At 43.1% G+C, this 143631-nt stretch overlaps 4 protein-coding genes and 2 pseudogenes across 17 annotated transcripts; 3 read left to right on the top strand and 3 right to left on the bottom strand.

Annotated features, from left to right (window-relative positions):
* Positions 1 to 28922: 28922 nt before the first annotated feature.
* HIF1AN (hypoxia inducible factor 1 subunit alpha inhibitor) lies at positions 28923 to 39456 on the bottom strand. Its single transcript, XM_065923122.1, has 8 exons — positions 39246 to 39456; positions 38730 to 38980; positions 35905 to 36053; positions 33239 to 33384; positions 32407 to 32513; positions 31938 to 32001; positions 31603 to 31713; positions 28923 to 30752 (listed from the first exon to the last, which is right to left on the bottom strand). The coding sequence occupies exons 1-8, from the start codon at positions 39420 to 39422 to the stop codon at positions 30708 to 30710; spliced, it is 1050 nt and encodes a 349-aa protein (XP_065779194.1). The 5' UTR covers positions 39423 to 39456; the 3' UTR covers positions 28923 to 30707.
* Positions 39457 to 41344: 1888 nt separating this feature from the next.
* Positions 41345 to 46808, top strand: NDUFB8 (NADH:ubiquinone oxidoreductase subunit B8). The gene is made up of 5 exons (XM_065923123.1): positions 41345 to 41503; positions 41765 to 41891; positions 43393 to 43492; positions 44091 to 44246; positions 46622 to 46808. Exons 1-5 carry the CDS (start codon positions 41419 to 41421, stop codon positions 46712 to 46714), a joined length of 561 nt encoding a protein of 186 aa, XP_065779195.1. The 5' UTR covers positions 41345 to 41418; the 3' UTR covers positions 46715 to 46808.
* A 3227-nt stretch (positions 46809 to 50035) lies between these two features.
* SEC31B (SEC31 homolog B, COPII coat complex component) lies at positions 50036 to 110908 on the top strand. 14 transcript variants are annotated; one of them, XR_010661550.1, is made up of 27 exons: positions 50036 to 50115; positions 52775 to 52861; positions 53222 to 53345; positions 59127 to 59322; positions 59531 to 59626; positions 60590 to 60733; positions 61087 to 61229; positions 62082 to 62181; positions 62300 to 62461; positions 63008 to 63142; positions 66081 to 66311; positions 68100 to 68174; positions 68436 to 68534; positions 69972 to 70071; positions 70570 to 70748; positions 71014 to 71140; positions 71497 to 71642; positions 72321 to 72494; positions 72974 to 73135; positions 76440 to 76617; positions 77003 to 77311; positions 77539 to 77597; positions 77922 to 78068; positions 78358 to 78474; positions 78930 to 79001; positions 81513 to 83463; positions 84928 to 85049. XR_010661550.1 is itself a non-coding variant. In XM_065923116.1 (26 exons), exons 2-26 carry the CDS (start codon positions 52783 to 52785, stop codon positions 81570 to 81572), a joined length of 3414 nt encoding a protein of 1137 aa, XP_065779188.1. In that variant the 5' UTR covers positions 50036 to 50115; positions 52775 to 52782; the 3' UTR covers positions 81573 to 83992. The 14 variants fall into 14 exon arrangements, 13 of the variants coding, with proteins under 13 accessions (XP_065779188.1, XP_065779186.1, XP_065779185.1 ...); XM_065923116.1 differs by lacking the exon at positions 84928 to 85049 and having other exon boundaries at positions 81513 to 83992; XM_065923114.1 differs by lacking the exons at positions 81513 to 83463; positions 84928 to 85049 and adding an exon at positions 79236 to 80536 and having other exon boundaries at positions 60593 to 60733.
* Positions 73724 to 74434, top strand: LOC136160053 (small ribosomal subunit protein eS8 pseudogene; annotated as a pseudogene).
* WNT8B (Wnt family member 8B) lies at positions 84444 to 88614 on the bottom strand. The gene is made up of 6 exons (XM_065920842.1): positions 88604 to 88614; positions 88469 to 88502; positions 87558 to 87696; positions 86568 to 86693; positions 85250 to 85392; positions 84444 to 85038 (listed from the first exon to the last, which is right to left on the bottom strand). The coding sequence occupies exons 1-6, from the start codon at positions 88612 to 88614 to the stop codon at positions 84493 to 84495; spliced, it is 999 nt and encodes a 332-aa protein (XP_065776914.1). The 3' UTR covers positions 84444 to 84492.
* LOC136160052 (tigger transposable element-derived protein 1-like) lies at positions 88072 to 90746 on the bottom strand (annotated as a pseudogene).
* Positions 110909 to 143631: the final 32723 nt, after the last annotated feature.

Genomic DNA, 143631 nt, shown 5'->3' with positions numbered 1-143631 from the left:
CTCTCAAGAAGGAGCTGCTGATTCCCTGCCCCTCCAGTCAGTACCATCCATCTGGTACAGAGAAGGACCCAAACATGGATGAGGATCCCAGCTTGAAGGAGCTTCTGGTCCAGCAGACACAGAGGAAGGAATAGAGGCAACTATGATAGATACAGTCTATGATGGGAAACATGAGAGGAGGGCAGAAGCAGAGGTCATCTGGAAAGACTGTATTTGGACAGCCTCAGCATGGACCTTGGTGAATCTCTCCATCCATATGTCTGCTCATTCAGAGATATACAACCCTCAGCTTCATCTTTACTCTTCAAACTACTACAACTTACCTTCCAACCACTACTCTGATGATATGCTTTCCTCAGGGTACATCACAGGAACCCCTTACCCTCTTCCATAGACTCTGCCACTTTTAATGTTGATGCTTTGTCTGTGACAATGAGCTGTGTTGGCTGTTCCTTGGGGGTCTCTTTCCTCCCTTGGCTTTCCTGACATCAGCATCTCTTTCTTTCTTCTGCCTCTCTGAGATCTCTTCTGTCTCGCTCCCAAGTTCCATCACAGTTCCATCCATAGCCATCTTTATTGCTCTTTCTCCGGGTCTCTGCCCATCCCAATCTAGCCTGTAATAGCTAAAAACAACAGCTAATCTTCACCAAGGGTTGCCACATCCCAGTTCTATCCATACTATCTCACTACATTAGTACAATAACTCCAAGAGGCAGGCACTACCATTGTCCCCATTCTACAGAGGAGGGAATTGAGGCACAGAGAGGTTAGGTCACTTTTTAGGAACATAGCTAGCAAGTGGTATGTCAAGATTATTCTAAAGTGCGAATTTTAATTATGCCACACACTGTCCTAAAATCCTTAAAGGCCCCCCTACCTCCTTAATACTCAAACTCAAATTCATCCCCCTGCCCTCCACCACCACTTGTACTGCACAGCATGTGGGATCTTAGTTCCCCGACCAAAGATTGAACTTGTGTCTCTGCGTTGGAAGCGTGGAGTCTTAACCACTGGACAATTAGAGAAGTCCTCAAAAACTCAAATTCTTTATCACAGCAGTGCAGAGCTTCAGATCTGAGTCATGCCTACCTCTCCTATGTCAACTTTGTCTTTGGGTTTTAGTACATGCTGTTCTTTCAACTAGAAACTCCCCTTTGCCTACATGTTCCCCTTCCTTTTTTTTTTTTTTTTTTTTTTTTTGCCTACTTACACTTCTCAAAGCCCAGAAACTGTCTCATACACAGAAGCCTTCCTTCATTGTGTGAGTGCCCTGTCCTGCCCAGCTCAGGGAGGTGACTTGGCAAACACTATAATGGGGTGCCCGATCCCCTTCAGTGAAGGACTTACCCCAGTTGCTGGGAGCGCTTGCAGACAGTCCTCAGCTTTCTGTTACCATGGGGGAATAGCCTCAGTTGAGGAGAGCTGCCCAGCCTAAGGTCACACCCACTTCCGGGACTACTTGTATTCCATGACCCATGAGTAGAAAAGGTAGAAAAGGGTAGAAAATCTGGCCCCAACTTGGGGAAAAGTTCAAGGGCCATTCTATTCCCAGAGTGGCCCAAAGGGTTGGCCTCTGCCCAGTCCTTCCTTCCTCTCCCTCCAAAAGTTGTGACCCCAAGAGCTTCCTGATAACACTCTGTGTATTAATCTCTATCTCTGAATCTGCTTCCTGGAGAAGCCCTCAGTTCTCACGTCTCCCCAGTTAGACTCCCTGAGGATTCAGTGGTCCAGGGTGGGTGCACTACTGGAGAAAGGCAACAGTCTTCATGAACCCCAGCACTGCAGCTCTTTAAATGCAGGGCAATAAGTGGCAAAACCCTCTGTCTCCATTGATCTACCTGGTCATGGCTTCTTTTTTTTATTTTTTTTTCATTGATTTTTATTAGTTGGAGGCTAATTACTTTACAATATTGTAGTGGTTTTTGCCATACATTGACATGAATCAGCCATGGATTTACTTGTGTTCCCCATCCTGAACCCCCCTCCCACCTCCCTCCCCATCCCATCCCTTGGTCATGGTTTCTTAACCAGATAATTCATCTCCAGGTGGCCCTGGATTTCCTGACCTCAGGCAAGGCATTAATTTGGTGACTCTTGCTGTCTTCCAGTACTCACCTGACCCTCAGCCACTGGGAACCCCCAAATCATACTGTGAGGCCAGCATTGATTTCAGAAGGCAGAGGGTGGGGATGTATGGCAGGGAGGCTGCAATCCCATGTCACGCACTCTAACCACTCTGAAAACAAGCTATTCATATTTCTCAGTCAAGGTAACGAGGACACCCAAAACACCAGCATCCCGATACCTCATATCCTTGAATTGCTAACTCCAAATCCTAAACTCTTGATCCACAAATTAAAGAAACAGCACAGTGTCTTGGAAAAGGCACAGCTTTTGAATCAACTAAATCTGAGTTCCAACTCCTGAATCTTCCCCGTACGGGTGATGAGGCCTCTTGCGAGTCACATCAGCCACCTAACAACTCAAAGCCTTGTTCAGGAAAACACGTGTGGTGACAGTTCCATATCACAAGGTTTTTTTTGTTTGTTTGTTTTAATTGAGACACCACATATAAGACCCTCAGCATACTGAGTTGCAGATAATTATCTTCCTCTATACTTGAGAATTGTGAATTCCTAGAGTCAGAAGCATAATAAAGTGAGAAGCAGAACTCTCACTTTTATAGTACTGACTATGTGTCAGGGTTCCAAATAGGAAAAGGAGTACATCAAGGCTGTATATTGTCACCCTGCTTATTTAACTTATATGCAGAGTACATCATGAGAAATGCTGGGCTGGAAGAAGCACAAGCTGGAATCAAGATTGCCGGGAGAAATATCAATAACCTCAGATATGTAGATGACACCACCCTTACGGCAGAAAGTGAAGAAGAACTAAAAAGCCTCTTGATGAAAGTGAAAGAGGAGAGTGAAAAAGTTGACTTAAAGCTCAACATCCAGAAAACTAAGATCATGGCATCTGGTCCCATCACTTCATGGGAAATAGGTGGGGAAACAGTGGAAGCAATGTAGGACTTTATTTTTTGGGGCTCCAAAATCACTGCAGATGGTGATTGCAGCCATGAAATTAAAATACGCTTACTCCTTGGAAGGAAAGTTATGACCAACCTAGATAGCATATTAAAAAGCAGAGACATTACTTTGCCAACAGAGGTCCATCTAGTCAAGACTATGGTTTTACCAGTGGTCATGTATGGATGTGAGAGTTGGACTGTGAAGAAAGCTGAGTGCCGAAAAATTGATGCTTTTGAACTGTGGTATTGGAGAAGGCTCTTGACAGTCCCTTGGACTGCAAGGAGATCCAACCAGTCCATCCTGAAGGAGATCAGTCCTGGGTATTCATTGGAAGGACTGATGCTGAAGCTGAAACTCCAATACTTTGGCCACCTCACGTGAAGAGTTGACTCATTGGAAAAGACCCTGATTCTGGGAGGGATTGGGGGCAGGAGAAGAAGGGGACAACAGAGGATGAGATGGCTGGATGGCATCACCGACTCGATGGACATGGGTTTGGATAGACTCCGGGAGTTGGTGATAGATAGGGAGGCCTGGTGTGCTGTGATTCATGGGGTCACAAAGAGTCGGACATGACTGAGTGACTGAACTGAACTGAACTGATATGTCAGGGACTGTTCTAAGCACCCTTCTCATATCAAATCAATCCTCTCAACAGTCCTGTGAAGCAGGTGTTAATACCATTATTAATCTCATCTTGTAGATGGGGAAATGTGGCTCAGAGAAGCTAAGAAATTTGCTTGAGGTCACACAGCTAGGAAGAGGTGGAGCCAGAATTACAACCCAGGCAGTCAGGCTCCAGATCTCTGCCCTAAGGGTGGAAGGAACACACTCTACACACAGTAGTCTCCCAAAGAAGCTTGTTGATGTTGAGAAGGAAGAGGAGGAGCAAGGGCAGTGGAGGAGGGGAGGAAGGAAGGGTCAGTGTCTGGGCAGATAACGAGCAAGGTTGAGGGAACACATCAAGGGCCATAACCCAATAAAAATGCTAAGGTCTCTTTGTTAAAAGTGGAACTGAGAATATGAAAGGTCAAGGGGATGAACCAAGAGCCTGCAGGAGCCTGGACTCTGACCAGAGCAGAGAAGAAAGCACAAGACATGGTGGAAGAATTTCTTGATGATGTTATCAACATAGTTGGAGGTCAGTGTGCACATATACAAGGGGAGGCACTTGAGGCATGAGGAGAAAGCAGAGGGGGAGGACATGGGGAAAAGGAAAGGAGAAGAAAAGAAAAGAGACAGAGAGGGAGAAAAAGAGAGACAGAGGGCAGAGATAGGAGAGAAGGTAGGGGAGAGGGAGAGAGTGGGCACGAGAGGGTAGAGGGACAGAGAGAATTTCTCCCAAAAAAAGAAAATTACATAGTTTCAGGAACAAGGAAGTATCTAACAAGTGATAAACATAAACATGAGGGTCAGAGTCTGATTGTATTTCCAACTGTCTGCTGCCCAGTTTGTTTATCTCTCTGTCCATCTCTGTCTATCCATCCATTCTTGTACCCATTTCTTTTTGCTTTTAAATTTGTCTAACTAGCCATATATCTACATGCCTGAGGTTTGACTACCTGTCTGTCTTTTGTCCATCTGCCCCTTTGTTTTTCTGCCTGTTTTTGATCTAACTATTTGTCTACCAATTTGTCAGTTGATTTGTGTAGCAATTAGGATGCTTTGGGCTGCAAGTGACAGATGGCCCTACCAAAAGTGGCTTAGATGATTAAAAAAAAAATATTATCTCAGATAGCAAGAAGTTTGGGAGCAGGGAGATTCCTAAATTGGTTAATGTGACTCTAGGGGCATCGTCTGGCACCCAGATTTTCACAGCTATCCTCCGCCATCTCTGGCACATCGGCTTTTGACTCAGGAGAAGCCTCAGGGTTTCAAAAAGGCTGCAGCAACTCAACACATTACATCTTCACACAGCAAAGTCCAAAATCCAGGAGAGAAGAGGGCACATCTCTTCTGTGGGTCTTTGTATAAGTTTGAGGTAAAATTTCCCCAAAGTTTCCTTAACAGACTTCCTCCCACATTTCAATGGTCAGACTTGTATCATATGTCCATTTCTTAATCAATCTCCAGCAAGGGGAATAGAATTATCATGAGTTTCCTGGACCACTTAAGAGTCACCTCTGGGGCAAGGGAGAGATTCAACCTTTCCCAAAGCACTTGGTCTCCAAGCACCAAACAAAAGAGTGGGCTCCACTAGGAAGGAGGGAGGATGGAATATGGGGCATGGCTATTGGGGAGGCCCATTCTATATGCTGAGCTATATATCCATCTTCTCTGTGCAATCACCTGTCCATCTAGCTGTGTATCGATTGGTCTGCCTGTTTGTTGATCTGTCAGTCCCTCCTGGAGACTGCCTGCCTATCCATGTCAGCCTGTGTGTCTATCTGTACACCTGTTTATCTGTGTCTCTATTTGTCTTTTGATCTGTCTATAAATAAATCTATTAATGAGTTTGTGTGTTTACTCAGTATGCCTGTCTCTGTCCATCCATCCATCTTGAATTTCTGTTCACTTCTGCCCTTCTCTCCCTCACCTGTCCCATATTTTTTAAATGGATAGCTCATTTCTCTTTTTCATCACCAGAATAACTCTTGCAACTCATCACTCTGGACAAAGCACTGACCATAGGGCCCACATCTCCTAGCAAAAGAGACAGAGGCAGGGAAAGACTGCTTGAGTTCCCACCCTCCACATTTCATGCTGTATACCATCTCCCCTCTTCCCAGGTCCTGCCCAGAGACTGGGATGCTCATGGTCTCTACCCATGACAATCAGGTCCTTCCTAAGCTATGTGATCTTCCAGAGTGACTTTGTTCATTCATTTGTTCTTAAATGAATATTTATTGAGAACCTACTATGTGCCAGGCCCTTTCTTAAGTGATGGAGCTACAGAGAGGATACTTGGTCTTACCCCTATGGGGCTTACAGTCTATGTGTAGACATGGCCATACACAGCCACACTTACACAGGCTTATACACCATAATGGATGCTCCCATTGTGTGTAGACACAGGTTCTCAAATATACATTTAAAGACAAACACAGTCATACCCAGGCCTTGCTAGCCTCTGCAAACATTTGTTGAGCCTAATATGTATGTGGCACTTGTTAGTCCTGCTCAAAAGCACATCTTATACACACACACACAAGTATACAGTTATGCATTTTACTGCCCTGGGACCCTGATAGCAGGACACAGGGAAGTGGCACAGAATTATTTCTGTCCCCACATCTAGTCTTCATCTTGAATTATCGCTTTTTGACCATCAGTATCCCCTAGTACAAAAGGGACAAGACCTGGCCCAGGGATGATCTACACCCTCTCGTTCTCTTGAACCACTCATGTTCATTTATGGTGTAAAAGTTGCTTCTGATCTGTCACTGGGAGCACATCTCTTTCCTTCCTCCCCTCTCTACCTGTCTGGTTCCCTTCATGTCTCCGCCGAGACTCCCCTGACAGTGCTCCTGCTTTTGTGTTTCCCTTCAGAGTGTGACTGTCTCTGTCTTTGTGTGGTGTCTGAGTATTAGGATAGAGTGTTTGAATTTATGTCTGAGTATACATTTGAGCTGCTGTGTATTCCTAAGTGTGTCTGCTGTGGGTCTCTGCATGTTTTTCTCCAAGAGTGTGGGTATGTATACACACACACACACACACACACACACACACACACACACACACAAGGGCGCACACTTGGCTCCCCTAATATGCTGAACGGGCCATTACGCCTCTTGCGTGTGGGGCTGGGGGTGGGTGGGGAGGGGGAACAGAGGGAGGCAGCAGGATTCTGTAAGAACATTAAATCCCAAATAAAGTAGAAAATATTTTTTAAAACTACCGACTTCCCGTTTTCTCCGAAATGGAGTGAAACGAGGCTGGTCCCGAGGCAGGGGCTCCGCGGGGCCAGCCACTGGAAAGGGGCAGCGCTTTATTTTTTATTTTTGTAATAAGAGGAACTGAATTAGAAAAAACGGGGAAGGAAGAGCAGAGTCAGATTGTTAAAGGATTCAATGAGCTGTGGCCAATGTATTCGAAAGGTGCTTAAGGCAGCAGAGCCGCTCACCAAACACACACGCGCACGCACACACGCACATACACTGTCACACACAGCCACACCAAGGCACCACATACCGCCATCACACTCACGCGACTGAGACAAAGGCACATTCAACCACACTTGCATTGGGACACACACCGAGACACACGGACACACAAATCCATCCCTGCACACCCCCACACGGCCAGTGTACACTCCAAGAGGCACCCGTTCACTGCAGGTGCCAGGACAACTAACTCAGATACACCCTGAGACACAAAATCACCTACTGCCAATGGACACATGGAATGACGCAGATACCCAAACACGCACATTCATGGTCACACAGAGACACACTCCCCACTCTTGGACCCACACAGATATTTCACTACAATTAGCAAATACATTTCAAACACCTGTATACTCCCTCCCACAACAGTTCATTGCAAACAAAGTTCACACTTACTAACACACTTGTTCTCTCACCCACACACCCACTATGGCTGATACCCACCATGACACTCAGGCCTCCGGACACACCCACACCTTCACACACAGTCACCCAACACACCCCATGTGCAATTATTAACAATGACCCCAAACATTTATAGAGAGACTTACAGTTGAGTGTGCGCTCAGGGAGGTTAAACGAACTTCCCAAAACCACATACTAACAGGCCAAGCCAGGATGAGAGCCCTGTTTAAAAATTTAAGTTGCCAACAGCAGAGAGCTGAACAAACACAAACACACAGGGTCTTGGTCTTGCTCACACGTTCTCTTGAACTCAGCTTCACGCTCATTTACGTAGCTGGTTCAATTTCACACACACACACACACACACACACACACACACACACACACACACACTCCCACCTGACAGTAACCTGCATGTGCTGTGCCCACATTTGTACACACGGTCACCCCCTTCTACCCGCCTTTCTGGTTTTCTGTTTCTCCAGCTGCTTCCGAACCTTGCCGTCCCTGGATAGCCTGAGCCCAGGTGTTTAGGGGACAGCGGTTCGGGCATGAGCCAGGCTCTTCCTCTCAGTTACACCTCTGACGGCTTCCCTCCCACCCCACCAAAAGCAACCCCAGCCCCTCCCCCAGGGCCTGGGAAAGGCAAGCTCTGGCTCCCCTCGCCCCAGTCCCCCCGCACACTCTAACCAGGGGGACATTAAAAAGTGCTGACAGGGCAGGGGAGAGGCCACCTGCCTGCTCACCAGTCGGGCCGCTTTCATCTCAGCTGCCTCCTGCCGCAGCCGCCGCCCTGGCCTTCCCTCCCCCGGGTCCCTCTTTATTAATCTGGCCTCGTCTGGCCAGCCCAGAGCTGCCTAGTCGCCCCTATGACCCCTCTCTCTCCAGCGCCAGTGGGGGAGGCTCCAGCTCCCCAACGTCCCAGGGCCGCACCAGGCGGAGGCTCCATTCCCGCATCAATCATCCAGGGGCCACCAAGAGTACCTCCAAGAGTCCAGGAAGCTCATTCTCCTCCAGATTTACGGCGGGAGATGGGGGTCTCCCATGGCCCCCACCGACACACACACACATCACACACCAAGCCTCACCTGGCCAGGCCATGCATGCCATACCCTGACAGTCCTACATTCACACTGCACAGCAACACACCCACACCCTCAACCACACCCACTGTTGTTATATTGACTGACACACAACACCCATGATGACAGTCACATGCAAGGACACCTAGGGGAGACATGCACCAATAGCCACGGGGTAACACAGCCACCTGCAGTTACCATCACTAAGAGCACACAGTCCACACATTCACACGCATGCACCCACACACAACGATACAACACACCAACATCACACACGAGGACATGCTATCACCCAGCTTATTGGTTGCCCATAATGATAATCAAATGGTACCTGGCTCAAGTGTGCGTGTTCAGTTTTTCAGTCCTGTCCCACTCTTTGTGATCCCGTGGACTGTAGCCTACCTGGCTCCTCTGTCCATGGAATTTTCCAGGCAAGAATACTGGAGTGGGTTGCCATTTCCTACGTTAGGAGATCTTCCTAATCCAGGGATCAAATCTGCATCTCTTGGCGTCTCCTGCTTTGACAGGCAGATTCTTTGGCATTCACTAACTTAATATTTATTGAATGAATAAATGATACAGTCATAGCACATTCACACACTACACTGCACACATATACCTTAGAGCTGAAATGCATATGCTGTAAAAAATGGAAACAAACTCTGCTAGTACCACCCAAGCAGCATGTAACTGAGGTCAGAAAAGCAGACAGAAGTAGATGGAATGAAAGGAACCCAGCTGGGACAGAGTAGGGCACAAGTCATTCAGTTACTTTTGCAACTGGAGACAAGTTTCTGAAACACAAATCTAATTCCAGTACTTCTCAACAGCCTGCGCTGCCCCGTCTTGTACACAGCCCCTGTCTGCCTGCCCAGCCACAGCCCTACTTCCTACGCTCAGGTCACACTGGCCTCCTTTCATTCCTCATCCCACTCAGCTCCCTCCTTCCACTGAGTTTTGTTTACGCTGCTGCCTTCACCTGGAACTCTTCTCTCCTCTGTTCTCCTAGTTTACGTTCAGCTTTTGGCTTCAGGTCACTTTCTCACTAGGTTAAATCCCTCATGCTGTGGACTGAATGTCTGTGGACCCCTCCAAATTCATATGTTGAAATCTAATCCCCACCATGATAGTATCTGGAGGTGGGGCCTTTGGGCGGCGATTGGTGCCCTTATGAGAGGGACTCCAGCAAGTTCCCTTGCCCTCCTGTAGTGTGCGGACCCAGTGAGAAGACAGTCATCTATGAACAGGAGGGGGCCCTCAACAGAAACTAATCCTGTTGGTGTCTTGATATTGGACTCCCCAGCCTCTGAAACATGTAAGAAATAAATTTCTGTTGTTTATAAGCTCCTCATTCTATGTGTTTTGTTCTAAAAGTTCCAAAGGACTGACATGCCACTTATAAGCCCTCCTTATTAAATTGCTGATCTCTCCATTATGGTGCTCTTCACAGATACAGTTTTTCAGTTTCCACCACTGGACTGAAGGCCCTATGAGAGTAGAGTCTGCTTTTGCTTTCACTGACTTCCAGGACTGCTACCTAATAGTCCTGAGGGCCTACTCTGTACCCAACGCATAGCAGGTGCTCAATAAACACCTAAATGACTGAATGACAAACACAAAGTACATAAAAGAACACTAGAGGACAGCTTGGCTAGTTAATAAGTCCTAGAATGCCAGAACTGGGAAGATCATGGGGAAATCCTGAGTGCTTGCTCTTGCTGTGTGACTCTGGGCAAGTCTCTTCATCTCTCTGGGCCTCATTTCCTCACCCGCAAATGAAGACATCAGAATGTGCTCTGTGGAGCTCAAGGGGCTTAGGAACACCCAAGCTGCTGTGGGCAAGGATGGGAGCGAAGGTGAGCAAACTTCAGCCACAGCACTTCTGCTTTTATCTGTGTGTGTGTGTGTGTATTTAGAATTGAAGTTTCTAAAATTTAAAATAGTCTTTGAAATCCCTGAACTAGGTGATCTCTAGCTGCCTTCTGGAATATTACAATACAACAGAAGCAGAATAGTTCCAAAACAGGAAGATGCCAGAGCACATGCTGCTTTTTATCTGCAAAGTTATCTAAGTGGACCCCCATCTGCAAAATCGACAGAGGAAGTAGCAATAAGAATTGAATGAGCCCAATTGGTGGAGGATTCCTCGAGGAGAGGAGTTTTCAACATCTTTTGCTGATTCCTAAGTCTGGTGACAGACTCAGAGACCAGGGAGTTGGTGGGGGAGGGATCAGGGAACCATTTCTCAGAAGGGACTGTGATCAAAGCAACATACAAAAAAAAGGCAAGTCCTGCCTGAATAGGACCAGCAGAAGACAGTGGGGGAGGGGGAGAAGGGCACAGGGTGGTCCACAAGCTTTCTGAAAAGCCCGCATGCACTGCGGATGGCAGACAGGAAAGAACTCTCAGTCCAGTCCCCTTAGAGGAGCTGGACTTTATCCTGGAGAAGGGAAGGCTGAGGGCACAGGAGGTGAGAGCCGCTGAGTCCGGAGGGCAGGGTGGAGAAGCCAGATAAATCAAGAAAGCCACAGGACATGGGCTGTTTTTCTCTGTGTTTCTTGAGGCATGGAGAGAGGAAATAATAGCTTAAACTAGGGGTTAAAAGAGGAACAGAGAAAGGCCAGAGAATGGGAGCCAAGAGAAATCTACTACTTTGTACCTGTAGTGGGGGTGGTTCTTTGGGAACCCCTCAGCTCAGAGGAGTGCTCCCTCTCCTACTCCATCAGCCTCAGTGTTTCCTCTCTCATGTACACACCCTTTACAACCTGCCTCGGGAACCTCAATTTTCTTTTTCCTTGAGTTGCCAAACTTCTCCAGCCCACCAACCATCCTTCCTTTAGTGGCCCCTCTGCCTGTCTCTGGCCTCCACCCTACTGCTGTCCTTAAGTCACTTGCTCTGGAAGCAGCCAGCCCCAGGCCTCTTCTCTGGGGTATCTGGCACTGGGGATGCCCCCCTGGAAGCTTTCTACCCTCTCCTAGTTCTCCAACCTCTCTGATTCTCTCCCAGCAACTCTTCTTACCTGCAGAAGGGGTCAAGGCTCAGTCTGAAGGTTTTCAGTGCTTTCCACTCCACACTCTCTTCCCATGACCAACTTATCTACAAGCAGGACTTTAAATTCAACTAGCAACCCCATAGGAATGACCCTCAAAGGGGCCCATTTTTATATGTGTATTGAGCGTACTCAATAATGTGGATTAATGACTCCCAAATCGGTACTTCAGTCCTGACTTTGTACCAGCATCCCCAGTTCCTCACCAGATATCTCGTTCCAGATTCCCCATCACTACACACTAAATTCACTGTGACCACCTGAGTCCCAAACCAGCTCACCTCTCCCAGAATTCTCTCCAGGTCATGCACCTGCTAGGTCAGGTTCAGCCCACTCTCCATTCATGCATCTTCACACTGGGAGTTTTCCTTCAAGTGTCCCTTAGGTTGCTGCTTATTCGCACACTTCAGCCCCAAATCTAGTCCAATTCATGTCTTTCCTCCAGGGTTTGGTTCAGATTTTCTCCCTCTCACCCACTGTCTTCCCTGACTGCATGAGTGGTCTCCCTAAGTATGCCATGCTCTCACCCAGAACCCCACGGGTTTCCATTTCTCTGCTCAGTGTCCAGAGCCCTCAGTCTGACCTTCTGGGATGTGCTCCCAGCTTTCTCTGCAGCCCTAACCCTTCAGTTCCCTCCAGGAACACTTGCCTCCAACAGAGTCTAATTCTCCCCAGCCAGGCAGATCTTCAAGCTCCTCCCGACACTTGCTTGAGCAAGCTGCTCCTAGTCTCCAGAATTGCTACTCTTCTGAGGAGTTAAATACCAAGCATCCTTTCTAGCTAAGTTTCTCCTGCACATTCTCAACTGGGAAATGACTGCACACTGTTAACACTCCTGATTCCATCAAAACCCAGAAACTCTTCCTGGCCACATCAACAAAAACATCCCTGGTTGAGAACCACTGGGACGATACGGTTCTCTCACTTTTCTCCCACTACTTGATCCTCTCTAAATTACCTTTATGTTCCAAGATCTTCTTTCACTTTCCTAAAAGTCCTTAGCTTCTGGCTGGAGGCTATGAGGATTAATGACAAATAATAATAATGATGGAAGCACCCTCTTAAGTAGCACTTTCTATGTACTAGACCCTGTTTTAAGTCCTTTACATATATTAATCTATTTAATCCTCACAAAAATCTATGAGCTAGCATTATTATTATCCCTACTTTTCAGATGAAGAAAGTGAGGAAGATATTAATTTGTTCAAGGTCACTTACCTAGTAAGTAGTGATTAAAAGGCACAGCAGAAAGCATATGCTTGGGAATCAGAAAAACCAAACACTTAACTCTGACACCAACTGGCTGTGTGACCTCAGCTAAGTTACTTCCCCGCTCTGAACCTCAATTTCCTCATTTATAAAATAATAATAATAGCATCTACCTAATTCATGGATGGGTTTCCCTGGTGGCTCAGTGGTAAAGAATCCACCTGCCAATGCAGGAGATGCAGGTTCGATCCCTGTCTACAACTTGGCTCTTCCCAGTGTCTGCTCAATCTCTCCCTCTTCAACAGCTCCTTCTCCCTTGTCCTCTGTCCACAGATTTACTCCTCTCCCCCAGGCTAAGAAAGCTTTGCTGCAGCTTGTTTTTCAGACTACAGCCCATCTCCAGCCCTGTGTATATTTCTCAAAGGATAACCTACAGTGGTCTACACTTACTGTCCCATTTCTTATCCACCAACTCACTCTTTAACCCCTACTATTCTGCTGACCTCTTAATCACCAACTCTAAGGATCTTCACTGGTCTTCACCCCTACCTCCTGTATCAAATGAAGCTACTAGAGTTTGATCTGTGACTGCCCCTCCTGAGTTCTCTCCAGCTCAATGACCTCCATTCTCTGGGTTCCATTCCTGCTTCCTTGAGCAGTGTTTCTCCGGATGGGATGTATGTTCACACCTGGCCCTGGAAACCTCTTCTGTCCTCTGTCTCCTGGGTGCTCTCAACTGCTCCTCATGTCTCAACCCTCACCATCCCTGCTGTGAACCCAACCCCCAGTGTCTTTCCTCTGGTTTCCAGTCTCACCCCTCCCGCCACAGCCAGACCATTCTGTCTTCTTCACTTACTCTGCTCTGACAGTTGTCCCAGCTCTCTAACCAAGGTGGTCTTCCAAACCTCAGATGGATTCAGGCTCCCCTACAGATGCCTCACCCTCTCATCCCAGTATTTTTTATTTCCTTAATTTTCATAAAATCATTGAACAAATGTAACTAAAAATAAATTCCACCCATTTTAATGTGTAGCTCCAGCTGCCTGGCTCTAAGGAGCCCTCTATAGGCTCTCACCTACCTCTGACCTCCTAGGTGTTTACCAGCAGAACCCACAAGCCCCTACCTTACTCTACTGAGTCTCCCCTTTCCCTAGGTGACGCATGAGTTGTCTCCCACACCATGCTCTGGGATATCCAAAGGCTTAGAAAGTAGAGTGTCCTCACAAGGTCTTTCCAGGACCAAACTGAGGGAGACTGCATCAGGTGGCATTTAAGATCTCTTCCAATTCCAGTGTGAAATTCGAGGATTCTTTCTAGAATGCTCCTCTGGGAAGATCTTCAGAGCTTCTGGAAGGTGTTTTCAGTTAGCAGACATCCTCATGCTCACGAGCAGCTGACAAGAGTGCCTCCTTTTGGCGAGTTGAACCCCAAGAGAAACCAGGCAGGTCAAACATTATTTTGTATGTGAAGGTAGGGGAGAGGAAACTGACTGCCTGAGTAGAGACTGACTCCCCTCTCCTCAAGTCAGTCAGGAAATTCAGGGAAAGACTTTTCAAAATCTCATCACATAAGCTCACCTTCCCCTCCCCATTCTCTCGGTCTCTCATACACACACACACACACACAGACACACACACACACACAGAGACACAGACAGACAGACACACACACACACACACACTTAGCCAGTACATTCTGGGAGCAGAAAAGTTCTCCCAGAAGCTTAAGGAGCATTCACCTCCCCTCTTAGAACCAAAAAGAGAATAGTCAGAAGCCTGGGCTTAATGTCTCACCATAAATCACGAAGCATGACTGCCCCCGTGGGGCTTCACTGAGCATCACAGTCTCTACCATTTCATCTTCGTGACCCCATCATGATATAACAAATCTCCAGCTCCAGCTCCTCAAGAAAACGCCAACATACCCCAAACCACCCTCTCTGCTCCTTCCACCCAGTACACTTTGGTCTCATTCCCTTCAACAACACATTACATTCAGCATTACAATACACCGACACACTCCCATAGCTCTCCAACAATGCCAGTACCCCAGCTCCCCATATGGCCCTCCTTATATCAGCCTCCTCAAGTCTCAAACACCCATTCTGGGCTTAAACATTGTGTCCCTGTCCCCAGACCCATCCTCCTCCTCCCAACATCTTGGCTAAATAATCTCGACAGCAGGACTGTGTACTCTTGATCACCACACTGTCCTTGTGTGCTGAGAAACAGAACTAATGCATACTAGGTAGTCTTGTATGTTCTAGGTCAGTTTCTCAAAATGCCATGGACATCGGAATCACCTGAGGAGCTGACTAAAAAGACTTCTGGGCTTCATCCAGAACTACCAAATGACTGCTGATGGAGCCACAAATCTATATTTTCAACAAGCTCCTCTGGTGATTCCTGTACTGTTCAGAATATTGCCCTAGAAGCCTGACTCATTCAGTCCTAACAACTCTATGAACTTGGCAGTGTTATTCTACTTCAAATAGTTAAGGAACTCAAGACAAACAAAACTTAGTTTGGGTAAACTGCGAACAGTCAGTTAGCCAACCCATGGCAGGGGATTTGGGTTGGTCCATGACCCCACAGAGATGAAGCTCTTGGTGCCAAGGAACCCTCCTGCCAGAGGATCAGTTCTCTGCACCCTGGGCTCCGTGCCAGGGCAGACAAGAGGCCGCATGCACAGTAGCTCAGGCCAGAATGCTCAGCTGTAACAGGAGCCACACCTGAATTCTACGTCTGTCTTCTCGCCACACGGGAGCCCCAGGCCAGTCACACATCAGGAGAGCGGCCCCGCGGGCTCCCTGCAGTGGGGAGTGTGGGAAGGGCAGCTGTGGCCTTGCAGCCCACTGGGCTCCCGCTGTGGACTCGGGATCTCGGCATGGAGTGAGGGCGCCACGCTGTGACAGAAGTGAGGACTACATGTCCTGGAGAAGGATGCTGGGAAGGTGCTGCTGAGGTCCAAGTGTGCAGATTCCTTACTGCCACACTGCCCCGTTTCTCTACCAGCTCTCACACTGATCCCCGTCCTAGACCCCTTCTAAGTGATCCCCAATTGCCCGACTTCAGGAAATCCGGGATGATATTTGCCGGCCAATGCCTCTGGGTACCCATAGGAAGTGAGGAAAAGTAGGTCCCCATGTGTGTGTATTAGTTAAGTCGTGTCCGACTGTTTGCAACACCAGGAACTGTAGCTTGCCAGGCTCCTTTGTCTATGGAATTCTCTAGGCAAGAATACTGGAGTGGGTTGCCATTTCCTTCTCCAGGGGATCTTCCCAATCCAGGGATTGATCCCGGGTCTCCTGCACTGCAGTAATATTTTTTTTTTTACTGTCTTGAGCTACTAGGGAAGCCTCCCAAATAGCAGAAAAGTGCTCCAGATACAACCGTCTTTGCCAGGGGTCACTCCTGCCCTTCATCCCAGAACCTCAGCACCACAGAATTTCTGGAAACTTTCTGGCAGTATTCAAGCCTAATGCCACACTGGCTGCTGGTTCAAAATATTCTCTCATTTGTCACTGATCTCCTTAGGAAAATGAACCTCAGAATTGGACCCAGTATTCCAGAGGTGGCCTGACAATCTCAGAAAGCAGTGGGATAAGCATTTCCCTTTATCTGGCTGCTCCTTTTTGGTTAATGCAGTTCGTGATTGTACTTGAGGTTTTAGCAGTCACATCACACAGCTGACTCATATTGAGTTTGCAGTCAACTAAACCCCCCAGGTCTTTTCTTCATGAACCGCTGTCAAGTTTGGTCCGCGCCCCCCCCCCCCCCCAGTACTTATGTCATTGATTTTGTTTTAACCTAAGTGCAGGACTCTACATTTATCCCTGTTAAATTTAATCTTGTTGGTTCCAGCCCAGTGTTCCAGCCTGTTGAAATCATTTTGAATCCTGACTCTTTCATGCAAAGTATTAGCTGCCCCTCCTAGCTCTATCACCTGCAAACTTGAGCCTGCCGCCTTGGTCAGTAATCAATAAAAATGTCAGACAGGACACAGGCCCAGACTGAGCCCTAAAGCATACTGCTGCAGACATCTTTCTAGTCCAGGCTGATGTGGATCCAACACCAACCCTCACTGGGTCTCATTTTCACCAAGTTTCATGACCATTTGGTTCAAATGCTTCTACTGTGTCTACAGATACTGCGAGATGCTGCTGGCTGCACCGCTGGAAATTTCTCCTGTCCCAGGTCCAGCCCCACCATGGCCATGCCCTCTTTCTACGCTCCTAACCTCTAACATCATTTTCTTAACCCTAACTCTAGAGGAGTGCAGAATTCCAACAGTGCCCACTCCTGCAACTCTTAAGGTGTTAAGATGCGTCTAAGCTTCAGAATCTCCCTGGGTGTCACCAACTATTGCTATTTCCTATCTTATCACCCTGCACCTCCTCTGTGACCTTCTTCTCACACCCGAATTCTCTCTCTTCTGCTGCCTTCTCCTCTGTCTACAACTAGGCTTGCTGGCCTCCCTCACCTAAAAAGCCTTCTCCTGTCTGCCTCCTTACACTGTGATTGGCTTCAGCCTCCATCCTTCTCTTGAAAGTGCAAACACTTCCAACCTCACCTTTCATGTTTCCTGAACCTTCAACAGTCCTCCATTCCTCAGCTGAGTAATCACACTGCCCAGTGAGTGAGCAGTGATGGCAGAGATGGGTTGGGATTTGGGAGTCTGAATCGGAAGATTCACAAGCAAGCCTGACAGACCAGGTCTAGTCAGCTATGGGAGCTTCATAAAGCAGAGCCTGGGAACACTAAACCCCAAAGCAAGGCTGTGGTTAAATAACCAAGGTAAGCAGGAAGGTCACATTAACTGAGAGATGTGAGGTCAGAGCCCAGGCAGATTGGGCAAGAGAATATCTGGAAGCAGTCTGGTTATAAATAAGAGCAGCTAATGTGGAGAAGTTTGAGCCAGGGAACTTCCAGTGTATTTCCTCCGAGGCTGAAGCCAGCCGTAGGGTCACGTGGGTGGGAAAAGAAGGCCCAGCCAGGGTAGGGATGATGAGAATAGAGAGGCGGGCAGGGACTGCACTTTTCCTGAGCCCTTCCCTCAGCTATTGATCAGCTGTTAGGAACCTTGAAAAATGTCTAGTTTGGGGTTGACATGCAAAAAAGTCAGTCACACAGGTCACAGAGGTGAGATAAACCAGGTATTAGGTACCAAATGAAGAGTGATGACTGGCAAGCTGGAAGGAAAGTGCTGAAAGTGGTGGTAGCTACTCAGCTGGACCCAACTGTTGTCAAATGGGAAATGTGATTTAACTGTTGCCAGATCTTCTAATTTTCTAGAGAAACCAAGTTTTTGTTTGTTTTTCAAGTTTATCCTAAATGTTGCCAACCAACTTCAAACGCTTTCAAAACCCATGTCTGTAGCTATGATGTGACCCATGGTGGCCATTTTAACTGCTGCCAGTGCTTGGAGAATGACTGGTACCTGGAGAGGCTGAGTGGGTGGGTCTGTTATAATACTAATGCTACATGCAGTTTCCCTGGGAGGTGTCTGATACTTTTGTGTGTAGGGATACTTTTGTGTGTAGAAAATAATTATCCAGAAATTACTTTGATTTTAAGAGTCATACTCGATTTTCAAAGTTCATATTCAAAATCCTAGGTCTTGCCTAAGCTGTTAAGCTCAGCTTGCAAATCTTATTGTTTATAAAACAAGGAGTTATGTAAGGTTAATATATTTTATTTCCTTAAGTACTTCATTTATCAGACTAAAACAAACCTTCCCAAGTACTTATCATATCACCAATAAATCACACTAATACAGCAGATCTCAAATCATTTCAAATCTTCCAAAACAACAGAGACTTGGCAAGATTTCAACTTAAAATTCAAGCCTAAATAAATTATTCAACACTCTTTAGTTGGTATTATAAGGTAAACCTATCAAACTAAAAGGCAAATTCTCCCTCTTATGTTAAAGGATTTAAAAACAAACTGCATAGATTCCTTCAAGTAAACATAGTAATGCTGCAGGTTCCATGTTCTTAAACATGCCTATCCTTTATTCTAAGTTCTCCAGAGTTAAAAGATGCTTTCCTGTCAAGGAAACAACTGATACTGCCCCATATATTTTGGAGGTGGCCTTCTCAGATGGTTAAGATGGTAAAACAACCAGAAACACTGATTGGGCTACTGACTATATTCTAAAAAGGGATCCAGAAATTCCTTATTGTCTCTGAAAGCCTTATCACAGGGCCTCCATTACCTAATGAGTTGGTCCCCAGCTCATATCCCTGAGTTTGGTGTGTTTCAGTACCTACTGCATTTTCTCAGACATCTTGAACCCCACCTAGGCTGTCAGATACCTTGTTTAGGTCGTGCATTTCCTCAGCTCTGAAAACATTTAAAAGGCTTTCCATCTTGAAGATTTCTGCTTTCTTTTTATATTCTTCCTTTCTAGAAAGACCACAAGTTTTAGAGGTATTAAGATGACAGTAGGCTGAATGTAAGACTTCCCTCACAACTTTGATTTGCAGTCACAGTTCCTAAGGTTTTCCTGGCAGAACTCTGATCTCATCCATAGCTCACCGACCTGTCCCTGTCTTCCACTCCGCACAGCCTCCTCACTGACTGACTTTTCCTTCTAGCATTCAGCACCCACCTTCTTTCTTCAAACTCATTTCTCAACACCATGGTTTCTTCACCCACCCCCGCCAACGAGATGACCAAAGGACCCCTACTCCAGCTCCAATATAGCAGAGCCCTGCACTCTTCTCCCTAAATTCTTTCTCACACTCCTTAGGGCAACTGATCTCATCCTAGAAAAGGGAACTCTGATATTACTTGTTCACACCAAGGCATGGACAACTGAGTTCCTTTTACAATGCGTAAACTGGATGCTTCCAAAAGGGACAGTAGGGAACTGAGAACTTCCAGATGGATTTAGAAAAGGCAGAGGAACCAGAGATCAAATTGCCAACATCTGTTGGATCATAGAAAAAGCCAGAGTTCGAAAAAACATCTACTTCTGCTTTATTGACTACTCCAAAGCCTTTGACTGTTTGGATCACAAGCTGTGGAAAATTCTTAAACAGATGGGAATACCAGAACACCTTACCTGCCCCCTGAGAAATCTGTATGCAGGTCAAGAAGCAAGTTAGAACTGGACATGGAACAGACTGTTCCAAACTGCAAAAGGAGTACGTCAAGGCTGTATATTGTCACCCTGTTTGTTTAATCGATATGCCAAGTACATTATGTGAAATGCTGGGCTGGATAAAGCACAAGCTGGAATCAAGATTGCCAGGAGAAATATCAATAACCTCAGCAATGCAGATGACACCACCCTTATGGCAGAAAGCAAAGAGGAACTAAGCCTCTTGATGAAAGTGAGAGGAGTGGAAAAGCTGGCTTAAAACTCAACATGCAAAAAACTAAGATCATGGCATCCAGTCCCATCACTTCATGGCAAACAGATGGGGCAACAATGGAAACAGTGACAGACTTTCTTTTCTTGGCTCCAAAATTACTGCAGATGGTGACTGTAGCCATGAAGTTAAAAGACGTTTGCTCCTTGGAAGAAAAGCTATGACCAAACTAGACAGCATGTTAAAAAGCAAAGGCATTACATTGCCGACAAAGGTCCGTCTAGTCAAAGCTATGGTTTTTCCAGTAGTCACGTGTGGATGTGAGTTGGACCATAAAGAAAGCTGAGCACTGAAGAATTGATGTTTTTGAACTGTGGTACTGGAGAAAACTCTTGAAAGTCCCTTGAACTGTGAGATCAAACCAGTCAGTCCTAAGGGAAATCATTCCTGAATATTCATTGGAAGGACTGATGCTGAAGCTGAAGCTCCAATACTTTGGCCACCTGATGCAAAGAACTGACTCATCAGAAAAGACTGATGCTGGGAAAGATTGAAGGCAGGATGTGAAGGGGATGACAGAGGATGAGATGACTGGATGGCATCACCAACTTGATGGACAGGAGTTTGAGCAAACTCTGGGAGTTGGTGATGGACAGGGAAGCCTGGGATGCTGCAGTCCATGGAGTTACAAAGAGTTGGACACGACTGAGCAACTGAACTGAAAGGAAGAGAAAAGAAAGGGAATTTATATTTATTGGGCACTTACTAGGGAGGCTTCCCTGATAGCTCAGTTGGTAAAGAATCCTCCTGCAATGCAGGAGACCCTGGTTTGATTCCTGGGTCGGGAAGACTACCCACTCCAGTATTCTTGGGCTTCCCTTGTGGCTCAGCTGGTAAAGAATCTGCCTGCAATGCGGGAGACCTGGGTTCGATCCCTGGGTTGGGAAGATCCCCTGGAGAAGTGAAAGGCTACCCACTCCAGTGTTCAGGCCTGGAGAAATCCATGGATTGTATGGTCCATGGGGTTGCTGAGTCGGACATGACTGAGCGACTTTCACCAACTACTAGGGAGGTACTAATCACCGAGCTGTTTACTTGAGGTGTCTCATTAATTCCCAATAGACAGTCAAAGGGGCCTGCTAAGAAAGCAAAGTTCAGAGACAGTATAAGTAATCTGACCATCTCAGCGCTGGGAGTGGTGAAACTGATTCAAACCTAATCCATGGAACTCCAAAACTCACGACCTTTCTTAGCACACTGCTTTTCCTTCTTAAACCAAAACAAAATCCTTACCAGACAAATGTTAGCAGAGTGAAAGGACAGTGTTTTTGTGGGAAACAGCGTTGCTTTACTGTCTCCTGTTGAAAATGCGAGAGGCTGTTGTCTGTTAACTCCTGCAATTCTATGACCCACCACTCTGGGGAAGCTCCCTAAACCCTGACCCCAATCACCACCCAGGTAACAGACAGTGCTCAGTTTAGATAGCATTCTCACATATATTGTCCCATCAACAAAAGGAGGCAGTAGTCATACTAACCACTGTTAAGGAAGAGGAGACTGAAGCAGAGAGACAAGTGTGCCCCAAGTCACTCAGCCTATGAAAAGGACATCTAAGGGTCACACGTAGGTTCACAGCCCCTGAACCTTGTGTTCCTTCCACTTAGCCACACCGTGTGGTCCACAGACACCCTCCTGCCCCATTCCCTTCATTCTACAGGAATGGTAGAATGTATTGAATGGTAACCTAGAGCGTAGGTCTCTGCTTCTGTTCCTTAAGACCCCATCCTAGCCAAACCATCTTTGCCCCCATCTCTGCTTTTCACAGACTTCGTCTCTTTCACAACGTGATCTTTTCCATTTTGCTTCCCCCACCCCAATATATCTGTGATTCCACTTCACGTATTGAGAGTCAAGGTAGGATCAAAAAAGCCCAGCCCTCAAGCACTAACTACTGAGTCTTCATAATAAACCATTTTCTGAGTGCCCATACTGAATTGAGTGTTTTAAAAACATCATAAATGGGACTTCCCTGGTGGCACAGAGGCTAAGATTCCACGTTCCCAATGCAGGGGGCCCAGGTTCAATTCCTGGTTGGGGAATTAGATGCCACATGCTTCAGCTAAGACCCAGTGCAGTTAAACAAATATCTATTTTTTAAATCATGAGAGAACAGCATGGAAACATATACATTACCATACATAAAACAGACAGCAAGTGGGAATTCACTGTGTGATGCAGGGAGTTTGGCCTGGTACTCTGTAATGGCCTAGAGGGCTGGGATGGAAATGGAGGGGTGGGGGAGGGTTTGAGAAGGAGGGACATGTGTGTGCCTGTGTGGCTGATTCCTGTTGATGTGTGGCAAGGGCTGGCACAGTATTGTGGGGAAATTACCCTCCAATAAAAAAAAATCATCACAAACGCTCATAACAATGTTGCAAACCATGTGCTATTTTCAATCCCTCACAGGTGAAGTGGCAGAGACTTAAGAAATTATAGTTAGGAAGTGGACAATAGGGATTTAAGCCCAGGAGTCATATCCAACGCCTCCATTCTTGTCAAAACATCACATAAGGCCTGTGAGAACAATGACTGTACTGACTGTAAAGTGGGTGGGGTTTTGCTCCAACAAATCAAAAGCTCACTATTCAAAAACTTAGAGGGAAACTTAACAAGCCCATGTGCTGCCTCTAGATGAACACAGCAGCTTCTGTGCCAACCTCCTTGCCTCCATGCCCCTGTCACACCCACCTTACACCTGTTGTGCTGGCAGCCCACACTTCCAGTGCCTCTGATCCCCTTGGTGGCAGCAGGTCTGAGGTTTTTTATTTTCACTGACAGTGTGTTTCAAGAATTTTTAATATAATTGAAAACAACTTTCACAAGATCTTTCCCCAGCAATGGCAGTAGAGTAGATTAGAGTCCTTGTTAAAAATAAGTTGGAGATCACTAAGGGGGGCTTAGTTGCTCAGTCATGTCCGACTCTTTGCAACCCCATGGACTGTAGCCTACCAGGGTCTTCTGTCCATGGGGGGGTTCTCCAGGCAAGAACACAGGGGTGGGTTGACATGCCCCTCTCCAGGGGATCCTCCCAACCCAGGGATTGAACCCAGGTCTCCAGCATTGCAGGCGGATTCTTTACTGTCTGATCCACCAGGAAAGCCCAAGAAGGGGTAGTAAATGGTAACATGAGCAGGAAATTTATGCTCCCATCTCTGCTCTGCTCATGACCTGACAACCAGACTATCTCTGGGAGTAGAGGCAGGACCTTTGTTAGAAAGTGAGATGGGAAGAGAAGTAAAGTCTTTGAGAAACAAGGCTGGGGCCAATGACAAATAAGTCTGAGCTATGGAACATTCACCCTGCTGAGTCTTTCTTTACATACCTGATTTCATGTAACCCTGACAAGGTAGGTAATTTATACGCATATATATGAAGTTTCAGGCAGTGTCATTTGCTCAAGGTCACATAAGAGGACAGACCTAGGATTCAAAGCCAAATATGCCAAGTGTTCATTCTCAACCATGACCCTGTATTGCACCATACACTACACATTCAAGAGGAAACAGCCTAGCTCAGAAGTAGCTTGGATTTGGAGATAAGTAGTAGAGCTTTCCTGAAGGGTAGGACAGACCTCAATGACCAAAGGATTAGTTTTAAGCAAACTGAAAAAAACATAGCAACATTTTCTGTGGCCAGAGAAAAGACTGCCAAGATCCATGGCAAAAGACATCTAGATGTGACTGCAAAGTGACTACAGAATGGCCTGCAGTCCAAAGATGGCTTGGCACCTGCTAGAGGTCTTCTTCACCCACAGGGCTAGAGACCAGGGTCAGATGCAAAGGGATATGAGTGGCTCACAGTGGGGAGGAGGGGAGTAGCAGGGGGTGAAGGCAGAACCTAAGAGATCAGTGGGTATCAGTGTGGAAAAGGCTGAGCATTCCAGGCAATCCGAGCACATCTCAGGCTGACGTCCAAGTACTGGATCCAGCATCTCTTCCAGGCAGAGGGGCAGGGTGTATCTCCAAAGGCCAGAATGCAGTCTTCTGAGAAGGCAGTGATGGGGTTACAACGGAGCAAGTCAAATCCATTTGCACTCCAGGACAAAGCTGGGCTGACAACCAAAATGATTTTCAAAGGTTTCTCTGGCTAACCAGAGGGTTTTCTTCTTTTGGGGATCCACTGTCTAGCTCCTTCCTAGAAGTGATTCCTAAAATGCTTAAACATGGAAGAAGAGAGTGTTTGCTTTGGCAACTGGGAGAGAGAGAAGCCAGAGGAGAAACTTAAGCCTTTCACTTCTCCCAAACCCGGGTTGTCTTCCATGAATCAGCTTAGACTATGTGACTTCTTGCAGGAAGCCTGTGAACATCTGAGCCTGTCAGGTGCTTTTCCTCTGCAGACCTGACACCAACTGCCTGCTTGATGGCCACAATGAACTGAGCACACGTGGGTAGAGACGAGCCCTGGGTCTGGAACAGAAATGCTCCAGGGGCTCCACAAATGGTAGCTATTAAAGATCCCTGTCTCATATTTTTCTGAATTCTCTTCTGAATGCCCTCCTGCCCTAGAATAATCTTCACACACATAACTTAAATACATGAAATAACATTGCACCAAGGAAGCCTGACTTAGCTGCTGCAATGTCTCATGGTGTAAGGTTGGCAATAGCTTCTTCAGGTGTAATGGACACTCATCCAGCTGCTTTCAGCTCTCAGAGTCTAAGGGGAGCATGCACCTAACAGCTTCTCAGGCCGGCCCTGGGCTGGTGTAGAGGAAAAGTCCTGCTGACCAAGCAGAAGGCATCAAATTCTACCGTTTCCCTCTCTCTAAGGTGGGTTTAAGATACCAAGCCTCTTCTGTCTGTCTCCATAGCAACATGAGCTTCTCCAGCATAATTTATTCTTCCTTACTTTTCTTGAGAGAAGGTATCACTAAAATTGAGTTTCTGAATAAGTCATATTAAAAATACAACCACAACTACCACAGCCATTTATTAAGTGCTTGCCAGGCACTGTGCTAAAGCTTTACAATCATTGTTTCCATCAATTCATCAGCCCTGAGGTAGATATTTTCAACACCCACTCCCTCTCCCTACACATATATCATTATAGTTGAGGAAACTTGAGGCTCACAGAGGTTAACTCAATCAACAAGGTCCAGCCTGGCTGGTAGGTAGAACTAGACATCTGAACCAAGTACAACATCTGATCCACAAATCCATGCTTTTACACACTACACTCAATTGTTATGCTGTTTCTCACTGGAAGTTAAAAGATACATACTCCTTCCTAAAACATCACTTGAAGACCAGATTTAGGTGGGGAAGGCAAGGCCCAATTTTTTTTTAAACTCCTCTAACCACCTATTGTACTAAACACCTGGAGGAGTGAAGTGAGAGTCTGGTTATATAAGCTGACCACTGGGTCCCTGTCTCCTGCCACCCTGGCTTCCAGGGTCTTTCTCGTCTAAGACCTTCCACTCCTGACACATGACTACTCAATGTGCTTTCTCCCTCTCAAACACTGAAACGCAGAAGTGAGCCAAATCTGGTGACTCGGAGCATCACCAAGGATACCTGAGAGAAATAGGGGAACATTCGCAAAAGACCCACCATCCCTCAACTGCTGGACCCTAAGGCATACGGATGCATGTAGACAGAAACACAAACTTCAGTTCTTCCCTCCAGGTTTGCCAGGCTCGGCTCCACTCCTGGGGAGTCTCCTGCTCAATCTCTACTCACTGGTCCTCCACTGTCCATGACTCTGGATTCCCTCCTCTCACTCCTCACTGGAGATCTCACTAACCACAGGCCCCTGGGACTCAAGGCTGCACACGTGTGAGGCTTTGTCCCTCAGAATCACACCAAAAGTGCTCAGCAGGGCTCTGCTGAGGGCCCTAAACCCTATAAGGATTGAAAGGAGCTGGCTGAAGACTAGCAGAAAGGGCTCCCAGAGTGAGCAAAGCCAAACCAGGATGTGCAGACATGACAAAGGAATGGATGGCAAGAGAACAGAGCAGACACACAACAAACAGGTACACCGAATTACTGCAGATCAGAAAAGAAAGATGAAGGGACCCTAGAGAAAGTCAATCCAAACACCTGTAGCCAGGGACCTTCTGAGAAAGTGACTGTTTACAAAAAGGACTTTGGTGAAGGGACTGCTGGAGAGACTAGGTAGGAAGAGGATGAGTAGGAGAAACTGGGGGAGGGGGTACTCTGGAAAAGGAAGCTGGAACATCTCTTTAGAGCAGGCAATTTGAGAGAATACCAGAGAAGCAGGCTGGGACTGGGGTGTTGTGCGGTGGGGGAAGCACTAGAGGTACCAGAAAAAGGCAAGATGACACAGGCAGAAAGGCCAAGACATCTGGAAGTTCACAAGCACTTCTTAAGTGTATCCCTATATCCAACTTGTTTGGGTAAAACTGACCACTGAGGACCCCTCTCTGCAGTCCTATTGACCTCTGCACTGGATTTTGAACAGTAGAAGACCCAGAGGTAGGGAAGTTACCAAGGGGAGAGACAGTCCTATCCACAGAAGTTCCCATTCTGAGGAGACAATGAACCACCACCACCGCCATCCCTGCCTCCAATCCCTGAGGGAGCCTCTGACCTAAGGAACCACCAACATGTAAGTCACAAAACTGAGAAATAACAATTGCTGCAAATACTGTCCATGATCTTTGAAGAATCAGGAGGAGGAGAGACGAGGTGACATGGAGACATATGATCCAAGGAGGGACTCTTCACACTTTAACACTCAGCCTGTTAGTTCATCTCATCACCTGCTCACACACCAGGGCCTTCCACATAGCTACAGCCGCAATGACATGTGAGGGGGGAGGCCCAGGGTGAAGCATCCTCCCTGATGAGCCCAAGGACCAGGAGGAGCCCGGAGGCTGAGCTTTGCTCTCCACTCATCTTCTTCCTCTCTCAACAGCCTCTAATCTTGTCCTCACAGGGTGCATGACACATGGCTTCATAAGCTCTGGGTATTTCGTGTGCTTTCCTCTCCAACTAAAGAGGCTCCTAGAGGATAAAAGAGCAGATTTTCTCCACATCCTTCAGTGTTGGAATCTAACAAACTGTCACAGGTGGGGTATCTGGAGTGTTGATTACAAAAACATTTTCCACAAACAAGAAACACATGTCAGAACCATCCTGTTGCTATTCTTTGCCCTATCGCTTGCGTCTGACACTCCTTGTTGGCTCACGCCTCTAGATGTCTGTTCCTGAATCTACTGCAGCCTGGGGACTGGGCCCACCCAACCTTTGTCAAGAAATAACAGCTCAGCCTATGAAGGAAGCAATGAAAGGGTATGTGGCCCAAGAGTTTCTGGGGGACAGAGGGAGGGTATCCTCTCATTGGGTTGGCCCACTGATAAGGATCCTTCCCCTCTCTGTCTCCTAACAGATTCAGATTAATGATTGCTCATTCCTAATTGTCAAATTTCTTTTCCTTCATCCTGTGTCTAATCACCAGTGACAGAAACCATTACGCAAATGAGAGCAGACGACTTCCCCCAACTGTTCGCGTTGGTTAAAACCTTGTAATTTAGAGCTCTGATTTGTAGGAGAAGCTGGTCTCCCCCAGGCATCCTGGGCATCTGCTCAACTGATGCCCAGAACAGCCCCTCCTCCATCCCTCAACTCCAACCCCCCAACAAATATTAGACTTCACAAGAGAGTGGTTTCCTCTGTACCTGCTGGTGCAAAAATAGGAGCATGCAACATGGCTGACCTCTATACAGGCCCAAACCCCCACCTTTCCCTCTTGTCTGCCCTCATGCTGCTAGTTAGGATAAGTGTAAGCAACAGGGCAGAGACGCTTCCTCTGCAACAAGCAGAATTTGTGCCTGAACAGCCTAGTCTAGCTATGTGAAGGGAAGGGCCTCAATCTTTTCATCAGGGGAAACGCAGGCAGCAGAACATGAATCACAGTTCTCAGTGAAATTCCAGACCTAGATCTTCAACGCTCCAGATGCACACGCCTGGTGGGAGAAGTGACCGGACCTATTCAAGGACACACAAGTCATCAATGGGATCCAGAACTGCTTCCCGGTAACTCATTTCAGAACTCTTTTAAGTCCATAGTATGGCTTCCTGGCATCTTCTCCAAGAAGTGCTTGCTGGAGCCCAGAGAGCTTTTACCCTGAGCTGTATCTTCTGTATTCTTTTGGGCTAAGCCTGTCTGTAATAGATACTGCCCAGTGGGTAAGATCTGAGCAAGGCCTGTAGTTCAGAGGAGGTATGGTAGGAAAATCAACATAGTTTGCTGGAGAAGCACAGCAGGGGGTTTGTAGCCCAATAGTACTAGGATTGAATCCTGATTGCCACCAATCACTTAAACTGTAAAATGAGAATACCTACCTTGCAGGATAGCGAGGAACAAAGACAAAAGCACTTGTCACTATTAGGTGTCTTAATAGTCAGGGGTTCCTGTTGTATTACCCAAGGATCAGGACCCAACCTGTGAAGGCCCCTCCACCCCAGTCAGACATGGGTGGGCACAGCACCCAGAGAAGATCAGCTGAGAGGACCAAGCCATCACCCACATCCTTGAGGAATGAGCCAGGAAGGCTGCAGACATGCTGAGGAGAATAAAAAGAATGTGCTATATTTCAAAATGTGAGTGTGGTCAATTTATCCTTCTTCTGTCCTGTTTTCTTTGCTGTGTTCCTTTTTCCCGAAAGAGATGGAGGGATGGAGACCACTGCGGTCACATTTTCCAGCATTGGCTATATTTAAAAGAACTACACTTTAGAAGGTACCGTGTTTGAACACCCACACTGCATCAGAGAACCCCAGCATGGGGTACTAAAAATAAACACCCCACCCCAAAATACACACAGGTGCGCTCATGCACACACGCGGCATCCTCTCAGTCCATCAGTGCACTGTAACTATAAACTGAGCTCTGGGGGTGAGAGCCACAGCTCAGACACTGGAAGTAAACCTTTGGCAAAAAAAAAAAAAAAAAAAAAAACGAACCCAGAGACTTCCAACTCCTTTTTCCTTCCAAAGAGAAGGGGCGTGGAGATGGGAGTGGAGGTGACAGGACGCAGGGCCACCACACTGCCCAATTCCAAGGGCCCCACTTCCACCACACAGGTGTGAATGACGGCCCTTTGAGTTGTGCAGTGCCCGGTGGCCCAGCTGTGAGCTGCAGCCCTGAGAGGGGTTCCCACAAGTAACTATGAACAGAAAAGGAATTCCACTCCATGTTCCACCAGTTGCCCTCACTTGTGAGGGTGTTTGTGGAACATTACAGTGGGGTCTGGCAGAGGTCTGGCTTCAAGAGGCAAGGCTACATTTTTGCCCTTGCCATGAGGTGGATGACAGGTGGTGAGTTAGCTGCCTCGGCTTGACCCCACTTAGTCTACTTGAGCCAGGAAGCTCCACAGACATAGCAGAGGACTTGGCCTGGGCGGGGAGGGTCATAGGACCTGGAGGCTCTAGCCAGTCTCAGGCAGGTTGTTGCAGTGAGGCCTGACCATTATCCAATGGCTAAAAATGAGTTTAAAAGCTTTAGACCAGGTCAGGCAGTACTGCCTTGGAGCTCCCGCTGTATGTTCCATCGGACAAGGTTAAGCAGTAGAAACTTGGTAAGCAGAGAGGCAGGCCAGTGTAGACACACATGCACACACACACATCCACAAAAGGCTTGCACCCTTAGAACCTACAGAAGCCATTGCTAGAGGACTCCCCTGGCACTCAGGACAGAGAGCAAGAGCTGGTGCTGAAAGAGAGAAGTTGTCTGTAAAACTCCTGTAATGTGGAAGTTCTGCACAATCCTTGGTTCGTTTGTCCCAAGGCGCTTTTCTGTGTATGGCTTGAGCTTGAAGGTCCAAGTTGGAACCCTGCCTAATGCGCTCTCCTAGGAAGCTATTGAGGCTCTCAGAGGGATGCCTCCCCCTCCCTCTCTCTCCCATTAGAGTCCCCGTAGCACTCCTACCAGCCTAGAGCCTCACTCTGTGAAAACTGGGAGGGGGCAGACTGACCTCACAGACAGGACAGCTGTGGCCCTGTAGCCCAGATGTGGAGGCATCCGAGAGCATCTCCTCTCTCAGGCTGAGGCACTGAGGTTGCAGGAGACAGAGCCGAGAGCCAAAAGAGGCATCCTGACCCAGGAGGAGGGAGCAAGGAACAAACACATACACGTGTGTGCAGGCACACACACGCACACACACCCCGAGGTTGACAGACTAACACACAGACATGATGACAACCAGAAGCTGGGGACTCCACACACTGAATGCAGGACTTTAGGGGGCAGAGAGGGAAGGTGCTGGGGCACAGAGGCAAGGGTAAGAAGTCCCTCCGAATGGGAGTGGAGTGCCAACCACCCTGCCTTGCCCCAAACACCTGCCTCCAGGGCCATGGCAAGAGTCCAGTCCATTAAGTGCAGCGTGCAATACTAGCGCTTGGAGTCTCCTGTCCTCATCAATGAAGCGGTGTGGACGGGCTAGCAGTCACCTGGCAGGAGGCCTTGACTCCTGGCAGGCTAGTTGTATCTGCCCTTGATCATTGTGTTCAACAAGGGCCCCACCTGTGGAAAGACATGAGGAGCCAGTCAGAACTGTCTGTCCTCTAGCCCCAGAGCAGGACGGGGTGTGTCTGGAGACATCGACGTCCAGCCAAGGGCAAGGACAAGGCTTTCATTCAATCTTGTAAACCCTCTAATCAACTCTCTTCCTGGAGGTCAACCCAATATTCTTGGGCATGGTCCCCTCCTCTGGGTCCATGTTGGATTACCTTCCCTCTCACAACACCCTATACACATAAGCAGCACCAAACTGACAAACAGACGGTCAGAGGAGCTAACACTCCCCAGACACCTCAGAGTGTCTATCTGCGTGTTTCTTAAATGTGCCTTAAGAATCTTAAATGCTTCTTTATCCTGAAAGGATCACTTGCAGTTGGGGCTGGTGCTCTCCCCCCACAGGTGCTATGGATGCAGAGGCTATCCACAGGAAAGAGGTAAAGAGCATCACAAATACAAATCTCCCCCATTTATGCAATGGGCCACTGGCACACCTATGTGGGAAGCAGGTCTCAACATTACCTAGAGCAGCCTTGGCACAGCTGGGAGCATGCCAGAAGATGCTTTACTGCTCACTTTCTGTTCCAGAAGAATCCCCTCAGGGGTCCCCAGCTGGCACACAAGCCCCATGAGGAACATTACTACTAGCATGGAACAGATTACAATTGATCTGCCAGTCAACCCCAGCTCTCACCAAAAAATTAGAATTTTCTGAACACACCCATAACCTCTATGAAGAGAGAGGACAACAGATACTGAAACAGACGAGCAAGAGAGAACATGACACCAACCCTGACTTCCCCTGGTCACTCTGCCCACTGAGTCACAGGAGTGCCCCCCTGGGGTAGCCACATACCTCTTGTGGGTTCCCCAAGGCCTCTCCAAGCATCTTCTCAATGTTCCTCATGATGGCCACTTTCTGATGGGCTTTGAGAGGATATTCAATCCTCTTAGGAGTCGGGGCCCCCTGCAAAGTAAGCAGCAGCTCAGGAATGTCTTCAGCCGGCTCCAGAGTCACCCACTGTGCCAAGTACCACCCTCTCTTAGGAAACCCGTTCAACCCCAACCCTCTTCATCTCCCCAAAGACCCAGTAATCACTTCCAGGACGGCCAACCTCCCTGCCCTACCCCGAAATAATTCATCACACCTACCTCACCTCACTCCCATCTAGAACAAAAAACCATAGTCACCTTATACCAGAAGTTCACAGTGATGGTTATCCCCCCATTTAGTAATGACTCTATGTGATGCCACCTGCAAGAAAATAAACAGGTTGCTGTTTGCCACCAGTATTCAGAGGGACGGATCCTCTGAAACTAGGTAGAGTGCAGCTAGGGGATATAAGGAAGACAGTATCTTCACACTCATCCTATTAAACACACCCTGGAGCTAGAGGGAGTGTGGTGTTTGGTCTTCAAATACCACAGAGCCAAGCCTCAAGCCTCTGGGGCCTCTTTGGACCAGAGGAACTGTTATCTAGAGACAGTGTTGTCATTTCCCCCACATTAAGTATGCCCATCATCTGGATATGCCAACCTTCCTGTACATCACATTAAGTCCAATCCTGCTGCAACTCAAAAGAAGGGACATGGATAAGGCTTTCCAGGGAATGGGAAAGAAAAGCTCCCCAGAAGCCCCCAGTCCTAGCCCCATCCTCACCAGTACATTGGGATGTAAAGAACATCACCGGGGCCAACCACTGTTTCGTAACCAACCACGTTCTGGAAATTGGGAAACCTCTCGTAGTCAGGATTGTCAAAGTCCACCTGAGAGGTTCAAGAGGAAAAAAAAAAAAATCAGTCAATCACCAAATTTTTATCTGTTACTTTGGTAATCAAGAAAGATCCCTTAAAAAGTCTTGAGAATTTTTTTTTTAATCCAGCAAAAGACACAATACACATTAACCATATGCAAACTCTCTCAGAGAATGACATAAGAAGATGGGCACTGCTGAATGTTAAATGAATACTAGGTTTTTAAGGAATTAGCACTCATCTTTCAGCCAAACTTTCAGAAACTTTCTCCCAAACACATATTCTAACCAGCAAAGACTCCTACACAAGGCAGCTAAGCAGCTTTCTCCTCAAGGAAGAGGAGCTCTCTGGTTGGCCACAAAGTCAACTACATACCTCACTGAGATCCAGAAAAGACCTTAAGTGACATATCTCAATTCTATTCATCCTTCTCTTTATTAAAAAGAAGTAGCATCTGTGACAAAAGTAAGCAATCATAAAATCTAACGGAGACATACACATTTTGTTTCATGAATTTATAATCCAATCAAACAGAATAACCAGAGCCCACCAGCATCAGTGAGGGCTTTGCCCTGAACATCTGGAGACCGGCACAGGGGCCAGGAATATGTAAGCTACATTGTGAAATTGTCCTCTGAGTTTATCCAAACCTGGCATACTGCCACAGAGAAGGGGGACCAATGCCCATCTTGGACCTCAAAGGAGTTCTATACCCTCCTCGGATCACACAAGCTCACCTGGCTCTGTCTGTCACAGGGATGATGGACAGGATACGGGTAGAGGCACTCAAACTGATCCGGAGGGAACAAAATGCATCGCTTATAGCCTTTTATCTGAGCAAAGAAGTTCTGTTGCTCATCATAGTGAGCAGGTGTCACATTTCCTGTAGGAAGAAAGACATTTTCTTATTCAAGACAGTAGCTCTACTCACAGGATGGAACACAGGCTTCAATGTTACAGAGAAACCTAGTCTGCCCTCTCAGCAAAAGGTTCCAAATCAAAATCAGGGAGACTATAATCACAACTCATTCAATTAGGTGCTACACTTTTTAATAGGTGATAGGTCTAGTAGCAAACATCACTGGCTAAGGGTTCACCATCAATTAGCAGAGTAGACTTCCTTAAATGACGGCTGCTGCCCTTACTGTATACAACTGCACATCAAAATGATACAAGCATGACAAAATAATACACTCCATACAGCTATGCCCTGCTTTTCCGAAGTTCACTTTATACCACTTTGCTTTTACCAAGGACCTATATTTGCACCTATTTTGCTAACTGAAAGAAATTCAAAGAGAATTTTCATTTTTACAAAGAAAAAGGCAAAAGTATCATTCAGTGTTTGCTCTGGAGTGAGCCATTACAGAGGCAGCAAGCACGAACAACAAGAGTGGCACTGCCAACCTCCTTGCCTGGAAACTACACTCAGCATCAAGCCACCATAGCTCTGATTGTGTCTGTGAGCATCTGTGCTTTATCTCTATTTATTTTGTGCATCCGTTAGCAAGATGTGCCCTAGGATAATTGCTTGTTTTACATCATCTTGGCTTATAGGAGGTTTCAAAGGGATGGTCTGCTTTCAGACAGCTAGTGGGAACCTGTACTTGTACTCTTCTTGACAATGGCACAAATTCAAGGGAAACACAAGCAAGAGTTAGAAACAGTTGAAATGACTGGTATCAGCAATGCATACATGCTCTTCTTTGATGGAGTTAACCAGTCTTTTTAAGTTGTATATATGTACTTACTTTGGGTAGCTCTTCTGGAGCTCACCAGGGGCTTTCCTGGTGGCTTAGACAGTGAAGAATCTGCCTGCAATGCAGGAGAGGTGGGTTCAATCCCTAGATCAGGAAAATCCCTTGGAGAAGGGAATGGCTACCCACTCCAGTAATTTTACTTGAAGAATTCCATGGATAGAGGAGCCTCGTGGGCTACTGCCCATAAGGTCACAAAGAGTCGGACACAACTGAGTGACTAACACTCTCTGGAGCTCAAAGATTCTCAACCTTTGCTCCCACTTCAACACACCTGTTGGACCGCAACACTTCTTTAGATGAACACTGGAGCTGTTTATTCTCATGGGAGCCGGGGGAGCATAACAAACTCCTGAAGAGTGTTGTGTACTCCAAATAACGCAAATTATCTAAAATGCCATCTTGAATTATCTGCCCTTGTGTATGCATGCTCCTCTTTTTAACTGAGGCTGCATCTGACAGTTATAAAGAGTCCCATTGTTTCTCTGCACAGTCCCTGAGAGATCAAGGGACCTCTGCAGGGCATGGAGTTTAGAAAACATTCCCCAGTCTGCCTGAGTGGGCCAAGACAGCCACTTTACTAGGTGCAGAGTCCATGTATATTCCTAAAGAAGACTTGCTCACTCGTCTCTACCTGCTCTATCTGCTTTCTTGCCCTCTACCACAGGATAGAAGGGCAACATTCAGAGTCAAGTAAATAAGAACTGGCTCCTGGTAGGTCAACCAACAGTTGGCTTCAAAGGGGCAGGCTAAGGGTCAATTCATAAGCTGCAATACTAGAAGCTTTCATTAATACTAGCAGTAAAAGATATAAATCTGGAGAAAAGACAATCAAAGGGGAAGAAGAGACTTCAGAGCCTAGTGGTGACTGATAATGAGTAATTACTGTGCTTCCTTGTTCAACTCAATTTACTCACCATTTACAAAGTACCTCTACAATGACCCTGGCACTGAGCTAGTGACAGAATTGAGACAATGACCCTGGTTGGTAAATAGGTTTCTTTCTCCTCATTGGAGTTTAAAGGCGTCTCTTTTTAATTAAAAAAAAAAAAAAAAGAAGTATTCAAGTATTTGCTTATGTACGTGTAAAATCTTCTAGCAGGATACAGAAACAGCTAACAACATTTGGTGCCTCCAGGGAGGGAATGGAAACTGGGAGGCTGGGAAACTGTAAAGTAAGAGATTTATCACTAAATACCTATTTATACCTTTTGAATTTAACTCCAAAAATGTGTTATCTGCTCAAAAGGTAAGTTCAATTTATATTAGAAAAATACTCTCTTCTACTAGGATATATTCTCTTCTACTAGGATAAAAATCTGCACACATATCAAACAGAAAACAGCAGAATTTTAAAGAGATCTCCAGTATCTGAGTATATGTATCCACAAAGCAGCTGAGGAAGGGAAAAGGGAACTTTCTTTTTAGAGTGCCTGAAGCTAGTTTAATGATGTAACATATTAATCTCATTGAACCTTCATAGTCAATTTTAAGGTATTACTGTGTCTGTCTTACAAATTAGGAGACTGAGGTTTAAGAAAGTTACATGACTTGTTCAAAGTCATGGATCGAGTAAGTGGTGGGGAAAGGATCAGAAATCAGTTCATGTGACCCCAAGTCGTGCTGCTTTCTGAAAGATTTCTTACCTTCCATGCCAATAAGCAGCAGGTTAGAGGTCAGCTGACCCCAGCCACGCTTTCCCTGTTGCTTATTAATCCAGTTCCAGTTAAAACCCAAGAAGTCCATGACAATCTTCCTGCCGACAGTATCATTGAGTGTTTGCTGTAGATACAACCTATGTTCCCCAAAAAGAAAATCCCATTAGTGCATGTACACACTGTCTGTGGCATGGCCTCCCTACACCTGGAAATTCAAACCCAAGCCCATACCAATATTTCTAAGAAAAACAGCTGCATGAACTGTCATGAGCTCTCACAGAGCTGAATCCTCTCCTATCCTTCTTTGAGCTCTGTTCAACATCAAATTTTGTATTTTAAAGAAGTGATTCTTGGCTTTTCTGGGTTACATTATAAATCTTTTATGAATCCAAGAGGGGAGAAAAGTACCCAAGGGAGGTTCCCCATAAAAATGCACATACATTGAACTTTCATTTAATTTCATAGATTCCTCAAAGCCTACCCATAAACCCTAGAATGACGACTCAGCCTGTTCCAGAAACTCTCAGGGCCTGAGAGGTCTCCTTTGGCCTCCAACAGCCACTGTGGCAGACTGTATTCCCTCCTTGTGAGAGTTATTCTTCTGCACCTCCTTGAAATAAGGTTTGCTTACCTAACTTCTTTGGCCACCAAGTTGTCCACAGAAGTGACTGGAGCTGCTTCCAAACTTTAATTTTAAGAACCAGTACACACTACTACCACATTACTTTCCCTCTGCCAGAGCAACTGCAAAGTTTCAGAGAGCAACTGCTGGAGCAATCTGGGGCCCAAAGTGGAAAAGATGACCTAAGAGAAGAGCCTCCAGGTGACCCAAGATGGACATGTAGCATGTGTGAAAAATAAACCTTTCTTGCTTCACATTGCTGAGTCCTGGAATGAAGCCTAGTTTATCTTAACTGATTCAGCCACCTATCCGTAGCAGCCATCTGGAGCTGAAGGAAGAAACCTCACTAAACTTTCTGCAGACTCAGGGCCCCTAACATGCCTGAGGAAGGTAAGAAGTTACTTAATACATATGAAAACCCAAACACAGTTGCTCAAGTCCCCAAAGAAATATTATTTAGGAGACAAACATGAAGGAAAAAAGTAATGGTGCTAAAAACATTTCAAAAGGCTCAAAGGTATCTCAATGCCTTATGATAACCATGATGTTTTAAAGCAATCTTTTTTAAAATTTTGCTAACTTGAAAAGAGCTACCTGTGTGGGGACATGGAACCCTCAAGACTTGAATACAACCTTGGAATGCTCCCCAGAGATTATGAAGTACGTATATTCACACAAATATTTCTCAAGTAACTCTGAAAGACTGAGAAACACTTCCCAAACAGGAATCTAAACAATTCCTCTGAAACCTTAACAGTAAATGCTCAAAACAGCTCAAAGAGGATCCTAATACCCTTTACCTCAGAATCGTAACAACCTGTATCATTATACAATGGGGTTAGTTGGTGCTAAAGTCAGCTGGTAGGGAAAAATCTGCAAACAGTAAAGAAATTTTCCTTAAGTCATCCACAAAGTACAGACTACACTCCTAGCTCACATTTACGCAAAATGTTCTCACTATGGGAAACAAGAACCCTAAAATGACTGAGAAATCAGAAGACTCATATCTTATCTCATGCTCACTGTAGTGCATATGTTCACCCAACAGATTTACACTCCACCAGCATCATCTAAATCAATCTTTCTTCTCAATGTTGGTTGTGTGTATGTTTGTGTGTGCATGAGTGCACACTGTGGTAAATCTGAGGATATTAATGCATGAACGGATTCCACTGCAATAGTCTCTATAAGACATAAAGAACAAATCTATTGTAGTTCGGGTTCTAGAAACTCTTTTGGTCAAAGTTCCAACTTTATGACAATAGCTAAGAGTTAGAAAGACGAACAAAGGGAGGAGGGAGGGAGGCAGATATTTCAAATCCTTTCACTCTGCCACATACTGCTAACAGAGTCTGAAAGAGAAAGGGGGCTGGAAACTGAAGAAAAGCCCCGGGTTGGGCACCAAATGTGAGATGGAGATAGTCAGTCACCATCAAGTACTCAGTGACAGCAATTCCCCAGGAGCAAAGTTAAAGCAGGACTGAATGCTGTCTGAGAACTATATAAGATCCTCATAAAGAGAGTTAAAAGGGAGAGATAAGTCACTCTCCTATGTGTGTGGGTGTCTTGTGTTTGCTATTGTCAATATAATGCAGAACATCAATATTCTCCCTACCCTCACCTATTCAACTTTTCAGCCTGTGCTGCCCCCATTCAAATATTTTAGGACAAAGGCTGCAAACCTGCAGTCTCAGGAAATTCACTGACATTTTACACTGGCCTCTTGCAGCATTTTTAAAAACTTGAATTAGCTGCCCACATTTAAAGTTTAAAAATTTTTTAAAATAGAAATCCTGATTTCTAGCTTCTCCTGGCAGGACGTGGGGGAGGGAATCAGACTATCTGGCAACCCTGGGGTTGCACTCCAAAATGGAAACAAGAGTTAAGTAATGATTTCTCACTCTGAACAGGGCATATGCCTTCAGCTTCATCAGAGCTTTCACCCAAACCTTCACTCATTTCATTCACCTACTAGACTCTGCTGCTGCTGCTGCTAAGTCACTTCAGTCGTGTCCGACTCTGTGCTAGGCAAGTGTAATTCTCACTTTATGAAGACAACAAATTTGAGTCACACTTCAAGTCAAGTCATTCCATCATCCCTCAAGCTAGAAAATTCAGCCTCAAATAAATACAGGAAAGAAAAATGGGATGCCCTAGATTCAATGGAAAAAGCCATGATCTCAGAACTTACCTCTCTTCACCTCCTCGCTGCTGTATATCCTGCAGTTTCTCAACAAACTCATAAAATTTCATTTCTTCCCTGTTGGACCTTGGCTTAAAGTTCTGGAAATTAGCCATCTTCTTCTCATCATAGTACAAGAACTTGTGGGTGCTGGCACTGTACACGGAGAAGTCACCGTTGCCAATATTTTCTTGCAGGTATTCAAGATCCCATTTTAGTGCAGGATACACAAGATTTGTGTCAGTCAGCACCACAGGCTCCTAAATGGAAAAAACAAATCAAGATGTCCCAAGGAGCTGGTGGGTTCTTGTCCCAAGATTCCAACTATTTCCCAACTTCAAAATAACTTCTGTTAATCAGCATGAACTCCGCAAGTTCCATTTCTCCTCGCTTTCCTCTCCATCCCCGCTTAGACCCTAGTCCACAGCCCGGCCTGTCCCTTCCTTCTACCACCATTCGCCTTTGACCTCTCCTCCCAACCTGGTCCCTTCCCCCTCCCGCTTCGAAAGCGGCTCCGCCCCCTACCTCATTCTCGATAAGCTCCTCCGCCCGGGGGTCGCTTTGACTCAGACGCGGGATGGGCCGGGTCGGGAAGGTGTAACTGCGCAGTTGGGACTCATCCCAGGCGGGGCCAGGACCTTCACCCTCTTCCCGGGGTTCTCCAGAGGCCGAGGACGCGGCATCCGTTGCTGTCGCCGCCATCTCTACCGCTAGGGACGGCCCCAGCGGAAGCGGAAGCTGCGCCTATTCCGGAGAATAATACAACAGAAACCATAGAGATAGGCGGTAAGAGAGAGCGGCCCAGAGAAACTAAGAACGCCGGCCCGAGCCCTTTGGGAGTGCCTCCTAATGGTAACCGATAGCTCTACACTAGGTAGAGCTTAAGGTCTCTAAGACTAGACAATTATTTCACTAAGTAGATTGGGCTAACCAATTCACAAAATATTATTACTTATGCCTTCAGGCCTACACAATAGGCAAAGAAGAAGGCAAGTTTAGTGAGGCATTAAATTTTACCCTGACGGATGGGGGGAGACACAAACTTGACCCACCTAAGGAAGTCAGAAGGAAAAGCAGTTGTCCAATACATAGATGTTGAGCAAAGTTTGATCTGAAGCCCTCTGCAAAAAAATATATGGCAACTTGAATTCTTCTGAAATCAAAGGCGTTTTTGTTTTGTTTTGTTTTTTTTGCTTGGCACCATTTGATTTCTCCATCTCACCTACTTAAAAGGCATTTTTGCCTTAGTCCAACTCTTGTTTCTCGACTGAATTAGATCAGGGTTTGCTATTGATCGAGTGCAGATGTCACCCCCCCATTCTGAACATCAATTAGTTGCTCATTTGCAAGAGGGCAAGTTGCTGTAAAGTAATTCTCCCCCAAATTTCATATACTGAAGAGTATTTATCAGTTTTTATTGCTCTGATATATATTTGGGAATGTCTATAATAATGGATTCTACTCCAAAACAGTGATCACTCTAAAAGTTCCTGGAAATGTGCATGCATATACTGTAAATTATGCAAATCATACTTGTGTAAATAAAAACATTCATATGCGAACAATAATGCCCCTCCCATTCTTTTGTTGGGCTGTAAAGTGAAGTCGCTCAGTCGTGCCGGTCTCTTTGTGACCCCGTGGACTGTAGCCTACCAGGCTCCTCTGTCCATGGGATTTTCCAGTCAAGAGTACTGGAGTGTTCGCCAATGGTTCGGCTCGAAGTGTGTTTATCCAAGTCTAGCAAATCTGAGGCGGGTTCAAACAATAGGACTGGTTTTATATTTGTTGGGCTGTGGTGACTGAGACATGCGGATGTAAACACGAGACTGAAACTGAAGAACCATTTGGGAGGCGAGGGATAATTCCCTGGTGGTCCAGTGGTCAGGACTCATCGCTTTCAAGGCCAAGGGTGCGGGTTCAATCCCCGGCCGAGAAATTGGGATCCGCCAGTCGCGCGGCCGAAACAAAACCACCAGTTTTGGGGGCCAATTTGCCTCTAACTGAAGGAAATAATTAATGTGGAAAACAAAACATGAACAAACAAGACCAAGCACTAAATTTGAAGAATGATCACGTTTGAAGATGGAAAGAGGAACTGTCACTGAAGGAGAAGAACAAGGCAACCAAGCAGCCAGAGAAGAAGATTCTCTCTCTTTAGTCGCTAAGTCGTGTCCGACTCTTGCGACCCCATGGACTGCAGCCTGCCAGGCTCCTCCGTCCAAAGGATTCTCCGGACAATAACACTGGAGTGGGTTGCCATTTCCGTCTCCAGTGTATCTTCCCGACCCAGAAATCGAACCCGGGTCTCCTGCATTGCAGGGAGATTCTTTGCTGACTGAGCTATGAGGGAAGCCAACAGGCTCATTTTACTTATACAGGTCCTGAGGGAGGTGGGTCAGCTATCCACCCGAGATGCTCAGGTTCCGAATGCCCGCTATTCTGGGATGCGTCTAAGTCAGCAGAGGGAGAAAAGGGAGTCAACAATCAGAAATGTCAAAGCAGTGACCCGCTTATTTTTCTGTCCTTCCCGCCTTGCCTCTCGGCCTCGACGGATCCGCTCACCAACCTTCTGGCGTCCCGGCACAGTTTAAGCCCCGCCCTTCCTTTAACAATTTTCTCCCTAACCGCGTTTGGCCCGGCTCAGGCGCCGTGACAAAGTCTTTGCGCATGTGCGGGGTGAAACGGGAAGAAGGTGAAGATGGCGGCGGCCAGGGCGGGGGTCCTGGGAGTCCGGTGGCTGCAAAAGGCAGCCCGAAACATGGTGCCGATGGGTGCACGGACAGGTCCGCTAGAACGGGCGAGGCCTCAGTGTGGGTGGGAGGGAGGGGTGCCTGAGGTTTATTGTGTCGGGCGCAGAGTGGATTTGGTGGGGTACCACGGTCGCCGAGTTCGGGAAAGGGCGGAGGTGGAGTTGGGATATCCACAGAAACGGGAGGAAGGTCTGCTGGTCCCTCGAAGCCTCGGGCTCTGACCTTGAAGCCTGAAGCCTTTAGAGTGACAGGAAAAATGGGGCTGGTTCTGACTTGCCCTCTTCTGCCCTCCAGCCTCCCACATTACCAAGGACATGCTCCCGGGACCCTATCCCAGGACCCCAGAAGAACGGGCTGCTGCCGCCAAGAAGTATAATATGCGGGTGGAAGACTACGAGCCGTACCCAGATGATGGCATGGGGTAAGATAGGGTCTGCCCGCACCCGAGTAGTAATGGGAGAGGTTCGGACTGGGTGGGTGTCTCTACTCTGATCCCCTTTCCCCGAACCTTTTCGTGACCCTTCAGAGTCAGTGGTGTGGGTACTTTTCTCGGTGGAGAGAGGTGGGAGGGGATGGGTGAGCAGCTGCAGTCGAGAGGACTTTAATTTTCTCCTTGGCTCGGGTTGTTTCCTCAGATGAGGAAGCTGAGGTTTTAATAGCTCCCTTGAGGACCCCTGAATAGCGGGAACCTTCCTTGGTTATCCAGAGCGCAAGGTTTCATTTAGATCGAGCATCTGCTGGGCTCAGGTGCTGTCTGTCATCCAGGCACGTGACCAGGCTGGAGCTGGACTCCTGTCATGAGAACCTTATTTGTAGATAGAGTACTCTATATTTATATGTGTATATTTCTTTTTTTTAATCGTTGCTGTTAGCGTAGTGGAAATCTTAGCAACTTTAAAAGGTTAAATAGCTAACTCTTACTCCAGTTGATGGTTTCCCCCCATTCCCCATAACATCTCTGGTTAATTACCTGAATTGATTACCGTCACCCTCATTTTCTCCCTAGCATCACTCTTTAAGCGATGGTTTCAGCAGCTCCTATTCATCTTGTTGTTTTCCAATCACTTCCTGTGACACATGTCCTAGTTGTCATCATTTCCTATGACTTTTTTTTTTTTTAATTTCCTATGACTTCTATTGTGTTGTGGACAAGAGCAGCCTCGGTAGCAGTCTGTATAAGTTGAACCTGCACTTGCTGGTGAAAAATCCAGCCTATCACGCCCATAAGGTGTTTGAGGCTTGAAGATATATGTCAGTTTTGTGGTTGAGAAACACAGTTGCTATGAAGAGTGCTTCTTTTATCTATACCTTTTTGTTTTTATTCCAGTTAACTGGGCAACCTAGGTTCAGACTCTAAACTTCAGTTTCTTTTTCTGTCTATTCAGGAAAACAGAGTGATTGATTGTTGAATTCCCTTCCCTTGCTAACATTATAACATGGCGTGACTTTTTTTCTTTTTGTTGAAAGACGATAAGAAAAGCTTACATATGTTAAATAATGTTTCAGAGTTTGACATGAATTTTTAATAACAATTTGGACTTCTGCAGTTAGCATTGTGCTTAGTGAGTGAAAATTGAGATTTAATAAAAAAATAAAATAGCAACTATTTTATTTTATTAATGATAATTTTGATACTGAAAAGCATTCAGGAAAATTAATCTCTTTTATACCATTTGCAGGAATGTAAATTGCCACAGTTTTTCTGGGGGGATATTTGGGATATTTACCAGCCGCCCTTTAACCCAACATTTCTCAATATGTGCACCACAGGAAAACACTGAGATCTTGATTGGAAGGTTAGTTCCTCTGTCCTTTGGGGAAAGCCATTATCTTGTCACTTGGTTTCTCATCTCAGAGCTGAGGAGGCTGTGCATTGTCTGAGGCTCTCAAAGCCGTGTCCAGAAGTTCTTGCTGTCTCTCAGGTATGGTGACTATCCGAAACTGCCTGACCGCTCACAGCAGGAGAGGGATCCATGGTATGACTGGGACCACCCAGACCTTCGGTTGAACTGGGGCGAACCGGTAAGAGAACCATGTCCCATTTGCCCTTCCTTCTTTTTCCCTATGTCTTCTGTAGATCAGATGGCACTTTTCTGCCCAAGTGGGCTTTCCTGGTGGCTCAGTGGTGAAGAATCTGCTTGCCACTGCAGGAGACATGGGTTTGATCCCTGATCCAGGAAAATCCCCTGGAGAAGGAAATGGTATCCCACTCCAACATTCTTGCTGGGAGAACCCCATGGATAGTCCATGGGGTCGCAAAGAGTTGGACATGACTTAGCAACTAAACATCAACAACACTAAGGTTTTTCTGCCCAAGGAAGCAGGGTCAAGTGCTCTGAGACCTAAGCTTCCCTGTGTGTGTGTGTGGAATAGGACTTCTGAGAATAATCGAAGCTCTTGAGTTGTGAATGTTCATGATTGGGACTGTCTCTGATCAGCCAAACCCAGACATAAGACAGCATCCAGTCCTATGGTCCAGAGTATCTCAGATGTGGCTCTCAGAATATTGCCCAGGGCAGGAGAATGCCTTTCAAGTCTTGTATGAGGCTCTAATCACTCTGGACTACCTGCCTTTTGCAGGAAGAGCAGTATGTGACAGTGATCTGCCTTTCTGTCTCAGATGCACTGGGACCTGGACATGTATATCAGGAACCGTGTGGACACGTCCCCGACTCCTGTTAATTGGAACCTCATGTGTAAGCACCTCTTTGGATTCGTCGCCTTCATGCTGTTCATGTTTTGGGTAGGGGAGACTTACCCCGCCTACCAGCCTGTGGTGAGTATCTGAGGAGTGCTCCTTCAGGCACACTTTCCTGAGGGAATGCAGTCTCTGGAGTAGAGATCTACCTGATACCAAGCTTGGCTTCCTGGTGAGGCCTGTAGAGGGCCTTAGCTACTGTCCTGGAACAAGTACTAAAGCACAGCTTTTGACTCTATCTTGGGTCAGTCTGAGTGAGAAGAAACTGTGGGACTAAGTGAGGAATGAGAATGAAGAAGCCAGCTAGCCTTTAGAGTTGCCCTTTGGTGAAGTGTACTTAACACCATATTTCAGCAAGTGATCTTTTAAGGTAGAGTCCGGGAATCTCAAGTTGAAAGCTTATCCTTTATTGGTGTGAAGGGCATTTTCTATAGGAAGCAATTAACGTGGACAGTTAATTTTAGAGAACATGAAGGACACAGCAAATATACTGTCTGTATAGAACAGACTTGTTGCCAGGGAGTGCACATAGGGCTGGTATGGGGAAGGAATGGATTGAGAATTTGGGATTAGCAGATGCAAACTAGTATAAATAGAATGGATAAACAACAAGGTCCTATTGTAAAGCACAGGGAACTATATTCAATATCCTGTGATAAACCATAATGGAAAAGAGTATGAAAAAATGTGTATACACACACACACATACATAACTGAATCACTTCACTGTACAGTAGAAATTGACAAACCTTGTAAATCAACTATACTTTAAAAAAGAATGAAAATATACTCTCTAGCTTTGAGGACATTTAATTTGGATAAGAAAATTTAGAGATGTGACGTGAGCAACATTGGAACATATACAGGAATTTGGCACAGTTTTTGTGTATATATGTGCATAGTGAAAATATGTGCTTGTGCTGTTAGGGAGGATTATGCTAGATGCTAAAACATATATTTTTAGATGATGGAGAGAAGTTGAAGAGAACATTTGGGGGAAAAGAAAACAGAATGGAGGAAGAGGACAGTGAGTTAGCTGGAGTGGAATAGGTTTATAAATAGCTCTCTGACAACCAGCTGCACCTGGGGAACTGCTAAAAAGTCAGATTCCTTAGCTCTTGGAGAGCCTAATTCAGTAACTCCACAGTGGGGTTCTACAATCAATATTTAACAGGTTCCCAGGTAATTTTGATGTGCTGGGAAATCAGGTATGGAAACTGCTGTGTTAAAAATATTGTGAAGTATATTTGATCAGTTTGGTTGGGCAGCTTTTATTGCATGGCTGAGAGATCTGGATGGTATAGTAATGCATTAATTCAATAAATGTTTATGAAGCTCCTATCATGTACCAGGTACAGCAGGTGCTAAGGGTTGGGAATACACTGATGACTTGGCCTGCCTCTAGGAAGCAGGGAGCCATGTTGGGATTTTGAACAGAAGAATGCTGTAATGATGCCTAGGTTTTTAAAAGATTAACCTGGGAATAGTCTACAGGGCAGACTGTGAGAAAGGTACTAAAAGCAGGAGGCTGCCCTGTCTCCAGTTGGCTGCACAGTGCTACCTCTGCTGAGATAGGCAATGTCCTAATGGTAGCTCGTATGTCTGTGCACTGACACTAGCCTTCCTACCAAGCCCCAGGGGCCCCAGGCTGGAGAGTGCACATAGGGCTGGTGTGAGCACTAACCACTTCAGGAGAGCAAGAAACGCAGTGTGGCTCCTCCATTTTTCAGTTCTGTAAGCACATGACCCTTTTCTCCTCCCCTTGAGCTGTGTTCTCTGACAGCTGTTTGTTGGTAAACCCAGCAGCCCCTAAAGCACGTCCAAGCTATGTTTCCTCTGTGCTTTCCCCCACTACTGCTCCTGCACGCCTCATTTGCTAGGCCACTTTAGTGGTGGAACCATTAGAGGCTGAGTGACTTAAAGGAGATTGAGTCTGTCTCAACCCCGAGAGAGTGGGATGGATGGATGCATCGTCTCATTTAGAAAGCTTCCCTCATGCTCTCCCTTTCTCTCTCCCTCCCTCTCCCTCCTTCTCTTTCTCTCTCTCTCACACACACATACACTGTAGGCACCATTTCTCTTACACACACACAGACACTCTACCTCTGTAGGGACCCTTCTCTTAACAGACACACACACACTCACTCACTCTCTCCCTCTCTCCCTCTCTCTCTCTCTCTCTCTCTCTCTCTCTCTCTCTCTCTATATATATATATATATATATATATATATATATGTTTCTGTAGGCACCACTTCTCTTACAGTCTAAGCTTTCTCACTGCCTTGGGCTGAGCTGGGAAGAAGAGTGCTGTCCCTGCTGTTCTGGCCCAGCTGGGTCTGACCAGAAGCTACCGTGTACCTGTTTACTGTGTGTGATTCTTCACTCGGGGTAGGCTGTGGCCAGGTGTTGGCTGGATATATGTTGTTCTTGCTGACCTGTGTTTTTTCCTTAGGGGCCAAAGCAGTATCCTTACAATAATCTGTATCTGGAACGAGGCGGTGATCCCAACAAAGAACCTGAGCCAGTGGTTCACTATGAGATCTGAGGAGGCTTCGTGAGCTTTGTGTTCCCTAGCTGACTCCTTCAACTGGAGAAATTTAACTTTAATGAAACCCCTAATAAAACTTAGTGCTGTGGTATCTGTGCCTCATTTCCCCTGGGAATAACTACTGCTTAAGCATGACTCATTTGAAAAGACCCTGATGATGGGAAAGACTGAGGGCAGGCGGAGAAGGGGACCACAGAGGATGAGATGGTTAGATGGCATCACCGACTCAATGGACATGAGTTTGGGTAGACTCCGGGAGTTGGTGATGGACAGGGAGACCTGGCCTGCTGCAATCCATGGGGTCACAAAGAGTCGGACACAACTGAGCAACTAAACTGAACTGAAGCATAAGAAGATGTTGATTTGTTAATTTTGTTGGGAAAGGTAGTTGAGGGTTCCAGTTGTGTTATGGGTAGCTCCCCATTTACAGGGTTTTTGACTTCTGAAGTTGGAACAGATTTATTTCCCATAAAAAAACTTTTTAATAATAGTAGTTAGCGGAGAAGGAAATGGCAACCCACTCCAGTATTCTTGCCTGGAAAATCCCATGGATGGAGAAGCCTGGTAGGCTACAGTCCATGAGGTCGCAAAGAGTAGGACACGACTGAGCGACTTCACTTTCACTTTTCACTTTCGGTGAGATTTGTGAAATTGCCTTAGAGGAAGCTATCAAGTATATGATACAGATGAAGGGGTTTTGTTTGAAAGAATATTAAATTTTACTGATATCCCCCTCCTTAATTAAAAAAAAAATAGTAGTTAGCTAACAAATGTATACTCTAACATATTTCAAAATACTATAGGATAAATAGGTGTTCTAGGACAAGTCTAGGGCTGTGATTGCCTCTAATTTTGTATATATCTCTTATAAGAATATGTATTAACAACACAGCATTGTAAATCAACTATACTTCATTTTAGAAAAAGAGAATATGTATTCCAAAGCAGCTTCTGAATCCTAGACTGTTATAAGTTGACATTACCTATATTTATGAATTAGAGGATAGTCACTGAGTTACTACTGAAACTATGCTTGGCTTTCATTACCTTAATGATTGATCCAAACTCCTATAATAGCCTTTAGAAAGAGAAAAACCATATTTTTGAGGGTGTATCTCAATGCATCTGTTAAAGAGAACCAATTTATGTTCTTTTCTTCCCTTTAGGGACATTTTCTTAAATTACAATGATACTGCCTAAAAACCTGTCACATAAAAAAGTATACATTCAGCATAATCTGTGGAAGTGAGTCCACTCATGGTAGATAAGGGGTCCTTTACAGGTGTGAAGACAGTGAAAGACATTTATGAGATCAGGGAGTGGGTCTGCTGAAATGCCTCTCTTTTCTTTTCTGAAATGTCTCTCTGAAGGTTTCCACTGCTTTTTATATGTCTTCATTCTCTGTCCTTTAGAGCATTTGATAACCATTTAACAAACGTCTGTCTGCCTAATATATATGACACTCACAGGCCTTGGGGATATAAAGTTGAACAAGAAAATAATTGCCTTCAATGAGTTACCTAGAAGAGAAGACTAGCATTTATAAAACAAGGTGAAAAGAATTTCTAAAATGTCCCAGTTGCAGGAAGAGTGTTTTGTTTGTTTGTTTTTAAATCATGTCCTACTTGAAACTAACCTTATGCCTTTGGTTCAGATTTCTTTCAGAACACTTTAGTGACACCTTGGCCTCATTCCCTCCTTTGAGTTGTTGCCTGAGGTTCAGTTTTCAATCCTGTTTGTTATCCACTGTTGTGCTGAAAAATTCAAGAAATAGTACATAAAAAGAGTGGGCAGGCACCACCAGTACCCTCTGTTCTTTTCTGTTCTGAGTTCAAAACTTCCCATATCCATGTGAAAAGGAAATCTAGAGCTATGTCACAAAGACTTGGGGCCCAGTCATAATCAGCTCACCATCTTTGGAGGTATATCAGACTGGACTACAGTAGAATTCATGCATTATAAGTTTTGAATCGAAATAACTTAGGTCTAAAATCTTCAGCTGCCTATAAAACATTTTATTTGGAAATACCATAATTCCCTCAATCAATAGATATATATGGTCACAGATACCCCTGCCAACTGTTTACCTATATCAGTCACAAGAGCCTGTTCAGCTATTACAATCTGTTAATCCAATCCATCACCTTGTACCTGAATTGTTCTGTTAGTCTCCTAATTTGATTCCCTGCCTCCAGTTCTGTTTTCTCTGTAAGGGGATCCATATTGCTAGTGATATAATCTTACTGCATGTTGTTCAGTCACTAAGTTGGTTCCAACTCTTGCAACCCCATGGGCTACAGTCTGCCAGACTCCTCTGTCCATGGTATTTCCCAGGCAAGAAAATACTGGAGTGGGTTACCTTTTGCTTCTCCAGGGGATCTTCCCAACCCAGGGATCAAACCAGTGTCTCCTGCTTTAGCAGGCAGCTTCTTTACCTCTAAGCCACCGTATCTACCTATAATTTTCAGTAACTCCCAATTACCTGCAGAGTGGAATTAGTATTCCACAATCTGTATGTAATCAGCCCACTTCCCCAACTTTGGCCGTTTTCATTCACTGTGTGGGAAATGCCAGGGTGCCTATCAGTCTGTTGGGCCCTTTTCTCCTTGTTGGGACATCACCTATCTTCGTCAAACTTCAACATGTAACACCTGTCTCGTCTCATACCTTCCGAAGGGTAGCCCCTGGTCTACAGTACCTCGCCCTCCGCCCATCTACAGCCCTTGGGAGCACCAGTTTTTGGTCCGCCGCAGAAAGTCACTGGTGTTAAGGCCTGGACGGACTAAGTCGTTTCAGTCGTGACCGATTCCGTGTGACCCTATGGACTGTAACCCGCTAGGTGCTTCTGTCCACAGGCTTCTCCAGGCAAGGATACTGGAGTGGGTTGCCCTCCTCCAGGGAATCTTCCCAACCCAGAGAAGGAAGCCGCGTCTCTTACGTCTCCTACATTGGTAGACGGGTTAACGCTAGCCCCACCTGGCCTCGATTGCTTTTCACCTTTTCAGTTAAGTGGATTCCACAGAGCGCTCCTGGAGCTAGGACCAGGTCTTTTCCGCTTCAATTAGTATTTTTCCCTTTTCAGAGGATACCCCCAGAGCCTGACTCGAATACCCCAGAACTTTAAGAGTCGCGGGATCTGACCCACTGCATAATCACAGGACAGATGAGGGAAGCCCCATTAAAAGCTACATTTCTACGAGGGAACGTTCTCCGTGGGTTGTCCGGGTCTCGGGCCTGGCTTCTGGCGGCGCCTGTGGGCGGCGGTGCCCGCGGCCTGGACTACTTTTGGCCCTCCGCCGCCGCCGTCCACAGCACCAGCTGAGCTCCAACGCCCTGAGGGAACCGGCTCCAACTCCAGCTCTGCGACGCCAGGCCAGTGAGCTGGGCTCTCCGCGCAGGTTGGTTTTCCCCGCCTGTCCCGGGCTCCTGAGAGCAGAAGGCGCGCCGGGGACCCAGAGCGCGGTTCCTCTCTCGCGAGAGTGGGGGGGCGCTCATCCTCGGCGGAGACCCGGGCCCACCCGGCTCTCTCTCGGGGGCTCCGGCCGGTGTGCCTCTCAGGGGGCCCCACGATGCCCGCCCTGCTCTCCGACTGCAGCCGGCTCACTCTCCTTGCGGCGCCCGGGCCCCGCAGCCCGACGACGATCTCTCTCCAGCGCTGCCCTCGCGCTTCCCTCAGCAGCCCTGGGTCCTGACCTGTCCGGGGCCCAGAGTCGGCCGCCGGTCTGTGCGTCCCGCCCGGGCGAAAACGCCCGTCGGTGCTGACGCCGGTGAGCCGCGGGGAAGGCCGACCGTCCTCCAGAGACGGAGTGGACAGCCAAGGAAAGCTGGCTTTCCCCCTTCACTGCACCAGTGTATCCAGCTCTTGGTTGCATGATCCATAGCTCTCCCCACCTTTGACGCTCCCAGGCCCCGCCATTCTGACTGCATCGGGGACCATTTTTGCCAACAATTGTCTCTGAACAAAGTAGATGACAAGACTATCTTCTCAATTTGTAGGCTGTCTGGGATTTAAACACTAGGAGTTTACTTTAGACTGGTATAATGGTTAAAAGCAACGGGCTCTGAAGGTTGGTTGGGGTTCACGGCTTGGTCTAGCTAGTTTTCTTCCCTACAGGGAAGATAGTAACAGCACGGAACCATTGTTAGAATTAAATGGGAGGTGCACGTTAAGTGCACTGAACTAATTATAGCTCCCGCTTAAGAGAGCTTTCTCCAGAAACGTGAAAATAATCTTGACCAGCAGGTGGCACTGGTGACCGTATAGTATGATGTGCAAACTCGTCAGAGTGGTCCTGGTGTAGCCTCAAGTGTTTAGAGGTGCCCGGGAAGTCTTGGTTGAGTTGGCAGCCCTAAGCTTTCTTAAAGCTGGACAGTACACTCGAGATTAAAAAAGCTTTTTTGTTGTTGTTGGTAAAGACTAACCTGGCTGTGGCTTGCTCAAACAGGTCACAGTGGGTCCCAAGTTTACTCCATGAAGTTCATTGTTTTTTTGTTTTTGTTTTTTTAACTTTCCTGCTGCTTTGCTAGCCTGTTGGAATGGCACCTTGAGTGTGTGTTAGAATTGGTTTGGAAACCCGAGTTAAAATAGTTGTCTGCATTCATTCATAAAATATTATTGAACATTTACTATGTGCTAGACATTGTTCTGACACTAGGTATAACATGGTGAACAAAGCAGACACAGTGGTAGCTTTCATGGAGTTTACTTATTAGTGTACAACACCAACAATGTAGATGTAAATAAATATACAATTACAAATTGCTAAGAAGCAAAAAATACTGTTTTGGATTGGGTGACTCACCTCCTTGAGGAGGTGAGAAGCTGAGCCCTGAAAGATGTGATAAGGAACCACTTATTCAGAGAATGAAATAAAAAGCTTTCAAAGTATAGCAAACCTAATTTACAAAGCTCTAAAGTGGGGAAATACCAAGTAATTAAAAGAAAAGACTAATGCAGATGGAACCCGATAAGTAAGGGGGGGAGTAGGAAGAGAGGAAGTTGAAGTGGTAGTTGTGAGCAGGGATAAAGGGGGTTTGTGTCTTATTGAGTGTGATAGAAGCCTGAACTGAAATAGATAGAACTGAACTGTGATAGAACTGAAAAACTTTAAGCATGGAATGCCAAAATCCTATTTTTGATTTTAAAAGTTTACTCTTTGTGCAAAGAAAGAATTGGGTGATGGAGATGACCAGTAATCTAGGTGATAGATGATAGTGTCTTCAAGTAGAGTAGTGGTGGTGAAGATGGAGAAAAATAGATTAAGATTTATTTTGGAGGTAAAATCTGGAAGACTTAATGATAGATTAGAAGGGAAAGAGGGAGAAGGAGGAATCTAGGGTGATTTGCAGGTTTTGAGGTTGAGCAATTGGCTGTTTGCTGAAGTGAAGAAACCTGAAGGAACAACAGATGAAGGAGTGAGACGGTAGAATAGAGAATTCCATTTTAGACAGATGAACTTTTAGGTATCTTTACTATACCCAAGTGGAAATATTTGATTAGCAGTTGTATATAAGAACTTGTATAAATGGCAGTTGTATATAAGAACTTGTATAAATGGCAGTTGTATATAAGAACTTGTAACTCAGAGGAGAGATTTGTGTTGCTGATAGAAATTTGGCAGTCATCAGAATATGGATAATGTTTAAAACCAAGGGAATGGATAGACTGACTGAGATTTTCTGGTTTGATGGTCATCATCACCATTGGGCCTGTGGCAACCAGTGTGGTTCAGTATCTTTTAGGATTTAAAGCACTAGATTTCAGTAACTGGGTAAGTTCAGTTCAGTAGCTCAGTTGTGTCCGACTCTCTGCGACCCCGTGGACTGCAGCACACCAGGTTTCCCTGTCCAACTGGGTAACTGAATTGTCATTACAGATCTGCAGTCGATCATGTATTTGTCACCCTGTATTGCCCTCAAATACTACATCCTATGGTGGAGCAAGGAAAAACAGGTGCTCGTGTCCACAGGTGTTCCCTTGATCTGGCCCAAAAGCTTGTGGTTTCTACTGCTGTTTTCAGTAGGCTGAGGATCATGTCACTTTTCTGCCACCTACAGGACAGACCATGAAGCTGAAGGAGCTTGAGCGACAAGCCGTCCAAGTTTGGAGCCCAGCCAGTCAGTACCCTGTGTATCTGGCCACAGGTATGGTGGTACTGTAGATGACGATCCACTGAATAGGTTGAAGGGAAACTTAGTATCCAGTGTTCTTGATTGTGCTTCAGAGAAAGTTTCAGAGTCATGGAAAGGTGGGGTTGACTAGCAGCATAAGCAAGGGGATATTAGGAGTTTTGGTCCCTGGGAACAATCTTGGATTATGGCTCAAGGCTAAGCACCTCATGCTTTCTTGATTTTTTTTTTTTTTTTTGGAGGTACCACTTGAAAAAGGGTATATCCATTTCTCTCCTTTTCCTCCTTTTCTCTACTGCCTAACGATTTATACCCCAAATCCATGCATATATTGTTGCTGACATGCTGCCTCTTCCTGACTTTTCTTGTGCCTAGGAACATCTGCCCAGCAGCTAGATGCCTCCTTTAGTACAAATGGCACACTGGAAATCTTTGAGGTTGATTTCAGGGATCCCTCTCTGGACTTGAAACGCAAGGGAGTCCTTTCTGCCTCCAGCAGGTACTATGTCTGAACTGTTGATGGGAATGCAGGGCAGATCCTGATATAGACTTTGATGGGGAATCTCAGAAGCGGTGTGTGCTTCTCAGGGCTGTTGAGGGGACAAGTGAGGGGAGAATGATCTTTAAGTTAGAGACAAGTTAATTCTGGGTTTATTTTGCAAGAAGATTTTGAAAACTCCCATTCAAACCTTTGTGGCCAGCAGCAGCATAAGGCAGAATGATGTGATAGAGACGCCTCACACAAGCCTGGACCCACAAGTACGTGATCTATCTCGAACCCAGAGATGTTGGCTCCTTCCTCCCTTGGCTCTTGTGAAAATAACAGCCTTACACAGTGTCTCCCTTTTCTGCCAATGAGAGGCGAATGAATGGTCCTCTCCTCATTGCTGTCAGGCACTGATTGGTCACTCATGGATTTCATGGCTCTGGCAGACTCACAGGGCTGGGTATGAGCATTCACTGAGCCTGTGTACACATGCCAGGCACTATGCTGGGGCTCTGTATATTGTATTCATTTCTCAAAATAAGCCTAGCCAATAAATACCATTATTCCCATTTTACATAGGAGAGAACCAAAACCCAGGGAAGCTAGAATTTAAGTCTAGTCCTAGCTGACTCCAAGACCTGCTTTCTATTATTCAACTGTTCTTTTATTAGTTTTGTAAAGATGAGGCTTATAGTCTGAATCAGTGATCCCCAGATTTTTGCACCATCAGGAGAAATGTGAATATTTACTGCACTCAGGTATATTTTCAATATAAATAATATACATGTTTTACTGTATTATTTTTTAATATAAAAATATAAATCCTTTTCTTACAGCCCAGAGGATTTTCTTGCCATCCCCTGTAAGAGATTGCTGGTCTGTTATGTAACTTTTCATCTTATGCATAATCTGAGTGATTAGATTAAGATACTTAGAAGTACTCTCCTCTTTCTTTTCATGGCTTAACTTGAATAATGAAAATTAGTTATTCTTACTTTCTTGAGCTCTTATATCACTTTATCACTCCTTTATTATTTATCACTCCTTTATCACTTTATTACAGAATCCCTTATTTTGCAGTTTTTTACATTTCTTTGTATTTCCAGTACCTGTACCTTTTGAAGAAAGGCCTTAGCAATTTTACCAGTAACAATGAGATATTGTTAGCCTGTAAGTAGGCATTTCAGAAAGGGCTGCTGAAAGAGAGCTAATTTAATCATGTTTATACTCCTGAAGATAAGGAAAGGGGCAGTGGGCAAGAGCTCTTTTCTTCAACCAGCCAAGTAGCAGCTTCAGCACAGTAGTGGCTCCTTAAGGCCAAGAGTTCTTAAGAAAGAGCTAATTGCTTAAGAAACCTTGAAACTGAATCCTGAGAACCACGTAGGCAGAGATTTTTGTCTGTTTTATTTATTGCTGTATCTCTAGCATCTAGAATAGTGCCTGGCATTAGGTAGTTGAAAAAATATCTGTGGAATAAATGAGTGATATTAGAAACTTCTGGATTACCAAACTGAGCAGTCTTATCCACCATTTCAGTTAGTTATGGTCAGTCTTCTGTTAGTGCCTGAAGAGCTTTTCAAGGGTAACAATCTGTTTTGCAGTCAACCTGGTTGACAGCTTCCTTTTTTCACCTCTATAATTGTGTCTAAAGACTGATTCTCATTCTCGAAGACCTAGGGGATTACCTTTGATGCAGTTCTGTTGAAACTTTTCTGAAGAAATCATCTTAGACGCTCCAGGGTCTAAGGCACTCACTTCTTTCCATTCTAGCCTGGGTTAGGTCACTTACTCAAAAGTCAGCATCACAAACAATTGACCAAAATGATCAGAGTAGATAAAGGTCAACCCACCCTTTGCTTTATGCTTTCCTCTTTTCTGTGTCATCTTCTGCATGGTTTAATGGAAAGCACAGTTGTGTTGGATTGTTGCCTTGCCTAAAACTATGTGACTTTGGGCAAATTTAATTCCATCAGTGATCTTAGGTTTCCTCACTTATGTACAAAGAAGAGGTTGTATAAAATGACTTCTAAGAACCTACTGAACTCCAAATTTAGATCTTATGTTCTTCCCTTTTTCTAGCTTAATTTCCTTCCTTTTTCCCTTAAAACAAAACAAAACCCTCTCTGTATCTCTCTTATTATTGATTTAACATACTTTTCAAAATCTTCCTCCTTCCATTGCCAGCCCTTTTTACCAGACCCAGGCCTCAACTACATTTGAATCCTGAAGATCCCCTTATACTCAATCCATGATGCATCAGAGAAATATTATCTACTTAGAAATACCTGACTGAAAGGAATGTTCTGAAAGCGATGCGTGTCTGAGCGTAGATAAGAGATAGTCGAAAGCTATAAATAGAGGGAAGAGAGCATATGGATAAATGCCACTGGATGCAATCAGCATCCATATGGATTAGCATGTGCACTATGCAAGTGGTGTTTGGTTTGTTAGATGAATCCCACTCAAGAAGAAAGCTTTGTGGGAGAATAATACATTGTTTATGTATGACTTTTGAGTTGAGGACATGGCTGCCTATGCCTGAATGAGTTCAGAGGTCAGTGGGTGATCTGCTGCACTCTTCCTCTGTCTACACTGACGTTCTAGATCTCTCAGTGGCCTCTGTAACCTATGTCTGACTCATCTTCTAGTAACATGGAGAAAGTAGGTGATCTGTCTTCTAATACATTTATGTCAGTTCAGTTTCTTAGGGGGCATTATGACCCCTCTTTAGGTACCTCTGTAAGGATAACACCAAGCAGTTAAGAGATCATTTTGTTACCACTCCTAGTTTTCTTGTTTCTAAGACTTGCCTTCTCTTTAGAGACATCAGGATCACAGAGTAGAGAGAGCATGGGCTTTGTTGTTGGGTTCAAATCCCAGCTTTGCCATATTCTGTCCTATTGGGCACCTTATTTTAACTTCTCTGACCATTTTCTCTACTGTAAATTTGAGATATATAGTCAGCACATTGTAACCTAGTGCATACTAGGCATTCAGAAAGGTAGTTCTCCTCTCAAACAGCCGTTGCTCCACCCCACTGTCTTCATTCTCCATCTTGGAGCACTGCCTTCATTGCTCTGTTTAACCTCCAAGGAAACTTGGGTTTCCTCAGTTATTTTGGCCAGGATGTGGACAAATTCATTTTCACTTTAACCCACTAACATGAGGTTGGGGTTTTTCATAAGGAACTTTACTAAGCAAATAAAATAAAAATCTAAAAGAAGTACAGAAATCATGGGAACAATCATTTATATAGCATGTATTCCTAATCCTATGGCAGCTGAAGCTTGGCCTCAGGTGAGCTTAGCTGGTACGATAATCTGATCTCACAGGTCTCAGTTTATTCTCTCCAACCTTGTCTTTTCCTTTTTACCAGAAGTGTAACCATGAGTTGATTGTTGGGGCTAGTTCTTTCTTTATGAATTCAACTACTTCCTGTTGTTCTAGGCTGGTATGCAGCCTGATGTATCTCAACCTTGGCAACTTGTTAGAATCACGGGGGTCACTTGTTAACAATGTGGATCCTAAAGGCCGGACTCTGGAAATTCTGCTTCAGAAGGCCTGGGAGGGAGTCAAAGAACCTGTATTTTCTTCAGGTGCCTCCTGTCATTCTGTGATGCCATATGGTCTCCATCACTGCCATCATTATCCTGGGAAACTCTTTAGCAAAGAATTCCACCTGTATTTTCATGTTTGCAAAGTTCCCACCTTCCTATACAAACTCTTCTCCCTATACCTTCTCCTTAAATCTTTTAGTTCCTATTTTCAGGCCATCTTTGTTGTTGTTGTTTTATAACTTTTTGTTTTCAAAATATTCAAACATAGAAAAATTGCAGAATATTACAATGATGAAAGCTTCCCAGGTAGCTCAATGGTAAAGAATCCACCTGCAATGCAAGAGACTCAGGAGACACAGGTTTGATCCCTGGGTCAGGAAGATCCCCTGGAAAAGGAAAAACCAACCACTCCAGTCTTCTTGCCTGGGAAATCCCATGGACAGAGGAGCCTGGTAGGCTACAGTTCATGGGTTGCACAGAGTCAGATATGACTGAGCGACTAAGCACACATACCTTCACTTAGATTCATCAGTTGTTAATGTTTTAACACTAACGAATGTCATATTTGCTCACATGTTGTGTGCTCTCTTTGTCCATACACACACACACACAATGAAGTCTTCTTTGCCAGGCTTTCCCAGGTGTTCCCCTCTCCCAGATGTTGTCTATCACAGCTATTCAGGCTCCAGTTCCACTCTCAGTGAATTGTTAACAATAGGAATGTACTTTCTACATGCCTACACAAAGAATAATGATTTTGTCACACCCTGTATCCTGCAGTTCAGCCACTCTAAAGTAACTGGGCCCTCTTCTCTAACCCTGTGGTGACTCCTTTGAGGTCTCAGGTACCTTTCACTCTGATTTGTAAGTCATGTGCTATGACCATTCTGAGGTCACTGCGTTCCCATGTGAGTTCCCCTGGGCGTACCTTCCTCTGCTTCTTGTGTGACCTGTTTCAGGCTTCTCTGGGTAATCTGTTGTCTTGCTGTCTGCCCATGCTGAGCTCTAGACCCTGGATGACATGGCATCCTCTGGAGCCAGCATGGAACACGTTCTTCTGCCATGTTAACATCAGCATAACTTTAGAAAACATAGCCTTTCTGACAGTAGCTTTAGACCCACTCTTTGTTCAGCTGTGCTGTTTCTGTTCAGATGCTGACCTTATTGAATTAGCGCTCAACTCTTCACTTCTGAGAGGTTGGCTCTGATCTAAGGACTGGCTAGACAGGTTCCTGCCTGGTTTCCCCATTCAGTTTCTTTGCTGACTGTTCCCAGAGTGTGGAAACCTTTAATTTCAGTTAGGGATCTTAGATGACATCATTCAGTGTGAAATTTGCCTTCTCGGAAGGGCTGTGGAAATATCCTTGGCTAACAGCTGTGAAATGGAGGGAAGACCACCTGTGAGGCATTGGGGGTATCACATGCCTTCCCTAGGGGCTTTTCAGGGGACCTATTCTTAGCCAGGGAGCCCAGGGTCCATCTCTTTCTTGTGTGCCAGAATGCAAGATGCTCAGAAAGCCAGAAAAGTGTTTCCCAAACTGCATTTATTTTTCATGCCTCTGTGTTTCTCTAAGGCTGGCCCACAGAATACATACGGCAGCTCCAGTGGACTAATCACATGAGCATGGCATGGGAAGGGAAGGTCTATAGATCTTTTCTCACTTCCTATTTAAGAAGGGACAGCAACTGTTGGCCTAGGGAACCTGCTTCTATTCAGGTGTAGAAGAGTTTGGATCTTCCTCTCAATAGAAGACCATATTCTAGGATGGTTAAGAGCTCAGGCTTTGGCATAAGATGGGCCTGACTTTGAACCTTGAGTCTGTCATTTCCTAGCTGTTAAATGGGAGTAAAATTACTAGCTGTATAACAGAAGTTTTGTAACTTCTCTGTGCCTCACTTTCCTCAATTGAAAATAAGGTAAATACTTCATGGGATTGTTGATCAGCTAATACATGTAAAGCACTTAAAACAGTGCCTGGTACATAGGAAGTTATCAATAAGTATTGTTATTTGAGTTGGGAGAATTAAGTGAAGTAATCTATTTGAAGTATTTTTCTCAGCCAAAGGGTAGGGCCAGGCAGAGGAGACTTCTGTTCTGCGTCTGGGAAATGAGGGAGACAGGCAGGCCCTAAGGGTGGGGATGCCTGCGTAATGGCAGAGGCTGACAAAGATGCCCATTCTCTACTGACTGATGTGGACCTGAGTTGTTGCTGATGCCAGTTCCTCCTCTTTGTAGGTTTCACAAGCTGATCTGGGGGAGCTTTGGCAATGGGCTTCTGGAAGCCTCCGGGGTCATTGCAGGCGGCGGGAACAGTGGCATGCTTACTCTGTACAATGTGACCCACATCTTATCTTCGGGAAAGGAGCCTGTGATTGCCCGGAGACAGAAGCACTCGGGGGCTGTCAGAGCCCTTGACTTTAATCCTTTCCAGGTACTGCATCTCAATTGATCAGACCTGGGAAGCATGGAGCAACAGATCTGAAGGGAAGCGTTTACTTGTGACTTCTGGTCTGTAACTCTGAGCCTTCCCAGGTTGTTACGGGGGTGGCTTTGGACCCACATGTGGGTCTCTTTCCCCTTTTTCTGCTCTCATCTCTTCCTGGGATGGTGTGTCTCCAAAGGCATATTCTTTCATACAGGGCAACCTCCTGGCCTCAGGGGCCAGTGATTCTGAAATCTTCATTTGGGATTTGAATAACCTGAGTGTGCCAATGACCCCAGGATCCAAGTCTCAGGTGAGGAGGCTCCCGGTGCTGCTGCTTAGAAGTATGCACCTGATTTTCCCAGGGAGAATTAAATTCTGGAGGCAGCCAGCGCACAGATTTCAGTCTTCACCACTGGAGGGCAGTAAAGCTCCACAGACTAATATAATAGAGGGAGGGAGGTGGGTGGGGACTGGTGGGAGGTCGGGGAATACAGATAGGGGTGGAAGTGGCTTGTGATCATTAACTGTCCTAGAAGTTTCTGGAAGGCAAGAAGAGTGAGGGGAGTAAAAGTGAGAGAAGGGGTGACTGTACTATTTATCACAGTATAATTTAAGCAAGGCTGGGCCCTGGGTTTAGCCAACCAGGGGCAAGAGTAGGACACCCAGATACACCCTTGTCCTCTTGTGGAAAGGTCAGCTTTGTCGTTGTGTTCTGTTCCCCCGTGCACCTGGGGGTCTCCTCTGTCTCTGTGTCTGAGTGTACCTGTCTTGTCAGTCTGTAACTGAGCCCCCATCTTTTTCTTCCTGGCTTTTCTCTTATGCATACAGTATCATGAGGTAAGTTCAGTATGAATTTGATAGCATCTTGTGCCCTAAAGTATCAATGGCTTTTCTCTCTACCTCATTCTCCCTGGGGGGTCTTGGGTGTCTATATTTCCCTCTTTCCTATCCTCACCTTTCTCCTCTCCCTCTCTCTCTCTCTCTCGTCATAGTTGAGAAGGCTCTTTTTAAAATCTTGACTCTTCTCAGGAGCATCTTGGGATAGGAGTAAAACCCAAGTGCACCTGTCCTTCTTTGAGCTTCTACATCATTTTCTAAAGGATCCTCTCTGGAAAACTTCCCTTCCAGCTTCCTGAGACTGGCATGGTTTGGGTAGCTCCGCGTCTACTCTTGGCTTTTCTGCGGGTGATTGGAAGCAGTGACAGATCAGCTGTCTCTTGGTCCAGGGTTAACAGGTTGTCCTCATCCTGCCCCTTGCCCCATTCTGCCTTAGCAGCCCCTAGAAGATGTCAAGGCTCTATCTTGGAACCATCAAGTTCAACACATTCTGTCTTCTGCTCACCCCAGCGGCAAGGCAGTCGTGTGGGATCTCAGGAAGAATGAACCTATCATCAAAGTCAGTGATCACAGCAACCGGGTGAGTTGAATACAGGCAGAATATAGGATTGGGCTCTGCTGTCTCTCTCAGGCCTAGTATTGGAGCTGCTCTCCCCCAGGCCAGGATTCTGCTTTCAGCTGTTAAACGTGTGGATTCAGCCCTGTGGTAGATTTCCTATTGAGAGGGAAAGCTCAGAGAAAACAAACTGAGCTGATCTGAAGGCTTCTAGTGCTCCTTGCTTATGGTCATCACTTGTTTCCCAATGGCTGTGGTGTTCCTGATTACATAAGAAAAGACACAAAACCCTCAGAGAGGTCCCATTTCAGCTTGGCAAAAAGGGTTCATAAAAAGAGTCAGGTTGTATTGCCCATTGGGATCTGCTTTGTTCACAGATGAACTGCTCAGGCCTGGCCTGGCACCCAGACGTAGCCACCCAGTTGGTACTTTGTTCAGAAGATGATCGTCTTCCAGTAATTCAGCTGTGGGACTTGCGCTTTGCCTCCTCACCCCTAAAAGTGCTGGAGAGTCACAGCAGGTAGCATGTCATCCTTGGTGGAGGGCAGGGCATAGCTGACCTGGGTAGAGGGCAATACATGCCTCACTTTGGCTAGCAGACGTTCTCCCCAGCTTCAGAGCCATCCTGGTGAACACACAGTTACCCAGTTCTAGCCCCACTTCCAATCAAGAGGAGTTCCTGTAGACCCTGAGGTTATAGAAAAGAGCCTGAGATTCCATGTAACCTCCACACATGTGAGTGGGGGTAGGGTCATGAGGAATATTCGAGCCAGTGTTTAGTTCCTCTGGGAGAGCCCCCAGGCTCTTATCTGAGGACATGCTCATTTCTTATGTAATTAGGCTGCCTCTTCCAAGACTTAATAAAAGAACCCTGGCTCCTGTTTTTCCTATGAACAGGCTTGCCTCTGAAGCCTTTGCTCTTGGGCCTACAATAGAAGAAGCAGCCCCATAATCTGTTCTTTCTAACTCAAAGATCATGCCTTTGTACCTCCTTAGGGACTTCTGAGAGTTAGGTCCTCACTACCCTCCTGGGCTAAAAGCACCCATAGGAATGGGTGCTTCCCTGATTCATGCTGATTCAGAATTTCTGCCCACCCTACAATCAGGGAAGAGAAGCAGGCCATCCTGCAGGGGGGACCTGTGGGTAGCAGAGTGGTTATAGCACATTATGCCCACACTGAAATTTGACTTGGGTTCTGGCTGCATGACTGCTTCAAGTTCCTCAATTTCTTCCCAAGCCTCATTTTCCTCATATGTAAAATGAAGTCACACTGCTTATTTTGAGGGGATGACATTTACCCAAGATATGTAAGGCATGCTACTCGTAGTAGGCATTCAACAAATGTTAGTTCCTCTTTCCTTTCCTTTTTAGGGGGATCTTGTCAGTGTCATGGAGTCAGGCTGATGCTGAGCTGCTGCTCAGCAGTGCCAAGGACAACCAGATCTTGTGCTGGAACCTGGGGAGCAGCGAGGTAGGCTGGCCCTTCTGTGGGTATGCTGGGATGGTAGGGCAGTTCCAGCTGCACCTCTGTGCTCTAGTTGCCTTACCTAAGTCAGGGTTTCCCTCGTGGTTATGTTCCCTAACAATAGGTGGTGTATAAGCTACCCACGCTGAGCAGCTGGTGCTTTGATGTGCAGTGGTGCCCTCGGGACCCTTTGGTGTTCTCTGCTGCCTCCTTTGATGGCTGGATCAATTTATACTCTGTGATGGGTAGGAGCTGGGAAGTCCAGCAGATGAGACAGGCTGACAAGGTTTGAAGGGCTTGGTGGAAAATGCTGGAGGGAAGGGACTGTCTCTGTTCAGTGGGAGAACAAAGGACATAAGCCTGGGGAGAAACGGGGACTACTGAATTCTTGGGAGACTAGGGCCCTGGGTTCGGGAACCCCAGGTTTGTGAACCTTTGCACCAGTGTCCATCCTCCTGGAAGGATGTCAGTTCCTGCCCAATACAAAGGAGGCCTTTACCTTGACTCTTGTTCTTGAATGTTCCTTGTGGTATTTCAGGGGAATTGGACTTCCATGCTGGGACCTTCCACTATTTTGAAGAATGAATTTACCTCCCTGTCTCCTATAGATACATTTTGTGTCACACTTCACTGTAGACATTGGATGCAGTTGGCTTTCCAGGAGCCTGCTGCATGGGCATCTGAAACTACGAGCCCCCTGAAATGAGAGTCCTGACTTTTGTGGGCCAGACTGGGTATCTCAGGGATCCCTCCCAAAATGGACTTTGTAGGTGGAGTTCCTGGCTAAGCCACCACTCCACACTGGTAATGGAGGTGTCCTTTTTGTCCCCAGATCTCTTCTTCCTTCAGCAAAGGCCAGCCTCTCCCACCATTGCAGGTGCCAAAGCAAGTGGCCCAAGCATCATTGATACCTCCCCTGAAAAAACCGCCCAAATGGATGAGGAGGCCAGCAGGTGTTTCATTTGCTGTAAGTGTAGTGTGTGTGTATAGCCTACTGTGTCCCCAGCATGGAGCTCTGTTCTATGAGAAGTTGATTCTCACTACCTGACTCTCAGATCAGGTCCCATTTTATTGCTTAAGCAGCGATTTGCTAAGCTTTCTTCTCAACCCCTTTACCCTGCTTGCAGTGCCAGTCCTGTCTAAAAGAACTGATTGCTTTTGAGCTCTCACTTACGGAGAACTGCCTGCCATTCCATCTAATTTTCCTGGTTAGAATACAAAGCAAGAACGGAATGAATAGATAGTAGAGGAGAAAGAATGTAAATCTTCTCCTCTCCCCTACTCAAAACCTTTGACCCTCCCCACTGCCATTGCCTTTTAGACTCAAGGCCAAATGTACACAGAGCCCCCATTTACCTCCAGGGATGGATAGGAGGTGGGGGTTGTTCTTGTTGTTCAGTTGTTAAGTCATGTCAGACTCTTTGTAACCCCAAGGACTGTAGCACGCCAGGCATTCCTCTGTCCTCCACTATCTCCCGGAGTTTGCTCAAACTCATGTCCATCGAGTCAGTGATGCCATCCAACCATCTCATCCTCTGTCGCCGCCTTCTCCTTCTGCCCTCAGTCTTTCCCAGCATCAGGGTCTTTTCCAATGAGTTGGCTCTTTGCATCAGGTGGCCAAAGCATTGGAGCTTTGGCATCAGTCCTTCCAATGAATATTCAGGGTTGATTTTCTTTTCTTTTTTTAAAATTTTCTTTAAGATTGACTGGTTTGATCTCCTTGCTGTCCAAGGGTCTCTCAGAGGTCTTCTCTGGCACCATAATTCGAAAGCATCAATTCTTCAGTGCTCAGCCTTCTTTATGGTCCAATTCTCACATCTGTACATGACTACTGGAAAACCATAGCTTTGGCTATATGGACTTTTATTGGCAAAGTGATGTTTCTGCTTTTTAATACTCTATCTAGGTTTGTCATAGGTTTCCTTCCAACAAGCAAGCATCTTTTAATTTTGTGGCTGCAGCACCATCCACAGTGATTTTAGAGCCCAAGAAATAGAATCTGTCACTGCTTCCACTTTTTCCCCCTTCTCTTTGCCATGATGTGATGGAACCAGATGCCATGAGCTTAGTTTTTTGAGTGTTGCATTTTAAGTTGGCTTTGGCACTCTCTTCTTTTACTCTCATCAAGAGGCTCTTTAGTTCCTCTTCACTTTTTGACATTAGAGTGGTATCATCTGCCTTTCTGAAGCTGTTGATATTTCTCCCAGGAATCTTAATTCCAGTTTGTGATTCATCCAGCCCAGCATTTCAAATGATATACTGTGCATAGAAGTTAAATAAGCAGGGTGACAGTATATGGGGGATGAGGGACACTACCCTAAACATTGTTTATGGTACTGTTCTCACATTTCAAACCCAACCCCTCTCCAAGTGGGGGACAGCAGAGGGAAGGATTTTCCTGCATGCCTCCCACCAACATCCCCTCTTAATCCTCAGTCCCTCTGTCTGTGGTCCACAGAGACTCAGCTAGGGACTCGGGCCAAGGAGAAATGGAAATCTCTCCTTAGGAAGAACAGGAGGAAGGGGATTGAGAACTTGATACCCCCCACCTCTCCTGCCCTAGGAGAACAGAGGTTAGCAAACAGTCCATGCCATCCAGCATTCAAAAAAGAGTACATATAAACACTTTGTAAAACTATTGAGTATTATACAAATCAAAAGTTAAGATGACTGTGTTTAGCACTGATCTGTAGTATAGATTTCGTGCTATAAAAGTCATGAGAAGAATTCTGGCTGGAAGCACTCATTAAAGAGGGAGAGTAGTGAATGGTTGGGGAGTAGAGCAGTAGTCTGGCCACGACTGCAATTGGAATAAACTGAAGAACTTAAAAAAAATTACCAGTGCCTGGGTACCACCTCCAGAGCTTCTGAAATTTTTTGTCTGGGGTATAGCCTGGTGACTTTGGATACCTCCCCAGGTGGTTTTAATGTACAGCCAAGGTGAAGAACTGCTGGAGTAAAGGAACTTGACTGTGCTCTGTGTTTGTGCCAGGTGCTTTATATAATAAAGTACCTAATTTGGTGAGAAGGATGCGCAGGTGGGAGTGTTGTGGTGGATGAAGGCATAGAAGCAGGAATGTACTGGGCTCTTTGGAGACACAGAGTGATCACGTGAATGAACAGAGAGAACGGTGCTAGAGAGGCAGGTCTGGTCCTGATTTCGAAAGATTTTGTGCATTATAGGCAGAGGAGCTTAAACTCTCTCCCATGGCCTTGTGAAACCAGTACAAGCTCCTGGAAAAGGGTGGTAGTCTAGGGCTTGGAATGGAGGAGGAAAATGCTAGCACAGGGAATGGGAGACACTGAACAAGAAGCGGGAGGATTTTATTGTTGCTCAGCTACAGTGGGTAAAAAGACTGTGATAATGACAAGGGGTTTAGTCCAGAGTTACCTGGGATGGTGATAACTATCAGTCGTGTCCAATTCTTTGGGACCCCATGGACTGTAGTCTGCCAGGCTCCTCCGTCCATGGGATTTTCCAGGCAAGAGTACTGGAGTGGGTTGCCATTTCCTTCTCCAGAGGACCTTCCCAAACCCAGGGATCGAACCGAGGTCTCCCGCATTGCAGGCAGACGCTTTACCGTCTGAGCCACAGGGGAGCCCCTGCCTGGGATAGTGATAACTATTGTGTAACTCTGGGAGAATGATGGCAGCAGAACAGGTGAGGAAAGGAGGAGTACCATGGACTGTACCTTTTAAGTTAATGGTGCTGAAAGTGCAGGGGTGGTTTTGGGATATGGGCACATTCACTACTCAATTCCTGATTCCACCCCCAGGAGTTGTTTTGTTTTTTTTTTTGTTTTTTACTGCTTTCCTATCTTTAAGGGTTGACCAATAGATAGCCTCCCCTGTAATCCTGACTTGGTGTTAATTTTTGCCCTACTCTTCTTGTTTTCATTTATCAGTTTGGGGGCAAGCTGGTGACCTTTGGCCTCCCCAGCACCCCTGTCCATCAGGTGCCACAACCTTGCTTCCGCCTAGTCTTTATCAGTCAGGTCACCACAGAACCTGAATTCCTGACACAGTCAGCTGAGCTGCAGGAGGCCCTGGGATCCGGAAATCTCCTGAATTACTGTCAGAACAAGATCCAGCAAGCATCACTGCAAAGCGAAAAGATGCTCTGGCAGTTCCTGAAGGTAGGAAGCCTGAAGGCTGGCTGCTCAGAAGTGTCTCCCCAAAGCCAGATACCCCAGCCTCTGTCAACAACCACCCTATGGCCCAGATTACCGAGGCCTTGACCCTGCTGGGTTTTTCCTGCACAGCACCCATCCTGGGAACAAAATTTTCATTTTACCAGAGGCTCAGAGACTCTCTATGGCTAGGGAAACTGAGGAATACAAGTGACATTGGCCTTTTTTCTACTATTGCTGATGTCCTGGGTACTTTACCAGATCCAAGGTGAAGGCTTTTCCAGTGCCATGCAATGGGGCAGTAGGAAGGGAAGAAGATCAGCTGGAAGGCTTTGAGTTTTATCAGGTAACCCAAGGCAAGTCATTGTGGCGGGCTCAAGTGCCACTCTACTCTGGAAGCATGGCTTCAGTTCCAGTGTCAATCCAATTTCAGGTTGCTTATGACACGAGGAGGAGTGCTTTACTTATCAAAGGAAGTAAACGCATGAGAGAGCTAAAGGAACGAGAGGCAACTGGACAGGCAGTGAGAGGATTAATCAGATCTTTGGGATTATAAAGTAGAATGCAAAAAAGGATTTTTTCTGGGGATTTTGAGAAGAAATCGGAGTCTGTGCTAGAACGTTATGAAGGTAGACACCAGAAGTCTGAGAAGAGAAAAAGAATGTGAGAAAAATCATCAACTGTAGAGTGAAGCTGGAAAAAGATGTGGGAGGAAAATAATAAGAAATAATGCTTTTGCTATAAGCAAGATACAGGTAATAGCTCCAAGAATGATGCGGTGGGAAAGGGTGGAGGGAATAATCGAGAGTTCAGCCTTTACTCTGCTGAGCAAAGGAGGCACTGGCGCCCATAGGACAGAGGGGAGTCTGATTTAAAGTTATCCAAGAGCTGTCTATCATAATAGTTCTGAAGCTGAGTGTGGATAAGCATTTCCAGAAGAGCATAGAAGAAGGAGGGATCCCTGAGAGACTTTGTGAAAGATTATGGTTCAGTGTGGAATAAATGAAGGGCCCAGCTCAGCTAACCCATTAGGATAGGACTTCAGGAAACCTTGGCCCTCAGTATCTGGAACATGAGTAGGTAAGCTTACTGTTTACCACATCCATGCAGCTTCTACTTACGAGTCTTCTCACCTAGCCATTTAGATTCACAGGACTGCATCAAGTGGTTCTCTTCTGCGGGAGTCCTTGTTGCAGTCCATGCAGCAGCGTAGAGTCCTCCCCTTCAGCTCCTCAGAAGACAGCTCAGGTGGAAGAAGATAAGATATACATCAAGCTGGTGTGTTAGTTGCCCTGGCTCAGAAGCCTCAGGCCCACAAGAGCCAATATCTCTTTTATGAAGTCCAGAAGCATAACTTCTAGGGTTCCTGCAAGGAATTTATTTAGTACAAAAGTCCTTGCTATCAGGGAAGCCCATAGCATGGTGTCCATGTCAATTATTTATAGTTTACGTAGTTCCAGTCCAGATACAATTTACCAGTCACAAGCAGTGACTGGTAAACAGCTAGAAACATAGCTGACATTTTATTCTTATCAGGGTACCAGCATAATAGATCTAGGAAGTCAACTTGAAGGTCCAGTTCTCATGCAGAAGGGAGAAAGGGTTTATTAACACATCTACCCATAACCCCACAGGAATCAAGTCTATGGAAAAGAGGGGAGAGATGGTGTTGGCCTCAGGGGGCACTTCTGGTAGAGCTACATTTGAGGGTACACTAGCACAGATGTCCAACTGGTGCAGAAGAGAGTCATTCACATTCATTTAATGGACATTTCTGTGTTCTGTGGCTCCTAGGTGACTTTAGAGGAGGACTCCAGAATGAAATTCCTGAAGCTATTAGGATACAGTAAAGATGAACTTCAGAAGAAGGTAAGCTGCTTTCACATCAGAAATATGTGTTTGTTGCAGAAAAAAGAGAATCCTACTGGTGGAAACCATCTCAGAATACCTCTTCCTGGGCTTCCATAATGCATATATGAGCATTTTACCTCCTGGAGTTATTCTGTTTCCCAGGAAAATAGTACAAAGATCTTAGTAAGTCCAGTTGGTGGAGTATGAAGGTGGGAAGAAAAGCTTAATATTTATTTGATCTCGTGTTGGGAAAAGTGGTATTCATGTTTCTCCCTGCAGGTGGCCACATGGTTGAGGAGTGATTTGAGGCTGGATGAGAGCCCTCAGTCCAAGGGAGATGACCTCAACAGTAACAGACAACAGGCCTTCTCCTTACAGGTATGGAAGGAGCCCAGCCAGCCCCATCGAGGGTGGCATAGAAGGCCTGCCCTTAGGGAATCTTGCCCCTCCTAGCCCTTCATTTTGCTCTCAATAAGTGCTCAACTTCTGTGGAAGTTTTCAAACTCCTCACTCATTTAGAACCAGGGAGAGACACAGAACCCATAAGGTTTGGAGCTAGGAGTGGAGCTCTTTTAACCATGAAGTATGGCACTTCCCAAACTTTACCTGATTATTCTTTTAGCTTTACCCATTAAGGGCCAACTCTTTTTTTTTTTTTAATTGAAAGATAGTTGATTTACAATGTTGTGTTAATTTCTGCTGTACTACAAAGTGATTTAGTTTTGGGTGTATATATATATACATACATTCTTTTTTATATTCTTTTCCATTATAGTTTTTCACAAGATACTGAATATAATTCCCCGTGCTGTACAGTAGAACCTTGTTTATCCATCCTATGTACATTAGCTTGCATCTGCTAATCCCACACTCCCACTCCATCCCTTCCTCACCTCCCACCCCCTTGGCAACCACAAGTCTGTTCTCTATGTCCACGGGTCTGTTTCTGTTTCATAGAGAAGTTCATTTGTGTCATATTTTAGATTTCACATATAAATGATATCATATGGTATTTGTCTTTCTTCCTCTTGCTACAAATGGCATTATTTCATTTTTTTATGACTGAGTAGTATTCCAATGTGTATGTACCACATCCTCTTTGTCCATTCATCTGTTAGTGAATGTTTCAGTTGTTTCCTGTCTTGGCTGTTGGGAATGGTGCTGCTGTGAACATAGGGGTGCATGTATCTTTTTGAATTATAGTTTTGTCCATATATATGCTCAGGAGAGGGATTGCTAGATCATAGGGAAACTCTAGTTTTTTAAGGAACCTCCATACTGTTATGGCTACACCAGCTTACATTCCCACCAACAGTGTAGGAGGGTTCCCTTTTCTCCATACCCTCTCCAGCATTTATTTGTAGATGTTTTAATGATGGCCATTCTGTTTAGCGTAATGTAATATCTCACTGTAGGTTTGATTTGCATCTCTCAATAATTGAGCATCTTTTCATGTGCCTGTTGACCATTTGTATGTCTTCTTTGGAAAAATATCTGTTTAGATTGTCTGTCCATTTTCCTGTTGAGTTGTTTATTGTTGTTGTTGAATTGTATGAGCTGTTTTGTATATGTTGGAAATTAAGCCCTTGTCAGTCACATCGTTTGTAAATATTTTCTCCTATTCTGTATATTGTCTTTTGTTTTTCTTTGCTGTGCATAAGCTTGCAAGTTTGATTATGTCCCATTTGTTTATTTTTGCTTTTATTTCTATTGAAGGGACAACTCTTAATAGCACTCTCAAAGAGAGCGACTAAGCCAGCTCTCTGTCTTCTAGGCTCATTTCCCAAATAGCCACTTTTGTCCTTCTTTGTACAGGCCTCCAAACATACTACCTGGGAAGCCTCAGCCTCCTCAGCCTTCTTTGATGAGCTGATCCCTCAAAACATGACTCTGTGGGAGATCCCCATCACAGAAGGTACCTTGACCCTGAGGGAGAGGAACCCTCTGTGTGGGGGTAGGTGGGCTCAGAGTTCTCGAGACTTGAAGACCCTGCCTTCTTGTCCCTGGCTTCCTGCTTCCCCTCATGATCCCAAATGCTGGGTAGTCCTGTACCAGTCAGAGCTCTCTCTGGCTGAAGATTTTCATGAATGGGTCCTTCATATGGAAGGCCTTCTACCAAGGTAGTCTTCATCCTTCTGTCTTCCTGCTTAAAGAACTGTGACCCTCTTGTTGTTGAGCAAACACATGGCACACCCGTGATGCTGCCACAAGTCCCTCCCTTGTCTTGGGTTCTGTCCTTAGAGATTTACCACTGGACCTGGGCATCCCCGGACACCCCCTTGCATTTTGTTGTGAAGGAATGAATCTTGGGAGTTTGGGGTGAGGGAGACTCAGAGAGACAGGGTATAGGAGGTGGGGACAGAAAGTGCTGGTCTGAGGGCAGGCTGATACAGAGGGGATGCTCTGCCTGCAGACACGGAGGGACTCCTGAGCCAGGCTCTCCTGCTTGGAGAACTGGGCCCTGCCGTGGAGCTGTGTCTGAAGGAAGAACGCTTTGCTGATGCCATCATCCTGGCCCAGGCTGGAGGTGCAGATCTGCTGAAGCAAGCACAGGAGCACTACTTGGCCAAGAAGAAAACCGGAATCGCCCCGGTAACTGCCCACCATGCAGAGAGGAGGAGGAAGGGGTTGCTTGGACCTTGTCAAGTGGCTGGCCACATCACGGGACTGGCGTCTAGAGGATCTGCCTCTCTCTCCTCCTACTCCAACCACCCTTACCTTACCCCGAGCCCCTAGTTAGTGGTCAAACAGGAAGTCTGCTTAGCAGGGACTTGTCTCAGCACATCCCTGTGTGTGACTCCTGCTGCCTATGCTGCATGAAGAGCTGACGGCCTCCTTCCCTCACTGCCCATTACAGCTGCTAGCCTGCATTATACAGAGGAATTGGAAAGACATGGTGTGTGCCTGTAGCCTGAAGAACTGGAGAGAGGCTCTGGCCTTGCTGCTGACATACTCAGAGCCAGAGAAATTCCCCGAGCTCTGTGGTAGGTGGCCCTTGGCTCCAGGATGGAGTGGTGTGACTCTAGCATGGAGTCAGTGGACACACTGAGGGAGGAGACAGAGGCGCAGCCTGAACTCGGGGAGGCCAAGCCATGTCGTCAGGGACTAGAGTGCATCTCTGCTTTCTGTGGAGGGCATTATTGTCCTCTCTTACTTTTTCTTGTCAGATCTCAGTGCAAAAGCTTTGCCCTTCACTGCAGAGCAGAATTAACCTCAGTGTTGTCTTAAAGCCACTGTGACTACTTGTCCCATAGCTCATGGTCCCCCACCTGTTTTCAAACAGGAGAAGGAGAAGCACAGGAAAGCTGTGCCATTTTAAGAAGCTTCTATCTCTCTGCAGACAGGCTGGGAACTCGTATGGAGCAGGAGAGTGGCTGGGCTCTCGCCTCTGAAGCCAGACTCTGCTACGTGTGCTCAGGGAGCGTGGAGCGGCTGGTGGAGTGCTGGGCAAGATGCCAGCCAGCTTCATCCCCCATGGCTTTACAGGTACCCCTTCACTTCAGGGCCTGGTCCCGCCATACCAGGCCTTCAGGAGAGACTGGAAGTGGAGATTGCAGGGACATCAGAGGCGAGTCTTCTAGGTATCCAGGCTGGAATCAGGAGTTTTAGGGAAGAGGGAAGGGCCCTCAAAGTCTGGGACCTTTTCCATGGATAAGCATCTTCCCTCCTTCTCAGTCAAGGGAGATTGAATAGCAGCTGCTTAGATATTAACTTCGTAATTTTTTCCCACTTCAGGTTTGGGTATATAAGTTTACTTTGTATTTGACTAATGCTGAGTTTGGGCCTTCTATTAGTGTCTATGAAAAGTTCTATGAATCTAAGTTGTACCAAATACTCTGCGATTGCCCAGAGAAGATGGTGATCACAGTCACGGGGAGACAAAGTCACACATGAAATAAAAGGATAACAGAATCTGAAATTGAGATGTATTAGCATAAATGGTAAAGAATCCAAAATGAAGAGACAGAAATGTACAAGAGTGTAAGACCCAAACAGCTTGGGAGGTGAAGCCAAGTGGCCCTTTTCTGGCTGTCATGTCTCTTACATATCATATATCATCACCTGCTATCTATAGTAGGGAAGTCCTTGATTGAGCTACCTGAGCTAAGAGAGCAGGGTGTGCGTTGATGAAGACTGACTGCCCTTGTTTTTTGGTCCCTCCAGGACCTGATGGAGAAAGTGATGATCCTTAACAGGAGCTTGGAGCTACTGCGGGGTCCTGATAGGGTGAACCCAGGTCCCGCCACAACCTACAGAATCACTCAGTATGCCAACCTCCTGGCAGCCCAGGGCAGCCTGGCCACTGCCATGAGCTACCTACCCAGAGACTGTGCTCAGGTGAGTGGGAGCATGTGCAGAGACCAAACCATTTCTTTCAGTCATCTTAACATTGGCTGAGCACTTTTGTGTTACTGGCACTATGCCAAATGCTAAAGCTCCCAGGATAAATAAGACCTAGTCCTTCAGGAAGTTCAGTCTCTTGGAGAAAAACCAGATGTCAGTAATTTATCCTGCCATAACAGAAGCTTATACTAAGCATTGTGGGACTTCACAGGCAAGGGGCTGGCTTTGTCTGGAGAAGCTGAAGAAGGCTTCTCAGTGGTTTAAAACAGTTGAGTTGTACCTTCAAAGAGAAATAACTAGTAAGGCAGATGTCACTTTTGCAGGGGTTAGAGACCTTTTGAGTTCTCTGAGATGGCTAAAATGTTGAGGGTCAGCTGAGGTTTAAAAGCTATGTGAGGCTAGGCTTGTAAGAGAGGGTGTTTGCTTGTTTTCATTTTACTTAACACAGTCTTTCATTGTTGTAACTTTTACAGCCACCAGTTCAGCAGCTGAGAGATCGACTTTTTCATGCCCAGGGTTCTGGTGTCTTGGGCCAGCAGTCTCCCCCTTTCCCTTTCCCCCGGGTTGTCGTGGGAGCTACCTCCTACTCTCAAGAGACATCCTCTCCCAGACTGAAATTCCAGTCTTCTCACCAGGTAAGACCCTGCTTATTCAGTCATTCAAAAATACCTATTAAGTGTCTACCAAGTACCAGGCATGATTGGAATATATTAATTAAAAAAATGATGAAAATTCCTATCTTCATAAAGCATAGATTCAGTTATTTTTAAATAGCTGTTTATTGAACACCTGCTAGGCATTTAGAACAGAAAAGTATACAAACCGTGATCCTTGCCCTTAATTTCCTTGTAGTCTAGTGAAAAGATAGATATGTAAAAATTAACTACAGTAAAATTCATAAATGCCCTGATTGGGATATGATCAAAGAGCCCTGAGATCACACAGAAAGCAATTTACTGATATTTGATCTGAGTCTTGAAGATTAAAAGTTATTTAAGCAAAGGAAGAGGGAAGAAAGGTTATTTCAGGCAGAGGGAATGGCATCTGCCAAGGCAGTAAAGGGAAAGTAAGCAAAACCTGTTTGAGGAATGACTAACATTTTAATGAGGTTACAAAGCAGGTGTTTGTGGCAGTTGGATGAGTTAGTTGAGGCTGGGGTAACAGTATGTATGGTTAGATCAGGAGAGACCTGGCATTTCTGTGTTCAAGAGTTTAGACTTGCTCTTTCCAGCCAGCGCCGAGCGATGGGCATCTCTCGGGACAACTGGCACAAGCGCCGTAAGACCGGGGGCAAGAGAAAGCCCTACCACAAGAAGCGGAAGTATGAGCTGGGACGCCCCGCTGCCAACACAAAGATTGGCCCCCGCCGCATACACACAGTCCGTGTGCGGGGAGGCAACAAGAAGTACCGGGCCTTGAGGCTCGACATGGGGAACTTCTCCTGGGGCTCGGAGTGTTGTACATGCAAGACAAGAATAATCGATGTTGTCTATAATGCATCCAACAACGAACTGGTCCGTACCAAGACCCTGGTGAAGAACTGTATTGTGCTCATCGACAGCACACCGTACCGTCAGTGGTACGAGTCCCACTATGCGCTGCCCCTGGGCCGCAAGAAGGGGGCCAAGCTGACTCCTGAGGAGGAAGAGATTTTAAACAAGAAACGATCAAAGAAAATTCAGAAGAAATACGATGAGAGGAAAAAGAATGCGAAAATCAGCAGTCTTCTAGAGGAGCAGTTCCAGCAGGGCAAGCTTCTTGCATGCATCGCTTCAAGACCAGGCCAGTGTGGCTGAGCAGATGGCTATGTGCTAGAGGGAAAAAAGCTCGAGTTCTATCTGAGGAAGATCAAGGCCCGGAAAGGCAAATAAACCCTCTTTCCTCCTGTCTTAGCTCATCTAATAAAGGCGTATACTGTTCCAAAAAAAAAAAAAAAAAGAGTTTAGACTTGACCCTGAAGGCATTCTGGAGCTATTGAGTGGTCTTATGCAGGGAAAGGATTAGCTATGCCCTTCCTTCCTAGAAGGAAGGGCAAGGTTAGAGACAGTTAGGAGCATAGCAGGAGATGATGAAGGAAAGAAATGATATAAAACTAGAAAGTGAGGTTGGATTTGAGATATTTAGTCAGTAGAATTGACAGAAACTGATGATGGTGTAGAGGACAGTGCCCAGATGGATAGGATGCTGTTAATTTGTGAGACCAGGAGCCTACCAGAGGGGAGCAAAATCCAGGGAGATTGTAGATAAAGGTATTAGGCAGGAAAATTCTGATGATTTATCCTGTCCCATCTTTTAATTTCCACCCTCATTTTTTCTCTCCCTCTGCTCCACCTCCTTCTATTTTTCCTTGCTCATTTTCTCTCCCTCCCTCCCCAACCTTCCTCTCTCTTTTCTATTTTGAAATAATCATAGACTCACAAGAAGACGCAATGAAATGTACTGGGAAGTCTCATGCATACCAGGCCCACCACATCCCATGTCAGTATCTCAGACAACCACAATACAATAGCAAGACCAGGAAATTAACATTAGTATTATCCACAGATTTCACTGGTTTTACATGTCCTCATATGTGTGTGTGTGTGTATAACTATGTAAGAATTTTTCTTTTCATCTTTTTAATAGTCCTTCACAGAGCAACAAAAAAAATTAATTTTATAAGGTCCAATTTATAAAGTTTTCCTTCTATAGTTCATGCTTTTCATGTCAAGTCAAAGAACTGTTAGCCTAGTACAAGATCCCCTAAGTTTCCTACTGTTTTTTTTCTAGAAATAGTTTTAAGTCCATGTTTCACTTTGGGTTAATTTTTGTGTAAGTGTGAAATTTGAGTCAAGGTTTCTTTTTTTTGCCAACGGATATCCAGAATCATTTATTAAAAAGGCTATCCCTCTTCCTTTTTTCCCAGATTACATGTCTTTAATTTCTATTGCCTTTTTGTAGTATTAAAATGAGAATGGTGAGTGTGAACACCTTAATTTTGTTTCCAGTCTTAGAGGGAGAACATTCAGTCTTTCAGCACCAAGAATAATGTTAGCTCTAGGTTTCTGTAGATGCTCTTTGTGAAACTAAGGAAATTCCTTCTTTTCCTGGATGCTGAGTCATGAATCAGTGCTGAATTTTGTCAAATGTTTTTTCTGCATCATTTTGTATGATCAAATGATTTTTCTTCTGATATGGTGGATTGCGTTGATTGATTTTTAAATATATCATGATGTACATTCCATGACCAGGAATAAATCCTATTTGGTTGTGGTATATTATTTTTATATACATTGTTGGATTTGATTTACTAAAATTTTGCTGAGGATTTTTGTGCCTAAGTTTATGAGAAATATTGATCTGTAGTTTTATTTTGTGGTGTTGGTATCAGGGTAGTACTGACCTCATAAAGTAAATTAGGAAATGGTCCTTCTATATTATGGAAGAGATTATGGAACCTTTGTGTCAATTCTTTGAAGGTTTGGCAAAATTTCCCCAGTGAAACTATCTAGGTCTACCTAGAAACTTTTTGGGGAAGGGGGTGGGAAGAGGTTTTTAATTACAGATTTAATTCCTTTAATAGTTATAGAACGTTCAGGTTTTTGGTTTAATTTTGGCAGAGTTTTGGTAGTTTGTGGTTCTTGAGGAATTGGTCCATTTTTCTTTTTTTTTTTCCACTTTTCTAACTTGTCAAAGTATTTGTAAAGTTATTTGTAACATTCCTTATCATCTCTTTCATGGATGCAGGGTCTGTTGAAGTATTCTCTGTTTCGTCCTCTATCTTGATGAATTGTGTCTTCTCTCTTTATCTTTGTCAGTCTTTATAAAGATTTATCAATTTTGTTGGTTTTTTTTTTAAATTAGCCTTTGGTTTCATTTTCCCTGTTGTTTTTCCATTATCAGTTACTTAGTACTTTCTTTTCCTTTCCAAGATGCTGATTGTTTTTTCTCTTCCTACAGGTTCCAATTCTACCTGCAAGGCCAAGGATTTTTACACCTCAGTCATCACTAATGATGCCCTTGACACCTTCCCATCCTAGCCCTTATCAGAGCTCCAGAATGCAGTATACAAGTGACTATAGGCCATCTGGGGTCCAGGAAGCACAGCCTTTGCCTCTGGGCCCTGGGGTAAGGCCTGGTGAGTGACCAACAGAATGGAGATATGTCTAGACAGAGCGCAGAGAAAAACAGCTGGCATGGCTGACGTGGATTTGGGAAGTAATTTGTCCATCTAGTGGGAGGAGCTTGGAGTCTGAATTCTTAATACTGTCAGTACTTGGCTTTGTACTTTGTGCACTATACCTAGCCACTTTGTTTCTTTTGAAAATTGAGAGTGCTTGTTATATTGGTCATTTCAATCCCACAGGGTTGTTTTGAGGGTCAAATAAGGAGTATAGTTAAAAGTAGTTTGCAAATGGTAGATCTCCGTACACTTATATTATTTAGTATTATTATAGTTTTGTTTTTATTCCTCCGTGATTCCTCTCTGATGTGGTCTGAATCTCTTCTCTGTCCCATTTCAGCTTTATCTCAGCCTCAGTTGTTACGAGGGCAAAGGGCGCAAGCTCCTAACCCCGTGGGATTCCCTGGAACATGGCCTCTTCTGGCTCCACCCATGGCACCCCCAGACATTATGCAGCCTGGCTCTGTCCCCCTGCCTGGGGCTCCTCCAGTGCCCTCTCTGCTTCCTGTGAGAGCGCCAGGCTTCAGCCCAATGAGCTCCCAGCCACCAGCCCCTCCTGTCAGCTTCCCTGGGGCCCACCCTCCAGGAGGGCCAGGTACTTCACGCGCTGGTGTCCTCCCGACCACTGGCATCTTGACTCCTCACCCAGGTCAGTCTTCTCCCATGGCCTCCCTCTCCTCCCCTCCCCACTACCACTTTGGGAGTCTCTTTCCTCAAGCCAGTGAACTAGGGTTAGGAATGTCAACTGAGAGTGTGGCTGGTCTGCAGAGGGTGTATGTGGAAGACTCCAACTAAAACAATTTTACTGATCTTCAGACCAAAAATTTCAGTGTTTCTGGTCATGCCCCTAAATACCCCTATATTTATACTATGCAGGACCTCAGGATTTCTTGAAAAATGCTCCAGTGCTCAAGGGAAACCTCCAGAGGAAAAAGGTGAATACATCTCTCCCAACTCAACCCTCATACATTCACCAACGAGCCACACTATAGTTCCTTATAGAAGTAGCCTGGTCCTTCCCATTCTCAGATGGGCACTCTGTCTCCTCTCTCTCCCCACTCACTCTTCTCCCCTCAACCACCTCCTCTTTCTTTCTTTTTTTTTTCCTCTTTCTTTCTTATTCACCATCTTCTGACTTCTAACTTCCCCACTCACTGTTCTGTGCCCTTGTTCATTCATAGTTTCTGCCACTCCCTCAAAGTAGGGTGGAAGGGTTCTTCCAGCTTAGACTCATGTGCCTTTCTTTTTTCTCCCTTTAGTTGCCAGAGGCATTTATGCCCCCAGCACCAATTACTGCTCCAGTTATGTGCCTCGCTTCTGAGCCTCAAGGGGTCCTTTCCTCACAACCCACTGTCCCCAGTGTGAGTCATGCTCCCCCTGGAGCCCCACGAGAACTCAGCCGGCAGGTGACAGGAATGATGTGTTTTCCTTCCTCTTGGAAACCTTTTCTTGGGTGTAGAAAAGCAGGGAGCATGGAGGATGGCTTCATTCCTCACATTGGAGGCAGACTCTGGACTGAAAGAGGTGGGGTGGGAGGCAAATACCAAGTGTCCCTACTGCAGAGAAAGAGGATGCCTCTCCCCAGTTCTGCTCCAGTGGGAGCAGCATGACCCCAAATCACAGAGGACTAGTCCTGAGGGGAGCCATAAGCAGGACAGCTTGCTTATCTCTCCTGTCTCCCTGCTCCCTCCTCAGCAATGTCAGCAGCCACTGGAGAAGATGGACTGGAAGGAGATGCCCCCTGAACACCAGTCCTTGAAGATCAGCTTTGAGGCGCTTCTGCAGCGCTGCACCCTGTCTGCCACTGACTTAGTGAGTCTGAACCTTCCCCATGATGCTCCCTTCCGACCCCAGCTGGTCCCAGGATCCCTTAACTGTAAGACCAGTTCCTTGTGTGAATCTTCTTACTGTTCCTGGACATGCTGTCTGTAGCTTATACTTATTTGATATTGTCGGTATGGAGTTGGGGAGGACTTGTCTGGTCTGGAGTTTAGCTCCTTGGTAGCAGGACCCAACAGCACCGAGACTTAGCTCTTGGAAAGGCAGCAGGGAGTACTGGAAGGAGGGTGAGATCAGTAGTGAGGAGACCTGCCATTCATTCCTGGCTGAGTCAGTTAGAGCAAGTCACTTACCCTCTTCAGGTCTCCATTTGTCCTCTGTCAAATGAAACAAAGAGCATTCTAGCTCTAAAGGTACCATGATTCTTTATGGTCCTGTGTAGTATTAGGCTTAGGGGCTGGAATTAGAATCCATTTCCCTCCCTGCAGAAAACAAAACGGAAGCTAGATGAAGCTGCGCAACGTCTAGAATGTCTGTATGGCAAGCTCTGTGAGGGGACAGTAAGTACACTCAGTGGTGCTCATCTGCCTCCTGTTTTTCCACCCTCACCCATGGCCAAAGGGCACGCAGTGTCTCTTCCCATAAGCCTCATGACCCTGGGTTTCCTACAGAATATAGACATGTTGCCTGGACTGGGCTCCAGAACTCCAGAATGGAGTCCTCGCTTCTCCCCTCCATCCTTCCAGGGTAGGGGTGGAGTTGAGCTTACTAACTCTGGGCCAATCCCTCCACAGCTCTCGCCTCCTGTGCTGGCTGGGCTCCATGAGATTGCCCGATGTGTGGACGCAGGAAACTCAGAGCAGGGCCTCATGGTGCATGCCCAGGTGGTGGGCTGCAGCAGCTTCAGTGAGGTCTCCAGCTTCATGCCTGTCCTGAAGTCTGTCCTCACCATTGCTCATAAGCTGCACATCTAAACCAGGCATCTCCTCTTGCCAGGAGACCACTTTTACTGTTACTTAATCCCTTCCTGCAGGAAGGGAATTTTGGAACAGATTCTGTTTGTTTTTCCCAGCCTTCCTCCCTTGCTGCCAGGTATATGATGGTGTAAACCAGCAGAGTGCCTGCTGTCTACAACTTTATGCCTGGCCCTCTGGGATCTGCCCAGGGCTCGCTCAGCCTGTTCTCTTCACTTTCCCTAAAACTATACTCCAACAGGGGCTGACATAGGGTGCCTTCTCCCCCAGGGGTATTCTGTCCAAGTGATTTCTGAGAGGGTGAGCAGGATCATTTTTTCAAGTCTACCTCTGCCATACCCATCGTGTGGGTCTTATGTGTTTCCCCTTCTGTGGGTTATGAGCCTGACTTTACCTTCTCCTTGCCTCTGACTTCATGTTTCCATACTTCTCTGAGTCCCAGAGACGGGGGTAGAGTTGACCGCTGCTCACCCTTCCAACAAATCCTAGACATGAGTGATGGGTGCTGAGCAGAACCAAGAGAAGGAACTCAGGCCCTTTTAAGAAGGGATTTTTCCTCTGCCAGCATTGTTAAGGGTTAACTAGGTGAGGTGGAGGGCGGAAGGAGTGCACTGCCTTTTGCTGAGAGTTGTCTTAAACTATGGGAAAGGAGCAGAAGGACCACTGCCCATGGGGAGCAGCCCCTGACTCAGCCTGCCTGAGTTCTGGCCCAGGCAAGATCTAGACCCATTCATTCTGTGATTAGAAGCCTGGTTCTGGAATAGGAGCCATAGTAATGAAAGACTCTTCTGGTACTCTTCTTCAAGACTTGGAGGCCCTTCTTCCCCACCCCCACACATCTCAGGGCTGCCTTCTCTCTTTGGCTGCACTTTCATGGTTGGACCCTGCACTGAAGCCCTGATGTACTTTATGTGCAATAAAGCTGCTTTAGTTTGGTTTCCTCAGTCATCTCCCAATTATTATCTCCTCTGGGTCCTATTTTGCTCTTACCTGTCTTCCCAGTCCTTTGTTCTTGCTTCCTGTACCTCAGTAAGGCAGGGGAGGCGCTTGGGGACAGATAGGAAGTCAGGAGAGTTGAAGAAAGGAGGTGGCACTGAATTAGGCTCTCTCCTTGCAGCATTTATGGCCACTTGGAGGGTGTGTGTGTGTGTGTGTGTGTGTGTGTGTGTGTGTGTGTGTGTGCGCGCGCGCATGCATGCGCGCGTGTGTGTCTGTGTGTGTGTGTGTGTGTGTGTGCATGCATGCGCGCGCACGTGCATGTCTCCATCCGTGCCTGACATTCAGCTCCACACACTTCGGGTGTGTGTGTGTGTGTGTCTCCATCTTTGCCTGACATTCAGTTCCAGGGTTTTCCCCACATCACTGTGTGTGTGTGTGTGTGTGTGTGTGTGTGTGTCCATGTGTCCATCTGTGCCTGACATTCAGCTCCAGGGTTTTCCCCACACCACTTCAGGGCTGAGCTCAGCTACACAAAGGGGCCGGGTGTGAAGCCAGGGGTACGATCTCTAATCCTGTTGTAGATCCCATCATGTCTGCAGGCTAGATGTGTGTGTTTGGGAGGAAGGGATTGTTAGGCAGTATTTGTTTGTAAAGCCACTTGCTCTTCAGATAATACTTGCACTAACTTCTATTGATAAAGCAGTGTGAGCCCCAGCAAAGTCCTTTCCCAAAGTGTCTTTGAAGCCAAGAGCCCATTGAAGGGAAGAAAGGCCGGGAGAGGGGATTAGTTTGTTCAGCAGCTGTGAATTTCAGTGGGAGGTTGATGAACTCTGAAGTCTTTGTTTAAATTAAAGTGGGGGAGAAAAAAGCCGCTGCTGGAGCGAGAGCCCCACTTGGGGCCCTGAACTAACACAAGGAGAAGTCTGAGCTGCGGGGAGCTGTGTACTGACTGCGAAGACTTTTCCCAAACACTTTCGGAAAGGTGTTGTGAGAAGGGAAGGGGGCGGAGTGGGGGATTAGCATGTGAAATGAAGTTTTCATTGACTCCGGTGGGGGTAGAAGGCTATTTTAATGGCATTTTGTTCTCTTATTTTCTCTTCTTGAGCTCTTGAGAGATATTGTTTTGCTAAGGCCGGCTTTCTTCCCCCTTCTTTCCAGTCTGCAGATTGCCTCTATGGGAGCCAACATAAATATTTCTCCTCCAGGAATGCGGGTTAATTAAAAGGAAATGAATGAGTGGAAGCATCCAATCCAGACCCACAATAGGCGAGTGCCCTGGCCTGCCCTTCCCTCCCACCACCCCCAGCACCGCCAGTGCTGAGCACGACCCTGTCTCTGTCTTTGCCCTAACCTGCTGCTAAGGCCAGTTGAGGCTGAGATTCTTTTCAAGGAAAGAAAGCCCTGCCTGTGTGTAGGCTCACAGGCCAGGGACAGGAAGGAGACAGTGTTTTGTCCCCTCCACCCAGCATCCTTGTCACTTCTCAGGACCTCCCTCCACTTCTGTCCCCTGGCTGAGACAGATGGACTCCTAAGGAGCACACAAGAGGAGGGGAGGGGCCTGGGTTCCAGAACTCACCCCATGGTACCTTACTAGTTGGTGGAACAAGCCAGACATCTTTCTCAGCGTCAGTTTAGATCTGTAAAACAAAAGATGTTTCACTCGCTGACCTTGAAGTTGAATCTTCCCAAGCAGCCAGTCTGGTTGTCCACATTTATAAAGAGGAACACAGCACTGGTGATTGATTATAAGAGAGAACTTAAACTCCACGAATGCAGGAGGTCAGTATGTTGTTCACCACTGTATTTCTACTGTGGTCTTTGTTGAATGAATAAATGAATCAATGGATAATGTAAGGGGCTGGGGGAAAGTAATCCAGATCTAAGGTAGCTCAGTATTGTTTTCTTTATAGACATGAATGTGGTATCAGTCATAGACATTTGGGAATATAAAACAATAACCTGTGAAAGAACTTTCTGGCAGCGTGACATGTTTCAAATACCAACCTGGAGTTGTCACACAGGTCACATGATAGTTCTCCTAGTAGTATGCTGAGAGACCTCCTGGGGAATGTCACTTTCCTTTACAAGGTTTTACTTTTATATTTTCTAGCTTCCTTGCCAGTTTTTCTTACTGAACACTGTCAAGCAATTCTACCAAGTGGGACAGCCAAGTTAGTGCATGCTACTGCTTGATTAGGGACAAAGGGCTAGATGGGAGATCCATGAGGCCCAGATCAAAGCTGAGGAAAGGAGCAAAAAGCCTTTGCTGGTAGAACTGGAAGTGAAGCACTCCCAACACCCTGGAGGGCAGCATGTACCCTGTAAGGAGGGAAGGTGAGCCTCTCTCCTTAGTAGGTGTTAGTGGGACCAGAAGACTTGTAGGGATGAGGCCAGGGATTTGAGATCTGCCCTTGCTGTTGTCTCAGTTTGGAGTATGGGAGCCATTCTGCTCTCACTGATCGACCCTTAGGGCCTCCTCCCATTTTACCCACTTGGAGCTACTCTTTCCCTGTGCTCTGCTCTACAAGAGATGAGATGAAGTCTTCTAGCATTTGACCCATTCTGCTCCAGAGGGTTGCCTGGCACCCAGATCCAGGACCAGCCTAGGGGAAGGAGATGACTGGGAGGCTCCTTGGACTCCAGAGGGTCTGTCAGGAGTTAGTTCTTCCCTTCCTGAGCCCTATTCCATCAGCAAGTCCCTGCTGTACTGCTTCCTTCTGAGAAGAGAATCAGAAGCACCACAAGTAGCAAGGTCTTAGCCACTGAGTAAATGTATCAGTGGAAGATTTATGGGCATGATTTCCTAATACTTGGCAGATGAACCTCAGCCAGGCCAGGATAACTACTTACGCCATCAGGGAAGTGAGGCCCACAGGAGGATAGTATCCAGGCAAGGTGGGAGGGAGGAGAGAGCCTAAAGGTTACGTCTTCCATGCACCCTTCCCCATAGCCCCAAGAATAAGTTCAATACCTGGAAAAAAAGATGTCACAGTGACTGCAATAAATTAAGGTTCAAGGTACTGAACTTCCTATTAACAGTTTCATTGCAGGAAGTTTACATATTGAAGAAAAGTATCCAGTACTTGAATCCTGCCTATTTGAGAATCAGGTTAGTAAAAAGGAGGGATCCCAGCTTCTCATTCCTCATGACCTGTCTTCAGAGGTGCAAACCAGGGTCTGAAGGGAAATTAGCTTTATTTATGTCAGTCTTGGCTCCCGGGAATAAGATCCTTTGGGGAAGAGTAGAGGTAAAGTTGGTTGCTAGGAGAATGTAGGTTAGGAGCACGCAGAAGCTTATTTGAAAGGGTAGGAAATAACTGGCACTCTCCTCTTACCTCATGCCTGGATGTTGTGGGTATATGTCTGGGGCACCTTGGATGATTGTCTAGGAAGGTCATTGCCCCACTGGCAATGGCCATTAGAGACACGACAAGGGTGAGTGGCACCCTTGGTTTTCATCAAGTCAGCACTCAAGCGTTCCCACTTCCTCCATCTTAAACTTCCGCCTCTAGGAACCAACCCCTAAAGACGTGCTTTTTCTTGGGTCGGTTTCCTCAGTATCTCTTTCAGAGAAAGAAGGAAGAATAAGGGGAGGGAAAGTAGAGATTCTTGGGGAGTCTATGCCAGCAGTTAGGGAATCAGAAGCACAAGAGGGCCTCTGCCCAAGGAAGGTGTGGCTGTGGCAGAGAGCTGACAGCAGAAAATTGGGGAGTAGGGGTAACGGGGGTGGGGTGGGGGGGTGGGGGGGGGTGGGTAAAAAAAAAGAAAGCCATGCTTTCTCTGGGCCCTTCATATCTCAGATGGGTTCTTCCAGTTCTTGAGTTCCACAGGCTAGGTCAGGTAGGACCGGGAGAAGGAACGCCCGTTCTCTTCGAAGTCCTGGGAAGATCAATAGCTCAGAGTCTCAGAACAGAGCGCTGTAGGTCTCAGTGTGGTGGGCAAACGATGCCGACAGCAGAGGAACTGTGGAAACAGGTGGGGAAGTGGCGAGCTCTGGAGAGAATGCAGCAGCTTTCCCCCTCGGGATCCCTGGCCTTGGTAGTGTGGGGTCCCTATTCCCTAGATTCCTCACTACTGGGGTCTCTTAAAAAAAGAAAAGCCAAGGACCAACCGGGAAACAAGAGGGGAGAGGAGTCGCTTAGGGTTTTCTCCCGGGTTCGTGCGCCGCGCCCCCGCGTGGCCGGTCCGCGCGGCTGCAGAAGTACTTGGTGACTCGCCGGCGGCACTGCTCGCAGCGGACCGCGCAGCACCAGTGAAACTTGCAATTGCAACTGGACACTGTCTCGGCGCGGCGCTCCTCCACCGCCAGCCCGCAGTCCCCGCAGAGTCGACGGCAGCTGCGGCGCTCCCAGCGGCCCAGGGCCCGGCCGCGCCGCAGGCACTCTCTGCCTTCGGTGCCCAGCAACCCTAGCGTCTTGTTCTCCAGGCAGTAGTCCGGGGAGTCCTCCAGGTGCACCAGCTCCCGTGTGGAGATGGAGCGAAAGGTGTCAGCGATGGCACCGCGGCCCGCCGCGCTGTTGCCTGCACCCTGCAGCAGGTCCACCTTGAGAGCCGCGTGGTACTTCTCTTTCAGGTGCGCACCCACCTCTCGGAATTCCGGCAGCTGCAGCCAGCAGGTCTGCGTGGTGCAGCTGCCAGACACCCCGTGGCACTTACACGTGCGTTTCATGGTGCCCTTCACCGCCTGGGGAGAGAGCTACGAGTGAGCGGGCCAGGGATTGCGTCCCTGGGGAGTCTCGCCCTCTGGTGAGTTGCGAGGCTTCCTGCAAGTCTACCTGGCCAGCCGGCTTGGTACCACGTTTGCCCAGTCTGATAAAAGACTTGACGGGCTGTTCGCACCTAGGCCTGGTAGTAGATGGAGCCAGGCACCTGATTCCATGGGCTGCAGGACTCACCTTGCGGCCAGCCTCATTGTTATGCAGGTTCATGGCTGCCCGAGCATCCTGTCCTGTCTCCAGGGCATCAACGAACTGCTTGGATATTGCCTCTCCAAAGCCCACGTTGTCGCTGCAGCCTCCCCACAGCCAGCCTTGGCCCCCTGGAAAACGTGGTGGGCAGAAAGGCCGTTGAGCAGGCTGCACGGAGCCTCCTGGGCTGCTGGTTCTAAGTGGGTTAGGGGGGATTGGGGAAGGATTCAGGTGGGGTGAGTGCCCTCGCTCCAGGTTAGTTTCACCCCAGATTTATTTTTGACACCTTTGTACTCCTACTCCTAGCTTCAGCCCATCCCCTGCTCAGGACTCCAGTGACGTTAAAGTAGCTACCACGGGAGGCAGGTGCCTGTTCCCCGGCCTTCAGGCAGAGTGTACACATGCTCTGCCAAAGATTGACGTCCAGAAGGCACAAAGTGGTGTGGAAAACGTGAGGAAAGTGCAGACCCTGAGGAGGAGAGAGGCCAATTGAGATAATATGGAACAGCAGTTGGCAGTTGAGGTGGAGGGCAGAGGACTGCAGAGGACAGTGGAGGTAAACGGGGGAAATGAGATAGGGATAGGTGTAAGGTAAGGGAGTTAGAGAAGGCGAAGTTCGAGGAAAAAAACACAAGACTGGCACTTTACAGGAACAGATCACCTTTAATGAGATGAGAAGGGGCAGCAGTCAGATGAGTGAGCTACTGCGCTAAGAAGAGAGTAGGTGTATATAGAAAACATATATGCAGAGATACATTGTTTTGAGGGGGTCTGTTTTTCCTCATGATTATTTTTGATTAGCTAGCTTTCAACAACTGGGGCAAGGAATGCCTGAGACCGGCCAGAGACTGGGATTCACTGGGATTGAGCTGAACGTAATCAATCTTAAGGTCCCTTCCTTTCTTCCGGGGAGAAAGTTCCTTATTCTGTATGGAAAGGTGGGGAGGACCTGGAGGGGAGTTTTAACTCCTTGCTATTTTGAGCCCTGTAGTTTTCCTTCATTAGACAGTGTGGAAGGGCTCCCCTGCCATGGTTGAGACAGTAATAGGTTAGAATCTGAAGGGACTGTTCTTTTATCGCTATTGTACTTAAATTAAGGGAAACACCCTGTGAGAAAAGGGCCCCCAGCTACCTATGGCCTTGTTTTTCACTGTAGCGCCGCTTGGGCTCAAAGTGGTCCACCTTGATTTTCCTCAGATTTAGAAGACTACAACCCTTCTTCACTCCACCAAGTCCCTGCCAAGCTTTTCATTGCCTGAGTGAACTTCACTGGGCTGCCCTACCCACCCCCAAGCTCACTACTTACCCAGTTGCCCATTGCGGGAGTCATCACAGCCACAGTTGTCAAAATCCCCAAGGCTGCAGTTTCTAGTCAGAGTGTACATGACCCCGGCAGAACTGATGGCATGTACAAATGCTGTCTCCCGATTAGCTGGCAGGAACCAAAAATTGAGGGAGTTAGAGGGAGGACTTACAGCCCAAAGACATACTTTTAATACCATCATTATACCTTCCTCACTCTGCTCCATTCTATTGGGTTGGCCAAAAAGTTAGTTCAGGTTTTTCCACAGGATCTTATGGAAAACCCCAACAAACTGTTTGGCCAACCCAATATATACCTTGCCACCTTTATAATGTACCTTACTCTCTTTCAGGATCTGCTCCAGTCCTGGTCTCAGCTCAGCTCTTCTCTCTTCCCATCTTTTCAGGTTACACATTTTATGACTGAGTGTTTAGAGTATTGTTGATATGGGTGGCATTTAGGTGGGAAAGAGACCAAGAAAGAAATGGGGAAGAATCTGAAGGTCAGGTTGTAAAGAACCCATCCCCACTTTCTGTTGGAACATCAAAGTCTGAGAGGCTTCTGAGAGGTGCTAGCTAGTCCTGAATCATTTCCTGGCATGGCCACTTTTCAATCTTCTGTATGGGAATCTGGTCTCCAAGTCAGTTTCTACTTGCCCTGTACCTCTCTACTGAGCCTGCTAAAGGAAGAGGCTAAGAGGTGTGAAAATATATGACCTCTACCTATCTATTTATATTTTGAGGAAGCTAGGAGGCTGCAGATGGTATAGGATTGGGGATGAGGCAAGGGCCATTTGTTGAGTAGAGAGGGTGTCAGTAAAGAAAAAGAGGAGCTGGAGCAAAAAACAGAGAAGATATTAGAGAGGGAGATGACCTGAGAGCAGAGACCAGCTGAGGAACAAAGGTAGAGAGGAGGCTGGGTTCCATCCCTGGAGAGTGGGGCTCTAACCTGTGGCCAAGGGGTCCAGGGACCTGTGGCTGAAGCTTTCCTTACCACTGCGAAGGCCACCATGGCTGGACAGCTGCAGGGCTCTCTCAGGGCAGTTCCAGCGGTCCCAAGCAAACTGGTATTTGCATTCTTCAATTCCACTCTGGGCACCAGCTGCCACGCTGCTGGAGTAGATCAGGTAAGCCTGCAGGGATACAGGTGTCAAACTTCAGACTCACAGCAGCTGAACTTGGTAGGCGTTTGCCTTAAAGTGGCCAAGCGCATCTTTTCCTGCACACTTTCCCACTCCTCCAAATTAATGACAGAGTAAGCACTTTCAATATGCTGTCTAATGTAACATCGCAAATAACCTTGTGAAATTGGTACCATTTTATAGAATAGTAACCTAAGGCTCAGAAAGGTGATTAAAACAATTTGCTCAAGGTCCCACCACTAGCAAATGGTGGAAGTAGGAATGAAACTGGTGTTTCATTAGACTCTAGACCTCACTACCTCTATTTACTGTACTCTGTCACTTCAAAATGAGACTCAGTTACATGATTCATGAATTTCCAACTGTTTTCATCCTATGAAGAGAACATTTTGTAGCTGGAAATATTCTTAGAGATCATGTAGTAGAATGCTAGCATTTTAAAGATGGAGGATGGCCTGCCCCTGCCGCACCCCCCACCCCCATCCCGCGCTGAGAAGGATCGCTGACTATAGCCTGACACTACAGAAGAAAACTTTTATTCTGGCCATAAATTCAGAGTCAATGTTTCTGAGTTCTTGTCCTGGCTCGGACATTAGTTTGCTGTGTAATTTGGAGTGTATCCCTTTCTGTGCCACAGTTTTTCTGCCTAAAAGATACACAATATAATAAAAGATGTGGATATAATGAAAAGAAATTGACATGTGTAGTCCTCAGTCAAGAAGTTAAGTGAAGTCCAAATAAATCAAATGAATTTTTTTCTTACCTTTGGACCAGTCATCAGGAAATTGTTCACTGACCTAGAAGAGAGAAAAACCACAGAGTTACATAATAGAGATACACCGACTCATTTCTGATGCCAAGAGTTTTAAGAATTACTTCAGCAAATATATAGGCATACCTCAGCGACATTCCTGGTTTGGTTTCAGACCACTGCAATAAAGCAAATGTTGCAATAAAGCCAATCACATGAATTTTTTGGTTTCCCAGTACATATAAAAGCTATGTTCACACTATACTGTTGTCTGTTAAGTGTACAATAGCATCATCTTAAAAAAGCACAATGTATGTACCCTAATTTTAAAATACTTTATTTTTTAATGGATTTTACAACCTTGACATTTATTTATTTTGGGCTGTGCTGGGTCTTCGTTGCTGCATGCCGATTTTCTCTAGTTGTGGGGGGAGGGACCACTCTTCATTGTGGTGTGTGGGCTTCTCAGTGCCACTGCTTCTCTTGTTGCACAGCACAGGCTCTAAAGCGCTGACTTAGTAGTTATGGTGAATAGGCCTAGTTGCCCCATGGCATGTGGAATCTTCCCGGAGCAGAGATTGAACCCAAGTCCCCTGCAGGCGGAATCTTAACCACTGGCCCACCAGGGAAGTTCTAAAAAAAAAAAAAAAATACCTTACTGTTAAAAGTGCTAACCATCACCTGAGGCTTCCTGAGTCATACTCTTTTTGCTGGTAGAGGGTCTTGCATTGATGTTGATGTCTGCTGACTGACCGGGGTGGTGGTTGCTGAAGGCTGGAGTAGATATGGCAATTTCTTAAAATAAGACAATAAATTTTGCCATATTGATTGGTTCTTCCTTTCATGAATGATTCGTCTGTAGTATGTAGTGCTGTTTGATAGCATTTTGCCCAGAGTAGAACTTCTTTCAAAATTGGAGTCAATTCTCTCAAATAGTGTCACTACTTTATCAACTAAGTTTATGTAATATTCTAAATCCTTTGTTGTCATTTCAACAATCTTTACAGCCTCTTCACCATGGGTAGAGTTCATCTCAAGAAACCATTTTCTTTGCTCATCCATAAGAAGCAACTTCTCATCCATTGAAGTTTTATCATGAAATTGCAGCAATTCAGTCACATCTTCAGACTCTGCTTCTAATTCTAGTTCTTTTTCCACCTGCAGTTATTTCCTCCACTCAAATCTTGAACTTCACAAAGTCATCCATGAGGATTGGAATCAACTTCTTCCAAACCCCTCTTAAACTTGATGTTTTGACATCTTCCCATGAATCCTGAATGTTCTTGGTTTTCTAGAATGGTCCAGCCTTTTCAGAAGGTTCTCAATTAACTTTGTACAGAGGACTCATTCATGGCAGTTATAGCCTTATAAAATGTATTTCTTAAATAATAAGACTTGAAAGTCAAAATTATTCCTTGATTCATGGGCTGCAAAATGAATGTTGTGTTAGCAGGCATGAAAAATAGCATTAATTTCACTGTACATCTCCATTAGAGTTCTCAGGTGTATTGTCAGTGAGCAGTCATATTTTGAACATGATCTGTTTTTTCTGAGCAATAGTTCTCAACATTGGGCTTAAAATATTCAGTAAACAATGTTGTAAACAGATGTGCTGTAATCCAGGCTTTGTTGTTCCATTTATAGGGCAGAATTAGCGTAATTCTTAAGGGCCCTGGAATTTTCAAAAGGTTAAATGAACATTGACTTCAGTCTATATCACAAGCTGCCTTAGTCCCTAACAAGAGTCAACCTGTCTTTTGAAGTTCTGAAACTGAACATTGGCTTTTCCTCTCTAGCTATGAAAGTCCTAGATGGCATATTCTTTCAGTAGAAGGTTGTTTCATCTATATTGAAAATCCATTGTTTAATTTAGCTTCCTTCATTAATTATTTTGACTAGATCTGGAATCTGGATAATTTGCTGCAGATTTACATCAGCATTTGCTGTCTGCCCTTGCCTTTTTATATTATGGAGATGCCTTCTTTTCCATAAGCCTCACGAACCAACCTCTGATAGCTTCAAACTTCTCTTTTGCATCTTCCTCACCTCTCTCAGGCTTTACAGAATTAAAAAGACTTAGGTCCTTGCTTTGGGTTAGGCTTTGGCTTAAGGGAATGTTGTGGCTGGTTTGATCTTCTATCCAGACCACTAATACTAATACTCTCTCCATGTAGACTGTTTCATTTATCATTCTTTTTTTTGTGTGTGTGGCTGTGCTGGGTCCTCATTGACGTGCAGGCTTTTCTGTAGTTGCAGAGAGCGGGGGCCATTCTCTTGTTGCTAGGTGCAGGCTTCTCACTGCTGTGGCTTCTGCTGTGGAGCACAGTCTCTAAGGTGCGTGTGGACTTCAGTAGTCGCAACACATGGGCTCAGTAGTTGTGGCCCCCAGGTTCTAGAGCACAGGCTCAGTAGTTGTGGTGCACAGGCTAGTTGCTACCTGGCATGTGGGATCTTACCGGATCAGTGATCGAACCTGTGTCTCCTGCCTTGATTGGCAGGCAGATTCTTTACCATTGAGCCACCAAGGAAGCCCCTCACTTATCATTCTTGTGTTCACTGGAGCAGCACTTTAAATTTCCGTAAGAAATTTGTTCCTTTGCATTCACAATGTTTGAGAAAGGAGCCTAACTTCCTCACTAAACTTAATAATTTATAGCTTTTGATTTAAAATGAGTGATTCTTGTTTTCACTGGAACACTTAGAGATCATTGTGGTGTTTTCAACTGGCCTGATTTCAATATTGCTGTGTCAGGGAATAGGGAAGCCTGAGGAAAGGGAGAGAGATGAGAAAGGCTGGTGGGTGGATCAGTCAGAACCCACACATTTATTGATTAAGTTTGCAGTCTTATATGTCCTTTCAGGGAGTGACATAGAATATGGATTATAGAAGGCATAGTGAGTGTGTAATGTGAGGAGAGCCAAAGAGGAAGGAATTTAAGTGTATATGTGTGCCACCTAGGGACAGTAATATGATTAAAGGAAAGATGCTAACAGACAGTGGAAGATGGAGATGGCTCTACAGAATGTGGTTCAAGCAGCATACTGCTACTACATGGAGGTGTAAGCTTCCCATTCCTTTTACATACAGTTGCTGATGACACGACCCAGGCTCTTCTCAGACCTTTTGTTAAACTCCAGATTTGCATAAATACATATAATATATAAAACTCAGTTGTGTCTGACTCTTTGTGACCTCATGGACTACAACCTGACAGGCTCCTCTGTCCATGGAATTCTCCAGGCAAGAAACCTGGAGTGGGTTGCCATTCTCTTCTCCAGCCGACCCAGGGATCAAACCTGGGTCTCCCACATGGCAGGCAGATTCTTTACCGACTGAGCCACCAGGGAAGATATATATATATATAAAGGAATTAGGGTTTGAGGTATTATTTATTTATATATTTATGTTTTGGCCATGCTGCATAGCTTACAGAACCTTACTTCCCCGACCAGGGACTGGACCTGGGACCCCTGCAGTGGAAACTCAGAGAGCTAACCACTGGACCACAGGAATTCCCCTAACTATATTTCTTGACATCACTTCAGGCTTTAATGGGCAGCTCAGACTTGCCGAAACAGTTTTGATCTTCGCTGTCACCATTTCAAACCTGCTCCTCCCCTTGTCTTCCTCATCTAAGGAAAGGACAGTTCTTTCTTCCAACTGCTGGGTGTCATCTTTAACTCTTTTCTTTCTCTCACATCCTGTGTTCAGTCTGTCATCAGCTCCTGCCAGCTCCAGTTCAAAATATATCCAGACTCTAACCAGTTCCCAACACCTTCACTGCTGTCACCCTGGTCCAAGGTGTCATTATCTCTTGCCTGGACTGTTGTCATAGTCTGCTAACTGAACTCCTTGGTTCTACCCTTATTCTTCCCATATCTATGCTCAAAATGATTGATCCCTTTAAAAGTGATCCCTTTAAAATATAAATCAAATTTTTGCCACTCTGCTCAAAATCCTCTAGTGTTTTGTTTTGATTCTTAAATCTCACAAAGAATTATAGCCAAATTCTTAGTGTGGTTTATGAGATCCTATGCAATCTGGTACACAGTTATGCCTCTGGTCTAATCTCCTGCTACTCTCCCCTCAATCTGCTCCAGCCAGACTGGTCCTCTTGTTCCTCCAGCACATCAGGTACTCTCCAGCCTCTGGGCTATTGCATGGGCTTTCTTTTCTGTCTGGAATGCTTTTCCCATATAACCATATAGCTTGTTCCTTCACTTGCACCGGCCTTTCAATCAAACGTGTCATTTTCCCTGAGTCTTTCCTGGATCATCTATTTAAAAATTACAACTTCTTCCACTCCCTCTCTCTGCTCTATTTTTCTCCATGGCACTTTTCATCATCTAAATGCCATGTTTTACATCTTTATTTGTATATTCTCCTTCCACTAGATTGTAAGCCTCATTAGGCAAGGGTTTTTTTTCCCCTTGTTTTTTCTTTTGGTCTGTTTTGTTCACCAAATATTATCAATGCCTTGAACAGTGCCTGAGGATAGTAACCATTTAATAAATATTTGTTGAATGAAAGAACAAAGGAACTCACATTTAGGGGTGGGAGCAGGAAGAAGTATCATCTGAGGAAACTCAGAAGGAACAGCAATCTAGAGAGATGGGGAAAGGAGAGAATCCTTCATTCATGCTCAAGGTCTTACCACCATGAATATGCAATATCTCCCAAATCTTTACCTCCAACCCTGACTTCCATCTTGAGATCCAGAGCTACGTTTCCAAACAAATACTAGACTTCTCTACTGGGAATGCTTCAGATTGTGATGACAGTATGTTTATTTTCTTAATTTTTACCATTTAATATGAAAAAGCACACCTTCCAAATAACTTCAATGCCTATTTAAATATTAACAATGAGAATACCATATGAAGACTCATGGGATGTGGTTAAAACTTAAGTTTTATTCTTACAGGGGAAACACACAGCTATTAGAAAGCACTCTTAACATAGTATATTCCTCATAGGTTGGGGTGGGATGGGCATTTGGTGCAAGGGACAAGAGAATAGTAGATTATCTGTGAAAAAGTCCTCCTGGAGATTATAATTAGCCTTCCTCCCCATTCTCATGCTGGTTAAAAGTCACTAGTAAGAGAAAAACTCTAAGTACTTTTTTTAAAAGTTAAAAAAAATGTTGCCATGTGTTCTTGAAATCAGCAAAGTGAACGTAAGAAAAATAGGGAACTGTAATAAAAAAGATAAGAGCAAAAGTTAAAGAATTAGAAGCCAGAAAAATGGTAGTTTTATAGGGCTGTCTTTTAAAGATAGTAAGACAACAAATCTCTAGCTAGAGCCATCAAGAAAAGAGAAACACAAATACATACAATTAAGTTGGTGTGTGCAAAGAGAATACTATAAAAGATTTAAATATACCCTATTTTCTTTAAAATTTGTTTAAAGTACAGATGATTCTCTAGGAAACTATTACTAAATTTGCCTTATTATGAGGCAGAAAACCTGAGCGAGGAAGTTCTAGAGCCAGAGGGTTGGTGTCCCAGCTCTGCTACTTATTAACTATGTGACCCTGGGAAAGAGAGTAGTCTGTGCTCAGTTAACCTCAACTATAACTGATGGGGTTATGATGTGGCAACTTCAGAGGCTATTGAGAGGGTCAGATGACATAATACTTGTATAGGACATATGACAAATTGGGGGAAATGCTTACAATATATGACACATGAAGAGCTCTTACATATTAAAAAGAACACACTTAAAAAAAAAAAAAAAAGGACATGAACAACATAAATCCCAAAAGAAATAGAAATAGCCAGTAAACAATGGAGGACAGAATATTTAAAAGTTAAATCATCTTCCCTGCCAACTAGCCACTTCTCCTGGCTTCACTGTTTCCTCCCTGCCCTACCCCTACCGCCCAGTCTCTCTCAATCCGTTCTTGGCATCCAACCAGTTATTAAAACCCAAGTGTATCTTACCTTTGTAATATTTTTCACATACAAGCTCCCTCTTTCCTTTCTCATTGTCTCAGTGACTCTCACTGTTGCAGCTGAGTTGTGACCCCTGACCTAAACCACTGTAGAACTCTAGTGATTAACCTTTCTAACTGTTTTTATCCAATTCCTGTCAGGTACCGTCTGAGCTAGATCAGTCTTCCTAAAGCCTGATTCCAGTGTCATCCTACTCAAGAATCTTTTGTAGTTCTCCACCTCTGGCCACTTAAGGCTCTCCATAATCTGACCCTACATCCCTTTCCAGGGTCATTTTCCATAGAACACCCCTACTTGTCTAGTCCTCTAGTCAGGCCTCTGCGGGCTTAGTTGCTCAGTTCTGTCTGACTCTTTGTGACCCCATGGACTGTAGCCCACCATGCTCCTCTGTCCTTGTGATTCCCCAGGCAAGAATACATGGAGTGGGTTGCCATGCCCTCCTCCAGAGGATCTTCCCAACCCAGGGATTAAACCCAAGTCTCCTGCGTTGCAGGCAGGTTCTTTACTGTCTGAGCCACCAGGAAGCCCCTAGTCAGGCCTAACCAGTTGCTATTCTTGGAAACCCATGCATTCATGCCTCTATGCCTTTGATTATGCTGTTCCATTAATCTTATCTATTCTTAGTATTGTCAGCCAATAGTGCTGGGACAACTGGATATCCATATACAAAAGAATGAGGTTGGATCTCTACCTCATACCACATAAAAATTAACTAAAAATTAATTATAGACCTAAGTGTGAGAGCTAAAACTACAAAACTCTTAGACAAAAACACAGGTTTAATTTTTCATGACCTGGAATCAGGCAATGGTTTCTAAGATATACCAAAAGCACATGTCATCAAAGAAAACATAGATAAATTAGACTTAATAAAAATTAAAAATTTTTATGCTTCAAAAGACACCATCAAGAAAGTAAAAAGACACCCCATAGAATGGAAGAAAATGTCTACAAGTTATATATCTGGTTAGACACTACCCAGAACATATAAAGAGCACTTGAGCTAAAGAGTGAAAAGGCAAATAGCTCAATTTGAAAATGAGCAAAGAACCTATATGTATAGCACAAAGAACTCTACTCAATGCTCTGTGGTGACCTAAATGGGAAGGAAATCCAAAAAAAAGGAGTTATATGTATACACATAGCTGATTCACTTTGCTCTACACTGGAAACTAGCACAACACTGTAAAGCAAGTATACTCTGATAAAAATTAATTGAAAGAAAAATAAAATGGACAGAGAATCTGAATAAAAATTTCTCCAAAGAAGGTGTACAAATAGCCACTAACTACATGATAAGATGTCAAACATCATTGCACGCATCCTAAGTCACTTCACTTATGTCTGACTCTTTGCAACCCTACGAACTATAGTCTGTTCATGGGATTCTCCAGGCAAGAATACTAGAGTGGGTGCCATGCCCTCCTCCAGGGGATCTTCCCAAACCAGGGATCGAACCCACATCTTCTGTGACTCTTGCACTGTAGGCAGATTCCTTACTACTGAGCCACCAGGGAAGCCACATTGTTAGTTATCATGAAAATACAAATAAAAAACACAGCAAGAATTCACACCCACTAAACTAAAAAATTAAAAAAACTATAGCAAGTATTCTCAAGGATGGAGAAATCAAAACCTTCAAACATTGCTGGTGGGATTACAAAGTAGTGTAACTACTTTGGAGAATAGTCTGGCAATTCTTCAAAAGGCTAAACACAGAGTTACTATATGACCCAGCAATTCCACTCCTAGGCATTTACTCAAGAGAATTAAAAGCATGTGTCCAACAAAAACTTGTAACACATGAGTGTTCATAGCAGCATTATTCATGATGGCCAAAAAGTGAAAACAACCCAAATGTCTATCAAGTGATGGATGGATGAATAAACTGTGGTCTATTCATACAATGGAATATTATTTGGCCATAAAAAGGAATGGAGTACTAATGCTACATGAATGAACCTTGAAAATATCATTCTAAATGAAAGCCAGACACAAAAGGCCATATGTTATATGATTCTTTTTATGCAAATGAGCAGAACAAACAATTCCATAGAAACTGAAAGTAGATTAGTAGTTGCCAAGGACTAACAGGTGGAAGAATGGGACGTGGCTGCTAATGGATAAGGGATTTCTTTTTAAGGTGATGAAAATGTTCTAAAATAGATTGTGGTGAGGGTTGTACAGGTTTGTTAATATCCTGAAACCCATTGGTGTGTATCCTTTAAGTGGGTAAATTTTATAATGCATGAATTATACCTCAATTAATATGTAAAAAAGAATAACAAGGAGAGATAAGAAAGCCTTCCTCAGTGATCAATGCAAAAAACCAGAGGGAAACAACAGAATAGGAAAGACTAGAGATCTCTTCAAGAAAATTAGAGATACCAAGCAACTTTTCATGCAAAGATGGGTACAATAAAGGACAGAAATGCTATGGACCTAACAGAAGCAAAAGATAGAAGAGGTGGCAAGAATACACACAAGAACTATACAAAAAAGGTCTTCATGACTCAGATAATCACGATGGTGTGATCAGTCACCTAGAGCCAGACATCCTGGAATGCGAAGTCAAATGGGCTTTAGGAAGCATCACAACAACTAGTGAAGGTGATGGAATTCCAGTTGAGCTATTTCAAATCCTAAAAGATGATGCTATGAAAGTGCTGCACTCAATATGCCAGCAAATATGAAAAAACTCAACAGTGACCACAGGACTGGAAAAGGTCAGTTTTCATTCCAATCCCTAAGAAAGGCAATGCCAAAGAATGCTCAAACTACCGCACAATTGCACTCGTCTCACATGCTAGTAAAGTAATGCTCAAAATTCTCCAAGTCAGGCTTCAACAGTATGTGAACTGTGAACTTCCACATGTTCAACCTGGATTTAGAAAAGGCAGAGGAACCAGAGATCAAATTGCCAAAATCCGCTGGGTTATCAAAAAAGCAAGAGAATTCCAGAAAAACATCTACTGCTTTATTGACTATGCCAAAGCCTTTGACTGTGTGGATCACAACAAACTGTGGAAAATTCTTCAAGAGATGGGATTACCAGACCATCTGACCTGCCTCTTGAGAAATCTGTATGCAGGTCAGGATGCAACAGTTAGAACTGGACTTGGAACAACAGACTGGTTCCAAATCGGGAAAGGAATACATCAAGGCTGTATATTTTCACCTTGCTTATTTAACTTATATGCAGAGTACATCATGAGATACACTGGACTGGATGAAGCACAAGCTGGAATCAAGACTGCCAAGAGGAATACCAATAACCTCAGATATGCAGATAACATTACCCTTAAGACAGAAAGTGAAGAAGAACTAAAAAACCTCTTGATGAAATTGAAAGAGGAGAGTGAAAAAGTTGGTTTAAAGCTGAACATTCAGAAAACTAAGATCATGGCATCTGGTCCCATCACTTCATGGCAAATAGATGGGGAAACAGTGTAAACAATGACAGATTTTATTTTTGCTGGGCTCCAGAATCACTGCAGATGGTGACTGCAGCCATGAAATTAAAAGATGCTTGCTCCTTGGAAGAAAACGTATGACCAGCCTAGACAGATTATTAAAAAGCGGAGACATTACTTTGCCAACAAGGTCCGTCTAGTCAAAGCTATGGTCTTTCCAGTAGTCATGTATGGATGTGAGGGTTAGACTATAAAGAAACCTGAGAGCCAAAGATGTAATGCTTTTGAACAATGGTGTTGGAGAAGACTCTTGAGAGTCCTTTGAACAGCAAGGAGATCCAACCAGTCCATCCTAAAGGAAATCAGCCCTGAATATTCATTGGAAGAACTGATGCTGAAGCTGAAACTCCAATACTTTGGCCACCTGATTCGAAGAAGTGACTCATTTGAAAAGACCCTGATGCTTGGAAAGATTGAAGGCGGGAGGAAAAGGGGCCAACAGAGGATGAGATGATTGGATGGCATCACTGACTCGATGGACATGGGTTTGAGTAAACTCCAGGAGCTGGTGATGGACAGGGAGGCCTGGCGTGATGCGGTTCATGGGATTGCTAAGAGTCAGACATGGCTGAGTGACTGAAATGAACTGAACTGAACTGAATATGTAAAAAATCTTACTTATTCTTAAATTAGTATCTAACTCAAAAGCCACAACCAGTTTCTTGAAGACTCACAGCAACTTTTTTTTCTGCCTCATATAAAGGTTTTCCTTTATTCCCTTATACTCAACTTGAAGTAGAGGCTGTCTTAGTTATCACTGTATCCCCTCCAGCTCCCAATATAGTACCTTGAACATAGCAAGTACCCAATAAAAATAAATTAAAATATTTTGCAAAAATAATGATAGGATCATCAGAATCAACAGAAAAGTCTAGGATAAAAAGGACTAAAAAAAGATTTGGGGAGATATGAGAAAAAAGTTTGTGGCAAGCCTCTGCTCCCAATAATTTTCTAGCATGGTGAGCAGATGAGCGTGGTACATTAACAGATCATTCCACAAGAGCATCAATGAACACTGAGCATATGTGCACAGAGGTTGATGTTATAATCAAAACTTTTAGCAATGTTAATCTCACACTAATGCTATGTATAATTGTTATTGTGCTTCATAGCAATTAGGCATAAGTAGCAAGCAATTTACATAAATAACTGTAGTTAGTTTTGCTTTTACGCTGCCAAATAAAAATTTTACAGTTGTTTCCTCTCCTTTGGTTAGTCTTCCAGTATATATACTAATCCCATATAAAGTTTAATTTTTATCACACAAGTAATAATTAGAATTTATTAGATATATAAGGAACTCTTTTGGGTGCTCTACCTGTATCATCATTTTCAATTTTTTTATAACACCCCATGGAGTAGTTACTGCACGACTTATTCTATGCACACAAAATACTCTTTTTAGTACTTTACATGTTTTAAGCTCACATAATTATTACAACAATTATATGAGGTAGAAGCTAGTATGTCTTCCATTTTACAGTCACAGGAACAGAAGTGGAGTGTTATCCAGTGTCACACAGCTAGTTAAATGGTAAGGACGGAGTTGGAACCTAGTCAATCTGATTTCTGGAGCATGTACTCCCTTACTGCTGTGCTTTTCTGCAACTCATATTTCTCTTGCTCTTAGTCCCACATGCTAATTGAGGACTCCCGATCCCTGAAAATTTCTTGATATTTCTTGGAGGTTTTAGGGGTGTTTTACCCACAGTCATAAAAGGTTCAGTTAACTATCACCTTGTCTCTGCTGCTTTTATATTATTCCATTGCTATAACGCTCTCTTTGGCTTCATGCCCACCAGGCACCCATATCTGCCAGGCTCTGCTTTGTCTACCACCACGTCCCCTGGGTACATTTTGGGTTACTGTTGCTGTGCACATTGGGCTCAACAGATGAAAAAGCAGGGACAACAAATGTACCACACTAATGCAAGATATTAATAATTGGGAGAACTGTGCAGGGGAGAAGGGGAGCAGATAGATGTGAACTCTGTACTCTCTGCTCTAATTTTCTGTAAACCTAAAACTTCTCCTTTTAAAAGTCTATTTTTTCAATGTCAGGGCAAATATCTTTTAACCCCTTTTAGAGTTTTACTTTTCCACTTGGTATCAAAACTGCAGTTTGTGTACAAGTCTTACAGGGTTTCATGAAACTGTTCTTTTGTTTTTGCTTATAACCCCCTCCTGGTCACCCTCCAACCTCCTTCACTGGACTGAAACTGAGGGGCTTGCTCACAAATTCCAGTGACCAAATTTAAGAGTTGATCTTCTCAATTTCCTTCCTTTAGAGAGAGTGCTCTCTTAGGAAGACTCCTTAGTTACTCCTTTAGATAAACTTCTGGAGCCTGAGCCCTCCCAGTTTTCCTGATCTGCCTCCAATATGCTGAATCCGAGCAGTGATCCCAGCCTGAAACCCCTTCATACGGTGACCCTTTCAAAGGGTGTCATCTTTGCAAGGAAATGGGAAATTTTTTTAAGTATTAGACTCTGTAGTGTTCTTTCAGTACTTTTCTTGGGATCAACCTTTAGGGATCTTGTGAAAATAGTGCTTTGTCCACCCAAGAGCAGTGTGCTTAGTCTTGGCACTCTGGCCATTATTGATTCACCCACCCTGGACCACTTCCACTCCTATAATAACTCTGAAGAATTTCTGATTTTAGGGAAGACTATTACCTTGGAAGCTAACAGTTTCCAGTGGCTCAAAAGCAAAGACACGGAGACTTGGATTTTAGCCAGAGAAGCAGGATGATTCCTCAATAAGACTCCAGTTGAAGCTCCAGCCCTTCCCTTGTCTTGAGATGCCTGAAGATGGTGAATTTGATGAGAGCGTCTCCTCAGAGCTCCCCCAGCTTTACTGTTGGTCGCAGTGGAAAATGGTGTAAGCCATAGACACACTGTACCAGTCCCCTTTAACTGTCAGGTGGCCATAGTGCCTGACTTGGACAGGACCTGATTCTTTCCCAACCTCCTTTCTCCTCCTGTCTGTCTTGCTTTGGTGATCTTTTAGAGATATTCCATTAGTCTAGGACAGTGAAGTGCTGACTGTGGTGTATGTAGAACTGGTAAAGTCTGAATAAGCTTTATGGATCTTATACTATAGTTGTAAGATGCTAATGCTAGGGGAGACTGGGGAAAGAGGGCATAGAACTTCTCTGAACATTTCTTTGCAACCTTCTGCAAATCTTTTATAATAATTATGTAAAAATCACAACATGTATATATACATAATCTGGAGTGCCAGAGATTTGGAGAATGGACTTCATTACAGACTTTGAAAATCAATCCAGATATATTATCTGTAGAGTGCATGAGAATCTTCTGGGGAGTTTATTAAACATGAAGGCCCGCAGGTCCAGAGACTTGTTGGACAGTAGAGGGTTGATGGGAGAGTGGGTAGAATCTGTATTGCTGGTGTCCTGAGAGTCCGCTTTGAGAAGCACTGGTTAGGGGAGAACAGGGAGGTGCCGACAAGCATCCCACGCCTAGGTATAATTTGAGGGCCTGGGCAACTCAAGTATTGCCTGGATCTTCTGGAAAATGGCTGCTCCAACTGCAACAGTAACAAACAGGTGGACATTCTCTTTCCTGTCTGGATAGAGCACCTTCTGGTTTGGGCCGTTTCCAAAGCTCTTGCTGGTCCCTGTCTTGAGAGGCTGAGTCTCTGCACTGAGAATGAAAACCATGGATCTCCTTCCTTCCCTGCAGGTTTTTCTTGGTATCAGTCTTTTCCTGGCGATTTCAGCTGCTCTGTTTATGCCCACCTTCCCCATTATGCCCACCTTCCCCATACCAAGAGTGAAATATTTATTTGAAGAGAGTGGGATATGCCCACAAGGATTCTGGATCTTCATCTAAGGGCCCTCTGTCCTCTAGGAAACATGCTAACTACTTTCACTCACAGAAGTCTTTAATGCCATAACTAATATTCTGTATTCTCAGGGCACCTCCACACTCTTGTCATTAACCCTGAAGGGAGTCTGTGACTCATGTTTTGCTTTATGCTTTTTCCTACAAGCTTCTAAAGCTATTTCATTCTTCTTCCAAGTTAATTTACCAACCGGACACATTTGAAAGAGTAATCAGCTCTCCACCCCACCCCACCCCCCATCATTCATTCTGAGATCTCTCCCTGTTTCAGTGGAAGTACCTCTGCTTTTACTTGCTCCCATCTGGGCTGACTGGCCACATTGTGTCCTTTTGTCTTGACTTCACTATCTTTTGCCACAATCCCTGTAATATCGACATTAACAAGTTCCTTCCCCTCCCTTTTAATGTGAGTTTAGGTCCTTGCTGTTTTCTCCATCACTAAATATCTTTTCAACTCTTGTTAAGCAACCATCCATAGATACAGATACATTAGCAGTTCTGAGGCTGTGAGTAACTGCTGAAGCAGAGCCCTATGGACTTTTTTTTTTTTTAAATCATTTCCCCATTGCTTCTCTGCTCTGGGAACCTTCTAAACTTGCAGTACCTCAGTAGCTGTAATCTGCCCACAATCTAACCATAATGCAAAATTCTTTGATCTAGAGCATAAACACCCACAGCTTCCGACATTACACAGCTTTTTTCATGGGCTATCTGGCCTCCTGAATTGGCTATTCCGGATTCAGCCTGATCACCAGCAAAATTTTCCAAGAGAGCTGGTACAGGACAGGAGGGGCTTTGGATCAACCCAAATGCGAATGCCACCGCTTCTCTTTTAGCTCTTGGAAAGCCTTCAAGTTTGTTTGTTCGTCTTTTCTTACCTAACATTTATTATCCATAGAGCCATACACTCAGATTTTCAAAGCACTTCTTCACCTGATACTATTTGAAGAAATGTACTTTATTTTACCCACTTAGGAAGTTCTAGAGTCTTCCCAGGTGGCACTAGCATAAAGAACCCTCCTGCCAATGCAAGAGACTTAGGAGATTTGGATTCAATCCCAGGGTCAGGAAGATCCCCTGGAGGAGGGCATGGCATCCCACTCCAGTATTCTTGTCTGGAGAATCCCGTGGACAGAGGAGCCTGGCAGGCTACAGTCCACGGGGTCACAAAGAGTTGGACATGACTGAAGCAACTTAGCATTCATGCATGCAGGCATATCTAGTAGAGAATGGGAACCTGCAATTTTCTAGAACTTCCTGCGAGCATGCATGCTCAGTTGCTCAGAAGTTCTAGAGCCCGCCGGGCTCCTCTGTCCATGGGATTCTCCAGGCAAGAACACTGGAGTGGGTTGTCATGCGCTCCTCCAGAGGATCTTCCCAACCCAGGGATCAAACCCATATGTCTTATGTCTCCTGCATCGACAGACGGATTCTTTACCACTAGGGCCACCTGGGGACTCTTAGTTATATCTAATTGTGGGCAAACACTATCAATTAGTTTTACTTATTTCTCCCTATTTGTAGGCTTTCTTCAAACTAGCATAGCCCATGAGGAGGTCTGTAGCCCATCACCTCGTACTCTGAGTGGTGTGGCAGCCTTTGTGAGGACACATGCCTGATTCTGTAGAGCCCCACAGCACAGACCAGCGCAGGCCCGAAAAGGAGCACCCAGCATGCTACCTGCAGACTTACTCATCCCTTTGCATGACCAGGACCTTGTTACTGCGCCAAGTTTGTGGGCACGGCTAGCTCTCCCCTCAGTACGAGAGTCCCTCCCAGGAAAGAACTCATTCTCATGCAGCAAGGCTTACAGGCCAGCCTCACTGATTGGCAAGTGTAACCAGATACATTGGAACTCCAGTGGTTGATATAGTTTCACTCTAAGTTAGGATTCCCTTTTCCCCTTCCACACACCTTTTCTTTAAAAAACAAAACAAAACAAAACAAAAAACAAAGGTTCTAAACAGAATTTTCCAGGATTTGGTGTTTTCTTCTCAATGCCCAGGACGTTCATCTCTATGCCCTCTGATCCCCTCCTTGGTTCACTCTCCCCACAGGTCCTTAAGTAACAGGTTTGGCTTCTCTTTACCCTGTGAGGTCCACAGAGAGTCTCTGGGTCATGAAGCCCTAGGTGGTCCGCCTCAGGAAGACAGTCTGATAATAATAACTTTGGGGGAAGCCCAGGGAAGAGGAGAAGTAGTGGTAAATGAATGTAGATACAGATCTTCAGCTGGACCTGGTGAATTGGCACAGTGAGAGTGTAGGGAAAAGGAGGAGAAAGGTTGAGGGGAGTGTCCAGACTAGCAGAGCTGCTGGCAAATGCCCCAGTGAAACAACTTTCTCTTAGAATGTATGTCTAACAGTCAGGTGTTTCACCCCATGGAATTTACAAGATGCCTTGGGCCAGGGAAAACCCAAGGACAGCTCTTCCTGAGCAAATTTCATTGTGACTCTAGCCTGTGCAGCATAGGACCTGCAGATCACACGCACAGATATGTACATACACACAATTACATACATAGAAGGCAAACCTTACTGGTGACTGAAAGAATATCTCATTGATCCAAACATTTTCACTCCCTTTGCTGATAGTACCTAAGGAGATTTGAGCTAGAAACAATTTACTGTACAATTAGAGAGAGTTAAGTTTAAAATGCAGACTTTTCCAAGAGTGACCAGCATGATTAATTCTTATACATTGTAAAGTAGAAATAATTGAAATCGGGCTCTTTCCGATTTAGTCATTGGATGGGATTAGAAAGTCGAAGACCCAAGATATTTAAAGTCTTGAAGGGAAGAGAAGGATTCAGGATTTCAAAGATAAGCTTCCTTCAACTTAAAAATTTGTCAGGAGGGAAAAGAGGTGATATCAATGGAGAGATCTATTTCAATGGAGAAATAGAAGAGAGGCCAGATTACCACGAGTAAATAGTTGTGAAATGAAAGCAATTAGCATAGATTCACTGAAGGAGTGTGGATGTGAAAGGAAAGAGAGAAATAACTGCAGTGAAGACTGGGGACAAGTGAAGGTATTTTCCAAGATCAGTAGGAAAGGAAAAAGTAACGAATGTGTTGTTTTGGCTATATCCCCATTATCTCTTTCATAGTTTTAAACGCCCTCTCATTCTTCAAAGGGGATTCATCTCTATAAATAATTCTCAAACTGCTTTATTTAAATGTGAATTTTCTATATTATAGTACAGTGCCCTAAAATACTAGGAAAAAGTGTTATACACCACTTGGCTATAAAGAAAGAAATGTTAAACAGATGCTTCAGTTTTAACAGTTGTCCTTAATGCTTGTATTAAAATCCCATGTTGTCTCAGATCTAGCCCTTGCCAAGTAACTACCAGCAAAGGCAAAGGCAACGGGAAAGATAATATATAATAGCCCACAGTAATATCCCACAGGCGACAATGTATCATGCGTCTCTGCAAAACAATCTCAGGCAGATTCCTTTCCCAAGGAAATCACAAATTTTCAAGGGATAATCTTTTCCCTTGAAACTGAAAAGGCATTTGTATTCAAGGATATTTTATAGAGCGGTCTTTCTGTCCTCATTTCCCTCCTTCTTTATGTATTGTAACAAACTCTGCTGAGAAACACTGAGCTACAAAAAAGCACTTCAACACTTAGCATGCAAATGAGGACTCTAACTGGGAATAAACTGAACTCATTCTCTGTTCTGTGGTCTCTAAGTGAAAGCTGCTAAGGTACAGCTCAAACCACTGTTCCCAGAAAGCCTGGGATTGCAGGAACCTCTTCCAGGATTGTTATGAAGCAGAAAACTTTGTTTTGTTTTATGATCTTTAACGTTGGTCCCTGTAGTATAGACTTTAGAAAATATTCATGTTCTCAGTTTTATTGATGGATGAGTCAATCGGTTTGTGTCAGGATCAAGGAGGAAAGTTTGTATGGTAACTGTAAGAATTATCTTACAACACAATTAGGTGACTAGTTCAAGATGGGAAAATTGGCAAGCGTTGGCACTTTGTTACCATTTTCATTACTTAATGGAACTAAATCCAAATGGATGGTAAAGGTTTTCTTTCCTCAGTCTGACCCAACTATCAATTTCTGTTGCCTTTGCTAACCAGCCACAGCTCAAATAGAAATAAACTCAAATATCTGTTTGAATAAATTTTCTCTTTTCACTAATTTGTATTCTTGATTTTCCCTCAAGAGCATATCTGTATGATGTTCCCCAAGATTCACTCTAATTACTGGCTCAAGATCTCTTAGGCACAAGAATCCTTTTCCTATCCTTCTTTTTCCTATTTTGAACCATGGCAGTATTTACCATGGAAGGTTTAGACAAAGAGAAATATATGCAGTTGCCAATAATATAGAAAGCATAGATGAAGCAGGATGAGCCAGCAGTTTATAACTGTTGAAGCTGAACTATGGCAGTTCATTCTATATGCTACTCTATCTTTCTAAGAAAATGTTTATAATATAGAATTAAACAATAGAATAAACAGTCTGAACAGAACCAACTATCTGTGCAATCTAGTCTCTACCAGATGCCTTAGATTAACATTAAGAAATGCCAGACAGGATAAAATGGTTCAACTACCACTATTTATTAGCTTGGATATTAGTATGAAATGAAATCTTCAAAATCTGATATGGAGGGCCTGAGTAAAGCAAAAGGACTGTGATTTATGGTAGCAAAAAAGAATTACAGTTTTGAATGAAGGGGAATTTCTCCTTCTGAAGGATGGTTTAAGCTTGACCTAGTAAATGTAAGAATTTCATTTAGGGAATTGCATAGAAAGATTGAACTATTGTCTCACTTACAGGGTCTTTTTGAGATTGCTGGCACATAGCCTCACAGTGTGCTGGTACCAGAGGATGCTGAAGTTGGGAAAATATCCTATTAAGAAAAGTGAATTTGAACTGGTCAGATAATAGTGGATTTAAATGATCCCCTTATGGTTTGATTTCTCTTGGTCTGGAGAAAGCTCTGATCTTAGAAGCATACAGTGAAATGATATGATCAATAACAAGAGCCAACAATAAAGATTGAGAAAAACAAACCGTAAAAGTTTGGCTCATAATGAGACTAGAGAGTCTGTCCAAAGTGGATGGTAGTTTCTTTCGAGAGGCCCTCAGAGTGTAGGTATATTTCAAATGGGAGGCAGTGGGGAATGTTGTTTATGTGAACCAAGCTCAGAGTTCCCCCAACTATTAACCCAGCCTGATCTTTTTACCTAGGAAGAAAAAGCCTCTGCTTTCTGAAAAATGAGTTTATCCTAAGAAAAATTGCATTGCCCCCTCTCTCTAAACTCTATGAAATCTCCTCTGCCTTTCTGATGGAAATAGGGAAGAGTTTTTTGGGTGTGTTTGGTTTAAGATAAACACATATATTTATTCTATATGTCTCCTTGTTGTGCAATTAAATTAGGAATATTGGGTAATTTGTTTTTACTATTGGCTAGTTACTTTGATAATCAAAAGGCAAAAAAGTTCTAAAGATTCCCAAGTGTTTATTTAAAAACTGTTAAATGAAAAATGATGAAAAGGAGGATACCCATAATCATTCTTGGGCTCCTGGAAATTCTAACAGATGCTACAAATATATGTCTTTATTCTTAGGAGAAAATAGTCAGAACTAGCTTCCTTATGTTGCAAGTAAACTTTTAATGTCAGAGGCAGTACAGATAGCACAAAAGTTTTTGCACTGATCTCCATACAAACACAAACCTGCTATCTTGAAAAGAACAGGTAATTTGAGTTTTGGGACAAAAGCCAGTACTTCATATATCTAATCCAAATAAAGAGATAGAAGATAGTTTTCAAAGGGATGAAAGGAATGAAATAAAAGTGCATTCTATGGATAATTAATGTAAGAGACAATTTAAGTAAGCTAACAGAAGAAATATTTTTAAAAATAAAAATATTAGCCAGGTATAAGCTTTTGTTTCTCAGTGCCAGACTTCTGCAGGTTTGTCAGACTAAACTTAATATCATTAAAAATTCCCAAAAGAATTGGAGTGGCAGACAGAGAAAGAAGTCTGGCCATAGTATGAAGGAGCACCGTCCAGTATTCTGGCTGCTGAGCCACAAATCATGGGCAGAGGAAACAAAGCAGTCCTGTCTGACACAGGATGGTTTGGTGGTTCAGCGTAGCAAGTGATGTTGAGTCAAATTCTTGTCTCACTACTAACAAGCTATGTGTCTTTGGCGAAGTTACAGAGTGAATGCTCACTAACTATTGGTTCACATCATTATTATTCCTGAGTATAGATTGTGTCCCAAGACAAATCTGGGACAAAGCCAAAGCTAATCATAAGCTCCCTTTTCTCAGGAGCCTATAGCTATATAGCAGTAATAACTTCAGTAAGCCAGGTAACTTCCTGTTTTTAAACTACAAAATATGAAAATGGAGGCAGAGGTAGCTAATTCAATCCAGGAAGACTTCCTGGAGGAGGGACTACCTGAGCTAAATCTTTAAGGATGAGTAGATGGCAAGGTTCTGGTGGAATCTTTGGAATCTTTTAGCCAAAAACCCATTTCATCCAAATGTGAACAAATGAAATCCTTTAGAAATGTCCTGATTTATAAAAGTAATAATCAGCCAGCAGATTAAGAGAAATTGATTGTATGAGTTGGATTAAAAAAAAAAGAGTAAATGGAGTCCAGGAAAAAGGGATTTTATTAATAGTCCCTGAGATAATAGCATCACCCAATATAGAGTAGCATTAAACCAATTGTCCCAGCTGGGGAAAAAAAAGTAAACTCTTTCCATGGAATAGAGAGGGTTTTGTTTGAAACCTCTTTTCTTTTGACCCTTTTAAAAAATACCCTGATTTGCTTATTGTTGTTTAGTCACTAAGTCATGTCTGACTCTTTGTGACCCCATGGACTGTAGTCTACTAGGCTCCTCTGTCCATGGGATTTCCGAGGCAAGAATACCAGAGTGGGTTGCCATTTCCTTCTCCAGGGGATCTTCCCAACCCAGAGATCGAACCCTCGTCTCCTGCATTGGCAGGTGAATTCTTTACCACTGAGCCACCAGGAAAGCCCAATTTTCTTTCTATAATATCATAAAAAGAAGATCTTTCTTTGTATCACATTATCATCCACACGCACAAAAATGAAGATGTATCATGGAGCATTGTCATCATCACTTCTACAAACTGGTTTTGTAAGAAAAGCTGTAATGAAATGTCTCCTCCAGACCTCACAGCCTTTGTAAATAATAATAATAATAATATAAATAATAATGTAAATAATAATAGTTATTATATTAATGTTATTATATGTGGCAAGAGATAGAGAGACTCTGAAAGAAACAATGCATGGCTCCACTGTTGAGAAATCAATGACAAAATGGAAATTAAATTTCAGTAATCATGTGGAAAGCCCTTAGAAGGACTTCCTACTGTACAGCTGCCAACTTAATCCACCTCCACAAATCTCAAGCCATTTTTTTTTCCAATGGGCTATAAACCTTTTTTTATTGAGCAGGAAAGCTATTAGGTATGTGAATCTTTCATATTGGCATATTATTTTCCAGATTCCAAAGCGATTTCACACACCTTACTTTTTATGTCCCCAACTTTGAAAATCCCCAGCCTCTGTGGGGATGAGAATCCTCTTAGCTTGAAGAGATGGAATGGATTCTCACCCAATCGCACCTGTTCTTTCAGTATTTATCAGCGGGAAGAACTCAACAAAAACTTAATATGCAACAAATTACCATGAATTCTATCATTTTTAAATGAGTTTGTTTTATTATTCATAATTTATATGAAAAATAGCTTCACATACATGCAAAAAATAATAAACTATAGATGATGTTCGGTGAGAATATGGCCCCACCCCCAACACACACACATAATCTCATATCAGGGGTTTTGCATGTCATTATCAGATGAAATTTCAAGAGCCATAGAAAGGTTACCCAAAAAAAATGCACCTGCAGAGAACCAAGGAATTATATATTTCAAAGATGCCTTAAAACCCTAAGTTTTCAGATAAATTCTTTTCTACTGCAGAAAAGAGACTGACCCTGTTTAACTCCTTTGTAAAAAAGGAGAGGTAGTTAAAAACCTCTCTTAAAGCCTGAGGGCAGAGCCAGGGCTAACATCTGCATCCCAGTGCATCTTTCTGATTTGGTGATTGAGCGGATCAGAAAGAAAGAGAAGTGGATAGTACTGAGCAAGACCTAGTATCATTATGAGACATCATTTGGAATAAAATGAAGGTAAAAGTTAAGAAAAAACATATTCTAGGTCTGTTTACTTCAGATAAATACAAGTATTGGAAGTGAAAACTCAAATTGGCTTATCTCTGGCAACCATTATAACCATCACCATCTGCTTGGCTGTGTCATGTGCTCATACATTCCCCTTCTCTCTCTTAAGTCATTAGGATTAAGACAAATTCAAAGAAAAGATTTTTCTCAAGTTACTAAATTATTCTCAGAGAAGTCCCAACAAGAAGGAACTGTGGAGAATGCTTTTTTCCTCCTAATTGTCTTGCACTGAGATATCTAGTAAAACTGCAGATTGTAGGTGAATGTCATCTTTATTCTCTTCTTTTCAAGCTCAGGAATTTCTGTTGATAGACTCCTTTAGACAGCAATTTCAGGAAAGCCCACAATTGAACAGCCAAGCAGAAATTGTGGTTCTCTATTTGTTAAATGCTTTTGGGATCCTTACATAAAAGGTTGGTAATGAAGTATTAAGAGAAACTCTGAAAGGCTGCGGTTGGTCAAATTTCTCTGCATGGCACAAAGGGAAGGATGACCTTATGTAAAACCCTGATAGTTCCATTATAAGAATAATCAAGATTTAATGTGAAGCTTAAAAATCACTTTCAAATGCTACCCAAATCAGACTCTTGGCAAACTATAAATGTTGCATTCAAATTGGGGCTTATAGGGGAAAGGCAATTAAAATCTAATTGCATTATACAGGAGATTTGTACATTTTCTCCTCAAAGTCAGGCGAGGCAAGAAGGGGTTCTTAAACCCTGTTTTTAAATTAGAACTTTCTTTCACATCTCTTTTTTCCTTGTCTCTTTTTGAATCCAGACACTTGAATTTGGACAGACAAGCAACCCAGCCACCTTTCAGTGCGGCTGTGTCAGTATCGGAATGAAATGAACATGACCCCCTCCAGCAGGGAAGGAACACACAGCAAAGGTATTTTTATAGAACAATTCTTCACACTGCCCTGGTGACTGGGGAAAGGAATCTCGTGTTTCTCTTTTGCTGATACTGAATCAGCTGAAGAATACCATGAACGTCAGTAGAAATGCTCTGAAATAGTCTCCTCTCCCTTTTGTCTTTTTGTTCTCATGAAGGAGAGAGAAGACAGAGTTTTTCCAACATGATATATTTAATTAAAATGCCAATTAAAAACTGACCAGTTATTATTGTGTTAGCTTGCAAATTGTTGTGCTCATTTGACACACTTCTGATCAACTCTTTAATAAAGATGGCTTTACTCATTTAAAATTAGAATACACTGTCAACTAGCATAGGAAGCTGATTTTAGCAATGAAATTCCTATTTTTGTTTTCTCAGTAGTTTATGCAGCAATTAGGTTTATATCTTGGTTACATAGATGGGCAAAGCTAAAACTGATAGAGAGAAACTGAGTTTATAATTTAATTGGGGAGAAATTCCAAACACCTCACGACATGTATCTCCCAGGTCTTTCTTCTGTATGTTATTCCATACTTGCTTGTTAACATTTCCTTATATAGATATTTTTATGGTTTCCAAGAGCTAAATGAAAAGGACGATAATATCATCTATGATTTGTGTAATGGTTTATAGATTACAAAGCATTTTCAGACACATTTTCTCATCTTCTGAGCAATTTAGAAATATGTGTAAATGGAATAAATTAAATACATTTGTAGAGAAGTTCAGGTTTCTGAAACAGTTTATTTCAAACATATTTGTTAACCTAGTACCAACTCAGTAACTTGGGTAAATTTTTCAGTGTCTACGAAGTGTCGATGTGAGCAATTACTTAGAATATTCTGAAAAAAAAATTTAAGTCAGAAAGTGCAAAAATAAGATTCCATTGAATTTTGTCTCCCGCCTCCACCTCAAAGATCAGATTCAGTTTACAGTAGATCTTGCTCTGAACCACCTTCTTCTTCACCACAATGCTGACATCAGAATTTGGTAAAAAGGGCTACTGTCCATTTCCCCCAAAATGACTTGAATATATGTGGTCCAGCAATTTATAAAAGTGAGAACCCCCCATCTTATAATCCATTCCTATATTTCCAAGAATCTTAAAGATTTATTAAAACCAACCATGAATTTATAAAGAGTCCTACTCCGTGGAACAATTTTTTTTCCCTAGGAGAGATCCCAAGGCTTCCTACAGTTCTGGAAATGCAAATAAGCTCTCTCCAATAGATTACACACAATTATCTATTCCCAGTTCCAGGTAAGAGTCCAGGTTACTTACCAGGTATGGCTGAGTTGGAAGACACAGGTGAAAAGAAAGATGCACACAGATGGCTTCACAAGCATCCTAATCCTTTGGAGTAACAAGGATAGAAAATTCTAAACTTTGGGAGACAGAGAGGTAAGACGGAAAAGTATTCTCCTCAGTGGTAGTGGGGTGGAATTCCCCTCAAACCCCAACTTCCTTGGTGTGTAAGTGATCTCAAAAAGATTTAAGGGGAGGTGAAATGGAGCTGCCAAACTTCCAAAGAAGAGATTATCTCCTTAATTAAAGTTTTTTTTCCTCCCTAAGTCCTTCAGCCAATCAGAACTCAAGTGCCAGAGAAAGATTGATTCAATCAAAAGAACACTCCAGGATCCTCTCCCAGACAAATGCAGAAGAAGGGGACGAGGAAAAGGGGACAAAGAGAGGAACACAGAGAAAGAGGACAAAGAAAAGGGGGGGGGGGGTAGAAAAGGGACATAGCAAATCCCCTCCACATAATCACTGCATGGAGTCTTTCTCCTCCCTCGGCCTCCTCCCACCCCACCCCAGCCTCCCCCACCCAGGCATACTCAACGCAGACACAGACACACGGAGAGGGGAGCCTGGTCCCCAAAGGGATTTAGAAGGAACTGTGTTTTCCCGATTGTACTTTGTAGGGCTTTGTGACTTCATTTGCATTCAGTGTAGCTTTCTTCAGAGAAAAATATACCATGTACTGGGTGAACCTCAGCACTCTGATTTGAGAATGCAGGGATATGACTCAACTCTCTGTATTCTTCAAGTTAGAATGAAGCTTAGGCAACTTTAGGAGCCTGATGGTTTCCTCCTTTCAACTTTTCCATTGAACACTTACTTGTTGAACACATTACTTTCTCAACCCAACACTAGACATTGTGGACATTTTAAAAACTAAAATAGGATTTTTACCCTAAAGACACCTACAATCTAGTAAGGTGATAATACAAGAATGTCATTTAATAAGATATTAAATTGCTACAAACTGAGTATAAATCATGTAGGCTTATTTGGGAAGGTTTCCTGAAGAAGGTAGAATTCGAGCTTCAAAGAAAGGATGAGATTTCAAAACGCAACCAAGTCCCTAAGGTGAAGCCAAGAGGGCACCCAAGCTTCTTGCTCTCACATCTCAGAGCTGCTTTCCCAGGAAGGGTCACCTGAGTCACAGCACAGGAACCCAAAGGGCACCCAACACACTTCCATATGGTCACATCTGCCTCAGCGTCTGCATCACCTTTCCTCAGGGCTCCCCAGAAACAATGGTCTGTCTTTGTTTCCTCCCCTTCATCTTTATTTCTCTTGCTTCAGAACCCTCTCTGGCCAGATCTACACTGGCAAAGGGAACTGAAAATAAAGAGTTATTAGGTCCATTCATTGTTGGATTATTCAGGCCAGAGGATAGGACTCTTGAATTGAATATTTTGACCATGAACTTTGTTGTCCATTTTGAATCTTCCAGATCTTTATTTGAGATCCCTTAAGATAAGGGATCTCAGTGAGATAAGCTCAGTCAGTTTTGACCCCCACACAAACAGCTTTAGGTCCTTCACGCTCTCTTTTTTTCTCCTAGGCTTTACTAAAGTATAATTAACAAATGAAAATTGTATGTACTTAAGGTGTCCAATATGATAGTTTGATATATGTCTGTATTGTGAAATGATTACCATAATCAAGTTAATTCATACATCCATCACCTCACATGGTAACAGTGTGTGTGTATGTGTGATGAGAACACTGAATATCTACTCCCTTAGCAAATTTCAAGTGTACAATACAGTATTATTAACTATAGTTACTATGCTCTACATTAGATCTCTAGAACTTGTTCATCCTGTAACGGAAAGTTTGTACCCTTTGTAGGTTTTTCTCTCTTTCATCTTTCAGAAAGGGAGCCACAGAGTCTGTTTAAGACCCAGAGTTAAGTCCTAGGAAAACAAGGCACAATGACTCATGAATTTCAATCCTAACTTCTTCCCTGACAACAGGGACAGAGTTCTCTACAGTTACTTGACTTAAGAAATTCCCAGGGGAGGGAAAAACTTGTAGGAAGTAGAGCAGACTTGGGTGACTTTTCTGTGAAGAGGGAGACCTGGTTTAAAACAAGTTTTTTGATGTGCTCTCCTACTCCCTCAGAATTTTTTCCCACAAAGGAAAGATTTCATACCCATATTGTTTTGAACAAGGCTAATGCCTTCTCATTGTGAAAACTTAAGCCCAACAGAAACATATGAAGTAGAGAGCACACGTCCCCTTGCTGAACTGCGTTCTCCCTACTCCAGGATAACAACTAAATTTTGGATGGTGTTTTGGGTTTTTAAATAAATAAATATATTGTGTATATGAATATAAACATGTATATTAACATTTTTTCACAAAAATGAGATTATATAGATTATATTTTGCAAGTTTTTTTCCTCATTTAATATTTTGCAGCTCCCTATGCTAGGGCTTAAAGACCTCTCGCTTATTTTAAGGCCATGATAATATAAATTGTCAGCACTCTTACTCTGCTGAATCTTTGGGTTGTTTTCAGTCTAGCAAAGAAACTGGAAACTTTTTGATTTATTTCAATTTGGAGTTAAGGAGCCCAGCAGGCTACAGTCCATAGAGTCACAAAGAGTCGGACATGACTGAAGCGACTTAGCACACCCGCACACAATGCTGTTTTAATCACTTTGATACTGGAAAAAGGAGTTATCTCAATGTCTGAGGTACAATGGATCATACATAAAGTTATGAGTTTCACAGTACTTTTGTGTTTGTGCTCAACTTTTTAATCTTCTTAATTGATATATAATTGCCATGCAACATTGTATAAGCTACTGATTTGAAACACTGCAAGATTTTTAAGGTTTTAGTGCTTTATCATGTCACATAATTATAATTTCTTTTTTATTGTGAGAACAAATCTTAGTCTTTTAGCAACTTTGAGGTTTATATTACCTTCTTAATCTCCTCTCATCTTCTCCAAATTCTAGGTCTGGAGTTTCTACTTGATGTCCTCAAATCAGGGGTCTGAGTTAAAAATGAACTACATTTGCATTATTCCTCTAAAAATAAACTATATTGCATTATTCCATAACTTTTAAATATCATAGATATTTGAAAATAAGATGTTCTTAGGTCTCCTGGAATTTTATAGCAGCACCTGACATATTGAAGCATCTTACAACTAAGTTTCTTAATTTCCTTCAATTCTAGTTTATCATCTGAAGATATTTGCTTGATAATATTCTTTTAAACCTAAAAATGTGGAAATTAAGGCATATGCAAAAAAAGCAACATAATGAGTACTCTAAATGATATGAACTGTACAAATGATTGCTATTAATGTTCTGACGCTCTGATGTATTATTTAATTCCTCTTTAAAACTTTGACATTGGCACACTTGCTTTGTGTAAGACCATGCATTATGAGCAGAGAGGAAGCTTTCACCACATTGATGGTCTTCTGAGAGAAACAGACGTAGAGACTTAGACTCAGAAGTGCCAAGGGAAAGATTGGTATAAAATGCTATGGCAGCCTAGAGGCCATCTACATACAAGAACAGGAGAGAGAGGTAGGAAGACTTCCTAGAGTAGATGAAGACTTCCTAGAGTAGGTAAAGACTTGTGTAGGTCTTAAAAAAATGAATGAGTTCATCAGCAGCGACTGACAGTAAGGGGGTTCCATATAGAAGAAATAACAGAAGGTTTTGCAGATCTGTGAAGCAACAAGGTACGTTTGGAGAACTATAATTAGTCTGTTTGGCTAAAGTATGTGTGACATAAAGACAGAAGGAAAGCCAGAGACATTTGGTAGGATACAGGTAGGGAAGGGCCTTGTGCTAAGAGTTTGGATTTTATCATGAAGGCAACTAGAACCCATCAAAGGGGGTTAAGCAGATATGTGACATGAAATGCGTATATCAGAAAGATTATTTGGGGGCTTGGCTGAAACTAGAGGCAGAGACAATTTAGGGCCAGTTGAAGAAATCCAAGAGAGAGGAGACAGACTGAACTATCACAATGATTAAAAGAGGATGGAATTAGATCACCATTAATACAACAGAGGCTTCCATGAGTGCATATTTGCTTGGCACCTCATACTCATTAAGTATTCAAGATTCATTTGTTAATATTTACTCTATTGTTCTCCATAGTATTTTTAAAAATCAATTATTAAAGTTGATCTGAAGACAATTCGTATGTAAGTAAAATCATCTTCTTAGATAAAACCTGCCATCCAAAAAAAAAAAAAAAAACCCTCTCTATAAACAAAAATAGAAATAGAAATATTTTCAACATAGATCTTAAAAAGTAATTTTTTTATATATTAATATATAACGAGCTATTATGTAGCCATTAGGATGAAAGAAGTAGTTCTATTTAAAAATGGTTGATTTATGTAATTACATGCCTCAGAAACATAGAAGTAAAAATATCCCCAAAGCAAATAAAAATATTCAGTTTTCTTGATTATAAGAGAAAAGATAGATAAAAACAATGAGACATCAGATTCATTTATCACACTGTCAAAGGTTAAGAAAAATAAAACCCAGTACTGACAAAGGAATTGAGTTTTATCAAGTGGTCATTTTGTAATACTGCTGATCGGAGTGTGAATTAACCGAACGAAAAGCAATTTTTTTAAAAACAATTTTGATAACATGAATTTAAAACTTTAATCATAATAGTACATTTAACCCAATAATTCTACCTTTAGGAATTTATCATAAGGAGGTAATCAGGTAATGTCTATCAGGACATATCTACAAGGATATCAATTGAGTTATCATAAATAATAGTAAACAAAAGTTTTAGTAGAAAACTTTTGCAATGTCTACCTAGCTCATGGTGACTGCTTTTATGGACTGTCTTACTTCCAATGGCTGATCTCCAACAGTGATTTTGTACCATGTAGCAGTCTTTCCCCAACACACTCAGTGATCATAACTAAGTTGATACTCACCCCAGCTGAGCCAGTCACATTTCCTTCCCTGGAAATTTGGAAGACAGAGAGGAAACAGTACCTCTGTCAAGTTGAACTTCTCAGTGACTCCTGAATAGTCCTTTTTTGTTTTCCCCCCAAAAAGAGAAGGATGCTGAGAACAGAAAGGAAAAGCATGGGATAGCAAAATGCTTTCTAAAGTAGATGACTTAGGGGACCTAGAAATGCTGTAATAGCTTGTAGGTGGCTTCACTGGTGGCTCAGCAATAAAGAATCCACCTGCAATGCAACAGACTCAGGAGACACAAGTTCCATCCCCGAGTCAGGAAGATCCCCTGCAGAAGGAAATGGCAACCCACTCCAGTATTCTTGCCTGCAAAATCCCATGGACCGAGGAGCCTAGTGGGCTACCTGGGGTTGCAAAGAGTCAGACACAACCTAGGAACTAACTAACAACAATAGCTTGTAGGCACATCACCCCAGTCTCTGCTTGTGTCCTCTGTATGCTGCTCTCCTTGTGTGTCTGCCTCTCTGTCTCTTCTCCTCTTCTTATAAGGACGTAAGAGCCCACCCTACCCCAGGGACCTTTCCAAAGTCCCTAACTATCTCTTCTCCCTGGCAACCATAAGTTCTCTGTCACCATTTTAATGGAGTGTGATGCCAATAGGGAATGGGGAAAATTATGTGTTCACGGCCATCTAAAACTTGTGTATATACATACTTAGTTTTCTGGTAGATACTACCAAATTGCTTTTTCTTTTCAATATTTGTATTTCTCACTTATTTTTCTTATTTTATTGCTTTGACTAAACTTGAATATAATGTTGATAGTAGTTGTTTTTATCTTATTCTATTTAGGTGGCTGCTGCTGCTGCTGCTGCTAAGTCGCTTCAGTCGTGTCCGACTCTGTGTGACCCCATAGACGGAAGCCCACCAGGCTCCCCCGTCCCTGGGATTCTCCAGGCAAGAATACTGGAGTGGGTTGCCATTTCCTTCTCCAATGCATGAAAGTGAAAAGTGAAAGGGAAGTCGCTCAGTCATGTCTGACTCTTAGTGACCGCATGGACTGCAGCCTACCAGGCTCCTCCAACCATGGAATTTTCCAGCCAAGAGTACGGGAGTGGGGTGCCATTGCCTTCTCCATCTATTTAGGTGGAAATGCTGCTAAATATTTCATCATTAAATATGATTTTTGTTGTAGATTAGTATCCTTCATGAGACCGAGAAACTTTCTTAATATTTCTGCTGAGTTTTAAAAAATCTGTTATGGGCTTTGATCTTATTAAATTATCTTGGTGGTATCTATTGAGATAATAGATTTTCCTCCTTTACTATGTTAATATAGTGAATTATATCAACATAGTTCCTAATTCAAAATCATTCATGGATTCCTGGGATGAACGTTTCTGGTTCATGATGTATTATTACTTTACTGCATTGCTGGATTAATTTGTTAACATGTCATTTCAGATATTTCATCTATGAGCATAAGTAAATTTAGCCCTTTTTAAAATGCCTCCCTTTTTTAAAAAATTTTATTTATTTATTTATTTATTTTGATTCATGGATTTAATGATCGCATTTCTAGTCAAGCAATTGCCTCCCTTTTTAAAATGTTAAATGTCATCCTAGTTTGGTATTGGTAGCAGGATTATGCTAGATTTTTGGAATAAACTGAAGGACTTTCATCCTTTTCTAAGTCCTGATACAAATAACATAAAAATTATCATTTCTTTAAGATTTGTCAGGACTCATAAAATTATGTGAATCAGATGCTGTTGTCTTGAGTAGAACATATTCATATCTTTTGTAAACATCCGTCTTTTCAGGTTTCCTACATATTCTTGAGTCATTTAAAAGTTTAAAATATTATAAAATCTATCATTCGGAGCTGAAACATAACAAACATCTGTATTCATCTTGCTTCCATCAAATCCAAACATTTTGTTTTACTTGCTTCATGGTGGTTTAGTTGCTAAGTCGTGTCTGACTCTTGCAACCCTATGGACTGTCAGATTCCTCTGTCCATGGGATTTCCTAGGCAAGAATACTGGAGTGGGTTGCCGTTCCCTTCTCCAAGGAATCTTCCTGACCCAGGGATTGAACTCGGGTTTCCTGCATTGCAGGCAGATACTTTACCAACTGAGCTATGAGGGAAGTCGTAATTTATTTGCTTAGTTTTTTTTATAAAAAAGAAATAAAGGATAGCAGATATACTCGAAGCCTCTAACATACTACATCCCAATTCTCTTCCCTTCATTCTTTCCCCAGGCATATCATTATTCTGCATTTGGTGCTTATAATTCCCAAGCAAGTTTTATACTTTGTATAAATACATATGTATTCTTTATTGTATTTAAGAATACATATGTATTCTTAAATAGTGTGTAATATTGTTTTGGATGTTTTCAATATTTCTACAAATGCAATCATATGCCACATAGTTTTATGTCTTCCTTGTTTTATTTTTCTTCTTTAGTTATTTATTTATTTAGATTCATGTAACCTAATTTCTTCATTTAAACTACCACATAACATACCTTTCATGAATATACTAAATTTATTTATCCATTCTTTCTTGGTGAATATTTAAGAATTTTTTACACAGATATTCATGTGTCCTGGAACTCCTATATCAAAGTTTCTATAAAATATATAACTATAAATATAATTGTTGGTTCCAAAAATATGCTTTCTTGGCTTTGCCAGATTCTGCCAAATTTTTTTCCATGGTATTCATGACAATTTATAGTCCCATAAGCAATATGAAAATTCTTGTTTCTTCACATCTTCATCCACATTTGGTATTTTCACAATTTTTTCTTTTATCATTTTATTGAATGAAAGATTCTTTAGATTCTATAGTGGTTATTTTCACATTTTACATTTTTTCAATCGAATGAGTGTGAAATGGTATCTCTTTTGTAAAAATGGTATCTCATTTTAATTTGCACTTTATTGATTACCAATGACAGTTATTCAGATTGTTATTCCATGAGTTGCTTCTTCCTATCATTTGTTTTCTATTTCATTTTGACTTTTAACTTTACTAATTTCATCTGCTTCAATTGAATTTATTTTATTTTTTAGAGCTTCTTGCATTATATGCTTTATTCATTTTCTATCATTAATTTCTAGTATTTGCATTTATATTTTTTCTGTTAGAACTGCTTAGCCACATCCCATATTTTAAAATTTCTGTCTTGATTTCAGCTCTAATCTGATTTAATTAAGCATTTTATATTTTCTAAATGGATGCATTTTAAAAAATTATTGTTAATCTTTAACTGTATTATATTGTGATCAGAAAGTGTAGCTTGTATAATCATGACTTTTTTGAAGTTCCCTGAGATTTTCTTTCAAGTTACATGACTGTTTCATTTGTGTTTGAAAAGTAGGTGTATATCTTATATGTACTATTATATCTATCTTTTAAAAATTGTCTTTAGATATTAATTAATATGAAAATAAAATTTACAAGTATACATTAAAAATTTAAAGACAAGATACAGTGAACATCTATGTAGCTTAATACAAGTAATAGCCTAATTCTATTATGTTTGAAATGCACTTTATATCTCATCCCAAGCTTATCTCCTTTATTCCCCCTTCAGAGATAGATAGTATCTTGAGTTTTTTTCCTTTAACATGCTTTTGCTGTTCACACATTTTATTCCTAAACAATGTTTGATTTGTGTTTTTGTTTTGTTTTTTCTAGTGTTTGTTTATTTCCCTGCATCAGTTCTTAGTTGCGGCATGCAGGCTCTGCACTTGTGGCTCAGGGGCTTTGTTGCTCCATGGCATGTGAGGATCTAGCTCCCCAGCCAGGGATCAAACCTGCATCCCCTGCATTACAAGGTGGATTCTTAACTGTACCACCAGGGAAGTCCCCTGGTTTTGTGTTTTTGAACTTATATTAATGAAATCATACTGTATGTATTCTTCTGCAATTTGCTTTCTTAATTTAACATTACATTCCTGAGATTATCCATGCCATTAATGTACAGCTGTGGTGCATTCATTTTCAGCACGATGGACTATTTAATTGTATAAATAGTTTACAACTTATCCATGTTACTGTTGATAGCATTTGGCTGTGTCATATCTTTTACTAATCTGTAACAGAGGTGCTATGAATGTTCTTATAGATGTCTTTTGTACACATTCACAGTAGTTTCTTTAGAATATATACACCTAAAATGAAATTCCATGATCGTAGGGTTAGTTCATCTTCCACTTTAGAAGATGATGTTAAATTATTTTCCAAAGCAATTATATTAATTTACGTTCCAACTAGTATTTTATACTCTGTTGGGTACTTTATGATGTGTAATTTCAAATCTTTCACCTGTTTTCTTTCTATTGGCTTTATTTGTCTTTCTTCTTTTAATGAAGTATATAAATTCTTTGTATACACTGGATATTGAATATTTTAATCAGTTTATTTCTCTTAAATTGTCTTTCTTATGCATGTACGTACATAAAATCTATGTTTAAGTAAGTTTATAAAATATAAAATATGTTTATAAAATATAAGTTAAAAATCCTGATTAATAAGAAAACTGTCCTATAGTTTAATTAACATATTTTTCCTATTTTAAAAGTAGTGGTGCATCATATAATCATCGGCATCTGACATTCTATGAAATTTAGTGTTTCTGTTGTTATTATTATCATTATTTTTAACAACTTGTACCTTTTTTGTCTTGTTTAAGAAATTATTTCCTATCCATAGGTTATAAAGATAATCTCTGATATTGTGTTATAAAATATTATAATCTGCCCTTTATATTTATATTCTGAATTCACTAAGAATTGATTTTTGTTTATGGTGTAAGGTAGGGGTCCAATTTAATTACTTTTCATATGGATAACCAAGTATCTATCAAAAAAGCTATCCTTTTTCCTCTGCCCTTTTTTACCAGCTCTATCATAAGTCCAGTTTTCATTTATTCATGAGTCTGTTTCTGTGCCATTTTATTTCAGTGGCTACATTTCTGTTTCTATATTAGTAAGATATAGTTTAATTATTTGGGATTTATAATCATTCTTTATATTTTGTATGGCAAGTCCTCTTATCTAGTTCTTTAGAATCACTTTGTGAATTCTCTCCTCCTCCCAAAACTCTCTTAGGCTTTTGATTGGAATTTATCAGATCTGCAGATTAATTTGGGGGGAATTGGCACCCTTGCATCACTGAGTCTTCCAGTCCATGATGGCAATACATCCCTCCATTATTAGGTGATCGCTAATGTTACTCAGTGAAGCCTTATGATATTCTCCTCCAAGGTCTCAGATATATTTTGTCAGGTTTATTCCTAGGTACCTCATAATTTTTATGCTACTGTAAGTTAAATCATCTTTTAAATTGAATTTTCTAACATTGTTGCTAATGTGTAAAAATTCGAGTGATTGGGACTTCCCTGGTGGTCCAGTGGCTGGGGCACCGCACTTCCAATGCAGGAGGCCCGAATTCGATCCCTAGTCAGGGACTGGATCCTGCATGTAGCAGCTGAAAAAAAAAAATCCCACAATCCTGCAATCCTGCATGCCAAAGTGAGAATCAAAGATCCTGAGTGCCGCAACTAGGCACTGACACAGTCAAATAAATAAAACAAATGTTTTTTTTTTAATTTAAAATTTTAAAAATGAATTTCATAAATTGACTTTGTATCTAGAAACATAATATTATTCACCTTAATTCTTTTATTTTGTGGTATATTTGTTTGTTGTTTCCTTTTTGCCACATTATATGGTCTGAAAATAGTGACTGTTTCTTCCTTCTGTTTGGTTTTCATGTTTTTCTGTATCAGCCAAGACCTCTAGTTCCATATTGAATAGAAGTGATGATAGTGGCAACCTTTGTCTTGTTTGTGAAATTGCAATACTTTGAATGCTTCACCACAAAACATTTGTCATATCTTTGTGATAACCAGTCCTCAGGATGGCTTCAAATGATTTTTGCCCAATGATATTCACAACCCAGTGCTGAATAGGGTTGACCTGTGTAACAAGATATTGTGGAAACGACTATGTCATTTCCATGTGCAACTTCTGAGGCTAGATTATATGAGATACTGCTGCTTCCACTTTGCTCTACTTTGGAAACCAGATGCTGTGTTGGGCGCCTACTCAAGCAGCCTATGGCCGGGTCAGTGTGGCAGAGGCCTCTTGCCAGCCGCCAGCATCAATTTGCTAGTTCTGTGAGTAAGCCTCTTTGGAAATGGGCCCTCTGGGCCTAGTCAAATCTTCAGGAGTCTGCAGTACTGGCCAGCATTCTTGACTGAAACCTTGTGTGAAAGCCTAACTTGAGTTGTCCTGAATTTCTAACCCACAGAAATCATGTGAAAGCATGAATGTTTATTATTGAGTGAAGCTATTAACATTTGGGGTAATTTATTGTATAAAATGAATAATAAATACAGGGAGAGTTTGTAGCAGTTTTATCAGATTAAGGAAGTTCCCACTGATTTTTACTTTCATAAGATATTTTTTTACAATTACAAATTCATGTTGAATATTACATGAATTTTATCCATCTAGTGAGCGAACATATTATCATTCTCTAATGTGCCAGCATGACTAGTTATGCTTCCCTGGTGGCTCAGACAGTAAAGACTCTGCCTTCAATGGGGGAGACCTTGGTTTGGTCCCTGGGTTGGGAAGATCCCCTGGAGGAGGAAATGGCAACCCACTCCAGTATTCTTGCCTGGAGAATCCCATGGACGGAGGAGCCTGGTGGGCTAAAGTCCACAGAGTTGCAAAGATGCAGACACGACTGAGTGGCACAACACTACTACTACGATTAGTTACACTAGTTGATCTTCTAGTGTTAAAACAAGCTTGTATTTCTAGGATAAACCCAAGTTGATTATAACGTATTATCCTTTTTTACATTATTGGATTTAGTTTTTTAATACTTTATTAGGATTTTTGCATCTGTATTATTGAATGAGTCTGACCTACAATCTTCCTCTGCCTGCCAGGCTCCCCTGTCCATGGGAGTCTCCAGGCAAGTCTCATGGGAGATTCTAGGGTCGTCTCCACTGGAGTGGGTAGCCATTCCCTTCTCCAGGGGACCTTCCTGCCCCAGGGATCAAACCTGGGTCTCCCGGATTGCAGGCAGATTCTTTACCCACTGAGCCACCAGGGAAGCCCCTTTTCTCATAAAGTCCTTGACAAGTTTTGGTGCTGGGATTTTGCTTTTCATTAGTTGGGGAGTAATTTATTTTTTTCCATACTCTGGATTGACTTATATAAAGTGAAATTGTTTGGCCCTTCAATGTGTATTTTAACTCACTGGTAAAACAATCTGGATCTGATTTCTATCTGGAAAGATTTTCAACTATTGTTTCAATGACTTAATGATTATAGAATTAGTCAAGGTTTTTGTTTATTCCTAAGTCTGTTTGAGAAAGCTATATTTTTTTCTGGAAGTTGGTTCATTTCATGCAAGTTTTCATTTATGTTGTTTTTTTAATCATAATATACTCATTACCTACTTAATCTCTGTCATTTTTATACTTATTACTCTTTGGACCCCCCTGCCCTTATTTGATCAATCTTGCCAGAGATTTTAAAATTTTAAGATTTTTTTTCTAAAAATGAAGCTTTGATTTTGTTCATTCTTTCTGTTATATGATTTTCTTTCTTTTTAAATTGGAGTGTAGTTGATTTACAATATTGTGTTAGTTTCCGGTGTACAGGAAGGTGATTCAGATATATATATTTCAGACTATTTTCCATTATAGGTTATAGTAAATCCTTGTTCCTTATCTACTTTATGTATAGTAGTTTGTATCTTTTAATCCCATACTCCTAATTTATCTCTTCTCCCCATCCCTTTCCATTCTGGTAACCTTAAATTTGTTTTCTCTGTCTGTGAGTTTGTTTCCATTTTGTAAATAAATTCATTTGTATCATTTTTTTTTAAGACTCCACATGTAAGTTATACCAATATTTGTCTTTCTCTATTTGACTTACTTCATTTAGTAAGATATTCTCTAGATCCATCCATGTTGCTGCAAATGTCATTATTTTGTTCTTTTTATTGTTGAATAATATTCCATTGTGTATATATACCACATCTTCTTTATTCATTCATCTGCCGATGGAAGTTTAGGTTGCTTCCGTGTCTTGGCTAATATAAGTAGTGCTGCTATGATTATAGGGGTGCATGTATCATTTTAAATTAAAATTTTCATCTTTTTTAGATATATATCCAGGAGTGGGCTAACTGGATTATGTAGTAACTCTATTTTTAGTTTTTAAGGAATCTTGATACTGTTTTTCATAGTGGCTACACAAGTTACATTCCCACCAACAGTTCAGGAGGGTTCCCTTTTCTGCATACCCTCTTCAGCTTTTGTAATTTGTAGGTTTTTGATGATGGCCATTGTGACCCAATGCGAGTTGATACCTCATTGTTTTAATTTGCATTTCTCCATTAATTAATGATGCTGAACATTTTTTCATATTCCTCTTGGCATGCTCAAAAATGTTTTGCTTATGTTCTTTTCTATTTTGCATGGTTTTGTTAATAAGTGCTAAGAATTTAGAATACTACCCTGCACGTGGAAAGTACTATGTAAAGGTCTTACTTTCTGAGGTTATCTTAATTATTTCCTTCATTTTAGTTACTTTTTTTGGATTTATTATTTCCCTTTTCTTAACTTCTTAAGCTATATGCCATTTTGTTCTCATTCTTGGATGACTTGCTCTGGAAGAAGCTAACTGCTGTGTTGGGGGAACAATTACCAGCCCTAGTATGAGCATCCTCTTTTCAAAAGCATTTAATATTATAAGCTTCCTTTTAAGTATTGCTTTAGCTGTATCACATATATGATATATGTCACTTAGCTTAAAGTATTTTTGAATTCTAGAGAGTATATACCTTGTAATGTTGGGTATCTTCTAGATCTATTAGATTAAATTGTGAATTATGTTCTTCAGAATTGCTAAACTTTCTTGAATTGATCTGCATTATCTCAAGTAATGCTTTTTGCTTTAACACTGATTTGTCCAATATTAATATATTTTATTGTTATTGCTAGTGCTTTTCCTGATGTATTTTTCCATTTTTTAACTTGAAAAGTTGTTATGGTTTATGTCTTTCTTGTAAAATCTCATATAGATAAACTTACTTTTATTCAATCTGATTAAATGGAACCATTTAACCCATTTACATTTATTGTGATTACAGACATATTTGTATTTCTATGTGATTTCTCTTTGTCCCACCTTCCCGCCTGTGTCTTTCTATATCTTTTCTTGCCTCTTTTAAAATGATTGAATATTTTTTCATTCTTTATTTCCCAGTAGTAACTTAGAAATTATACATGTTCTCTATTTTTGTAGTGTTTACCCTTGGAATTTTATTATCCATATTCAACTTTTCAAAGTCCAAAGGTAATCAATGTCTTTACCACACCTGACAATAAAAAAGACTGTAGAAAACTTTGCCTCCAAAGATCTCCAATTTACATGCTATTGTTTTCACGCATTTAAATTCTATCTTGTTTTATTTAAACCCCACAAGATGTTGTCATTATTTCATCTAGTTATTGCTTTCTTAGAGTCACCCACATATTTACCACTTTCTTTGCTAATTATTTTGGCAGAAACAGATCATTTTCCTTTCATCTGAATTATAACTCTTAGAAATTCCTGCAGTGTTGTAGCAAACTCTCAATACTTGTTTGAAATATTTTTATTTCATTCTTGTTTTTGAAAGATATTAAGTCATTCAGTCATGTCTGACCCTTTGAGACCCCATGGACTATACAGTCCATGTAATTCTCCAGGCCAGAATACTGGAGTGGGTAGCATTTCCCTTCTCCAGGGGATCTTCCCAACCCAGGGATCAAACCCAGGTCTCCCACATTGCAGGCGGATTCTTTACTAACTGAGCTATCAGGGAAGCCCTTTTTGGAAGACAGTTTTACTAAATATACATTTCTAGTTTATACTTAAAAATAAGCATATTTTTAAGCATATTGAATACATTACTGTTTTCTGGCTTCCACTGTTCCTACTGAAATGTCAGATGTAAATCTAATAATCTTTCCTTTGAAAGTAGTGACTTTCTGTCTCATTTTAAGATAGTTTTTTTGTCTTGGGTGTCCTGCAGCTATACTACACTGTTTCTAAAGATGGGTTTCTTTTTTAAAAAATTTATTTTATTGATGTATAGTTGATTTACAATGGTGTGTTAATTTCTGCTGTATATCAAAGTAATTCAGTTTTACACACATACACACACATTCTTCTTTATATTCTTTTCCATTATGGTTTTTCAGTTTATCAGTTTATCAAAGGATACTGAATACAGTTCCCTGTGCTATATGGTAGGACCTTGTTGTTTATCCATTCTCTATATAATAGCTTGCATCTGATAATCCCAAACTTCCAATCCATCATTCACATCCTCCCTCTCCCTTGGAAACCACAAGTCTGTCTTCTATGTCTGTGAGTCTGTTTCTGTTTCATAGATAAGTTCATTTGTGTCACATTTTAGATTTCATGTATAAGTGATATCACATGGTATCTGTCTTTCTCTGTCTGACTTACTTCACTTAGTATGACAATCTCTAGGTCCATCTACGTTGCTGCAGATGGCATTATTTCATTCTTTTTTACAGCTGATTAGTATTCCATTACATATATTACCACATCTTTCTTTATGTATCTGTTAATTGACATTTAGGTCGCTTCCATGTCTTGGCTATCGTAAATAAAATTATGCCACGTTCTTGAATATCAGCTAGTTTAAAGATTCCTTTTAAACAGCTAGTTTAAAAATTCTGTTTACCTTTCCCCCCATCTCAACTTTGAAGAGATTTACCCCTAAAACTCACTTTTAGTCTTGATAACTTCTCACTGAAGTGTGCTTTCACTGTTATCCATTCAACCTTCCTCTGGGTTGTTGAAACCTCAGACCTTGTGCCTATAATCTGCTTTGTGTGGAGTTTAGTCTAAAATACAGATGGATTGGTCAAATTGAGGATCTTTTTCTAGGATCTGTGTACTTCAGCTATTTCAATTCTCATTTGAACTTACAGATTCTTGTAAAATCCAAGCATTTTCATAAAGTGAAGTGAAAGTGAAAGTCGCTCAGTCATGTCCGACTCTTTGTGACTCCATAGACCATACAGTCCATGGAATTCTCCAGGCCAGAGTACTGGAGTGGGTAGCCTTTCCCTTCTCCAGGAGATCTTCCCAACCCAGGGATCAAACCCAGGTCTTTTGCATTGCAGGTGGATTCTTTACCAGCTGAGGCACAAGAGAAGCCCAATAAAGTCTCTTATAAAAACACATATGACAGCATCGAAACATGTATATTGTCTATAGTGAAAAAGATCACCAGCCCAGGTTGGACGTATGAGACAAGTGCTCGGGCCTGGTGCACTGGGAAAACTCGGAAGGATTGGGTAGAGAGGGAGATGGGAGGGGTGATCGGGATGGGAAATACATCCCATGGCTGTAAATCCATGGCTGATTCATGTCAATGTATGACAAAAACCACTACAATATTGTAAAGTAATTAGCCTCCAACTAATAAAAATAAATGGAAAAAAAAATACATATGGAACCTGTAGAAAAAGAGATTAAGAAAGAGGTGGGATGACAATGAGAACTGCTGTTTTTTAAGGTAGGTACTTATAAGCTGAGGTTTTCTTACACAGGCATTATTTTAAGCAGTAATATTTGTGTCCAATATTGGGCTCACAAAGTTTAAGATGGAGAATTTGACAACGACAGAAGAAGACAACAATGTTAGAAAATGTGAAGAGTAAAAACAGTGTTAAGAGGGCCTAATAACAAATTTATGACTGACTGTAAGAGGGTAATTTAATGATTCCATTGAGAACCAAATAGGAAGAGACAGAAATTACTTTAGAAAGGATTTAGGTTGGATATTAGAAAGAACTTTCTGACAACTAAAAGTTATTGGATGCTGGAATTCATTTTCAGAAAAATGGTGGTATCATCTCTGGAGATGTTTAAGGAGAGAACAATCTGTTTCCCTTCAGTCTGCTTGGAAGTAGCTCATTCATTCATTCAACACATATTAATGAGTGCCTCTGTTCTAGATGCTGTTCTATGCACAAGAGAGACAGCTGTGAAAACGTAGAAATGAACTTATGTCATGGAACTTCACATTACAGAGGTGGTGATGGTGGGGAGATAGATAATGAATAAATGACACAGCAATTTCAGATGATACTTGCTATCAAACAGCATAATTAATAAGAAATGACTAATAGGACAGGGAACTATATTCAATATCCTGGGACAAAGCATAATGGAAAAGAATTTTTTAAAAAGAATGTATATATGTGTATAACTGAGTCACTTTGCTGTGTGACAGAGATTGGCATAACACTGTAAATCAACCATATTTCAGTTTAAAAAAATAGATGACCAGAGACCTACTTTAGATCGGGTGGTGATGGAAGGAATTTCTAAAGAGAGGAATATATGAAATGAGACATGAAAGACAGGAAGGAGCCACCAGGCATGGATTCACAGAGGAGCATTTCAGCGAATGGAACAGTAGATGCAAAGGTCCAGAGGTAGGAACAAGTCGGGCAGATTTATGGAACCAAAAGAAAACCTGTGTGGCTGAAGCCTAGTAAGCAGAAAGGGGAGAATAGTAGGAGATAAGGTCAAACAGATAGAATAAACTAGATCAGGAAGAGCCTGCAAGATATTTGGATTTGATTCTAAGACAATGGGAAGTCATAGGAGGATTTTAAGCAGGGGAGTAGTATCATAATATGGTTAACATTATTGAAAAATGTATTCTGGTTGCTGTGTGAAGAACACTTTAGACAAATGATCGAATAGAAACAGAGAGAAACATTTAGGAGACTTCTGTGGAGGTCCAAGCAGAAGATGATGGTGGTTTGGTCAAGAGTGGTAGCAGATGAAAAGAAAAGTAGATAGATACGAAGGCTTTTTCCAGTACATTGGTTCTATGATTGTCCAAGGAAATTAATATTTTTATTTCCAAAAGAAAAATAATGTAGGCATGCAAGAAGCATGAACATATAACTTTTAATGCCTATGACTTCACAATGGCTTGTACACTTACATTATATGGAGAAAGGGAAAGGCATTCTTTGAAACAAGAGCACTAGTGAAATCAGTGTCATATGCTGTTATGGAATGGTCTCGATGGAGATGTGTTCTCTGCTTTGTACATTGACAATGGTTCTTTTCTTCTCAGTCCTCTGAAGTTGCACCATGCTTATTAGTGATGAGGCTAGAAAGATAATTTATGGCACATCATGCAGACCCTTGTATGATAGGCTAAGGACACCATATTTTATTTTATAGGGGAGTAATGGAAGATTTTTCTGAGCAGATTAATACTATGCTTACACATTTTTATTAAAAATGTTAATTTGGTAAAGAATGGATCAAAAAGGGAGAGATCCTGGAGATAAGAGAATTACTTATAAAACTCTTAGTTATCCAGGCAAGAAGTAATAAGGCTTTAGACTAGGAAAGAGACAGAGATGAGAAAGGAAGGAACTGATGAGATGAGAAAGTTAGGAGGCTGACTTACAGCCTCTAACACAACTTACAGATGAAACTGACTGGAATTAGCAAGTGGAATAGAGGTAGACAAAGGTTGTTTCTGAGATTTTAAATCGAAAAGTAGGATGCTTATTAAGGGAAAGCAGAGAACAGACAAGGAGATGGTTTGGGGCAAGGGGAAATAGAATGGATCTGTTTCACAATGATGGGAATTATACTTAACATTTCTGAACTATACCATTAAAAATGGTTAAGATGGTAAATTTTATATTATATGTTTTTAATCACAATTTTTAAAAAAAGAGAGGAAATAAAGGAAAGGGTAATAAAGGCAAGCTATTTTGTGTTAGCAGCTGCAATCTGCCAAAGGACAGGCTGGAGAGAGAGAATGCCTTAGTACCATCAATTACAGGACAAGTCAAGGAGACCCTGGTAACTATTCAGCTTAAGTTCTGTAAGACTGAAGCACAGTATCTAATGGTCTCTGCCTGTCCAAAAGCCAGCCCTCCAAGAAACCCTCTGGTGTTTTATTTTACTCTGGACTTCTGAAGAAATACATTACATATTAAAAAAACAATAAGCACCAAGTAATAGACAAAACTATCCTCACCCAAATGCCCAGACCTCTGCTAATGTGCTAGAGGAGCCATGATGAAGTGACACCTCACCTAGATGGCTTTGGCCTGGCCATTGCCTGAACTGTTTAACTACTCAGGTTTTCTGAGCACCAGCCTAGCTGGCTCCCTGTGAGGGTGATTTATTGGTGTGTTTCTCACTAGTCATGGTTATCCCTTCTTTATCAGTCATTTCCCTCGTCTCTCTCTCTCTCTGTAATTCAGCCATATTGAGGTATAATTGACAAATAAAATTGTAAGATATTTAAAATGTACATCTTGATGATTTAATATACATGTACATATGAAAGGCTCCCTCCCATTAGTCAATGACCACATCCATCACCTTGCATATTCATCTCTTCTCTTTGTGTGTGGACACTTAAATTCTACTCCCCTATAAAATTTCAATTATACAATACCATGTTACCAATTTCTACCCCACACCCCCCCGCCATTTCCTATTACATTTTCCAAGCAACCACTCATCTTTCTACCACTCTAGATTAGTCTGCATTTTTTATAATTTAAAAAAATTTATTTATTTTTGGCTGTGCTGGGTCTTTGTTGTTTCAAGGACTTTTCTCTAGCTACAGTGAGCAAGGGCTGCTCTCTAGTTGCAGTGCGTGGGTTTCTCATTGCAGTAGCTTCTCTTATTGTGGAGCAGAGGCTGTAGGGCAAATGGACTTCAATAGCTGCGGCAAGAGGGCTCATTTGTCTTGGCTCCTGGGCTCTAGAGAACAGGCTCAATAGTTGTAGCATACAGACGTAGTTGCTCCACAGCATGTGGGATCTTTCCAGACTAGGGATCAAACCCATGTCTCCTGCATTGGCAGGCGGATTCTTAACCACTGGACCACCAAAGAAGCCCTAGAATTTTTTGTATGAATGAAATCATATACAGTACGTACTTTTTTTTGTCTGTGTCATTTCATTCAATATAATGTTTTTGAGGGTTTTTTCCCAAATTGTTCATTTATCAAGTTCATTTCTTTTCTTTTCTTTTTGCTAAGTAGTATTCCATTGCATGAATGTACCATATTTTGCTTACCTGTTCACCTGTAGGTGGTCATAAGGGTTGTTTCCAGTTGCTGTTAAATCCCAAAGTTATGCCCAACTCTTTTGCAAAGCCATGGACTGTAGCCCACCAGGCTCCTCTGTCTATGGGATTTCCCAGGCAAGAATACTGGAATGGATTGCCATTTCCTTCTCCAGGGGATCTTCCTAACCCAGGGACTGGACTTGGTCTCCTGCATTGCAGTTCTCCTGCATCCACCAGGGAAGCCCTTCCAGTTCTTACCTTTTACAAAGAAAGCTGCCATTAACATTTAATACAAGTCCTTGTATGAACATATACTTTCATTTTTTTGGAGGTAAATACTTAGAAATGAAATGACAGGTTCACATGATAAGTCCCAGGAAGGGGGGATTTGGGTTCTAATTAGTGAAAAACTTCAAAATCATTGAATAAATTTTAATCCTTTTTAGTTTAAGATAGACTAAAAAATTAAAAAATTTTAAACATTTATGTTCCCAATTTAGTTGGGATCTCTCCCAACTATGATAGTATAAAAGTATGATCAGTATACTGGATGTCCTTAGTTTGTCTTTTGGGGGCTTCTCTTGTTGCTCAGCTGGTAACAGAATCCGCCTGCAATGTGGGAGACCTGGGTTCGATCCCTGGGTTGGGAAGATCCCCTGGAGAAAGGTAAGGCTACCCACTCCACTATTCTGGCCTGGAGAATTCCATGGACTGTATAGACCATGGGGTTGCAAAGAGTGGGACATGACTGAGCGACTTTCACTTTTGCTTTAGTTTGTCTCTAATAGTTGTCACTTCCTCTTTAATATTTTAGATTTCTTTTCGATTTTAAAGTTTCCTTCTTTTTCACCTTCTAGGTCTGTTAAGGTGGTTTCTGTTTGTTTGTTCACTCTTGTGTTCCAGTCTCTGAATTTTTTCCTTTATTTCTAGTTCTTTTATGAGTTCTGTCACTTTATTTCAAGTATCTCTACTTCTGATTTCTACTATTATTTTATGTCTTGTATCATTTAAAAGTGTTTTTCAGCTCATTTTGGAGCAGAATAGCCTTCATCTGTTTCTGGTGTGCTTTCATTTTCACTGTTTGTAAAAATGTTATCTGCTTCTCATTCTCCTTTTCCTCATGATAACCTTTATTGGATTTAATCTTGATGCTTTTCTGTTGCTTATTTTTATGGGATGTTGGTTTTCCTGAAATTTTATGAGAGAGGTGAGTCATGTTTAAAAATGCCATGTCTTGCTTTCCCACAGTTTCCTGACATTGTTCCCTTCCCCCATTTAATCCGACTCTGTCTTTCCTTGGCTCTATTGATCACCATCACCAGGTGGACACAAATGAGCAACTAAGCATAGCACACACCAGGTGGATAGTTCTCTCAGGAGGGAGACAGGCTGCTTCTGGTTGCTTTCTTAAAGTCCATCAAAAATAATTGATGGCACATATTGTCTGCAGTTTGAGAGGTCTTGGCACTCAGGACCACTGAATAAAGACCTCCTCTGTGAACTCTAGGCTTCTTTACTTAAAAAAAAAACACGTTTCTTTAGGGGAGCAGTCTAGGCTGGAATCACCCTCTGAGCTGTGCTCTCTCAGTGCTGTTTTTCCTTTTCTCCAACCGGATATAAAATTTAGTCTCAGGTCAAAAAAGAAGGAGACTATTGAGTTCCACTCAAGAGGCTGTCACATGGCACAGTAACCAGGACATTCACAAAGTGAGTATCACTCCACCACTCTTCAAATGATAAAGAGCAAGGCATTTTACCTTCCTATGCTCAGAGACAAATTCCATTTGTCTAGCAAATTGTTTCCAAATGCATCATAACTTAATTTTTTAAAAGTAAAGAAGATAGGGCATGGGCTTTCCAGTTCCATTTGGTAAGCATCACACCATTTTTACCTGACACCCTGTCCCTTCCTGTACATGCACAATCTGCTTGGCTTCTGAAAGCTTTTGAGTTTGATACCCTGGAACTGGGTAATTTTCCCATTTTATGGAAATATAATTGATATATAGCATTGTAGAAGTTTAAGGTGTACAACCTGATTCGACAGACATATATATTGCAAGAGGATCACCACCCTGTTTTGTTAATACCCATCACCTGGGACTAAGCTATTTTTAAGGCCATGTTTTTCACGGTGCATGTGTGCGGATTGTTGAAGTGACGATGCCTGGTCTCCGTGCCAGGTTAATTTAATCAAGAATCATGAGCCGTAGCCTAGGAAACTGGGCTTTTAATAAGTGCTCTGGAGGGTTTGATCACTCACCAAAACCTGAAAACTCCTGCTAAGGTAAGTTCCAACAGTATCATTCTAATATGAATGATTGGGGGATTAAGGATTGCTAAAGATGTTCATTTTGTCCATCTGCTATGACTCAGAGAAGGGAAGGACAATTTTCTTATTTTTTAAACAGGTTATTAGAAACAAGGCTGAACAGTCTTTCTCAAAACAGGGCATTAGGACGCAAAAAACATCATGTATGTAGAGAATCCTTAGATTGTGCGGATGCTGGAGAGAAATTCCAGAGATCACAGGTAGCATGACTACTTCTGCCAGTAATAAATACCATTCATTAATCATCCTGTGCCAGGCAGGATGTATGGACTTTAAATCACCTCATTTGAGTCTTCTACAGCCTTCAGAGGCACGTATGACTATCTCCTATTATAAATAAAGGTTCAGAAAGGTTAAGTAAATTTTTAAATGCCCCATAGCCGATGAGTTGTTGGGTTAGGATTCAAACTCAGTTCTGAATGATGCCAAAGTTAGCCAGACCACCTCTGCTCTCTGACTGGGGTGATCAGCGCGTGGAAAGGAGACAGTGTGGTCTGGTAGCGGGGGCTTATGGTTCTGTTGGGTCACACTCTTTGCCCATAGCTGGGGAGAGGAAACACAGAATAGAGGTCTGTTTAGTAAGCACTTCAAGGAGACAGATGAACTGTGCTCTGATTTTCTAGAGAACTCAAGAATAGATTCTCATAACCACAGAATAGATTCTCATGGCATTAGTTGTTATTGAATTGAGAAATGGAAACTGTATGCTGCAAGAATTGGTTCCTCTTAAAATTTTTGTTTTCTTCTCCAAAACGTGTATAAATGAAATAGCAATGATCTTCGGGAGAGCTTTTAAAAAAGACAAGTGGCTGGGCTCCTCCCCAGATTTATGAATCAGAGTTTCTTGGGGGTAGAATCTGGGGATCTATATCTTTTTAAAAAGTTCCCTGGTGATTCTGTTGGTCAGAAAGGTTTGGGAACCATTGGATTAAATGATCCAAAATGAATTACTTGGGCTCGGGGGTAACTTTCCTAACTGGAATGGGTCTGATTTGAGTTGCCAGGCAAGCCCTCTCTGGCAGAAAGCGTCTGCTTTCTTCCTTAGCCAATCTCTCCTCCTAATTTGCTTGTACTTCCCACCCTATATCTTCACTGTCGCCGTCACCCGCTTTCCCACCCAAAACTGGCTGAAAAACGACGTTTAGAACAGCAGCGCCACATTGTGGAAGGAAACAGTACTGCACTACAAAAAGCACGACGCCGTCCTCAAGGGTCACTGGGGCTGCGATGACCATTCTGTCCTGCAGGGGGCACCATTTCCCTACATTTTTAGGTGAGGCAGTCTCCTTACCTGTGTGGGGTGACCTCAGTAAACATCCTTATAGAAAGGCACGAGGTGGAAGGAACATTGCACCAGACGGAAAACAAAAATCTCCTCACTGTGAAACTAGAATAAACTGGGATGACTAGGTACACAGGCATGGCCAAGCCTTCTGCTGACGTTAAATGCCAATCTCTGTGACAGTCTTGCTCAGGGAAAGACTAGAGTGGTCCCCGTTTCCCAGTCAATATGTGACTTCATTTAAAACATATCTATCTCAGGTAATACCTGCTGTAAGGTATACCTTGGAAAGATTAATTTTTATATGATAATTCAAGCATAATTAATGTATCAGACCTCTTAAATGGTGCTATTTCTCCACAGTGACACATTGGCTATATTGACGGAGCAGGTTGGGGTACATTGTGTTCTGATTATTCACCTTTTGATTGATTCCTACCTGGCTAAGTCTCCCTCCATCTCTGTCTGTCTGTCTGTTTGTCTATTTCTCATACGCACACACTCATGTTTCTGATATTTATGGACACATTTTTTTCAATGGCCTGATCATCTTTAGTGATCTGCCTAGCAAATTAATACAGCTAGAAAGAAGATGTTAAAAGTGTACATAAAAGAGAAGGTTGCCTTCTCTTCTTATTTTGTAACAGTTGCATATTGGTTCCAAAGTTGGGAAGTCACACTGGGCAGGATCTGTCTCTGCATATTTGTGTACGATTTCTGGCAGATGATGGTGTGGCTTTGTTTCTTTCTTTTTTTTTTTGGCTTTGTTTCTTTGCTTTGCAACTTCAGGCTGCTTGGTTTTCTGAACTCTAGAGTTCAGATCTGGTAGCTGGATCGCAGGGTCTAGTGTCCTGGTTTCCTTGTGGTTTTATTTGCTCTGATATGCTTGCTGTCTCCCTAACCAGACTGAAAACCCCTTGACTGAAGGTTCCAAGCCTAGATCTCTTCTAGCCTTTAGACCATCTGCATTGTTGGATATGCACTGCCTGGCCAACATGAATGTTTGGGCTGACTGAATAATGGGGAGAGGTGTTTTAAGAGAATGAGAGGTGAAGGAGAGCCAGGGAAGAGAAAGGGATGAAAAATAATGTTTCTAAAAGACTGATTTAACTGACCAGTGGAAGGAAGTAGTTTCAGAAAAGGAAAACAGACGAGCAGGTCTAATCAGAGGCAACATGAAGGGAGGAAATTAGTCTAGTTTTTTTTTTTAAGTGGAAATGTTATTGTGGACAATAACTTCTGAGGAGGTATTGTGATTCATGCATGAGGAAAATAAGATTTCTTCACTGAATGACGACCAAGATGAATGTTTCGAAAGGTATCGTATGAAAGAAAGTTTTACTTTTGGAATGTGTGAGTTGTAAATTCACCCAGTTGGTGAATGAACACAACTTTAGTATATGTGCTGCCGAAGCGAGCACTGAACACAACTTTAAAACAACAGGCCAGACTTCACATTTTTCCTGAATGTTACAATCAAGTATTGAAGACCAAAGCCAATTTGAAATCTGACTTTATTCTTCTATAAGAATCAAGTCAGTGTACATGTCCATTAAGACTTCAAAGAGTTCTGTTTGTGCTTTAGCTCCTTAGATATCATGAATTGAGGAGGAGGACAGTCTTGCCTCAGTCCAACACTCGGCTTCATCAGTGAGGCATGTTTTCCATCTGTCAGTCCTAAGTTGTGGAGTCATGTCTGACTACCTGTGACCCTATGGACTGTAGCCCTTCAGGCTTCTCTGGTCATGGGATTCTCCAGGCAAGAGTACTGGAGTGGGTTGCCCTGCCCTCCTCCAGGGGATCTTCCCAAGCCTGGAGCTGAACCCACATCTCTTATGTCTCCTGCCTCTTTACCGCTAGTGCCACTGTAGCCTTTCCAACACTCAGCCTCATCAGAGAGGCGTGTTTTCCAGAGACCCTTATTTAGCATATTTTCATGCTTAGAATTTAGAAAGGATTAAGATTTATTGAAGTAAAAGCATACTTGGAAAATAGATGTTTTATTTCTTATTTTCACTTGCACATATACTTGATAGAATACATCTGGAATGTTGTAAAACAAAACTCAGAACTTTATCACTTTGCTCATATTTTTTTCTTTCTTTCTCTCTTCCTTTCTTTCTTTCACATGAAGAAGAGAAGGAGTGTATGTTCTTTTTCCTACCCAGGGCCCTGACAAGGTACTCCCTTTTCCTGCCTCTTTAATAAATATGTTCTCATACCCAGCTCTTGCCTCTTTAAATGTCTTCCAGATTTGCCTCTAGTCTCCTGGAAAATGCCCAGCTCTCCTGAGCACCTATCACTTTATATGCCTTCTGTCTACTGAGCTGTCTCTTGGTGTCTGTTCTGTCTCAGGTGCCTATCCTTTAACTGTCTAACCTATCGTGGGCCTTGGCCCCTTCATTTAAAACACACACACACGCGCAACTCAGAATTGTATCACTTCACTCAATCTGTTTCTTATTTAACATAAGAAGACTTATATAAGTCCTGTAAGTCTTATATAAGCCTGTTTCTTATTTAAATTTTTTTTTTCTGTCTCTGAAGTGATTGTTTTGGTGGTAGTTGTTGTTCAGTTGCTCAGTCGTGTCTGACTCTTTGCAACCCCATGGAATGCAGCACGCCAGGCTTCTCTGTCCATCACGAACTCCTGGAGCTTGCTCAGGCTCATGTCCATTGAATCAGTGATGCCATCCAACCATCTCATCCTCTGTCGCCCCCTTCTCCTCCTGCCTTCAATCTTTCCCAGCATCAGGGTCTTTTCCAATGAGTCAGCTCTTCCTATCAGGTAGCCAAAGTATTGGAGCTTCAGCTTCAGGATCAGTTCATCCAAAGAATATTCAGGGTTGAATATAGTCAAATATCTCTTTGAACAAGGCAAACAAAGCCATCAAAGCTAGGGAGAACAGGAAATTCTTGGACACTGTACCCTGTACTTATTTTCAGAGATGCCTTTTGACTCTCAAAATTTGTGAGTATGTTTAAATCATCCCATAAGTGCTTCAGTATTAAGAAATACCTCAGAAACAAACTCAAAAATGAATAAATTGCAAAACCCCTCTATTTAAGGACCAGTTTAAAATTTCACCGTATAAACATCTAAGGGTATGTGCCTCAGTCAGTTCAGTTCAGTTCCATTGCTCAGTTGTTTCTGACTCTTTGCGACCCCATGAATCACGGCACGCCAGGCCTCCCTGTCCATCATCAACTCCCGGAGTTTACTCAAACTCATGTCCATTGAATCAGTGATGCCATCCAGCCATCTCATCCTCTGTCGTCCTCTTCTCCTCCTGCCCCCAACCCTTCCCAGCATCGGGGTCTTTTCCAATCAATCAACTCTTCGCATGAGGTGGTCAAAGTATTGGAGTTTCAGCTTCAGCATCAGTCCTTCCAATGAACACCCAGGACTGATCTCCTTTAGGATGGACTGGTTGGATCTCCTTGCAGTCCAAGGGACTCTCAAGAGTCTTCTCCAACACCACAGTTTAAAAGCATCATTACGTGCATAAACAGGTGGATTTAGACTTGGAGTATTGATTTCAATAATACAAAATCAGAAGATGTTAACTTATCTACAAAACAAGACCCAGATGTTATCACTTTATATTTCTAAAAATGCTTTTAGATCTCCAGAAGTGTTTGAATTTCTTTTTTCTTGAATCACCACTAAACCATAAGCCCCTCAAAGTTGAGGATCATGTCTAACTCCTGTTTATATCGGCAGTGTTTGGCTCGGTGATGGAAAATAAAAGGAACTTAAGTTGAATGAATGAATTTTAGGGACAGACTTAAGGGCCTTCTTGGAAATTATAAAGATATGTGGAAACATTAATAGAAAAATGCTTATGGGGTCCAGGAACACTTAACTGGAGTAAAGAGATGGGTAAAGATTAAAGGAAATGCAGACTTATCTTTTTGGACTCCAATCTCCGGTATTTGTGAGCCTGCCTCTAAGCCCCTTAATCCTCATTATCACGTATGCCCACTGCAAGAGCTTTGTGAAAAACGTATATATGCAAAAACATCTTTACTGTTACTGAAGTACATTGAAAGGACAGCTTTCTTATAACTTCTAATTTTGCCTGATTTCTGAACTACTGTGCCTATTAGTAAAAAATCTCATACGTGCCATGGAGATATTGCTTTCTGAATAGAAATTTGACTTTCTGTACTCTCTTCTCTCAGCTTTCTTTTCAAATCAACTTTAACCTGTCCGGAACAAGAAGTTATATGGTAGGAGAGATTACAAGGTGGTGGAAATGGGTGTAGAGAATGTAAGGAAGAAGAGACTCTTTCTGACCCTTAAACAAGAAATGTGCAGGTTTTAGGAAGCAAAAGAACTGAGAACAGGCTACCTAGGCAAAGTTGATGGAATGTGCTTCCTCCTTACTGAAGGGCTGTTAGGATCCAGTGTCATGAAGAGGTTGGTCTGAGACGTTAGGGGTCAGGGCTATTGTGATGGTCTGGTTTTCTGTACTTAAGGCTTGAAAAGTCATTGTTCATGCCAGCTTTTCCAAAAAGCTGGAAATTTTGGATCAGGAAATTTCAAGATCAGGGCTGAATCTATACTTTATCTTCACATTTTTCTAGTTAGCAATTGGGCTGAATGTGTAAGCCTCCAGTAGTAAGTGGCACTTTAGGTTAATATTTAATTTATTAACCCTGAGGGAAGGAAGTGTCCGCTTGTATTCTTATCGTTGATTTTAAAGGTTGAAGCAGTTCACACAATGTTTTTATTTGTTCTTCCCTATGTTGACTTAACAAGATAAGGGGCACAGATGATTACATACAACAAATCAAATTCCTGAACCACAAAAAAAGGTTAACCAACTATTAATCTCAATTTCTCAACAAAAGGAAGTTTAGTTGTTGTTGTTCAACATTCTTTGCTCTCATCACTGGTTAGCTTCTTTGCAGAGGAGAAACTGAGAAGTTTAGTGAAATGTCCTAAAATTTCTCAGCAGAGCTTTATCTTCTTGCTGCTTGAGTGAGGACCTTAACAAAATCTATTTGTGAGAGGTGGTATTCCATCAGCTAAACCCTGGTAATAAGTCCTTTGACCTTTTCCCTTGGGCAGAGAATTAGGTGAGGATTAGGGCTGACCTAATGCAAAATGATGAACTAATCAGAGGGAAGAATCCCTAGGGGAAGGCACAGCAACCCACTCAAGTATTCTTGCCTGGAGAGTCCCCTGGACAGAAGAGCCTGACGGGCTATACAGTCCATGAGGTTGCAAAGAGTCAGACACGACTGAAGCGACTTAGCACACACAAGGCAAAATGATGAACTAATCAGAATTCTCTACGCTACTCTCCTCCCTCTTACAGGCATGCACCCCAGAGCCGCCTCCTCAGCCCTAGCCTCACCTCTCTGGTATCCCCTCATCTACCTATGAGAGGTGGGGCTTAATTACAGTCAAACTCTATTCTCTCTCTCTCTCTCTTTTTTTTTAAATTCAAGTTCTTCATTTTATCCTCTCTGAAATGTAAACTGATTTTAAAGATGACAGTGAACTAGTCTGATAAATGAGTTTGAATGAGCCACTTACATTTGCTAAATTCATTTTCTTTCCACTTTCACCTTAATTCACTCTGGCTTTTTTACCCACCACTGAATTGACCCTGATTATTGGTTACCTTCCTTGCTTGAGTTCCTAGATGCACTGGACACGTTGACCCCTCCTTCTTTCTTAAAATTCTTCTCTTAAACTTTAGACTCCAATTTCTCCTGGTTTTCCTCCTACCTAGAACACTCTGGCTATTTCTCTATCTCCTTTGTCGATTGCTACTCTTCTGCACAATCCTTAAATATTACTTCCTCAGAGCGCTCTCCTAGGATCTCTCTTCTTATTCTAAGCTTCTGGTTTGTGCGCTTAGTCACTCAGTCATGTCCGACTCTTTGCAACTTCATGAACTGCAACCCACCAGGCTCCTCTGTCCAAGGGGATTCTCCAGGTTAGAATACTGGAATGAGTTGCCATGCCCTCGTCTAGGGGATCTTCCCAACCCAGGGATTGAACCCAAGTCTCCCACATTGCAGGCAGATTCTTTACCATCTGAGCCATCACGGAAGCCCAAGAATACTGGAGTGGGTAACTTATCCATTATTCAGGGGATCTTCCCGACCCAGGAATCATACTGGGGTCTCCTGCATTGCATGTGGATTCTTTACCAGCTGGGCTCACTTCTGGTTTGGCTGTCTCAAATCCTCTATGACTTTGACCATCTTCTCTACGCTCCTGACTCCCACCTCTCTCCGGCTCATCTGTCTCTCCCAAGGTTTAGACATGTATTTCCAATTGCTTCCAGGACACTTCCCCTGGGATGTTTCACAGGAACCTGCAACTCAGTATGGTCAAAACTCATTCTCCACATTTCATCTTCTTCCTCCATGCCCTGAACTCGGTGAAAGATGCCACCATAAACCCATTTGTTTATAACCCAAAATACAATTTAACCAATAAACAGTTTTTAAATACTGTGTGTGTCACATACTATGCTAGCAGATGAACACAGAAATAAGGTGTTGGATAAGACTGGCCCCTTTCCTTGGGTTGCTTATAAGCCAGAAGGGAAGGCAAACATTAAACAATCATACAAATACCCAATTCATCATAATTGTTGTAAGCACTACCAAGGAAAAGATAGGGAAGGAATCATTTTTGACTTTCTCATTTCCATACCTATGAATTCTATCTATCCTCTCAGTTGTAACTCCTAACTATCTCTTCAGTTTCTCCTCTTCTCTTTTTTCTACTGCCACCAATAGCTTTCCTTTGAACTGAAATAGCTTCCTAATAGATTTCCTGTGTCTGCTCCTGGGCCTGTAGTCTATTCACCACACTATATCCACAGTGATCTTTTACAATGCACATCTGCTTGTCACTTTCCTATTTAAAACCCTTCAGTAGAGTAAGATTGTTTATACAAAAAAGATAATAAAGTTGATAAATTAATAAATAGAGGTGAAAACATAATCTGGCATTATTGAGGAAAATTCTAGGAGTGGTTCAGAGAGGAAAAAATATTTGACTTCCCATTATAAACTCATCCTTACCATTTGATCTGCTTTATGCATATGTATTACTTTAATAAAAATGAGTAAGTGGTAACCATTTTGTAATGGATAGAAACATCAAGTCACTGTGTTGGCACCAGGAACTAATATCTGTTACAGATCAGTTATCCCTCAAAAACACACAAACTCATAGAAAAAGAGATCAGATTTGTGGTTACCAGAGGTGAGGGGTAGGGGAGGGGGAAATTGATGAGTGTGGTCAAGAGGGACAAACTTCCATTTATAAGATAAATAAGTACTAGGGATGTGCAACATGAGAAACATAATTGACATTGCTGCTTGCTACATATCAAAGTTGTTAACAGAGTAAATCCTAAGAGTTCTCATCACAAGGCAAAAATTTTTTTCTTGAATTTTCTGTCCACATGAGATGATAGATGTTCACTAAACTTATTGTGATTATCATTTTGTGATGTTGTTCAGTCGCTCAGTTTTGTCCGACTTTTTGTGACCCTCATGGACTGCAGCACACCAGGCTTCCCTGTCCATCACCAACTCCCAGAGCTTGCTCAGACTCATGTCCATTGAGTCGGTGATGCCATCCAACCGTCTCATCCTCTGCCGTCCCCTTCTCCTCCTGCCTTCAATCCTTCACAGCATCAGGGTCTTTTCCAAT

The sequence above is a fragment of the Muntiacus reevesi genome, chromosome 2 (genome assembly GCF_963930625.1).
Source record: "Muntiacus reevesi chromosome 2, mMunRee1.1, whole genome shotgun sequence".
NCBI lineage: Eukaryota > Metazoa > Chordata > Mammalia > Artiodactyla > Cervidae > Muntiacus > Muntiacus reevesi.
The sequence above is the reverse complement of the archived record's forward strand: the minus strand, read 5'-3'. Positions and strand labels throughout refer to the sequence as shown.

Bases quoted from the DNA above. Each gene is read 5' to 3' on its own strand.
- WNT8B (XM_065920842.1), bottom strand. The intron at 87,697-88,468 runs GTAAGAAAAAAA...GTATCCCTGCAG, and splicing joins TCCTGATGACTGGTCCAAAG to GCTTACCTGATCTACTCCAG. The intron at 85,039-85,249 runs GTGAGTCCTGCA...CTCTCTCCCCAG, and splicing joins ACAATGAGGCTGGCCGCAAG to GCGGTGAAGGGCACCATGAA.
- SEC31B (XM_065923106.1), top strand. From the start codon at position 52,783: ATGAAGCTGAAGGAGCTTGAGCGACAAGCCGTCCAAGTTTGGAGCCCA. The intron at 77,312-77,538 runs GTCAGTCTTCTC...TATACTATGCAG, and splicing joins CATCTTGACTCCTCACCCAG to GACCTCAGGATTTCTTGAAA. The intron at 78,069-78,357 runs GTGACAGGAATG...CTCCCTCCTCAG, and splicing joins CACGAGAACTCAGCCGGCAG to CAATGTCAGCAGCCACTGGA.
- HIF1AN (XM_065923122.1), bottom strand. From the start codon at position 39,422: ATGGCGGCGACAGCAACGGATGCCGCGTCCTCGGCCTCTGGAGAACCC. The intron at 38,981-39,245 runs GTAGGGGGCGGA...TTTTCCATTTAG, and splicing joins AGGAGCTTATCGAGAATGAG to GAGCCTGTGGTGCTGACTGA. The intron at 31,714-31,937 runs GTGACTATGGTT...CTTACTTTGCAG, and splicing joins CTGTGAACTTCTGGTATAAG to GGGGCCCCGACTCCTAAGAG.
- NDUFB8 (XM_065923123.1), top strand. From the start codon at position 41,419: ATGGCGGCGGCCAGGGCGGGGGTCCTGGGAGTCCGGTGGCTGCAAAAG. The intron at 41,892-43,392 runs GTAAGATAGGGT...GCTGTCTCTCAG, and splicing joins TACCCAGATGATGGCATGGG to GTATGGTGACTATCCGAAAC. The intron at 44,247-46,621 runs GTGAGTATCTGA...TTTTTTCCTTAG, and splicing joins ACCCCGCCTACCAGCCTGTG to GGGCCAAAGCAGTATCCTTA.